Below are 144,179 nucleotides of genomic sequence, written 5' to 3' on the forward strand. Positions count from 1 at the left end.
AGATTTATTGAGATATAATTCGCACATACAATTCACCCTTTTAAAGTATACAATTCATCACTTTTTAGTAATTCATAGAGTCATACAACCATCATCACAATCAATTTTAGAATATTTACACCAAACATAATCCCTTCCTTAGCCATCACCCCTTCCCCAGCCCTAAGCAACCACTAATCCACTTTATGTCTCTGTTGATTTGCCTGTTCTGGACATTTCACATAAATAGAATCATACAACATATGGTGTTTTGTGACTAGCTTCTTTCAATGAGAAGAATATTTTCAAGGTTCATCCATCCTACATCAATTTTTATTTGTTCATTATTACCTATTTGTTTCTTGGATACAAATACAAATCAGTTGTTTAAGCCACCTCCCCTGCTATATATACACAATGACAAACATATACCTACTTATAATTTCAAGCAGTTGATAGTCTCACAAGAGCAACATTAGCTTCATTTTAATGTGTGTGTAGACTTACTAGTATGTGTTATTCCCAAAAAGAAATCTTCTCATCAGTTTCCTGATTTCTGTCTTTAATGTCATCAAAGACCTTTGTGATGGCTACCACATTTTTAAAGTTAACATACAGCCTCTGCGCTATTGAACTCTTCCTGGAACCCATCCTACCTGTCTGAATTGTTTTCTTAGCATCCAGCCATCCAATATCAGAAATGATTGTCTTCCTAGTCTTCCGAGAATCTGAATGCTAGTTTCATAGTATCACTACCCTCCCCGTCATTCAGTACTGATATTTCAGAATCTACTGTGATCTCAAACAATGGGCTTAGAATGTAGTCAAGGCAACTGACAAGTTCACATCTAACTGCAAAAGAATGTTACAGAAACATATAGAAGGAAGAGAATAGGGAAGGTTTCATGGAAAAGCTGGACCTTTAAGTATAACTTATATGCAGTATAAGATCTCAAAAGGTGGACATTAGAGGAAAGGGCATTTGAGGGAGGAGGAACACCATTTTAATGATGACAGAGAGAGGGAGGGAGAGTGAGAGAGAGAGAGAGAAAGAGAGAGAGAGAGAGAATATGAATATGAATTTGACAAACCACAATTATTTTGGTTATTCAGTAGTAGATTGTATTTCATTTTCTAAATTCTTCCTCTCTGTTACTTCTACAATGCCAAACTAGCTTAATTTGAACAATGAACTACACTTTGGAAAGATGTTTCAAGAGCTATAGAACATAAATCCTACAAGTTGATTCTGAGCTCTTACCTCTAGACAACACATTGAATTTCTTCCTTCAGGGTAACCCAAAATCATTGGGTCTAATTTAAAGACTTGCCTCTGGCCTTACCCAAGGGTTCACCACGCCCAGCCACAGAAGTCACGATTCTTAGCCACACCTGATAGCTTTGCACATCAAGGCAATTTACAAGAAGGGCCTAGAGGACAACACAGAGAGATAGACGGGTGGTCAATAGGAAGTATTGAGCTGGGACAGTAGTTCTCACAGTATAGCCCCCACACCAACAGCATCCCCTGGAAACTTGTTCAAAACTAAAAATTTTCCACCCCCAACCCAGGTCTACTGGATCAGAAATTCTGGTGCGATCTAGCAATCTGTGTTTTAACAAGCCCTCCACGTGATGGCTGATGCATGCTAACGTTTGAGAACCACTGAAGAAGAAGTAAACAAGTCACGAGCAGGAGGTGACAGGACAAAGGAAAGAGAAACAAGGTACCAGCAAGGGAGACGGAGTTGAATAAAGGAAGGGAATACTGAAGGAGTAGTACACGGAATTGTATCACTCCAACTGCTGTCCCAAGAGCAACTCTTCCACTCAGATGTTTTAAAAGTGCTAAACTGCATATTTAAAATGCAGCAATAAAATGGAGTGCAATGGGAGATCAAATGCTGAATGAAAGGCCAGAACAGAGTCAGGGGTAAGTGGTATAAGAGCTGGATCAAATCGAAACCAGCAGGAGCTGTCAAGAGCAGAGCAAAGCACAGAGGTAGATGAGAAAAGAGGTGAATTGTTGCTTCTGATGGTTTTAGGGAAACTCTGATGTCTCTGACACTCAATTCTATACTACCAGAGAGAAGAACAAGCAGCCCCAAGGGTGGGAATGGGGTTAAGGGGAGAGGATATGTTTGTTTCAAAGTTATCTGAGTGGCTGCTTGAAAGAAACAAGACATTTCATGTAACCCAGGCCCTTGATATTTCAGCAGGGAGTATGGCTTATGAAACTGCCTTATTCCACATTCAGAGCCCTCAACTGTGCATGGAATTTGTAATACCAACATAAATCAGTGGACTTAATAAGAAAAAAGATACATTTAAATCTAGATAAGATGGTTTGTGAACTAGCCTTTGTCATAATTTGAATATACACGTAGTCTCTTAGGATACTTTGTGGTCATCAGTAGCGCAAAGTCTGTAAGGAGAGGAAACTAACTAGAGCCGATAGAGGCCCAAGTATTTAAGGTCAAGGACCTGGAACAACCAGCTCATCTGTACAGCGTAGCTTGGGGTGGTGGGGAAGGACGAGGAGGTGGTCAATTAGACGGGCCGGCTTAGCAGGCCCCACAGCAATGCAAGCTGTGGTTGGTGTCTGAGTACCTAGCCAGGCGGGAGGGCCAACGCAGTGAGGGATCCACACAGCAAATGTCTGTGATCGGCATCAAGCAAATCAGCTCCATGTGCATGCACCAGGGGCCCAACTTCTACACGGAGAAGCAGTTCTCAACCTGTTTTCCACTGAAACTCACCTGATGGGTGAAGATCTTTGATTCAAATCTTTGTTCCTCCTCAAATCTTTACTAGTTATATAATTTGGGGGCACGTTGCCCAATTGTTCTGTGCCTCTTTCCTCATCTATAAAATAGTCCCCACTTCATAGTGCTGATGAGCATTAAATGAGATAGTGTATGTCAGATGATGAACTCAGGGTCTGCCTCAGAGAATGCTGAACACATTTCGGCTATTCTTGTGAGAGGAAGCACACGTCATGGTGTACTACACTTTTCAGGAAACTTTGTCACCTTGGCCAAGTAACTTTACTATGCCTTAGTTTCCTCATAAGTAAAATGGGGTTAAAAATAATACCTCCATCGTAGGTTGCTTTGAGCATGAGATTAATTAATGCATATAAAATGCTTAGTACAGTGCCTGGCACATAGGAAATGCTCAGTAAATGTTAAATACAATTATTATTCCTCAAGGTATGCGTAATTCCCTGAACTCTTTATTGCAGTATACTTAACATACAATAAACTGCACATATTTAAGTGTACAATGTGATCAAATTTATATCCAAAATAGTCAAATTCAGAGAAGCACGGAAGACAATGGTGGTTGCCAGGGGATGGGGGAGGGGGAAACGGGGAGTTGCTATTCAATAGGGATAAAATTTTAGTTATGCAAGATGAATAGGTTCTAGAGATCTGTACAACACCATGCCTATAGATAAGAATGTATTGTACACTTAAAACTCTGTTAAGAGGGTACTAGATTGTGTTAAGTGTTCTTACCACAATAAAATGATACTTTAAAAGGACATGTATATAACCTTGTGCAACTATCACCTCAATGAAGAAAATGAACAGACCCATCAGCCCAAAAGAGTTTCAGCTTTGCCCCCAAGCAAACACTGATCCACTGTAGATTAGTTTCCGTTTTATACAGTTTTATGTAAATGGAGTCATATGGCATGTACTCTTTTTTTCCTCTGGCTTATTTTACTCAGCATATTTTGAGATTAATCTCTGCTGTTGCCTTTTGATGTCTCTAGTATTCCATTCTATGGATACACCAGTTTGTACACTTAAGTATGAGTCTTTGTGTATACATGGGCTTTTGTTTCTTTTGAGAGAATACCTAGGAGTGGAATTGGCTGGGCCATATGGTAGCTGTATATTTAACTTAAGAAACTGCCCAAATTATGGAGCATCCATACGATAGAACCACTCAGCAATAAGAGGTTGAACAACTGATATGCAGAAAAACGTAGATAAATCTCCAAATAATTACACTGACTGAAAAGGCCTGACAGAAAGTAGTACATACTATATAATTCATTTTCACAATATTCTTGAAAATACGAAATAACCTGCAGTGACAGAAAGGAATTAATGATTGCCTGGGCATCAGGGGAGGGAGAAGTTAAGGGCAAGAGGGGGGGATGAGAAAGGGATTGAGGCACCTCAGAGGCTGAGATATACGTTAATTATCTTGACTGTGGTGATGATTTCACAAGTATATGAATATGTCATAGGTATCAAATTGTACTTTTAGATATATACAATTTCTTTTATGTCAGTGGTGCCTCCATAGAGCTATTAAAAATGTGTCATGAATAAAAATGTTTTGTAGCTATCAAGAAAAAGAAAAGAAACTGCCAAACTGTTTTCCAAAGAAGTATCATATTCCATTCCCAGCAGCAACGTATAAGAGTTCCAGGTGTTCTACATCCTTGGCAATACTTGCTAAGGAAATTCTTTTTTAATTTTAGCCATTCTGATAGATGTGTGTTGGTATCTCAGGGTTTTAATTTGTATTTCTCTAATGACTAAGGTTTTGAACATTTTTTTCACTTGTTTATTTCCTATCTAAATATCTCTTGTGAAGTGTCTGCTCATATATTTATTTTTAATTGGGTTGATTGTTTTCTCATTATTGAGTTTTGAGATTCTTCTCATATTCTAAATGCAAGGCCTTTATCAGACATTTGCTTTGCAAATATCTTCTTCCAATCTGTGACTTGTTTTCTTATTTTCTTAACAGTGCCTTTTAGAAAGCAGAGGTTTTTAATTTTGATGAAGTCCAATTTACTAATTTTTATTTTACGGGCTGTACACTGGGTATGCTATCTAAGAAACCTTTGCCTAACTCGAGTTCGTAAAATTTTTCACCTATGTTTTCTTCTAGAAGTTTTATAGTTTTAGGTGTTACGTTTAGGTCTATGATCTCCTTTGAGTTAAATTTCATAACAGTGTAGGTATGGATTGAAATTCTGTTTTTGTTTTTATATATGGACATCCAGTTTTTCCACTACCATTTGTTGAAACATTTATCCTCTATCCACCTTGCACTTTTTTCCATTTCACACCTTTGTAAAAGATAATTTGCCCATATATTTTAGGGGTTATTTCTGGACTGTTTATGTTCTATTCCATTGATCTATTTCTCTATCTTAGTTCATCGATATAACACTGTTTTGATTGCTATGGCTTTATAATAAGTTTTGAAATTAGTGTTAGCCCTCTCACTTTGCTCTTCTCGTTCAAAGTTGTTTGCATTTTTGTATGAATTTTAGAATCAACTTATACATTAAAAAAAAGAAAGAAAGAAAAAGGCCTGCTGGGGCTTTGTAGGAATGCATTGATTCTACAGATCAATTTGGGAAGAATTGGCATGCTTACAAAATTTAGTTCTTCCATCCATGAAAAAGGCATATCTCTTCATTTATTTATGTGTTTTCTAACTTCTTCTAGTAACGTTTTCTCTTTTCAGTTTAAAGGTTTCACTTCTTTTGTTAGGTGAATTCCTAAATATGTCATAGTTTTTGATAATATCATAAATGGTATTTTTAAAAAATTTGTTTCCTGTAGTTCATTGCCAGTATATAGAAATACAATTGATTTTATATATTGGTCTTATATCTTGCAACTTTGCTAAACTCACTTGTGAGCTCTGGTAGCTTTTTTGTAGATTCTATTGGTTTTTTGACACCGACAATCAATCATGTCTTCTGCAAATAAAGAAAGTTTTGTTTTGTTTTTTATAAAGATTTTATTGGGGAAGGGGAACAGGACTTTATTGGGGAACAGTGTGTACTTCCAGGCTTTTTTCCAAATCAAGTTGTTGTCCTTTCAATCATAATTGTGGAGGGCGCAGTTCAGCTCCAGGTCCAGTTGCAGGGGGAGCAGCCCACCGTCCCTTGCGGGAGTCCAACAGGCAACCTTGTGGTTGGAGAGCCGTGCTCCAACCAACCGAGTCATTTGGGAGCTCAGTGGCAGCTCAGCTCAAGGTGCTGTGTTCAATCTTAGTTGCAGGGAGCGGAGCCTACCATCCGTTGTGGGAGTCGAGGAGTCAAACAGGCAACCTTGTGGTTGAGAGCCCACTGGAGGGAATCGAACTGGCAGCCTTCGGCGTTAAGAGCATGGAGCTCCAACTGCCTGAGCCACTGGGTTAGCCCAATAAAGACAGTTTTAACTAATCCTTTGCTATCTGGATTATTTCACTTCTCTTCATGCTGGATAGCCCAAGATACAACCACTAGTAATAGTGTTGAATAAAAGTGACTAAAGAATATTGGATTTTGTCATCTTCCTGATTTTACAATTTAGTAGAAAGCTACAGTAATCAAGACTGTGTGGTACTCTCAGGAAAATAAGCCAGAAATAAACCAATCACTCATGGTAAGTTCATTTTGGACAAGGGAAATATTCAATGGGAAATAGTAGTATTTTCAACAAGTGGTGCTCAGTCAACTGGGTAGAAACATAACAAAGAATGAAGTTGGATTCCTACCTCACATCATATATAAAAACTAACTTAAAAAGGATCAAACACCTAAATGGAAAAAACTAAATCTATACAACTCTTACAAGAAAACGTAGCTGTAATTATTTCTGTCTTTGGTGTCTTATGTATAACACCAAAAGGACAAACAACTGAAAAAAAGATAAATTGAACTTCATTAAAATTAAATACTTGTGCTTCAGAGGACACCATCAAAAAAGTAAAAAGATAACTCACAGAAAATATTTGCAAATCATTTCTTTGATAAGGGTCTACTATCTAGAATATATAAAGAACTCTTATGACTCAACAATAAGAAGACAAACAATCCAATTTTAAAAAGGGCAAAGGGTTTGAATAAACATTTCTCAAAAGAAGATATGAAAATGGCCAATAAGTACACAGAAAAGATGCTCAGTATCATTTGCCATTAGGGAAATTCAGATCAAAACCACAATGAGATATCACTTCACACTCATTCTGATGGCTGTACAATTGAGAAGATGGGAAATAACAATGTTGGCAAGGATGTAGAGAAATTGGAACTCTCATACAGAGCTGATGGGAATGTAAAATGGTGCAGCTGCTTTCAAAAACAGTTTGGCAGTTTTTCAAAAAGTTAAACATAGCCTTGCCATATGACTCAGCAATTTTACTCTTAGTTATATACCCAAGAGAATAGAAAATACATGTCCTCACAAAAACTTGTACATGAATATTCATGCCACCATTATTCATAATAGTCAGATTAAAACAACCCAAATGTCCATCAACTTATGAATAAACAAAATGTGTTATACCCGTACAATGGATATTACTCAGCCATAAAAAATTAAGAACCCATGCATGTTACAACATGGATGAACCTCGAAAACATTATGCTAAGTGAATGAAGCCTGTCACAAGAAGGACACATATTATATGATTCCATTTACATGAAATGTCCAAACTAGACAAATCCATAGAGAAAAAAGTAGATTAGTGCTGCCCAGGGATTTGTGGAGAGGAAGAAGGGGGAGTGACTGCTGATGGTGTGAGGCTTATTTTTCAGATGATGGAAAATGTTCTGGAATTATAGAGTGGTGATGGTTGCACAACTTTATGAATATATTCATAACCACTGGATTGTATACTTTAAAAGGGTTATGATATGTGAATTATATCTCAATTTTTAAAAAGACTTTGTATAATGAAGAGTCATGGAAAACAGAAACAGGGTTTCCCTCGAGATTATTGCCCATTGTAAATGATAAATTCGAGATTCCTCTCTTATAATGTACCCTACTGTATGGGCAGGTATCTTCTAGCCCTCTTTGCATCACCCTATGGGAACGGGGGCACGGAACTGATACAAATGCTGATACTCTAGCAACTGCTATTGCTGGTATTAATAAACTGTCCTTTGTCTCTGACCATGGAGTCTTGTGTCTTCTGCCAGCATCTGTGAAACTGGCTGACTAACTTGTCAATTTGTACATAAAGTAAAATCTCAGACTCTTCATTGACAAGGACCATAAAATTAATTTAGTTCAACGTTCTCATTTTATATATTTCAAATCTAAATCACATAGCTATGTATTTTATTTCAAGGAAGCTGAAGAAGAAAAATCAATACGAAGGAAAAATTGTGTTTTTTTTATGGAATGGGTTCATCAACGCTTGACAACTTTGTCGTTAAGTTGTTAGCATTTGTCATGCCATATTTCTTTTTATTTGTTAGACTTATGTTAGAGTACCGTTTTGAATACACAACTCCAGAGACAATTCTCTGACTTTTTCTTGGTGGCATTTACCAACCTAAAACCTTCTTTTTTCACTCCGAATAGCATCTTTGAAGGACTAAAGAGAAAAGAGCTCTATAGTGAAGATTCACTGGTGTATGTACAGATTTGTGATCAATTTATCTTTGGTTTCCAGAAAAATGGTGGGATCATGGAAAATAATTTAGAATGTGTTGAATGCTCCTTGAAGTGTGTCATAACTTCAGGATAACATTTATAAGGTAGATATCTGCTAAGTGAGACAGTACTTGATAATGAGCTGGGTTATGCACTACTTTGATACTCTGTTTCTTATATATCATTAGGGATTGTTCTAGTTCTTGGCAAACAGTGTATGTATAGTTTGATTATTTTAACTGCCCTTGGATTTCAGAGTTCTTACATATAGCCTTGTGTTCAGTGATGGCTTATCTTACAGTATCCTATCAAGACTGACTTTCAGTTTGTATAATACATTCTGAAAAGTCATGACCATCATATTATGACAAAAAATTAACATATTTCTGCTGAATTTTTTTTTGTAAGGAGAACGCAGCTTACAGTGGCCCATATGGGACCGAACCGGCAACCTTGGTGTTATTAGCAGCACGCTCTAACCAACTCAGCCAACCGGCCACCCCCTGAAATTTTTTCTACAAATATAAGCAGCTGTTTTTATAACGCTGTTTTTTGTCTATATGAAATGGGTTTTAAGATGTTAGGCAAAAAACTAAGTAGATGAATAAATTAAGTCTTAAAAATAACAAGCTCTAATACTTTATTCAGAATTATTAATTAGGCAATATTCTAGGGCTTTAATACATTGCTTTATCTTGGTTGGGTCACCATGAGTCTAGCTGAATTTGCTCCTTCAACATTTCATTTCCTCTGTAATAATGTTTAGCACATTTTATTATACTTGCTTGTTTATATTGTTTCCCCTACTCCAGACTGCAAACTCCTCAAGGATAAGAAATGTGTTTCCTTTGTCTTTCCAGCCCTAGCACCTATACCAGTGCCTGGAACAGACTAGGTATGCAGAAATGGATGTTGATTCCCCAGACAGATCAGACCTTCAGAAAGGTAACTCACAGTCAACTAGATATTGTCAAAATACTGATTTTTACATTTATATTAGATGATACATATTTACAGGATCTTTGTATTAATGTATGTGGAAATCTGAAATAATAACTGTTATGTGCTGAATTGTATCCCTGCAAAATGTACATGTTGAAGTCTTAACCCCCAGTATCTCAGAATATGACTGTATTTGAAGATAGGGTCATTAAAGAGGTAATTAAGTTAAAATGAGGTCATTAGGTTAGGCCCTAAACCAATGAGCACTGCTCTTATAAAAAGAAATTAGGACAGAAACACACAGAGAGAAGACTGCCATCTGCAAGCCGAGAAGAGAAGCCTGAGAAGAAACCAACCCTACTAATTCTTTGATCTCAGACTTCTACCCTCCAGAACTGTGAGACAACAAATTTCTGTTTGAGCCACCCACTCAGTGGTACTTTGCTATGGCAGCCTTAGCAACTAATAAAATACCGTGTTTCCCCGAAAATAAGACCTAGGTAGACAATCAGCTCTAATGCATCTTTTGGACAAAAATTAATATAAGACCCAGTATTATATTATATTACGTTACATTACGTTACGTTACGTTACGTTACATTACATTACATTACACTACACTACACTACATAATATTATATTATATTATATTATATTATATTATATTATATTATATTATATTAAAGACTGGGTCTTATATTATAGTAAAATTAGACCGGGTCTTATATTAATTTTTGCTCCAAAAGACGCATTAGAGCTGATTGTCCTGGTAGGTCTTATTTTCAGGGAAACACGGTAGCTAGCAAACTAATACGATAACTAAAAAATTGTTTTGTAAGTATGGAATTAAAAAAAAAGAAATATCATGGTCCTGTGGGAATATTTATATACACTCCATTAGAGCCTCTCTTCCTCTACAGAAAATACAATTTTATAGTGACCCAGTTTATATTTCTTTTGTCTAGTATTTTTTTACACAAATTTGCACACACACTGACAATTTCTTATACTCTGGCCCTCTTTAAGTTTTATAGTTCTTTTTTATACAACATAATCCCTCAGCTCCTGGGTGGAATCAGTTTCTTTCCCTATCATACCTCTTATGCTTTCTAAAGCACTTCTGTGTAACCAGGGAATGTCATCTGCTTCTCAGTCGTTACTAACTTACTAGCACAATATGTGGGCCAGGAAATGTATCTTAGGAAACTATGAATGATACATGGAATTAGTGAATACACAAAGAGTTAGTTCTCTTAGGAAATCTTACCATTCTTTGTATTTAATTTTGGGGTCAGAATTGACTTACTTTTATCACAGGAAAGGGCCCGGTATCGTAGTCTTGTCAAAGGAAGCGATTGTTTTTATAATACAGTGTTTTATAGAAAAATTACAAGGAATGAATAGATATAATCACAGCTATTCTCAAAACAAAGTAATACATTACAATCTTTTGAAGTTAGAGAGCATATTTCTAACAAGATATACCCAACTCCAGAGAGCTGCTTTGACAGAATAAAACATGTTAGCTGATTTCTCAGAAGAATATTTGTAGCCATAGCAGAATATTCATAGGCCATCAAATTTAGTTTGAGAGTACATCTCTGTGATTCCGTAAGGACACACATGAATTAATTCTCAAGAGAAATCTATTTCACGACGAACTTCAACTAATGTATCTCTAAACATACAGTTATCATTTTTATGATGACATAGAAGGAAACATTTTCTGACTGAATAATAGACAATGACTTGACTTGAGGTTTTTCTCTTTTCAGGATAAAAATTAGGGGAAACATGGAAATTTGTATCCTTGGAATTATTAATCAAATGAAAGACTAAACATTTAGTGACTTCAGGTAAGATGCATTCACTAGGAAATGCTGATTATAAAGTGCCAGATAACCAGCTGAAAAGTGAAAATAAAATCAGGGGAATTCATAGGTGTGTTGTTGTTGTTTTAACAACCACATTCAATCAACCAAATCAATTTCTTTTTCATCAAAGTGCCTGTATGTGCTTTCTGGTTGACTTAGGACCAGTTCAGAGGAAAACTGCTCTGCAATTAGTCTTATCTGGTTCATTTTTTCCTTGCAAATGATGGAAAACAGATGGAGTTGATTGTACTCTTGCAAAACCTCCCTATTTGCTGTTTTCCCACTAGGACTTCTGCTAAAACTGACAAGAAGAGAATAGCAACTTGAAGATCACAATTCTTTGACTTCATCAACCCCAAAGCCTTTTATCTCCATTCCACTTTAGGTGAACATTCCCATGATCACACCTTAGTTTGTACAAAACTTAGCTCACAAACCAACTGCTTCAGAATCACTTAGAAAACTTGTTCAAAATGAGGATGGCTCAGCAACTCCCCACCAGTGATTCTGATTCAGCAGGTCTAAGGTGGAACCCAATAATATTTATTTTGATAAAGCCCCTGTGTGAATCTCATGTGAAGGGATTTGCCACTGTTGGTCCTAAGACTACTGTTTCTTTTTGTCCGTAGGTGTCAATAGGCTAATATGGCACAGGGACCCTCGCGGAAAACGCTTGTCGCGTACATTGTGAGGCGAGACCCTGTAGGGGTGGAGTGTGGGGACAGAGCCCCAGAGAGCAGTTTCCAAGCTCTCGGCCTCACATGAAAAGGTGCTGGCTCGGGTAGTAGATGGCCGTCATCTGTGGCTAGTTGGCCATCAGCTGTAACCCTTGAGCCATTGGCCACTAATATAACTGCCGCAGCTGCACCGGGGAGTGGAGTGGAGTGGAGTCGGTCGCTTGGCAGAAAAGCAGACAGCAGGTCTCACGTCATGTGAATCCAGCCTCCAGTGAGACTATAGTGGTATGGCTCCCTTACCTATCGCTCTGTGGGTGTTCCTTTTTGACCTCACCATGTCCTGCGTTCTTATGTGGGGAGCGGGAGCTGAGACCCCACAGGCCGCCCTGCATGACACTATCCTTCTAAATGGTACCACCATGTACTCAGTTGTTGAAACCAGAAACTTAGCAGTCATTCGGTATTCCTTCTTTCCTCCTTCCCTCATTCAATACTGTCAGATCTTCTTCTGAAATATTTCTCAAATCTCTATTTTCCACTCTCCTACTGTTACTGTATTGGAGAAAGTCTAGTTTATTATAGTATATGGTAGTTTATGGTAGAGCCAAGTCTAAATAAAGTCATTACATGGTAAAAATCAAATAATCACACATCTGATTTTTCAAAAATCTTCCATGTTTATTCCATGCCTAAAGATATTGAAGGGATAATTAAAGAGGGACGTAAAGAATAGTATGTTAGCCCAATCCTCATCTTTCACAGCACAGAGAAAATATATAATGTCCAAGATCAATAAATCATGAAATGACACAGGAACCTCTTAAAAATACCACAAGGATACAATCAGCCGTATCCAGAATGTGGGATATTCTTTGGCACAAGTGACCTGGATTATTAAAAAAAAAAAAAATGGCATTGGAAAATGTGTTAAGAGAAATATTATAGATTACTAGAGATTTAAGAAACAATTTAAACATAATGCAATATGCTGATTTTGTTTAGGTCCTAATTCAAATAGACAAAAAGATATTTTGAGGAAATACAAACACAGATTGGGTACTAGATGCTATTAAGTAATTATGATAAAGGTATTGTGATTATGTTTTTAAAATTCTCATATTCTGGAGGTACATACCTAAGTATTGATAGGTGAAAAGCTCTAATGTCAAAGATTTGGTTTAAAATACAGGTCAAACCAGATACAAAAATTAACTCAAAACGGATCATAAACCTAAATGTAAAAACCTAAAAGTATAAAAATGCTACAAGAAAAACATAGTAAAATTATTTAAAATCTTAGGTTTGGCAAAGATTTCTTAGATATGACACCCAAAACACATAAAATAACAAACTGATAAACTGAACTTCATCGACATTAAAAATTTCTGCTATCGAAAAGATACTGTTAGGAGAATAAAACAATAAACCAAGGACTGGGAGAAAAATCTTTGTGAAGCATATATTTGATAAAGAATTGTATACAGAATATATAAAGAATTCCTAAAATTCAATCATAAGTAAACAATTTGATAATCAAATGAGTGTGAGAAAAGAGTCAACACGGCAGGCCTTACTGTTGACTCTTCACACATCTCCAAGAGACCTCGGAGCCATTACTGGTCATTGGACAACCTCTGAAAATGTGGCACTTGGATGGTTCTTTCCGTTAACAACTGACAATTTTATTGTGTACACCCGAAACAATGAACCGTGTTGCACTATCTTGCCACAATTACTTTGTGCAAACATCAGGACTGGTCACGTGCACCTGATTTCATTGTCGGGGTCCTGAGTTTTGGTTGCCTGGCACAATATGCCTAGGTGCCCAGCCCGCCATAAAATCCTTGGACTCTGAGACTCTGTACAGACAGTCTCACATTTGTCCCTGCAGTTCACAACTACAGAAAAAGCATATCCTATGTGACTCCAGATGGGAAAGGACACAGAAGCCTGTACCTAACCATTCTAGAGTCCACCCAATGGATATCTTACTCCTGCTGCTCTTGCTCTACGTACGTTTTCTGTAACAAATGTTAGCCGTGAGTAAAACCCATTTGGATTCTTGTAACTCCTTCTAGTAAATTAGCAAATTTGAGGGTGGTCTTGAGATCCCTGACACAATAGGCCCCTAACAAAATAATTTGACCAGAAACGTCACCAAAGAAGATATAAGCGTGACTAATAAGTACATAAAAAGCTGCTTCATAACATCAGTCATATGGGAAATGCAAAATAAACCACATTGAGATACTATTTGTTTCCTATTAGAATGACTAAAATTAAAATATGGATCATACCCAGCGCAAGGATGTAGAGAAGTTGAAACTCGCATACACTACATGTATAAATATAAAATAGCACAATCACTTTGGAAAAGCAGTTTCTTAAAAAGTTACACAGACACCTATCACACAATTCAGCCATTCCACTCCTATGTATTTATACAAGGCAAAAAAAAAAAACCCCACATGTTCATACAAAGACTTATACATAAATGTTCATAGCACCTTTATTTGTGATAGCTACAAACCAGAAACAATCCAAATGTCTGTCAAGCGGTGAATGGATACACTGATTGTGGTATATCCATTCCATGGACAACTACTCAGCAACCAAAATGAAAGAACTATGGATCCATACAATATGAATAAATCTCAAAATAATTATACTGAGTGAAGGAAGCCAGACCAAAAGAGTACATATTGTATGATTCCATTTATTTAGAATGCTAGAGAATATCAACTAATCTGTAGTGTCAAAAGCAGTGGTTTCTGGATTGGGGAATGTGTGTGGGGAGAGGCAGGAGGACATGAAAAAACATATTGGGGTAAGGGATGTAATCATTACTTTGTGGTGATGGTTTCACAAGTAAATGCGTATTTCGAAACGTCAAATTATACACTTTAAATATGTGCAATTCATTGTATATAAATAATACAAAAATTATAAAACTAATAAATGCCATTTATGAAAAAAAAAAAAAGTGGCCCAGCATTACAGATTCCACTTTATCTCCTGTGTTCCCAGCAACCTAAATTGTTTGCTTTCAAAACAACAGAGCAAAGATGGAGAGTTTCCAGGCATTGAGCAAGGGGTTGGAGCTGGACATTGGAGCTAAAAGTTACAGTTGACCCCTGCTCCACCGACTAATCAGCTAAGGAGATAAAAGCTGAAACAAAAAGAAGCTCTAGGAAAAAAGTAGAAAGGTTGTGGATGAAGCAATGTTGGCAAAATCAATGTTCATAACTTGTGTAGCTGAATGCTGAGTATATGAGATTTATTACAGAAAATATGTTATTAGTTTAGCATATAAGTTAACAGAAGAACTAAACCCCCAAATATTAAAAAATGATTGCCTAGTAGGAATGGAAATAGAACTGTGGGAAAAAAGGGGGCAGCCATTAAGTTTGTACCCAATTTATGCATTACTTTGTTAAAAATAAAAACAATTTTGCGAAGTGTCAACATCAGAGGTATGTAAAAAAGTATTCTTCCATTATGTGAAGTTACTAAGTTGTATAAATCAGTTAATGATTCATGCAGTAAATGGATCCATTTTGATAGTCACTTGATTTTTCTAGAAGCTGAAGTTTTTTAAAAATTCTGAATTATTCTTATTTGTAAAATTTGGGTAGAAGAAAAGGATTCTATATTTGGACATCATAACTACTCAGATATTTGAAAGCTGTTAGACTTTTATTTAAGGATATATAATTGTGGTAGGGCTTTATGAGATGAAAAGAATTGTTGACAAGTTCCTTATACATATGGATTTCATCTTGTACTTCCAGTTGATATATATATATATATATATATATATACATATATATATATATATGTATATATATATATATATGTATATATATTCGATATCACTATTGTTTTTCCTTGCATAATGAGGAGAAAATGGGGAACAGTGTAGAATTCAAAATAAGAAAAGAATATCTTCATGTTTTCTCTCCTCATTACTCTACTTTGGGGAAAACTTTGACCACCATAAAGAGGGAAATATATATATATATATACATATATATATACATACATATATATATGTATATATATATGTATATATATATCTTAAAGTCTGTAAATTTGGGAAATTTGAGGTTCTGGGGATTCAGAAAAGGGTTCTAAATTCACAGTGAATTTGAAAGAATTGCTCCAAATGCTACTCTAGCTGACCAAAGGAATTAGTTGCTGATAAACCTAAGAAGGTTAGAACACAAGAATTGCCATGTTGGGTTAAATGAGTAACCCTCTCCAAGATACCAAGGAATATTTTGGTGGAAGAACCCTGTGCTTTCCCTCCAGAGTAATAACCTTCAAAATATGTTTCAAAACACCCTGAATACCATAAAAAATCTTTTCATGTGTCATTAGAGATCTGCAATCGGTGAATTTTTCTGAATCTTTCTTTGACCTTTTTGTAGTGGAGGCTGGGCAGCAGAGTGTTAAGGGCACAAGTTGCAGTCAGACAAACCTGGGTTGGAATCTTAGATCTTGGACAAGTAATTTTTCTGAGCCTCATTCTCATCATCTGTAAAATGCAGATAACTAAAGTAGCTATTCACAAGTTAATTGTGAGTATCCGATTAGAGGATTCATGTAAATCAGTTGGCATAGGGCCTGACACTGTAAGTCATTGTTCTTTTGAATCTTCAGCCTGTACATGTTCTTGGTGTTTCCTATTATTAGTATCGGGGCCATTCCATTAGTTAAAAGAAAAAATCTTTTCTTATAATAAGGGCTGAGCTTTAAAAAGGTGAAAGAGTCAATCACCTACATGGTATGATTTTAAGAGTATCAGAAAGATTCCAACCCCCTCACATAAATACAGCGTGGTCTTCTACTCACTTGCATTCCACCAATAAAGCTCCATTTCTTTATTGACTTTGGTCAAAATTCAGGAGTCACCAGGATGGGCCCTTTGCCTGGGATTTGGTAGGAGTGAAGGGTGGAGTTAAGGAATCTTAAGGGTTAATCAGCACCCAGGGGATTCTTAAGACCTGACAAGTTTGAAAGAAGCTGGAGAGCTTAGCATCTCAGGCTCTGGAAGCAGACAACACCTGGGTTCAAATCTTGACTCCTCTCCTTAAGGATGACTGATTATGAAGTTAATTAACCACTCTCGACCTCAGTTTCCATGTCCATAAAATGTTTGGGGATTAAATGAGTTAAAGTGTACGAGATATTTGTCTCACGGTAGACACTGAAAAGATAGCTGGCATTGTCATTATTTAGACCTTTAGTTTCAATTCTATGTTTATACTTATATATGAATCCTTAGAGTCTCCTGGGCCAGGTGCCAAAGTAGTCAGTGATTTCCTAGAACTTTTCATCTGCTTTCTAAGCTGTATCTTTGAAGTCAGAGTTAGACATACTAGCTTTCTCATTGTGATTAGTTGTTGTGGGTCACCTTTTATATCTTTAAGCCTTATCATGTGAATTAAGCATTTGGAGAATCTAAGGATTTGCTATTCAAACCCTTTACTATAGTCACCTGTCCCTGGAAAGTTGATTTCCTTCAGAGTTACAGGTTTTCAGGCTTTAGTCTTCTCTCTGAGTTCCAACTTGAAAAGGTCCAATAACACTCTATTTTGAATTACAGTTGAAGCGAGGCTTTGAAAGAGCTTCAGAGATTGATTTACAGGTAGGAAGGGGGCAGCATGTCAGAGAAACAGAAATGGACAGACAGGAAGACAAGGAATGCAGGGCAAACATCAAAGACATACTGACAGAAGAACGAAAAGATCATGAAAAAAGAGAAAGGTCACCAGTGCCAGATATAGGAAGTGTGGGGAAACACAGAGAGGGACGAAGAGAGAAAGTAACAGAGACAGAGAGCGCTAGACATTGGGATAGAGACAGACAAGCACAGAGAGAAAGAGAAAGAGACCAAGGCATGTGCTGGGATAAAATCTTCTCTTTTATTAGTAAAAGTTGGTTTAACTTAGGGAATTTCCCTAGAAGTTGAGGAAGTAGAAATTCATTCATTCAACACAATTAGCTTTTATTAAATTTATTGGGGTGACAATTGTTAGTGAAATTACATAGATTTCAGGTGTACAATTCTGTATTACATCATCTATAAATCCCATTGTGTGTTCACCACCCAGAGTCAGTTCTCCTTCCATCACCATATATTTGATCCCCCTTACCCTCGTCTCCCTCCCCCACCCCCTTTACCCTCTGGTAACCACTAAACTATTGTCTGTGTCTATGAGTTTTTGTTTCTCGTTTGTCTTGTTCTTTTGTTGTTTTTGGTTTATATACCACATATCAGTGAAATCATAGGGTTCTCTGCTTTTTCTGTCTGACTTATTTCGCTTAGCATCATACTCTCAAGATCCATCCATGTTGTCACAAATGTTCCTATATCATCTTTCCTTAATGCCGAATAGTATTCCATTGTGTATATATACCACAACTTCTTTATCCATTCAGCTATCGAAGGACGCTTTGGTTGTTTCCATGTCTTGGCCACCGTAAACAAAGCTGCAATGAACATAGAGGTACATACTGGTATAGCTTTAAGGATAAGTGTTTTCAGATTTTTTTGGGTAGTTACCCAGAAAAGAAATTGCTGGATCATATGGTAATTCTATTCTTAATTTTTTTAGGAATCCCATACTGTTTTCCACAGTGGCTGCACCAATTTACATTCCCACCAGCAGTGTATGAGGGTTCCTTTTTCTCAACAAACTTTCCAACACTTGTTATTATTTGTCCTGTTGATGATAGCCATTCTGACAGTGAATGGGACGATGTCAAACTAAAAAGCTTCTGCACAACAAAACAACAAACAAAAAACAACCCATCAATAAAACAAAGAGGCAACCAACCAAATGGGAGTATATATTTGCAAACAACACTTCTGATAAGGGGCTAATACCCCAAATATATAAAGAGCTCATACAACTCAACAACAAAATACCCCCAAACAATCAAATTTAAAAAATGGGCAGAGGACCTGAACCGACACTTCTCCTAAGAAGACACACAGAGGGCCAACAGATATATGAAAAAGTCCTTTAGGGACCTGGCCCACAAGCAGATAAGCCAGCAGAAAGTCAAGGTCTCCCGACTTCATGGGAATGCTGCTTATCAGACAGCCAGTTCTGTACACTGGCCGGCAGTCAAGGTCTCCAGGCTTCTTGGGACACTGTGTGCATGAGAGCAGGCCTACAGGGAAGGATGCCAGATGATTTCTCCCAGGAATGCTCTTTGTTTTGCTGTACCTATATAACCCGGCTTCTTCTCCACCTGTGTGGGGATCACTACCCTTCCGGCCAGGCGCCCTCTTCACCCCCACTCCTCCCCGCACTCTCCCCAATATGTCTCAATAACCCATGTCCCACACTCAGTCACCTCACCTGGCGTGTTCTTTGGGCTTGAGGCTGCTCAGGCACAAATCCAATGCTGAACTTCACTAGCTGTTAGGGAAATGCAAATCAAAACCACAATGAGGTACCGCCTCACACCTGGCAGAATGGCTATTCTCATCAACACAATTTTTAGTGCAATTATTGTGGCAGAGGTACTTCTAGGCATTATGTGGAATTCCAAGCCTTCCATCCTTTAGGTGGGGGCAGAGTGTGACAAGGCAGGATCTGATAAGGGACAGAGTGCTTCTTAGTACAGAGAAGGAAAGAATGCAATCAGCTGGAGGCTGAGGGAGATAGCTTTGGAGCTGGATCCTGAAGGGTGAATAAGGATTTAACAGGAAGGGGGGAGGATTTTCAAACAATGGGAAGGGCATCTGTCACGCAGGGGACCCTGCTCACTGCGCCATTTGTCGTGCAGGGTCTCAGCTTCCACTCCCCGCCCAAGAACGCAGGACACGGTAAGGCCAAAAAGGAACACCCACGGAGCCATAGGTAGGGGAGTCAAACCAATATATTCTCGCTGGCGGCTGGGCTGGAGACACAGGAAGCAGGATCTACATAATCTGCCTAACAGCAGTCCGCGCTTGCCAGCCACCATCTTCTTGCTAGCCCCCATTCCATTCTGCTAGCGTAGCCACAGCCATTATATTAGTGGCCAATGGCCTACGGGTTATAGCTGACGGCCAACTAGCCACAGCTGCTGGCCATCTGATCACAGTTAATGGCCATTTACTACCCGAGCCAGCACCTTTCTATGTGAGGCCGAGAGCCTGGAAACTGTTTTTTGGGGGCTTTGTCCCCACAGCATCAGTAAAAACTTTGAGTAAGGGGAGCAAGGGAAACAAGGGTGCATTTTCAGGAAAGAAGAATTTGGCTAAAGGTTAGGTTATAAGTAGGGGAATAGTGGGAGAAAACTAAAACAACTATTTTTGTGTGCAGGAGGAGTGGTGGAAGGTAAACCAGAGGGGCAAAGTGAGGGTTTTTGGACGAGGAGTTACAAGTCCGTGGGTGGGAAGAATTAGGAGGAGGTAGATGGAAGCCTGGAAGTCAAGAGGTGAAGGAGACTGTTCCAGGAGGTGAGTCCTATCGACTATCTCCCGAACATGACTTCCTGTATGTTCCCCAGTATCCTACTCGTTACTGCTTGGATCAGTAATAGTCTAAAGTCTAGATTGAAGGTAGGTGATAAAGTCAAGGGAGAAATTGAAGACAACCTGTAAGTTTCTAATTGGGAGGATGATAATGTCATTAACAGAAATTGGATTAGAGCAGATAGGTTTGGTTTTTGATATGTAGTGTTAGAAATACTAGTGCAACATTAGATGATGTCCAGGAGGTGACTACATTTGGAGAGAGTTTGGTGCTGTGGAGCCTGGAGGTGAATTATGATGTGTTCCAGGAGATTGACTGAAATAGGCTCTGTGGGAAGAGTTCTTATATAGTTCCTTTTTAGTTGCACTCTGGAACCATGTGTCAATATATAGTGACTCTCAGTAGTAGATTTAAATTAGTTCCACCCTCCTACTTGATTGTCACTTCCACCCCTAAGACACCCTTCCAGACTCAGAGGGAAAATAGAGAAGGAATCGACAGTCATAAGATAGAGGCAGTGGCATGGGATGAAGTGTTCTCTTGTTCCAGAGGAGTATGTCACCTGCCTGCCTGGATGGGTTACTCCAAACGATGAACATGGAGCAATTAGCAGATGGCACGAGAATATGTGCGGTAGTGTGAGATAGCTCTGTGTCTGTAATGTGTCCTCCTTTGCTCTTGGAGCGAGAGAGAGGGAATTCTGCTGATTTTACAGAACTGGTAGTTAAAATGACCGAGGACAAAACCCTACTGTCTCCACGTAAGTACTTGCTTCTTCCTTAGCCCTCAGCCCTTTATCATGTGGGGAGGGTGGCTGATTTGCTGTGATTATAGAGGGCATGAGGCCAGAGGCAGAAACACTTGCCTGTCTCAGGATCTGTTGTCACCTACCTCTCAGCATGGTATCTTTTCATTCCCTCCTCCTTTCTTCCATAATATTGCAAATGTTTGCTTCCCTCCATCCCCAAGGCCTGCAGCGTGTTTACGCCAACCACATTCAGTGTAAAGTACCCCTTATTACATTTTGTAATCCACTTACATAATGTGTGTAGCTTTGTCCTTTAAAACCTGTACACTGCAATGATGGGTAACAAGTGCCTGGATCTCCTGCGAGCAACCTCTCTGACTCTGCCAGCTGCTGGATACCTCGGAGCAGTTGAACTAATGCAGATCATCTCAACTGTTACAATACATCAACATGACCTAGGGAAGCCTTTTAAATGCACAGATGTCCAGGCCCACTTTATAATTCCTTTGGTTTTGGGGGTAGCACCAAAGGTGGAACCCTTATATGTTTAACAAGCTTCTTGAGAGATTCTTATTCGCATTGAATGTGTAACCAGCAGATGGAATTATTACCATCTTGGCCTTTGACTACACTATTTGTATCCCACGGGCCTTGGGTCTTATTCCCTAATTGTATTAGCATCATCAAGCAAATTATGGAGCATGAGAGTCACATAGAAGAACATGTTAAACTGCATGTTCTCAAGCCCCATCCCATAGCTACTCTATCAGAATCTCTGAGAACAAGGTCCGGGATTCTGCAATTTTACAAACACCACAGTGAAGTTGCAATGCACTAGTCCAGAAACCACTCTTGGAGAAACACTGATCTAAGCCTGGGAAGTTAAAGTCGGCCTCTGTTGGGAGGCGTGATGTGGTTTGGGGCACAGGGGAAAGAGGAGGTAGATCTGATCAGCTGTTGAGTCACTGCAGCTCAGTGGACCAAGAAGGTCATGGTTGGAGTCTCAGCTTCAGTAATGTGCTCCGCCTAGGCAAATGAGGACAGATGACAGCTGGAGAAGACTGCCAATTAATTAAACTTGGTCTAAGGTCAGGCTACCAACTGGCAGACACAAGTTCTTTTTCCAGTTGGAGAATATGGACGGAAGGAATATGAAAGATCTGAAATATAAGTATTTTTCCTTTGACTTCTCAAACCTCTCTTCTTGTTTATTTCTCCAAGGGCTTAAGTAGTTTCCTCTGTAACAGTATCGGAATTGACTCCTGAATTATTATTCATTCTTAAATTATGTTAAGAATGCATTTGAAATCAAGAACAAGGTGTACAATGTAAACACTATTTGAAAAGGCACTTAGACGTTTTTTAGGTTAGGGAGGGATATTTTCCAGTGATAGTTGAAAAATGAAGGAAATGTTTATACTTGCCATACTGTGTATTTTGTGAACCATCTGATTATTTTATGTGAAGTGTTCTTCAACTGTGAAAAGCCCTGCAAGGTAGGACTGGTTGCTTGTCTATTAATAGGGGAGCCAGAGGGCATAGCTCCTACTGGCAGTTAAACTGAGTTTGAGATTTCCCATTTACTGTGGTTTTCTATTGTTATTTAAGCCTTTAACTGTTGATTATTACTGAGAGGACTGTCTCCTCTGCCAGTCAACTAGATGGTAATCTTTCTGCAGGCAGACGCCTTATCTCAGACTTCTTATAGTCCTCTATCTAGCATAGGACCGTGCACATAGCAGCATCTCAATTAACATTTAACTGACATGAGAGTAACCAGACAGGAATGACAGGATTGCCCGTGTCCACTCCATCTATGCTTAGTTGGATTCTAAGACACAGAGCAACATGGGATATGGAATGGTATGATCTGGGCGAATCTACCCCAGCACGTACTATTTCTATTATGCACCCTTAAACTATAATATTTAGAGTCGATTATAGCTCAATCATGATTAGCAAAATGAGTGGAAGACTAAGAAAATTAGCAGGTCTCATTCACAAGAGTTGAGGACAAGGAATCATCCTTATGCTTTGTACTAGTAAAACTAGTGTCTATAGGCCCCAATGTATGAGGTCTGACAATTAAATTCGTGAACTCATCCTAGAAAAAGTACTACATACCTCATTGCTGAATATCACTACAGTCACCTTTGAAGTGCTCCCCTTGGGAAACTATGCACAGACACCAGAGCCTAGTCCACCCTTCAAAGCTAGTTTGGAACTCTTTTTGGAACGGCCATCAGAGCTGTCATCGTATTACCCTGGATGTTCTGAATGTCATCAAAATGTCTTCCTTTCAATATTTCCTTTATCTTTAGGGAAAGAAAGGAGTCATTGGGGGCCAGATCAGGTGAGTTGGGAGGGTGTTCCAATACAGTTATTTGTTTACTGGCTAAAAACTCCCTCACAGACAGTGCCGTGTGAGCTGGTGCGTTGTCGTGATGCAAGAGCCATGAATTGTTGGCGAAAAGTTCAGGTCGTCTCACTTTTTCACGCAGCCTTTTCAGCACTTCTAACTAGTAAACTTGGTTAACTATTTGTCCAGTTGGTACAAATTCATAATGAATAATCCCTCTGATATCAAAAATTAGCTACATCATTGCAACAAGTTCATGTACTTAATTATCAGACCTCGTATGAGGCATAGAAGCTTGAATGAATCTGCCCACTTCCACAATGTTTGTTAGATATGAATTATCTACTACCTACCCCTATACGGATTATTTCAGGTGAGTCTGTGTATAAGCATACTAGGAGTAAGGAGGAATTGTGCCCTATGTAGACAACTGGACATAGGGGTATAGCCATCCGTGTGTGAAGAGAATTTGACTTTACATATAGTGATATTTCATAAAAAGCATAATGTTAGATTTTTTTTTCTTACTGATCCCTCCACTTTAGTAGTAAATGCCACTAGAGAAAACAAGGTAACTCTGTTCTGAAAAACACTACACTTACACTTTCCTGTGGCTATTATCATAAATCTGAAATAGAAAGGTTAACGGTAGCCACCACTTATACGAAAAAGAAAAATGCAGCTGTTGGTTTCCTAAGACTTTTAAGAAACAGAAAGCATTATGCAAGTTAGTTGACAATTTTGTATTTAATAAAGAGTTCGGTTTTGTTGAACTCTCTGAATATTTCTCAGATTTCTTATGAGACATCTGCTTCCCTCTTTGATTCCAGTTTTTCTCTGACAAAGTACTCCTTAGGTGAACGCAGCCACACTCACAAATGGCAGAACCAGGCTTTGGTCACATTGACAGAAGGGGCCAGAGAGGGAGAGAATGGGCCTGAGGACCTAGACAGACTTATAGGCGTCACGTAGGCAGGGAGGCAGGCAATCGGGAAAGTTCACAACAGGAGACATTAGGAAGGGGCCCAGACAGTTAAACAGAGCCCAGATAATATGTTGAGGTCTACCAAGGCCAATAATTGGTATAAAGGGGTCTTGCCAAAGAACAAGTCATAAAGATAAGGTTCAAAACAGGCAGAACCTAATCACAAAGAAAGACAAACTCTAGACATGGATTCCAGGTTAGGTATGAAGCTAAGACTGGTTATAATACGGCAGGAGGTCAGGATGTGATCAAAATATAGATGACAGAAATAAGCCTTAAGATTCTGGTTCCAGAGCTGGGGATGAAGTTGAACCCATGGGCAGAAATACAGTGGCTTCAGCTATTGGAATTAGTTAGCTGATGGAGTTCTAGGATTAGTGTACTGCTTTGCTAACTTTATTTAGATAAATGCCTACTGCCATTCCCCAACAGAGAGGAAAATTGAATCCTAATGCCCTTCTGACCACTGCAAGTTGCTTATACAATCTCATCTTAAAATGTGTTCTGTTACATGTTCATCCAATAAGCATTTATTAAATGGTCACTACATTTCAGATACTGTGAAATACAAAGATGAATAAAACACAGCCATTGGTCTTAGAAAACAGTTTCGTGAAGGAGCAAACACCTAAACTGATGGTTACAATATAGTGTGCTAAAGGCACGAGGAATAGAGGTAACTTTCATTCATTCAGTCAGTCAGTCATTCAATCAACCAAACGTATCGAGTGCCTTCTATTTTCCAGGCACTAGTCTGGGAACACAGAGGAGGACCCTGAGCCTAGACCTGTGGTGTCAGGAAAAGCTTCCAAGAGAAGCTGAAGCTTGATCTGAATCTTGTAAGAAGTAACCAGGGAAAAGCATGTGGCACACAGTGTTCATTCTTCCCTTCCTACTCAAAAACAGAACCCTGTATTTTTTGAGGAAGCATTGTGTCTAGTTAAAAACTACTTACCCCTTCATACACCATTCTAGGTATGAGTGACCGTGTAAATAAAAGTCTATTGGATGGGGCTTTGTTGAAAATAATTTTTTCCTGATGAAAACAAACTTAACACACAGGTTCTTCACTTTTCCCTTTCTTCATGCTTGGAATGCAGGTATAAAATCTAGAGATGGAATCATCATCTTGCAGCCACGAATACAAAAGCCTCATTATAATAATGGTAAAATATTTAAAAAATAGGAGTGTCGGTCCTTGATGATATCATTCAACTTCTATTTCCTTTTGACTTTCATTTAAGCCATTGTAGTCACTTTTCTATTATGTGCCATTAAACACAATTCTAAATAACAAAAAAGAGTGCTGAGGTTTGGTAATAAAGAGTATGAGAGAAACTTATGGGAAACAATGGCTTGTACAAAACCATGGAGTGAGAAGCCTTCGAGAGGAACAAACTGTAAGGAGACCAAACTGGTTGGAGTTACGAAGTGGCCAGAGATGAAATTAGAGAGGTAAAGTAAAGAACAGTTCCTTGTAACTCATATTAAGGAGTGTGGGCTTTGTTTTAAAGGCACCAGAGAGTCTCTCACAGATTTTCAAATAACTTAATATTTGCATTTTGGAGAAAATATTTTGTTAGACAATTTAGGAGTGTTTGGGAGAGGAGAAACTAATGGCAGGCAGACTAGATAGGAGATTCATAATCACCCAGGTAATTAGAAAACAAAACTAAGGTAGTAGAAATGGGAATTGGTAGGCATGATTGGAGTTACTAATTATAGGTCTCTAGAAGAGATTCAAAATATATCAAGGAGATAGAATCAACATAGATAGGATGTGTGAATTTAAAGAAAAGAACATCTCAAGGATGATTCTTAGGTTTCTTTCTGTCTTGGGTGTCTAGGTGGTTCACCATGATAGGCTCTACAGGAGGAGATGACAGTTAAGTAGCTTTCCAAACTCTGATACCTCTGATAACCAAAGCAAATTTAAGTATGTTTTGCCAATTGTAAAGGTATCTCTCAGAAGTAGTGATAATACTGCCTCAACTCTTTTTTTTTTTTAAGATTTTAAAAAATATATCTTTAGATGCAATATTATGAGTATATTAGTTTCAGGCATACAAAATAGATATTAAACATTTATATACCTAAAGAAGTGATCACCATGTAAATCCAGCCAACCATCTGACACTGTACCACGCTATCACAATATTATGGACTATATTCCCCATGCTGTACATTATATCCCCATGGCTTTCTTGTTTTATACCTGGAAATTTGGACTACTTACTGCCCTTCGTCTCACCTCACCCCCTTTTCAATTTTTCAGTTACAGTTGACATTCAGTATTATTTTATATTAATTTCAGGTGTATAGCATATGGTTACACATTTATATAATTTGAGAAGTGACCCCCTTGACTGGTTTAGTACCCACCTGGCACTATACATAGTTATTACCATATTACTGAATATATTCCCTATGCTTTACTTTACATCCTTATGATTATTTTGTAACTACCAATTTGTACTTCTTAATCCCTTCACCTTTTTTACCCTGCCCCCAACCTCCTCCCATCTATCAACCCGATAAATCTAGTACCCATCTGATACCACCATACGTAGTTATTACAATATTGAATGACTATAATCCTTATACTATACCCTATATCCCCATGACTACTGTGTAACAACCAATTCATAGTTCTTAATCCCTTCCCACTTTTCACGCACCCACAACTCCCCTTCCATCTGGCAACCATCAAAATGTCCTCTGTATCTATGAATATGCTGCATAGGTGAGACAGAGTCTCAGTGAGTCAGTAAGGCGGAGCAGCAGAGCTCACCAGGCCAAGCAGATTCATATTTGGCCTATGGGGGAGGGCTCAACACAGGAAAGATGGTGCCAGCCTGCTGGCTGCACAGCAAGAGGGCCCCACATAGGGAAAATGGGGACCGTCCCTCCAGTCATTGCCCTGAAGTTTTACAACTCAGACTCTCCCCATAGGTCTCCGATGCCCCCAGAGTCACTGTCCTTCTGCCAGAGCCCAGGGTGAGTGCCTGCACGGGCGCTTTAAGCAGATGTCTGGGTTTCCCGCCACCTTCTGTCCCGTCCTGACAGTTGGAATCCCCACTATTTTTCATAGAAGTTGTGGGCGCTCCTTTTCCCAGCACTAGTACTCTGGGCCTGGTGTGGGGAGCTCCTTAGTGGGGAAACTCTGTGGCCAAGATCTCCTGATTTTCAACAGCCACAGGTGGGTATGGGACCAGCCTGTTTCGCGTCTCCGTCCCTCCTACCAATCTCAATGTGGCTTCTTTATATCCTTAGTTATAAAGCTTCTGTTCAGCTAGACTTCAAATGGCTTTCCAGGTTGATTGTTCTATAATTTCATTATAATTTTGATGTGTTCACGGGATGAGGAAAGCACAGCGTTTATCTACTCCTCCATCTTGGAATCACTGCCTCACCTCTTAAGACGACATTTTTATAAACTTATTATTTGCAGAAAGTTCCTAAGTCGACAGAGATAATAGTATTTTATCTTTGCACAATACTGTATTTATGCTGTCCTTGAATATTTCTGAGGCCTCTGCTAGGAAAAAAACAAAATATAAAAACAAATAACACCAAAACAACTACACTACAGAAACCATAGTAACATTTTTTGTTTTTTTTTTTTTTGTTTCCTATTTCAGCCCAGTAAGGAGAAAATAATGAATGGAAAGGAATAAGAAGGAAAGAAATGTGCTATCAGAGACATTTAACAGATGTTATTTTAATGTGTCTGACATAGCTCCGAATGTGTTACACCTTTATGAGTGTATTGTGATAATGGTGGCAGAAAGATGCAGGCTCCAGGCACTGCTAAGTAATGATACAATTTTGAGTTTTACTTGACACTTCCCTTAAAATATTTTCACAAAGTCTGTGCTCTTTCATTCCAGCCTAAAGAGTACTCACATAAAAAGCACTAGCAGTGGCATAGGGAATCAAAATTACCCCTCCCCCCCCATTCTTTTCCATCTAGATGTCCTCTCTTTTGTTTGGCCAAGACTGGATAAAAGGCAGAGTAAGCTGGCATTCGTTATCAATCCGTGTAGTCTTCCAACAGTAATGACAGTGATGGCCAAAGTCAAGGAGCAATGACTGGAAAGGGTTGGTGGCGCTTGAACTTCTGTATTTGATTGTATAAGCCAGGAGCCCATATTGGGGCAACATAGCTAGAGAAGAGTAATCATTCATTCTATCTTGGTAGGATTTGGCTTATTGCTACTCTTCTGAATTAAATGGACCTAAAGGGGGCACTTCAAAAACTTAGAAAAGCTGCTGTTATAGATGTCTTGAAGACTGCTTCTAATATATGAGAGGCTGTTGGTGTGATTGGAGAAAAAGAGATTTGTGGAAGAAACGAGGTTCTTATAAACTAAAAAAATACAGATTAGGAAATCATTGACTGGTGGCTTGAGCTTTATCGGCATTTCAAAGGTAAAACTGAAAAATAAAGGATTACTTTACAAAATTTATTTTTTTGGAGGCCATGCTCGTAAGTTTGTGAAACACTCTTTGAAGTAAAGTCAGACACTAGGATAGTCGCTAAATTATCATTTCAAGGCCTAGAGACCTAGGCAGCAAATGCATTTTTAGTTATCTGTTTAATTCACATCTTTCCGACATGCTCAGCAGTGTGTGTTGGGGGTGGGTGGGTGAACATAAATCCCACACGCTGGGATTGGATAATAAAACACTCTAAGGGGATTTGTTTCCTGATTCCACATTACATTCACCTTATACCCAGAAGGATGAGGACTCATTCACTTTTAACTTTTCTCTTTCCCTACCACAACCTCATCACAGATGGTTTTCATACAAATGTGTGATCTTTATTTGATTTACCTCAATTATTGTTTCTACCTGTCATTTCCTAGTGTACTTTGCAGAATCTCCAACTATCTTAATGCCATAGCAGTTAGTTGTATATCCGTACAGAATCAAAGCCTCACCAATCAGAAAGCTGGGAATGAAGTGGGTGTATGTCTATGAAGTCATTACAGTGATTTGGGGCCAGACCAGGTGGTAAGGTAGTGGCCATAATGACAGAAGATCCACACTATTGACACTTTGCATGGAAGCAGGAAGTTATGGCGAGAAGCAATAATGCCTTAGGAAGCGTATAACAAAAAGGAAAAGAACAAGAAATAAAGCTGAACTCATAGAAATAGCCTCTAATTTGCTTTTTGTTATATTGAAAGGCTTTTGTGTGCCATCAGACATTTCTACTAGGAGAAATGATAAATAAAAGGTATGAATAATTTTCATTTATATGTATACTTTCTACCCCCAAATATGGAAATCAGCCCATTTGAGAATAAGCATGCCTAACTGCCACATCAGTGAATTCAGAACCAATTGGACTGTCAACCTACTTTGAAAGAGTCTATTTGTTTCAAAGTCATGTTATTTGCCCTTGTAATAAGAAAAATAAGCAAAGTAGTTTAGCAGAAATTTGTGAGATATGCAGGCTTTAAGAATTTGATAAGCTCAAGAGATAAAAAAAGTACTCAACTTTTTGTTTTTACATGGCAGGAGGGTATATCCTTTTTTTAAAAAAACAACAACATCAGAATCAATAACTAATTTATTTGACAAACAATGATTGAACACCTTGTATGTGTTATACGGCGATGGGCTAGATTTGTTAAAAATGAGATGCAAGCAGGATATATTTTAATCTAGGAGAAAAAGGAGACACCATGACGGAGTAGTAGGTGAGATTTTAGGGCAAGTGTAGCCTTTAAGCATCTCTCATATCCTACTATGTAGGCGATTACCTACAGAAAGACGACCGCTACCCCACAAGGTAGAAAACAGAGGCCTAGAAATGTATTTCCAGTTTTCCTCCTTCATTTTTGAATAATAAAGACAATAAAAACATAATTTCAATTGAGAAGTTGATAGGTCTGAATAAAAGCTTTTGCATGCTTTTAACAATTCCTGCAGTGCCTGGCCTTTCAGTATTCTTAAGATAAAGCCCATTAATGGCTATGTCCTTAGTATACCCGCCCAGGAAGCATTAGCTTTTGCTTCGCTTTTTTTTTTAAAGATACTTTATTTTTTAGAGCAGTGTTAGGGTTCATGGAAAAATTGAGTGGAAAGTACAGAGAGTTCCCATCTACCCCTGCCCCCACCCATGCACAGCGTCCCCTACTATGGACATCCTATATCAGAGTAGTACATTTGTTACAATTGATGAACTTACATTGACACACCACTATCACCCAAAGTCAGTAGTTTACATTAGAGTTCATTCTTGGTGTTGTACATTCTATTGGTTTAGACAAGTGTGTAATGACATGTATTCACCATTGTAGTTTCATACAGAATAGTTTCACTGCCCTAAAAATCCTCCATGCTCCTACTCAAACCTCCCTCCCCTTAACCCCAAGCAACCACTGATCTTTTTACTTTCTCCATAGTTTTGCATTTTTCAGAATGTCATACAGTTGGAATCATACAGTATATAGCTTTTTCAGATTAACTTTTCACTTAGTCATATGCATTTAGGTTCCTCCAGTCTCTTCATAGATTGGTAGCCGATTTCTTCTTTGCACTAAAGAATGTTCCATTCTCTGGATATATTACAGTTTATTTATCCATTCACCCGAAGGACATCCTGGTTGCTTCCAAATTTTGTCAGTTACGTATAAAGCTTCTATAAACATCCTTATGCAGGTTTTTGTGTGCACATATTTCAACTAATTTGGGTAAATAGCAAGGAGCATGATGGCTATACTACATGGTAAGAATGTTTAACTTTGTAAAGAACTATCAAACTGTCGTCCAAAGTACTGTACCATATTGCATTTCCATCTGCAAGAGTTCCTGTTGCTCTACTTCCTCACCAGCATTTGGTGCTGTCAGTGTTCTGGATTTTGGTCCTTCTAACTACTACAGATGTGTAGTAGTAGTCCATCCATCGTTGTTTTAATTCACAGTTCCCTAATTCCATGTGATGTAGAATATATTTTCATATGCTTATTTGCCATTTCTATATCTTCTTTGGTGAGGTGTCTGTTCAGATTTTTCGCCCATTTTATTAATTGAGTTGTTTGTTTTCTTACTGTTGAGTTTTAAAGAGTTCTTTGTATATTCTGAGTGACAGTCCTTTATCAGATATGTGTTTTGCAAATACTTTCTCCCAGTCTCTGGCTTGTCTTCTTAATCTCTTGGCAGTGTTTTTTTTTTTTCTCATTAAACAATGATTTTATTGAGTACATAGACAAATTTATGCAACCAAGGCAGAGGCCGTGGATGACTCGTATTTCCAATTGGGGGGGAGGACTCCTTTGGTCTTGTAATATCGAGCCAACCGGTGAATACGACTCTCGATCAGAATCAGACGGAATTTAGCATCCTTAGTCTTTCTGTTCCTCTCAAGATGCTTTCGAACGGCAACAGCTTTCTTAATTAAATGGTAGAGATCCTCAGGAAGGTCAGGAACAAGTCCTTTGGATTTAAGAATTCTCAGGATTTTATTGCCTGTCACAAAACGTACTTGTGTAACACCCTGCGAGTCTCTCAGGATCACACCGATTGGTGAGGGAGTCAGTCCCTTCTTAGCCAGTTTGTAGATCTGCTCCTTCACATCGTCAGATGTCAACTTCAGCCAGGTGGGGACACTGCGGCGGTAGGGCAGAGCCGACTGGGACAGGCCCTTCCCGGGAGCATGCATGCGACCCATGATGGCGGTGGCCAAGCAGCAAAAAACACAGCAGGCAGTGTTATTTTTTTGTTTTGTATTTTTGTTTTTCGGTGTTTTATTTTTGCAGATCAGAAGTTGTTAATTTTAGTATCAATCATTTCTTTTTACGGATCATGTCTTTGCTGTGAGTAAAATGTCATTGCCAAAACCAAAGGTCACCTAGATTTTCTCCTAAGTTATTTTGTAGAAGTTTTATAGTTTTTCATTTTACACTTATGTCTATGATCCATTTTGAGGTAATTTTTGTGAATGGTGTAAGGACTATCTAGATACATTTTTTCCCCCTGTGGATGTCCAGTTGTTTCAGCGCCATTTGTTGAAAAGACTGTATTTTCTCCATCATTTACCTTTATTCCTTTGTCAAAGATCAGTTGACTAAATTTGTGTGGGTCTAATTCTGGGCTCTCTGTTCTGTTCCACTAATCTATTTGTCTATTCTTTCAACAATACCACACTGTCTTGGTTAATGTGGCTTTATAGTAAATCTTGAAGTCAGGTAGTGTCAGTCCTCTTTGTTCTCTCAATGAATATCGTGTTGGCTATTCTGGGGCTTATGCCTCTACATATAAATGTTAGAATCAGTTTGTCGATATCCACAAAATAACTTGCTGGGGTTTGCTTTACTTTTGAAACATTCAATTATGAAACTTGAGCCTGAGAAATGGAATGGGCAGTAGAGTTAGAGCCAAGTAATTCTACTCAGCATACCTAATTGTACTTACTCTGAATAGGCAGACTCCCACCATTCTTTTTCCTGTATAAAACAAGAAACATGCTTTACTAGCAAATGATGATACCCACCAGAATTACTAAAATTAAAAAAAAAACACAAAAAACAAAGAAACAATTTTCAAAATTGAGTGTTGGCTAGGATGTGGAACAACTGGAATTCTCATGCACTGCTGGTGGGAGTGCACACTGGTATAACCAATTTGGAAAATTGCTTCCGTCTTAAATAAAGCTGAATATATGCTGAACTGGTGACCCAGAAATTTCACACCCAATAGATGCATGCATATATTCACCAGAAGCATGTACAAGAAATTTCACATCAGTATTATATCAGCGCCAGAAAATAAATGTTTATTAACAGGAGATTGGATACATAAACTAAGGTATATTCAGACAATTCAATGCTTCACAGCTATGAGAATGAGCAAACAGCTACCACAGGCAGCAGCATGGATGAATCTTACAAACATAATGTTGAGTTAAAGCTGTCAGACACAAAAGACCACATACTCTTTGATCACAGTTATATAAAGTTCAAAAATGCAAACCTAACCTATGATAATAAACAGTGCCTAGGTTTGGAGGGAAGGGGGATAATGAGTGGGAAGAAGAATGAGGGAGACTTCCTGAGTTTGAATGATGTTCTATTTCTTGGGTTGGGTGATGGTTACACGGGTCTTTTCATTCTGTGAAAATTCATTGAGCTGTATGCCTGTGATTTGTGTACTTTTAAAGAAAAGCATGTTTTCGTATTGCAGTACAAACATTTATTAAAGAAACATAAGCAATTCAGTCAGACCTACTGAGATCTATAAAAGCTATCAGAGTATCTGTGACAGCAAGTCTACATTTTTTCAAACTCTCACTTATTGGGAATCATAAACCACACAATGGGTTAATCTCATGAGCTATGTTATAGATGAGGTGGGATTGGAACTTTGGTGTGTCTGACTTCAGAGCCCATGCTCATAATCACTATCTGGTACTACCTTCTGCTATGATTAGATATTCTCTTCCTTACCTACATGGCCTAAACATCTTGGGTTCTGTATGTATATTTTCTATTCTAGTTTACTTAATGACACTAACGGACAGTGAAATACTAAGTATATCCTTAATTGTGTTTCATGATACCAAAATAAAAGTTGAAAAACATTTGTTTGCGCTAAGCAAGGCCAAGTAACTATTGTATGTATTATTATTTCTGTATGTTGTAGTGACAAAGCTTAGGTATATACATCTACAGAGGGTACAAAAAAAAAAAAAACCCGTATACACATTTTAAGAAAGGATAAAACTGTATTAATTGTAATACGCAATATGTATATCAATAACAAAAGATGAGTACAAGACACATTTGACTTCTGCAATTATAAGAGATGCTCAAAGCATCCAGACACTTCTGATTATGGCGAACGACTGCTTGAGCAATGTTGACCAAAGTGTCCACTTGTATACATTTTTCTGGCACTCCCAGTATACGAATATATTGTGTATCATTATATCTTTGGAGTAATTGTTCACTTGTTTCAAAACACTTACTATTTTGCTCAGCATTTGACCACAGCTTAACACTTTGCAGATCATCTCACTGAACTGTCTGTCTTGGACATTTCAGAGGGTTTTTTTTTTTTCTCCCTCAAAATGTATTAATTCAGAATCTTTCAGGGTATGCAAACAGTTTAATGTTTTCCAATGTGCATTGACTTGTATGCAGAGATATTAAATTGTCTCTTTCAATCACGTTATAAAAATGGCGGCTTGAGGTGAGCCTCTTGAAATCTCCCCTGGAATTTACAATATATTGAATAACTATAACTCCACAAAGAACTCCCTGTGCAGCAGACAGGCAATACTAAGAGATGTGCTAATGAAATCATCTAAAGGTGGACAAATTGGGCGAGAAGGGGAGGAGGGAAGCGGGAGATGCCAAGACGTGGGCAGTGTGGGCGCAGGACACAGACAGGAGCTCTGAGCCCCTGTATTCTGGAGATACCGCAGTCATGGGAGAGGGAAGACCTCTGACTGCTAGGGCTAAGCTTATGTCCCACAGTCCTGCCTGAGAAATCAGCATATAGCCTGGCTGAATCCAACGCTTACGGCAGAGACCTTGGAGCAAAGACTGAGGGAATAAGGGTGAAAACGGTGTGGTAAGCCCTCACTGCCAAGCAGAGGACAGAAGTCATAGGCTCGGAGCCTAGCCGACCCCTCCCACCTTACCAGAGTTCACCCCACCCCCACCTGCCTAGTGCTAGAAGCAGAACAGATCAGAACTAGTAGCAGTGTCAGATCAAAGGACAGAATATTGGCAGTTCTGAGAACTGCAGGGCATAGCCACGAACTCAGAGCCCGACTAGTTCTGGCGAAGGGGAGGGAGCCCTGGGTGCTGGATGGGCAGTGCTGGTGGTCGACGCCATTGCTCACAGCCACCTCTCACAACCCACCCCAACCCTGCCCCCACCTATGTGGTTCGGATCCTTGCGGCGTAAAAAGCTGCTGAAACACAGGGGATGGAATCTGGTGCAGGAAGAGCTTTGGGACATCAGAAGCTTTCCATACCCACCAACGGAGGCAGTGCCCTGTGACCCAGGCAACTTGCTCACAGAGGAGAAGCCCACCTACCAGGGAATCCCCCCATTGTGTGAGAAGCTGGAATCATGCAGAGAAAATATAACACTACAGCATGAGAGAGAATTAAAGGCTGCAGTTGGAAATAAAACAAAGCATTCTACCAACATCTAATGGAAAGCAAGGGTAAGACCTCTTCCTATCAACCTGTTGCAGAACCCACTCCTGTAGACGCCTAGGAAGAGAAATAATAATTCAATAATTGCCATGAATAACCAAGGTAACAAGAAGGCTCAGAAAGAAAATGAAAAGTTACCACAAAATGAACTTAAAGACATGAAAATATGTGACTTAAATGACAGAGAATTCAAGATTGCAATTCTTAAAAAAAACTCAGCAAGATGCAAGAAAACAGAGACAGGCAGTTTAATGAACTCAGAAACACAATCAAAGAACAAAATGAACAGCTTACCAAAGAGATTGAAATTTTAAAAAAGAACTAAATAGAATTTCTGGAGATTAAGAACTCAGTAAAAGAAGTGAAGACTGAAATAGTCAGCTTAAGTAGTAGAGTTGACCAGATGGAGGAAAGAATCAGTGACATTGAAGATAGAAATCTGGAAATGACATGGATGGAAGAAGAGAAAGACTTGAGACTTAAAAGAAATGAAAGAACTCTACAAGAACTTTCTGACTCCATCAGAAAGAGCAACTTAAGAATAATGGGCATGCCTGCAGGAGATGAATGGGAGAAGGGAACAGAGAGTATATTCAAACAAATATTTGATGAGAGCTTCCCAAACTTGGGGAAAGAACTGAATCCTCGGATACAGGAAGCAAATAGAACACCGAATTACCTCAACCCCAACAGACCTTCTCCAAGGCACATTGTATTGAAGCTGTCAAAAATTAGCGACAAAGAAAGAATCCTCAAGGCAGCCAACGAAAAGAGGACGGTAACCTACAAAGGAAAGCCTATTAGATTATCATCAGATTTTTCAGCAGAAACTCTGCAAGGCAGGAAGGAGTGGAATCAAATACTCCACTATTGAAAGAGAGAAATTATGAGTCAAGAATAATATATCCAGCAAAGGTATCCTTTAGATACGGAGGAAGACTAAAGACCTTTCCAGACATACCAAAGCTGAGTGAATTTTCTAACACATGACCTGTATTACAAGAAATACTGAAGGAGTCTACTTGACCAGCATAAATAGGGATAATTTGTGACAACAAAAACATAAAAGGGTGGAGAGTAAAGGCCTGAACCAAAATATGGGAATGGAGAAAGTAAGCATGCTGAAGAAAAGGGAATATTCTAAAATGAAACTTTCTTTTACATAAACTTAATAGTAACCACTCAATAAACAAAAAAAGAAAACAAACAAACAAAAAAACCCAGAGCTAAAATATATAATGTAATAAAAGAAGAAACAGAGGGAAAAATTATAGAATATCACCACACAGAAATAATAGACAACAACAAAAAGGCAAAGAAACAATGCAGGCACAGTCTTACCAAAAAAACCAAAGATAGAATGATAGGAAATTCACACATATCGATAATCACACTAAATGTCAATGTACTGAACTCACCAAAAACAATGCACAGAGTAGCAGATTGGATCACAAAACTAAACCCAACAATATGTTGCCTCCAGGAGACACATCTCAGCTATAAGGCAAACATAGACTCAAACTGAAAGGGTGGAAATTGACACTCCAAGCAAATGGTATCCAGAGAAAATCAGGTGTATCCATTCTGATATCAGATGAAACAGACTTCAGGATAACAAAGAAAACAAGAGACAAAGATGAACATTTCATAATGATAAAGGGCACTATACATCAAAAAGACATAACAGTCATCAGTATTTATGACCCCAATCAGCGAGCACTGAAATAAGCCAAGGAAGTACTAAGAGAACTAAAGGGAGAAATTGACCAAACACAATTATAGTTGGGGACCTAAATACATTGTTGACAGCTATGGATCGATCATCGAAACAGAAAATAAATAACGAAATAGCAGCCCTAAATGACACATTAGATGAAATGGACATAAGTGACATTTATAGAGTACTTCATCCTAAAACATCAGACTATACATTCTTTTCTAGTGTACGTGGAACATTATCAAGGATAGACCATATATTGTGACATAAAACTAGCCTCAGCAAATATAAGAAAATTGAAAGCATACCAAGCATATTCTCTGATCACAAGGCTTTGAAATTAGATATCAATTGCAAAAAGAAAGCACAAAAAACCACAAATATGTAGAGATTAAACAACATACTTTTAAAGCATGACCGGGTCAAAGAAGAAATAAGAGGAGAGTTCAAAAGATACATAGAAATAAATGACAATGAAAATACATTCTACCAAAATTTTTGCGATGAAGCGAATGCAGTGTTAAGAGGGAAATATATATCATTACAGGCCTATCTGAAAAAACAAGAAATAACCCAGATAAATAACCTCATGTTACACCTTAAGGAACTAGAAAAAGAAGAACAAATGAAACTCAAGGTCAGCAGAAGAAAGGAAATAATGAAAATCAGAGCAGAACTAAATGAAATAGAGAACAAAAAGACAATGGAAAAATTAATATGACAAAGAGCTGGATCTTTGAAAAGATTAATGAAATTGACAAACCCTTGGCTAGACTCACTAAGATGAAAAGAGAGAAGACATTAATAAACAAAATCAGAAGTGAAAGAGGGGGAAGTTGCTACGGATGCCACGAAATACGAAGGATCATCCAAGAATACTAGGAAGGACTATATGCCACCAAATTCAATAACCTAGAAGAAACGGACAAGTTCTTAGAAACATATAGCCTTCCTTGGCTGAACCATGAAGAATTGGAAAATCTGAATAGACGGATCACCAGTAAGGAAATTGAATCAGTCATCAGAAATCTTCCCAAAAGCAAAAGTCTGGGACCAGATGGCTTTGCTAGTGAATTCTACCAAACCTTCGAAGAGGATCTAATACCTGTCCTACTCAAACTTCCAAAAAATTGCAGAAGAGACAATATATTCTAACTCATTTTATGAGGCCAACATTACCCTGATACCAAAACCTGGTAAGGACAACACAAAAAAAGAAAACTAAAGACCCAGAAATAAAACCACATAAATATGGACAGATAATTTTTGACAAAGAAGCAAAAAACATACAATGGAGAAAAGACAGCCTTTTCAATAAATGGTGCTGGCAGAATTGTAAAGCCACGTTCAAAAGAATGGAACTGGACTGCTATCTGTCACCGTGTACCAAAATTAATTCAAAATGGATCAAAGACTTAAGCAAAAGACCTGACACAATAAACTGCATAGAGGAAAACATAGGTACTAAACTTATGCACCTTGGGTTCAAAGAGCATTTTATGCATTTGACTCCAAAGGCAAGGCACGTAAAAGCTAAAATAAATTAATGGGACTATGTCAAACTTAAAAGCTTCTGCACAGCAAAAGAAACCATCGACAAAGTGAAGAGGCAATCAACTGAATGGGAGAAGATTTTTGTAAACAGTGACTCCAATAAGGGGCTGATATCCAAAGTATACAAGAAACTCTTGCAACTCAACAACAAAAAACAAACAACCCAATTCAAAAATGGGCAGAGGACCTGAAGAGACATTTCCCCAAAGAGGACACATAAATGGCTAATAGACATATGAAAAAATGCTCAACATCACTAATCATCAGAGAAATGCAAATAAAAACCACAATGAGATATCACCTCACCCCAGTCAGAATGGCTATCATCAACAAGACAAATAGTAACAAGTGTTGGAGAGGCTGTGGAGAAAAAGGAACCCTCATCCACTGTTGGTGGGAATGCAGATTGGTGCAGCTGCTATGGAATGCAGTGTGAAGGTTCCTCAAAAAATTAAGAACAGAATTATCGTATGACCCAGAAGTCCCTCTCCTGGGTATCTACTCAAAAAACCTGAAAACATTTATCCATAAAGACATATGTGCTCCAATATTCGTTGGAGCTTTATTTACAGTGGCCAAGACATGGAAACAACCAAAGTGTCCTTCGATAGATGATTGGATAAAGAAGTTGTGGTACATATACAAAATGGAATACAATTCGGCGGTAAGAAAAGACGAAATAGTACCATTTGTGACAACATGGATGGATCTTGAAATTGTAATGGTAAGTGAAATAAGTCAGACTGAAAAAGTAGAGAACCATATGATTTCACTAATATGTGGTATATAAAATTGAAAACAACAAAAGAACAAGACAAACAAATAAAGGAACAAAAACTCATAGACACAGACAATAGTTTAGGGGTTACCAGAGGGTAAGGGGAGAGGGAGTCTCTAGAAGAGGGTAAACGGGGTCTAATATATAGTGACGGAAAGAGAACTGACTCCGGGTGGTGAACACACAATGTGAGATATAGATAATGTATTACAGAACTGTACACCTGAAATCTATGTAACTTTACTAACAATTGTCACCCCAATAAACTTGAATTAAAAAAAAGAAAATTGTATCTGTCACTGTTAATCTGTTGCCCAATGATAGCATTTGCTTAGATCCCCAGGAGTCTTTTATAATTCCCCCCTCATCTTGACTAGCTCTAATATCCATCCTTCTTCTGGTTCTTAATAAATTGATAAAACTGGAATCCCACTGGCCATATGTAGGACTGTAGCACTCCCCTATTAACCTTTATACACACAAAAATTTGGACATTCATTCTTACCACTAGTCTTCTACCTCTTAAATACTTCATAATCCATAGTTAAAGTAGTACACGTTCACCCTTTAGTTACTGAATTTAATATGTAAGCACCAAAGGACGTGAGAATAGTATTGTTTTCATAGATGCAAACACTTTTTTTTCTAGAGGTTAGCCATTTAGTTTATCTATTGAATATCATAGATGATAATTCTCTAACTTTTCCCCATTAAATATAGTTCATCCAGTATTCCAGCTATGCTCAGGTATTTGTTATTGTTGCTTTAACTGACTAAATGTATCTGACATATTCATCATGGAAGACATGCATTCATAAAACTCTTTACAATATAAATGTTCAATTCATTTTTTCATGTAGCAATAGTTTAAAAAACTGCACCAGAATTTAAGGTATACACCTTTGTTTGTGATATAACATACCAATGTTCTTCACTTAATTTTTCAGAAACTATGCTACAGAGTTCCTAAACGTACAAGAACAAATAAAGCATTATTTCCTAAAGAAATGTTTATAGAAAATTAATCAATTAATATGACACGGGCGTTAAATTTTTGGTGTCCTTATCATTGTAATAGAGCTAGCCCAGAAGACCATTTAGTGAGTATTACCGACCTTATGGAGAACAGTGGAGCCTCATTCCATTCAGGTAGATGCAGCAAACTAGCAAATCTTTCTTTATTATAGTGTCTAGGTACTAATTACAGAGGAGCTACCAAAGTTTAAACTTGTTCAAAGTTAGAAACTGATACACCCACCTGTTCTTTCAGCCACCTTTCAGTGCCTATTTCAAACCTTGGTAGCTTCAGCTCATATTCTAGCTTTTACTTTTTTTCATTTGTAAGACACTTGGGAAAGGTGTAATAGGATAGAAAATCATTAGAATTCAATGGTATTTCTGCACTGCCTGTAGGTTTAAGATTTTGACTTGTTTCTCTCATAGGCACTTGGTTTTAAATCCAAGTGAATATTTTTAATCAGTTTTGGAAAATAAATATCTCATCACAACCTGTTAAGCTTTATTTGCAAAAATGTAATGACAAGTTTAAGGTTGGAGGAAGAGACTTACAATACCCAGATTTTCATGAAAATTAATCTGACCTATTGCTAAACCGAAATTCCAAGTCTGAGATTTGAAACAAACTTTCTATGGCATTATAGCTAATCTTCAATGAATATTACCTAAATAGCTTCTTTTTTCACTATACCGGATACAAAATACTCGCATTTCCAAATCCCTGAAAAACTATTTGTGCTAACATTGAATAAACAAAAATCCTTTTAAAAGAATAGGTCATTGCTATAATCAAGTCAATTGCAGTATTCCTTTCCCAAAGCTATTTTGCATATTGGGTCATACAACACTTTTAGTCCTAGCAACTGTCTATTTTGGGAGCTCACCTACAATCTGGTGACATTATGGAAAAAGTATGAAATTAGAACTGTGATATGAATAAAAAAAAGGCAAACATCTAGAGTTTAAAAGATTATGTTAGTACTTAGCTACTTTTCACGTATAAAGGTGCTATTCAACCACTAATTAATCCGCTTAAAACCCCTGTGAGTATGGCTGGACTAGGAGAAAATCAGAGTTTCGAGGAGAGGAAAGTGAAAAGCTTTTGGCGGAGTTATGTTCCTCCATAGATCTTGCCTAGCAGGATCTCCTAAATAGACGTCAATTAAATTCCTCTTATCTGAACAGTAAGGCTGTTCAATAGGTTAAGAAATTCAGTGTTGTCTGAAACCCTTAGGGATGACCCAAACATTGTTCCACAGTAAGCCAGAATCTTAGAACATAGAAATCAAGGAAGCCCAGAACTATCCTGGATCTTTGTACATCTTCAGGATCAGTGATGGACTGATGTAAGCCCATTGGTTCTGACTAAAACTGGACATATTGCTAAGAAAATAACCAGTTGACTCACCATGTCGAATTCCTTGCAGGTCAATAATTCATTTCTGACTATGGCAGTTTTAATCAAACTTTTGGGGTTAAGGAATGCATGTGGATGTACCTGGCTGCCACTGGCAGGGGCTGAGGCATAAACAAGAGAGAAGGCCAAATAGAAGAGAAGAGTGGTTGTATAGAATATTACCAACAAATTCTTAAAATGTCAGCCATAATTTCTACCAATTGTCCAGAGGGCAGGAAGATAAATGCGTTAGCTGTTGAAGCAATGGAATGAGTAAGGGTAAATTCAAGGAACAGGTTATGCTGGAAAGTGCAGGAAGATTACCACATGTGACACCCAATTTGTTGGGAAACCATTTAAGAAACCAGGATATTGATGTAAATAGAATCTACGACCTATATAAAATACAACCCAAGAAATATGTCACATCCAAGTAGGGCATTGTGGCAGGGAACATCAGTACAACTGCACACACACACAGCAATTACACATACATGCATACATACACTCCTAACCCCACATTCCTGTTCTATATTTTTCTATTACATTATCACTTTCTAACATACGTCACAATTGACTTATTATGTACTTTCTCTTCCCCTATAGAATGGAAACTACTAAGGTAGAAAGTTTTGTCTGTTTTGTTTATTGATGTGTGCCTAGTTATACCACAGGGTCTGGAACATAACAGGCTCTCAATAAATATTTGCTGACTGAATGAATGAGGTGAGTGGAGTTTAAGAAACGAGCATGGGGTATTCTACAGTGGATGAGTAAAGGGTACAAAGCACACTGAGCTCATTGCAGTGGATTGACTACTGCTTCTATAGCCATGTACAAAGTATCTTAAAATACCAGTTCTCTATGGTTGCTGCTTATTAGACAAATGGAACAGAGACCAATATAGTTGAAGTGAGAAAGGGGGAGAGCAATAGGAGAGGGGTTCAAAGAGAATGCTGAAGGGTGAGGAGGTGATATATTCTGTAAGGTCCTGTGTATTGTAAGGATTTTGGTTTTGACTGAAAGTGAGGTGGGATGTCCTTGGAAAGCTTTGAGGAGAGCAGTGGCTTGATCTGACATATTTTAACAGAATCTCTTGGGATGTTATATGAAGAATAAACCTAGGAGTAAAAAGGCCAAGGGAGGAAGATCAGTTAAGAGACGACTACAATAATTTAAAACATAGATGATGGTCACCTGGGTGGTAGTGGTGGAGGTTTTGAGAACTGGTCAGGTTGAGGATATATTTTTATGGTATAGCCAATGGGATTTCTTAATGGATTGGATATGGCATGTGAGAGAAGAAGAACCAGTCAAGGATGACTCCAGTGTGTTTGAGCAAATGGAAGGATGGGCCTATCATTTACTGAGATGGAAAGGACTTGGTAGGTTGGAAGATTGGGGATGTTAAAAAATACATTGGCGATTTCAATATAATATGTTTCCTTCATGGGGCTAGGTGATGGGGAGGTGGTGACTAGTCATTGCACTGTTGATTGTTTAGCTAAGTAAACAAAGCTGTAGGTAGGGATTTTGGTGTTTTGTTTTGTTTGTTACTTCTGAAATTGAATATGATGCAGTATAAAGAATCTTCAGAATATCTATCAAGGAAGGAACAGATTTTATTACAGTAGATTAATGAACACATTAAAATAAGTTCATTTCGTGTTTTATATGATAATTCACCAAGAGAAAGTACACATGTTGGCTGTTTATCTGTCCTCTTAAATTGATACCAGTAAACTACAAAGATATACAGAGGGTGCCAAAAAAATGTATACACATTTTAAGAAAGGATAAAACTGTATTAAAATTGTAATACTCAATATATACCAATAAGAAAAGATGAATACAAGTCACGTTTGACTTCTGAAATTATAAGAGTTGCTCAAAGTGGTGACCATCAGTGTCATTTTAATGCAGTTTTTTTCCTTTCTTAAAATGTGTATACATTTTTTTGGCACCCTCTTTCTGTATATATATGCACAAGGTGCAAACCACTAGCAAAAACAAGATTAGGGTGCCAATCAGCTACATCATAAAAAAAGGTTACACACACACACACACACACACACACACACACACACCCCTAAGAAGTTACACTGCTTCCTGAATGCTAAATCCTAAGGAGTATATTACTGGCTTCACTCCTGTGAAATATCTGTATAACCTCAGTATGGCTAATATTAGGACTTTTGTTAGGCAAAGAACATTTGGAGATACACCCATATCTTTTGATCCAGAATTCCAATTCTGCTAATTCCTCTTGCATACTACTAAGAATGTACACAAGGATTTACATCCCAGAGTGTTTCTTATGGTTTTGTTATAACATCAAAAATTGAGGACCATTTAAATATCCAAATGTAGAGTATTTAAATAAACTATGTACATTCATATAATGGAATGCTATGCAGTCAGTTCAAAGAATGTTGTTGAAGTGTATTTATTAGTGCAGAAAAAGCTGCCTGACATATTGAGTCAAAAAAGCAAGTTAACAAACAATATTACATATGATCCCACTTGAAGGGTAATGGGTTAATCTAGTTATGAATGGAAAACTTCTGGGTATACCACAAAATTTTAACTGGTTGCCACTGATGGGATTGTGGGCAATTTTATGGTTATTTCTGTTTTCTGTAATAAACCTGTAATACTTGTATAATAAAAACGTTCAAATGCATGGAACAACAAAGATCACAATAAAGTATTTCATGATTTAGAAAGATATATAAGTCTTGTTTTTTCTAGAGACACACCCTTGTTCATGCATCATAGGATAAACTTTTAACAGCATGTTATTACCGGCACTCCCTGGCTTACAATATTTCTAATTGAGAGTAGTATAAGTAACGATTTGCCAAATTAAGTATTTAAAACACTCACAAAGAACCCTTCAAATGTGAGAAATATGGCTAAATACCCACATGTCCATAAGATAATTTTCAGGGTTTTATCAATTCAGCAATAATTTAAACAGATAATTAGTATGGATTCTCATAAAACCTTGTGTGCTTTTTAGTTAGCTATACAACAGAGGGACTAGGGAGAAAATTCTCAATAGAAACAGGAAAACAGAGAGCCAGTATCTTTGATTTTCGCATTAAAGATCCACGTTTTTCTCCATATGGCAAGGCAAATAATGTATATAGGGCCAATTCTAGATTGTGCAGGGTCATGAGGGACAGAAACAACGTGGATAATTAAAATCCACTCATAATCCAGAAATCTAATTTCACCTAATAGTTACAACCACCTCCTGGACAGAACCATTCAGTAGGGCTGCTAATGAGAAGCATAATTGAGTAGTTTGAGTTCATCTGCTCTCAGTTATCCTTTGCAGGTGCTAATGAACAGTGAAATGGTCAAAAGGCTGTCAGCCAGAGGAAGCGGGAAGAGAAAAAGCATGACATGCACAACCCAGAAACTGGATAATCAGCCTCAAAATGGTTGAGTTGACTGTAGTGAGGATCAGCTATTAAATATCTGCTTAACTAAATTCCATGAGGATATATGTCATAAAACCAGACCTTCATGTGAAAGGTTTTCATGTATGCGTAGTCTATCTTGGTTTCCATGAATTATGGTATAGTCTTAGAAATTCTCTATACTGAGGTGATTTTCATTGGTGGCAGTGATAGGATCTTTTTTGTCAGAGCACAGCTAATCAACTGCAGGCTCCTTTGCTAAATATGGCCAACAGGCTGCTTATGAGTCAGGACTCTGGCAGACAGCCGTGCTTTTAGACCAATGGGAATGTTATTGACTCACTCCCACGCCTTTCTGGGAGAGAATATAAACATTGCCAGTATCCAAATCATTTTTTTTATTATTGCTTCAAATTCATGTTTTAGTAAACAACATTTTGAAAGTATTGTTATGGTGAACATTTTCTGGTTTATGTTAAGCATTTGGTTTTGAAGAATTGTTGAAAATAAATGTTTTTAGAGTGCAATTATTTTCAAGTATTACGCAATAAACTCTAATATTTGTAACTAAAACTGTATCTACATTTGATGAATAATTAAGCTCTTGAATGGCTATGAAAGTAATTTTTCTTTATAACACAGTACTTTAGGACAAATTACTTGATACACTCACTAATATTTAGAGCTTCAACTATATCTACATGTGATTATTAATGTAGCCCTCTATGGTGGTAGTGAAAGTGATTTCCATTTGTGGCAGTAGTTTAAAACAAAGTACACAGTCAACTATCTGATATCTATAAATAAAACTATCTGTACATGGATATTATGTTTTCTATAGCAATTTTGAGAGTAATCTCCATTTATAGCAGTTGTTTTGAGTAAATGAGATTTTTAATCAGTTTAATATCAACTGTTATTTCTTTATCTTGTCCCATGATAGTGTGTCCTTTTGCCCATATTCTGAGCATAGGGGTACATGAACGACTTTTACATAACATAAGTCGTTTAAGTTACTTGAATATCCCGGACTACTTCCTAACTTTTGCTTAAAACTAAAGAAATACTTTTCAATTTAATTACAGGTAACATTCACCAAATTCTACCTAACTGAAAAATACAAGTCTCTAAATTTCTGTTTTAGTGACAATTTGGGTAATCTCTAGCCCAATTTACCTTCATGAAATACAATAGCATGAGTAGATGAATTGTAAAATTTATTTATATTGGTCACTTGCTATGTGCCTGATGTGATAGCAAGTGCTTTATATGTATTGTCTCATGAAATACTTGCAAAAACCCCTGGGGGAGATGGTGCTATTCTATCGTGTTTCCACAAAAATAAGACCTAGCCAGACCATCAGCTCTAATGTGTGTTTTGGAGCAAAAATTAATATAAGACTGGGTATTATATTACATTGCATTATATAAGACCTGATCTTATATTATAGTAAAATAAGACCAGGTATTATATTATATTATATTATATTATATTATATTATATTATATTATATTATACCCAGTCTTATAGTAAAATAAGACCGGGTCTTATATTAATTTTTGCTCCAAAAGATGCATTAGAGCTGATTGTCCTCCTGGGTCTTATTTTCAGGGAAACACGGTAACTCTAATTTATTACAGATTAAAAGCTAAGATTAAGTAATTTGTCAAAATTTACCTAGAGTTCGTAAGCGGTAGGGCTCAGATTTAAACCCAAGTAATTGATCTCTGGAGTCCAGCTTTGTAATTCCTCATACTATATAGCTTCACTTAGGTTTCTGTTACCAAAAGTAGATAGGCTGAGTATGACTACATTTTAGGTACTCCAGGATCATCTTCCAATTTTTATCTCTGTTCATTTGGCAAGTATCTATTGCATTCAACTAGGCCCACGGATATACTATTTAGTACTTAAATTTTGAATTACTATCTATGTGTTCATCAACTTAATTGCTCCCTCAATTAATCATTCCTGTCTGTTATTTTTTTCACCTTCCCTATTTGATGCCTTCAGTTCCCCCATGGACATAGATTTCTATTACACAAAGAAACAATAAGGAACTAATTATAATACGTTGCATTTGCAAAGCACTTTCACATGCCCGCTCTCATTTTGTTGTCACAAGTTTATTTGTTATTTTTTAATTATAAAAGCTGCTCAAGTGTAGCAGGAGTCCTAGAGTGAGAGGCTAAGTTGTGAAAGTACCCACTGTGGATTCAAACATGTCCAGGCATATTAGTTGCCAAGAAGGGCAGACCCATCATGGGTTTATTTATGTGAAGGCTTAAGGACTCTGATATGAGTTATAAAAACTGGATAACTTGAAATTGATATCGATCCCAAGCACTAAGACCCCTCCATGAGTTTTGAGAGAATAAGAGCCCTCCTTTGAACAAGAATTCAGTTTAATAGATGGGAAAGAACCAAATTTGAGGGTAGTTATTGTTGATGTAATCTGGTTTGATCGGAAAAAAGAAATGGTGTGCGTTAGAGGGGAAGGGGTAGTTGAGTAGAACACAAGTGGATCTGTGCTGTGATGTAGGCTCAGGGTTGAGGGGTGGTGCTGGCTCTGATAACTGGTCAAATAAAAGAGCTCTAGTGGGGCGGCTGGTTAGCTCAGTTGGCTGGAGCGCGGTGCTCTTAACAACAAGGTTGCTGGCTCGATCCCCACATGGGCCACCGTGAGCTGCGCCCTCCACAACTAGATTGAAACAAATACTTGACTTGGAGCTGATGGGTCCTGGAAAAACACACTTGAAATAAATAAAGGTTAAAAAAAAAGAGCTCTAGCATTAGAGTCATCATAAGAATTTGAAAGCACAAGGCAGTGCTATTTGTGGCTTAGTAATACACTAATGTACAAGTAAGGTCAGAAATGACTGTTAGAATGGAATGGAAAAGCAACTAAGGCTACAGCATCGTGGCTGACATCCAGAAAAATGACAGAAGCAGTAGTTTCCACCAGGGCAGTGGCCTGGAGCAGCAGAGGCAGAAATAACAAATGCCATAAGGAGAAGTAAAAACATCACTAGCCATTCATAAACTATGTGAGTCACTCCTCGATTCTGCTCCACCCCCTTGAATTGGAAGGGAGAATGGATTACAGAGACACAACTCTTAGAGGCTGAGAGATTGATATTGGATTTTACTATTGGACCCTCTTCATTACAGAGTCTAAAGAAGCTAAGGTTACATACACATTATAGATATTTACAATTATTTTTCTATCATTACGAAAACCAACAATCTAGACAAATTCTCATTCAATTGATTACATCCCAATTTTATGTAATCTCTTAAATCATCACCTTTTCCCTCATTATTGATTTTCTTCTCTTTTTTCTCATAGTTTTATTACTTCCTTCTTTATTTTACACAATTATTGAGTGCCTATACATGTCAAGTACTCTAGTAGGCCAGGTGGGGAATACAAAGATAGGTAAGACACAGGCACTTTCTGCCTAGTGAAGGAGCCAGACATACCTACAATATATAAAATAGCATCCAAAAGATGGAGAAGTTCTGGAATAGTACTGAGGAATGGCTGAACCTGAAATCTCGCGTGTTCTCAGTCCCAAGTTGGTGGAGGGGCCAGTTTTGTATTCCAGTCTAGTGGTATAATCAGTAGTAGTACTGCCTGGACTGGAGAGCAGGAGAGACATGATTACTTCAGTTTTCAAATCTCTTCCATACTTATAAACTTTAGAATTTTTGCTGTCTCAGATAATCTTTATGCTGAAGATCATAGATCCAAGGAGACTCTTTTAAGCTTTGACTGGGTATGGCAGAAGTATAGATCTAGGCTATGGCCTGCAAAGCATGAAGCTGTGGGAGCAAAGCTGGTATGGAGAATAAGATAATTCATATAGAGACCTTAGTAAAAGGAGCAGGGAACAGAAGTTTTAAAAAAAAGCCAGAATTAAGCAATGTGACTGCAATTAGAAGGCTGTCAAAATGGAGGAAGCATGCTGAGATTCAGGATAAGAAAAGAGTTCCAGGAAATATTACCTTTATGTGCTAGAATATAGACACCAACCTTTTGTGAGGCTGTAGGAAAGGAATTACTAAAGCACCGAGCCTGATCAAATTTAATCTATGTTGCTATTATTTCCTTCAATTTGGCCAACTGATTTTAAGTCTTTTATTTTGGCTCATTTAAATAACAAGAAGTGGCATGTCTACTTCTTACAGACTTCTTTTAGAATGGGGTTGTTTTACTGACCTGATCCTCCCAACTTCAGGGAGACAAGATCAGGGAAGATGAAAATTCTGATATTGAATACTAGAGGGAATGGTCCACCCAACCACATGCTGTTTGTCAGAGATACTCCTAAAACTCAGCCACCTAGAAATACCAAAAATAAACAGACGAGTGAATATATGTATGACAATCACATCCAAAAGGAAAATTGCTCTCAATATTGGTGTCAGATAAAATGCAATTAAAGAAAATCTTTAGTTGGACAAAATAAATTTATGTTCATTAAAAAAACTCAAAATGAAGGTGTTTTAGTCATGAATTTCACACACTAAGAAATTGATATCAAAATTAATTAAGCATATGATGATGATGTTAAAAATAAAAAGAGAAATGGACAGAAACAGAATCACAAAAGCTTAACACACCATCATTAGCTTCTAACAATTAGATTAAAAATATGGAAATATGCATACAAGAATTTCATTGTATTATAATATGTAATATCAAAAAATTGGAAACCTAAATGTCCATCAAGGGACTATTGGCTGAGTATATTATGCTAATCCATACAATGGACCATCATAAAGTCCTTTAAAAATATGGTATTATTCTATGTAATGGTATAGAAGGATGATCTCGTTATGTTATTAAGTGAAAAGAAATCGGAGTAATATGTTTAGGATAGTGCTATTTTTGAAAAAAGACAAAACTTCATTTTATACACACACACACACACACACACTATATATATATATATATATATATATATATATATATATATATCTCCAAAAATGTATACATATTTTAAGAAAGGAAAACTGTATTAAAACTGTAATACTCAATATATACCTATAACAAAAGAAGAATACAAGTCACGTTTGACTTCTGCAATTACAAGGATGCTCAAAGTGGTGACCATCAGCGCTCAGACATTTCTGATTACGGTGAGCTACTGCCTGAACAATGCTGACCAAAGTGTCCACTTGTATACATTTTTTTGGCACCCCTGGTATATATTCTCTGTAAACGCATAGAGAAATGACTGTCAAAAAAGACATAACCCCAGAAAGAGGAAAGAAGAACCTGTTACTTTGTTACTCTCTAAATATTTAAATAGTTTGCATTTTACATGCGTGTGCTTGTGATTTATTTTTGTATACTAAGAAAATAATTTTAAAAAATTATAGAGAACTTGAGAAGAGCAGTAATCACAGACAAAACACAAACAACTATCCAAGAATTTCTCCCAGGACATTTTCTGGGCCTTGGCAGGTTTAAAAGCCAATTCCTGTACAGTGTAGTCTATTCAAGATCATCAAAAATGATTAAAATCGTCTGGATTGGACTTCAGTTTGTGTTTTGCTTTTTTTTTGCATATGTGTTGTGGCTATCCAACATCTGAACCTCCATTTTATGTTTGAGGAATTCCCCAGAGTAGTGGGAAAAGGCAGGACTGACTTGCTTTGTACTACAGAAACTGAAAAGGTCAGATACTCACTAATCTCTACCTCCAAACCCTAAGTTTTACCGTGTTTCCCCCCAAATAAGGCCTAACTGGAAAATAAGCCCTAGCATGATTTTTCAGTATGACATCCTCTGAACATAAGCCCTAAGTGTCTTTTGGAGCAAAAATCAATATAAGACTTGGTCTTATTTTCGGGGAAACACGGTAAACACACAACTTAAGCTAAACCTATCCGAGGCTCTTACCAGTGACTAGGAATCTAAACCAAAGAAGCAGGAACAGGAAAGACTTCTGACAGTGGCTTGTGGCTGCAATCTCCTCTATCCCAGAAGTGTGTTCACCAAACTGTTGGCAATGGCATGATGTCAACTGAAGAGCTGACCCCTTCCTGCGGTTCCTGTCCTCATACTGATCCTAGGCCCTCAACCTTCCTGGGAATTCTGTGAAATAGCCAGCATTCTTCCAATAAGCTCCATGCTTGTTTATATTTACCAGTGTCAATTTCTGCCGTTTTAAATTGAAACCCCTAACTGTACATCTACTCAATATGTTTTATAGTCAGCATAATTCTGGTCCCAAAATGTGAGCATGATATTTCAAATTCAAAATGTAGATGAACAATAACTACAAAATGTTAGTAGATCAGATTTGGCATTACATGGAAATAACAATCTATCATAACCGTACAGAGCTTATTTCAATACTACAGAAGTAGGTTTTATTTTAAAGACAAGGTATTTATACGTAACATCAATAGATTAAAACAAATTAGTATCTCCATATGTGCCTTAGGTAAAATTTAATATCCACTCCTTTAATTCAAGGATAACTAATAATTAAGTACCTACTATGTACTAGATAGATACTAACCCAGGTACTGTTACATAGAAAAACAAGATATAATCACCTACTTCATGGCCTATTGGTCTAATCAAAAGAAAGGTGAATGAACATAATTAAAATATAATGTTAAATGCTTTGGTAGTGGTTTGCACATATTCGTGACTCTTAGCATAGTCAAAAATTTCAAGAAATACTTTTTTGTTTTTTGCCAGATCCGGCCTCCGCTTTGTTTGTCCAAATACTAGCACAGGAGGACATCAGCCCCATGCAGACAGCAACCCAGGGGTCACACCAGTCCCTCCGTCCCACATCAGAGGACAGAAACCTCTACTCTGGAGCCTTCGTAGCGGCCTGGGAACCTCTGGGAGGCAGAGCCTGAGCTGGTGGAGGAGCTGCAGTTGCAGGTGCGGCTGGGACCTTGGTTTGAGCCTTGACTTTGGACTTTGGCTGGCAGAGCCTGAGACCCTTGACGATGTGGGCTCGAGCACGTTTCCCAAACTTGGGGTGACAAGTTGACTGAGCTTGCGGCTGCCGCCCTTTGGGATCTTGGGCTTGACCTCCTTGGGTGTTAAGAGGGCCTTGATGGCCTCAGCCCCTGCACTCATGGCCTTGGTGTTGTTGACCTGTATCTTCTTCAGGCCCTTCTTGTGCTTCTTTGCAAAGCGCATGTTCCCCAGGAACATGGGGTCCACCCCCTTAAGAGATCTGTATCTTTGTGATCGGGGTTTCTTGATGCCGTTTCTGTGCCATTTTCGTGACTGGTTATGCTTGGTGTGAGTTTTGGACTTGGCCATGTCTACACTTAATCTCACAGCTCCCAAACCCCTGGGACCGGAAGAGAAAGAAGAAGAAAGTCTTCTTGAATAAGTGTTTTTTTGCTGTGTCTTGAGAGGTTGGTCTTAAAAAAGAGATGGAGCACTTTATTCCTTGACACTAGAAAGGATGAGAGAATAATAGATGAAGATGATGATATGTTATATTGGGGGGAGAGGGGATAGAAGAGCAAATTGGATTGCCTAAATTTGCCATTCTCACTTTATTTCCTGTCCATGGCCACCACCATAATCTAAGCCACTATAATCTCTGGTCTAGACTGGTACAAGAGTTGCCTTCTTTTTGTTTGTATTTTTTCTCCTTTTCAATTTATTCTCAGCATAGCGAAAACAAATGAGATTTAAGAACATTGCTCAAATCATGCCACTGCATACCTAAAACTCTTCAGTGGCCATCTGCTGCTCTTGGAATAAAATAAGATCTTGTCTCATCTGGCCCCTCTACTCCTCTACAAGCCCATTCATATCATTTTCCTTGTCCCTCATTAGGCTAAGTGATCATGCTGCTCTTTTGGTCCTTGAACACCATAAACCTTTCCTGCCTTTGGTCCTTTGGATTGCTGTTCCTCCCCAACACCAACTTTCCCCTGACCCCAAAGCCCTCCTCCACGTCCCATATGCTTTACTTGCCCATCTCATTTTCATCTTTTAGGTCTTTCTTCAAATGTTATCTCAGAAAGACCTTAACTGACCATTCTCCCCCATTTACTCTGTCACCCTGTCTATTTTCATTACTGTACAATTGTGCATCTCTTGTTTACTGATTTTCCTGCTTCTCCATTAGAATGTAAGTGCCCTGAGTACAGGGACCTTGTCTGTCTTGATCACCACTATGTCCCTATAATTCAGACTAATGGTTGGCACATAGTAGGGTCTCAATAAATATTTGTTGAATGGATTAATCTCTGCATAGCCAAACAAAACCTTTGTAAATTATGCTAAAGTGCAAATGTCAAACTAGAAAAAATGTGCAATATATAGGCTATGTATAACATCTAAAGAGTTAATAACTACAATACATATGTAGAGCTGCTACAGATCAGTAAGTAAAATAAAAACAAAATCAAGTCTGCACAAAGGATATAAACAGACAATTCATGGAAGAAGTACAAAGAACTCCTATACATATGAAAATACCTTCAACCTGTTAATAACAAAAACAACATTTAAAAAAATTAGATGTTTTAATCTAATTTAGACCTATTACATTGGCAAATATTGATATGATTGTTAATATCTAGTGTTGACAATCTCATATACTTTTACAAAAGTATAGATTAGTATCATATTTCTGGAAGGCGATTTGATATTTTAAATTTAAATAGTACATACCCTTTGATCCAGCCGTTCTACTTTCAGGAATTTTCCCTATGGAAATAAGTGCTATTTAAAGCTTAAGCAGATACAAGGCGTTTTCTTCCATTTGTGTACATCACTAAGAGGCTGGTTCACTATATCATAGTAATTTACACAGCATAATAATATATTAATGTTATGAAGTATTTCCATATGTAGTGGCATGTAAGGCTGTAGAACATGACCTTGGACTTTATCCTTGTGCTTTTTCTTTCCTTTACTTCCTGAACTTCCTGATCCTTGCCCTGGTCAGTCACAGTCACCTGCATGGCTTGGAGGTAAATAAGCATAGTTATGGTGAGAATTAAAAGGGAGAGAGTTAATATGCATGCACTCTTTGTTGTTTTATTTCACTTTGTCTTTACTTCCTAACAAGTCTGTGGAAAAACAAGAGGGAAGGCCCTCTGGAAAAGAGAACACAGAATTGGCGAAGTACAAAACTTACAAAAAGAATAGAAGAAGAAAGGGCCTTATCCACCCATGGCACCCCAGTCCTGGAAAGAGATTAGATTAGAGTCTAGGAGTGACTGTGTTTGCAGGGGGTAAAGGAAAAGTCCTTAAAGGTGGTTATAAGCTAGAGACAAAAGGAATGGATCTAGGGGAGTGTGGTGGGTAGCAGGGGATCAACATTGAGGGGCACCGAGTACTCTATTGGTAGCCACTGTCAGAGAGTCAAATGGAAGCGGAATTGATACCACCAAACATTCCTCATCAGGCAAGAGAGTATATCACCATGTCAAGGAGTCATGTCACCTCTAGGCTGCAAGACAAAACTTTCCTTTAAGATCTGCCTGTGTTCTTCACTGCTGCCCACCCAGCAGAAGCAGGCCCTCAGCTCTTCCGGCTCCCGTCCAAACTGTGCCTTGTAAAGACTTCTGCTTGGCAACAGCCCAAGACTTTGGTAAGTCCCCCAAAACAGACGGGTCATGGGAGTATAGTAAGGAAAGCCCTGTCACCGGTTCTTCAGTGGGACTGGACAGTGGTAGAGAAATCCACTTTTGTGATATGGAGACATAGATATAGATATAGATATAGATATAGATATAGATATAGATATAGATATAGATATAGATATAGATATAGATACAGAGGATATACATATAGATATATACACCAAACTGTTAGCAGTCAATAAGATTTTATTTGTACTCTTTTTTATATGTTTATTAATTGTTTGAATTTTTGTAATTAGTATATCTTATTCATATAATAAAAAGGCCACTCGCAAAAGGAACAGAAAAATCTACTAGATAATGCAAATGCTGCATTTTGTTTGACTTGATAAAGAGAATAAATTAGGCATTCCTTCAGAAGCACTTACTGTCTACAGCAATTATTTATTAATGTCAGTGAATATGGAATGCCCAGTCACTTGGGGTTAGGACACATTTAAAACTAACCAGGGTTCAGAGGGAAACTATCTACTCCAAAGATGTTTATCAAAGATACTGCAGTACAACTCTCGCAACGCCCCGTCCTTAAGATCCTTTTGTCTGTGGCTATATTTTTCTTGCATGTTTTTATAGTAGGCATTTTGGGGACTTCTGCTTCCACTCATGAAGGCTATCTCCTGTGGGATTTGCCTTCCTGCCATAAACAACTGGAAAGATGCACAAAATATATGAAACAACTGTTTTCAGACATTGGGCCATAGGCTGTGTAGTATTTTGATCCCGGAGAAGAGGGAAATAAATGAGGTGAGCCCCACCAACACCTTGACTTTCTGGTGAAAGTCACACTTTCTAGATAGTAACACAAGGAAATGGAATCTCACTGAGCTAAGGAGACCAGAACTCAGGGAGGCCAATGCAACTAGAATTTGTGAGGCATAGTACTAGAGAGGGAGCTACACAGAGAAATGGCTCCAGAAATCTTCATAGGAATCTCCTTAAATCTTTGGCTAAAAACAGTCTGTGCATATGTAGGGTGAAACTCCATCAGGCTGGGCAAAGAAAAACTTGGGGAAAGAATAATTCCCAGGAAGCTGTAAGCCAAACAGTTTCAAGAGTTCACCACACGGGGCTGGGAATCATTTTGGTTCCAACTGGCCAGAATAGAGAGACGTTGTCCCTGGCGTTTAGTAGTGATCCCAGAAGATCAGATCTTAGCAGTGGAGCTACAAGAAGCTTAAAAAACAAGTTTCAAAAGCATTAAAATGATCTCCATGTTACTTAACTGCCTGCCAGAATAAAGTCCTAAACTCTTTAAGGGAATAGTATAAAATCTATTATTCAAAAACATAAAATTCAAAACGTCCAGTATTCAATAAAATAATTACTAGATGTATGAAGAAGCAGGAAAATATGACCCATAAGCAAAAGGAAAATTGACACTGAAATGAGGATGAGGGGATTTGCAAACAAGGGTATTAAAACATCTGTAATATTTGTTTCATACACTTACTCCTTTTGCCACAATGATTGGATAGATCTGAATGAATATATCTGAAATTTTTATGCATAAAAATAATGTAATTTATATACAAAGCAACTCAAATTGTTATCATTAAATGCATAAAATAGTCAAAATATCAACTTTTTGTTTTTTATGGATTTCTGGCACAGTTTGAAAAAAACCTTGACATCAATTAATGCAGCGAAAGAGTTAAGGAAGTAAAAGGAAAAATTAACATGATGAGAAGAGAAATGGAAGATATAAAAAAAGACCAAATGGAACTTCAAGAGATGAAAAATCCAGTATCTGAAATGGAATTTCCATTGGGTGGAATTAACAGCATCAGACATTTCAGAAGAAAAGATGAGTGAACTTAAAGACATAGTAATAGAAGTAATGCAAGCTGAAGCAGAGAGAGAGAAAAAAAAAGATTAAAAGAAGTGAAAGGGGTTTCAATGACCGCATCAAGCAGTGACTATATCAAACAGTGTAACATACCTGTAATTGGAGTCCAAAGAGAGTGAAGGGGGAGGAAACATTTTTAAAAGAAATAATGGCCAACCTTGTCTTGTGCACCTGAAACTAATAAAAAAATAAAATTAAATTAAAAAAAAAGAAATAATGGCCAAACATTTTCTGAAATTGATGAAAACTATAAATTTACATATCCATTAAGCGTAACAATCTCCAAGCAGGATAAATAAAGCGGTCATTTATGTTTGTTTCATTGCTCCCTGAATCCTGACTTATGAACTTGCATTCCAATTCTTTAGCTCTATTTTTTCCTGTTTCTGGCTTCCTAATCTAGCATCTTCTGATTTCTCAAAATTGATTACCATTTGGACCAAGAGAATGATAATGTCCATGTTGACAAAAGGAAAGAGATGTATATTACTACAATCCTCCTTTGTATACCTTGGAATTTTCCATTCACGTAAAAGGTCTCTGCAATCTCTACCTGTTACTGTGACTCCTTTGGGCCCTATCAAGGACTTTGTGTTGTTAAGGTTTCCTTTCTTTCTTTCTTTCTTCCTTTCTTTCTTTCTTTCTTTCTTTCTTTCTTTCTTTCTTTCTTTCTTTCTTTCTTTCTTTCTTTCTTTCTTTCTTTCTTTCTTTCTTTCTCTCTCTCTCTCTCTCTCTCTCTCTCTCTCTCTCTCTCTCTCTCTCTCTCTCTCTCTTCCTTCCTTCCTGTCTTCCTTTCTTTCTTTCTTAATAGTGTGCCTATTAAGATGACTATTCTAATTCTATTGGAATGTTTTAAACAAGAACTATATTTTATAATTATTTCTATTCCCCAAGTGCCTATTTAGCACCTTGTACATAGGTCGATCAATAAATATAGGCTTATTGATTGATTAGTCCAGTGGTCTTCAAACTCTAGAATGCATCAGAATCATGGGGAGGGTTGATAAATCACAGATTGCTTGGCCTTGTCCCTAGAGCTTATAATTCATTAAGTCTGGGGTGGGGCTTGATAACTTGCATTTCTACAAATTCCCAGGAGGTGCTGATTGCTGGTCCTCAAACCACATATTATTAATTACTAGATTAGACTGAGGAGAGATTACATATATTTCAAATCTCTCCTTACGTGCTACCCTTTCCATATAGCACTTCCTTCTCCCTCAGAATAACAGCTCCTCTTTCTAACATGTATTTAATACCCTCTGTACATCTCTGACAACATTTATCATAGTCTTTCTTACTTACGCTTTTTATGTAATGAGTTTATCTTGAATACTAGATTAGCTGCAGAACTAGTTCTTTAAAAGCGGATCAGACCAATTAATAAAGTGATTTTTCCCAAATATATATCATAATGTATATATTTCTATATCAAAAATAAGTTGATAATTTTTATAGAAACAACTAAGTGATGGAAATGCAGATGGAATGAAAACATTTCAGTTCCTACTACTTTATATGCACCAGGACAAGGAAATATTAGGTAGGATTTGTATTCCTGAATTAACAAGAGTAACTCCAATAAGACATGTCTAATTATTCTTTACTTTTTGTCTTAATTATTGTTAGTGGTACATTATAACTGCTGGGGTAGGTCAAAAACTCCTGCCAACAGCTCCATCTTCTAGAAAGCACAACTCTAACAAGGGTGAAGAACACATAATTTGAGTTTCTGGTATGAGAAACAAAGAAGTAAAAATTCAAGCTTCAAGTGTGCTTGCATGTGAAAGGTGTGGTAAGACAAGCCTTCTCTATGTTGGGACCCTCCTCTTATTCTTTTTTATGTAAAGCCAAGTGAGCATAAGGTTAGTGTCTGGGCACAAGAAGCAGTTTAAGCAAGTTCTATTCCAGGTTTTCCTGGGAAGATTTTCTCTTTGTCCTCTCATTATCAGAGTGGAAGACCTGAAAGTGAGGGAAGGGAGGGGTCAAGACCAGGGCGTGGTTCCTGGAAATAGGGCTAAGGGGTCACTCTTCTTCCAGTTTAGGCGTAGGTTAGGATGGGGGCCAGGTAAAGAACCACCTTCATTCACTTATGGTCCAGGCCAGTTTAACCTGAGACCATAAAAAGATGTAAGGCCACACACAGCTCTAGCTACAATTAAGTGTGTATTTGTCCAGTGTCTCCTATGTGCTACATATACTCGTATTCCTCAGGAGCCTCATATAGGAGGAGGCAGCATGATGGGATTTAAAGCTTTGATGATTTGGGACGATAGTCATCTCTCTTCCCATCAGTGTTATAACTAAATATGTGACATACATTCAATTATGTAGGGATGAAACCTGTTTCATGCAAAGTTTCAGATTATAACAGCTCAATAGATAAATTCTTTGTGAAAATGAAATAATACCATTATTTTAATTGAACAGCTAAGTTGCTTCTAAGATTCATTTTATCTTTTAAAACAAATTTTGACCGCCATGCTATTTCTGTTACAAAACCTGAGTTTTGCAATAGGTATAAATATCATCATAAAAAGCTGAATTGTTTTTACTAGTACAGATCCCTTATTATTTTATTCTCCTGGAGGTCATAGCTCTTTTTTAAAATCTCCTCCTCGTTTCTGTAAGTTCTCTACCAGTCAACATGTTGGTATTACGAAGAGTTAATTTATCATTAGCGCCAGTCTATCAATAAAACCATTTTTATGGGCAAGTCTAAATGATTCTATATTATTGTAAAAGAGCACAGTTGGAATAAATTATAATGACATTTCTTTTATACTGAAATGAAAGGTCATTTCCTCAGATCTTTACTCACATTGAACTATTAAACATGTATTCTAATACGCTGCATTCAACTTTTTTAATACACCATCTTTATTGGTTTCTCTGTATCCTCCATTTCATTTACTGATCTGCATTTCTGTTTATGCCAGCATCCTCTAATAATGCCATGACTTGCACAGCAAAATCCCACCACTTCTGGCGACTGACCAAGCTTATACAATGTGCTTTCACATAAAAGCTTCCTCATTGCAGACTGCTATGTGAACTATTTTGGTCGGGATTTTATAATGCTGCTTTGTAATTAAATGAATGAAAATTAAGGATCCAATTTCAAATTAGCTTGTACAAAGTCATTATCTATCAGTCTGACCAGAAAAGCAATAGGCCCTATATCATTTGAATAATATGCTAGTGGGAAAGGCATATCACTTATCCTGAGTCTTAATATCATATTCATATTTGAACACAGTCTAATTACATTTAATAAAATGTAGGGATATATAAAAAGCACAAGTCACTTATCAAGATTCATTTCTTAAACTATGATAGCATCACAAGCTGCCGTGTAATTTACTAAGTATAAATACTACTGTAATTTAATCTAAAGCATTTAGGATTAGCTCATCATCATGTATTTTGAGGGAAAATATTTCTGAGGGTTTAAAAATGTTTAGTGATGAATTTGGAGTCTCAAGTTTTGAAAATTCAAGTGTGCTATGGCCTATCATTCTTTTAAATAAAAATACAGAGAAAGCAATTACTCTCTCATGGATCTAAATATAAAAGGGAATCATTTTCCTGAAACAGACAACTATTGTGAAGTGAGCAGAGATCCATAATACATGTTCCCTGATAACGTCCATGATATAACATAGTACCTTCTTTTGTATAGTGTTTGCTAAGCATAAATTAAAAGTAGCTGAGTGACAATCACAGTGTTAGGCAATTTTCCGAAATGCCGATTTTTAAAACTCGTGAATATATATAATAAATATTATATAGTGTTTATTTTCCCTGCCCAAAAAGCGGGACCTAGTTTAGCACTGGGTCATAAATCCAAAAATACATCTTTTTGCAATCGGTGTACGGGCGCGCGTGCCCACTCACACAAAGGAGTGAGAATTTCTTAACAACTGAAAAGAATTTACCAGTGATCAGTCACTGGTGTCGGAAGTAAGAGGTAGTTAATGGTGTGCTGGTAAATCCCACCTCCCACGCACACTCTTCTGACAACTGGAATGTGACCTCAGTCGAATGAAAAAAAAAAAAGGAAGCAAATGTGTCAACTATAATGATAGTAAAATTAATGCTTGAAGGAGTAGCTCAGCCTTTCTGTTATCTGGGCCTGCAGATCATGTTGCTCCATCTCTATGGACAAGTAGTACAGCTATATGCATTTTATATCTCAGAAGTCCATTAAGATTTCAAAAGTGGAGCAATTCTGCATGATGATCAGCTCCAAGTTGTTACCATGGGAGTGAGTGACTTAAAGGTCAACATTAAAGTATCCTTAACTTCCTATGTGTTAAGCTGTTTTTATAATAAATATTATTGAGTACATGGTAGGCAGAATTCTACAATGACCCCCAGTGATTCCTTTACCATCTCTTCCCCCTAAGTCTGGGTGGAACCTGTGAATGTGTGACATCACTCCTGTGATTACGTCACATTTTATAGCAAAAGAGATTTTGCAGATGTAATTGACGAATCACAGGAACCCTTAAAAGGAACTGGACCCTTCCTAGAGGAAGGAATTTGAAGCATGTCGGGGGATTTGATGCAAGAGAGATCCATCAATTGCTAGATTTAAAGAAGGAGGAACCCATGCAGCAAGCTACATGAGCTCTAGAGTAGATCATCCCTAGGTTTACAGCAGGCAAAGAAACTGGGACTTCAGTCAGTCATGCAGTCACAAGGAAACGAATTAAGCTCCAACCATGTGAATTTGGAAGAGGATCCTGAGATCCAGATGAGAACATAACCTAGCTGACACCTTGATTGTAAACTGAGGAGACCCTGTGCACAGAACTCAGCCATGTGGTACCCAGATTTATGACCTACAGAACTGTGAGCTAATAAATGAGTGTTGTTTGGTGTCATATGGGTACTAGAGTTATCTGCCTGATATGTGGGAGGGCGGTTGGGGAGAGGGTGCAAAAGGTGAAGGGATTGAGAAGTACAAATTGGTAGTTACAAAATAATCATGGGGATGTAAAGTAAAGCATAGGGAATATAGTCAATAATATGGTAATAACAATGTGTAGTGCCAGGTGGGTACTAGACTAGTCAGGGGGATCACTTCTTAAATTATACCAATATCTAACCACTGTGCTCTACACCTGAAATTAATACAAAATAACATTGAAAACATAAATAAATAAATGAGTGCGTTTTTCGTTTTCTGGGTTTTTTTTTTTTTAAAGATTTTATTGGGAAAGGGGAACAGGACTTTATTGGGGAACAGTGTTTTTCCCAGGACCCATCAGCTCCAAGTCAAGTTGTTGTCCTTTCAATCTTGGTGGTGGAGGGCACAGCTCAACTCCAGGGGGCACAGCCCACCATCCCTTGTGGGAATCGAATCGTCAACCTTGTAGTTGAGAGCCCGCACTCCAACCAACTGAGCCATCTGGCCACCCAGGGGGAGCTCAGTGGCAGCTCATTGTCTTCATTCTAGTTGCGGAGGCGCAGCTCGCTAGCCCATATGGGAATCGAACCAGCAACCCTCTTGTCCAGAGCTCACACACTAACCAACTGAGCCTCCCATCCGCCCCTAAATGAGTGTTATTTTAAGCCACTAGATTTTGGGGGTAATTTTTTATCAACATTAGAAGACTAATATAAGATATATTTTACATACAATAAAATGCACCCACTTTATGTTTACAGTTTGATGAGTTGTGTCAAATGCTTAGAACACCACAGTTAAGATATAGAACATTAATATCATGCCCCCAATTCCCTCATGCTCTTTTATCATCAATCTGAACCCCAGCAGGCAACCACTTACCTGATTTCTGTCATTTTGTCTTATTTCTGTCAGTCTTTGTGTGAAATCTTGATTCTCTCCTCTCTCTCTTTCTCTCTCTCTCCCTTTCTCCCTCCCTCCCTATCTCTCTCGTCATTTGAGGGCAATTATCATTTTTATATTTTTCTATACCTCTACATTTTGTGATAATCATCATCTGAGTACATAGAATAGTCTTCCTAAATACTTGTAAGTTTATTAATTCAAAAAATATTTGCTGCGGACTGGCTGTGTGTCAGGGTCTGTTCTAGGCATTGTGGATATAGTAATAAATGAAATTGTTCAAACTTATCCCTGTGTGACACATTGTCGTGCAGGGCGGCCTGTGGGGTCCCAACTCTTGCTCCCCACATAAGAACGCAGGACAAGGTGAGGCCAAACAGGAACACCCACGGAGCCATAGGTAGGGGAGTCAAACCAATATATTCTCGCTGGCAGCTGGGCTGGAGACACAGGAAGCAGGATCTACATAATCTGCAACCCGCCGTCCTAACAGCAGTTTGCGCTTGCCAGCCACCATCTTCTTGCTAGCCCCCATTTCTTCTGCTAGCGTAGCCACGGCAGTTATATTAGTGGCCAATGGCTCACTGGTTACAGCTGACGGCCAACTAGCCACAGCTGCTGGCCATCTGATCACAGTTGATGGCCATTTATTACCCGAGCCAGCACCTTTCTATGTGAGGCTAAGAGCCTGGAAACTGCTCTCTGGGGCTCTGTCCCCACACACAAACTCCAAAGATTCTAAGAGCTTGATGTGTGTGTGTGTGTGTGTGTCTGTGTATGTGTGTGTGTGAGTGTGTGTGTGTGGTGTGATTGGCTCCCTGGCCTCTAAACGTCACTGTTGGGACCATCTAACTCCTACTTATATTAGCCTCACCTCAGACATTCGGATAAAACTGTGTAAATAGACCAAGGCTCAAGTTCTCAGAATTAAATGTTACGTTTGTTTTGCTTCATGGTTCCATGAATCGGTATATGAGATCAATGAACTAAGTCTCTATCTTCCATCTTTGTCCAGCATTCAGTTCTTCTGGATTTGAGGTCCAACTGTGTCCTTCTAGGAACATGGTTCTCAAATCAAGATGAACACGAGAATCATCTGGGAAAACATTACAGAGTACTGATGCCTATTCCCACTCCATTTGGCTTGGGCCTGGGCATTGATACATGTTCAAAGCTGCAATGTGTCTGTTAATTCTAATTTGCTGCCAAGATATGAAGGCACTCCCCTAGTCCTTTCATGGAGTAGTGTCCTGTTCTTTGAACCTGTATCTGTGGTGGGGTTCCTACTTTCTGTTACCCAGCAGATATGTCTTCTTTACTCTGTCTTCTCCCTCCTGTGGTGACCACTGAAGCCATGTGTTAGAAATAGCTTGCAAGAAGGAAGAAGCCTGGGTCCCTGAATCACTGAATAAAAGGTCTCCCACCAAATATTGCATTAGACTGTTGTAGAGACTGCTAGCTGCCTACTCAGTATCTATTCTCTCCTTCATCTGAACAAACAGAATGTCTATACAGTTGAGGATATCAATGTGTGAAGATACAAAATCTTTGTCCTTTTCTGGTCTCCATTATAGGTAGGATTGCTATAAGCAGACACGTAAGCAGAAGTAGTCAGAACTTTTTGAAAGTCTCTTTTGAAGAGTTTGCTGTGTCCTTCCTCACTTTCTTTTCTTCCTATACAAAGGCAGATGTAAGGGCTGGCGTTTCAGCAACCGTTCTGAAACCATAAGGATGATGGTCACACATCCTTGGGATGACAAATGTAGACAATAAAGGAGACTGGTTCTCTGATGACATTGAAAGCTGCCATACAAGCTCTGGTGTAAAAATCTCCAGATTTTTAATTAAACAAAGGAAAAAAAACCCTCTAGTAAGCCAATATTTTTGTGCCTCTAGCACTAATAACAGAATATAATTCTTAATTCATATATTCCTAATATCATACTTCCCATGCTTTCAAGGATCTTATCTATTATCACCCGCTGGCTCTTCCTGACACTACCTGTCTATGTATCTGCATTACTTTCTGTGACTTGCTTTTTGGATCTCTGTTATTTCCTCATGAATCAGTCTTGTCTCCTGATCCTTGGTCAACTCCAATTTGGTCTGCCTTGCTTTCAACAGAAACCTGTCACATTTGATCAAGGTTAGAGTGAGTATATGACGATCACTTCAAGGCAAACTCTGAAATGCTTCCCAGCTAATGTGAATGCAGCTACTTGATTCTCTCAGCATGTTTTCGACATCCACTTTTCCCAATACCAAATTTAGGTGGTGTTGCCACCTCCATTTTCAAGTGAAAGTGAAAGAAATGGCAGTATATAGATTATATGATGGACAACACCCTGTGAAATCCATCAGTCAAGGAATAGAGGAGATTGGATAGTGTGACCTATGATTTATAGGTGGGGCAACACCACTTATCATCTCTAGAAAGATCTGTTATACCTATGGGCTTTGCTCAAGTTGTGTAGTATATTTTCCAGGTCAGGTAAATCTCACAGTCCTATTAAAGTTGTTTATTTCCTTTGTATATCCATGAAAGTAGGAAAATAATAAAAGACGCTCACAAGATAAATCGTGGGCCAGTAGCTTTTGTTCTCAGTCTGGGAGGTTGAAAGTGAAAATGTGAGCTTGTGGTGTACAGCATTGTGTGGTTGTTTGAAGAACACCTAATGAAAGCAGTGATGAAGAGAAAAGATACACAAACAGGTAGGAACACCACATGTGTGGGTGTCTCTGTAGCTTCCAATTTGCCCTTTATCACCTTGAGGAAAAACAATTGTGTATTCTTTAATTCAAACGAGAAAAAGGAAATAGTAGCATCACCTACAGAAAAGTCAGGTCAAGAAAAGTGAATAGATTTTTCTAAAGTAGACATATTTCCTCCAAGTTACTCAAGTTCTTGTGTCTGGATGATCTTGCAGTTTTGGTGTGACTTCATAAGCTCAAGTTCTTTTTTTTTTAAAATTAAAGTTTATTGGGGTGACAATTGTTAGGAAAGTTACATAGATGTCAGGTGTACAATTCTGTATTACATCATCTGTAAATCACATTGTGTGTTCACCACCCAGAGTCAGTTCTCTTTCCATCACCATATATTTGAAGCTCTACTTCTTAAAGTTGAGTTGATCAAAATGAACCAGTCTATGCCATGGGATCCATATGTTTAAAATCCAATTAATAACTATTTCCACTTCATTAATCTCTTTATTTCCTTGTCAGTAGTCTTTTATGCTAACGTGACTGGTAGTTCCCCAAAAGTCTAAGTTAGATTTACTCACACTGCTAGAAAAATAGAATAGTTTAGTTAGAAACAATTTTTAATCATTTAATCATTATAAGAGAAAGTGAAGTCATGGACAAATGAAAAAACTCTGCCCTCAAAGCACTTTATTCATTAGCTTGACTTTAATCAAGTTGTTCTTTAAAAAAAACTGATGATAGCATAGGGAATAGAGTCAGTGGAACTGTAACATGATGTCAAAGGGGTAGTAGAGTGGGGAGGGGGTTATCACTTTGTGAGGGGTGTAAATGTCTAATTATTACATTGTTTTGTACACCTGAAACTAATAATAAAAACAAAACAAAACAAAATAAAAACTGCTGTGGGGCGGCAGGATGGCTCAGTTGATTAGAGTGGGAGCTCTGAACAACAGGGTTGCCAGTTCGATTCCCACATAGGCCAGTGAGCTGCGCCCTCCACAAGTAGATTGAAGACAACAAGCTGTCGCTGAGCCACTGGAGGGGTGGCCGGACGGCTCAGTTGGTTAGAGCCCGAGCTCTCAACAACAAGGTTGCCGGTTCAATTCCTCATGGGATGGTGGGCTGCGCCCCCTGCAACTAAAAATTGCAAACGGCGACTGGACTTGCAGCTGAGCTGCGCCCTCCACGACTAGATTGAAGGAGAATGACTTGGAGGTGATGGGCCCTGGAGAAACACACTGTTCCCCCATATTCCCCAATAAAATCTTGAAAACAAAAACGTGCTGATATTTAAACTGGCTGATTGTTACATTTTTTAATCTGCACACCAATTTCCAGCCATTTCTTTGAGCTTTGGAGGCAAATACACATTTAGTGTGTTGAGATTTTCTGAATCCCCTCTGGCTCTTCAGCACAACTGTGACCAATAAGGAGAAGGTGGTAGTGAGTAAAGAGAAAAAGGGGAATGATATGTTATCTTATTCTAGGTTCCAATACCAAGGCCAGGCCCGTATTCATCACTACTGGGTCAGTACCTAGATTATTCCCTTCTTAATGATAGACGAAAATGAAAGCATGGTCAAGGTATAGCTTTGAGACCAGAGCTAGGATGTCAACCAGGAGACTAGAGTTGGGGACGTTGAGGTCTAGTAGAAATAAGGTTACAGGGATGTCACACATTCTGGGAGGTGAAGGTCAAGAAACAGGTTCAAAATCGCGATTTCCTCTTCATGGAGCTAAAGATGGAACTGAAGGAAAGCTAGAGACTTTTACAGTCAGCTTTAAGGTTGACATTATCCATACCTGCAACAGAAATTTTAGGATTTAAAACACCAGTATCTTTAGATTTAGACAAAAGATCATTCAGTTCTGGGGAATTGCATCTGGTAGTACTATCATAATCTTCATGGCTTCCACCACTAAGTTTATTGATCCTTTTTTATGGGTCATTGGGAAAAGAAAAAGAAAGGTGAAGGGGTGGTTCAGGATCAGGGAGAATAACCAAGCTCTGACACTGACTCCTACAGCAAGTGGCTCTGAATGCCAATACTAGTGTCCAAAGGACTCGAGATGACTCTGACTTGCTCAGCATGACAGCAGCTGAGTAACAACGTTTTTATTTCTGGGAACTAATCAAGAATGTGCCCCAAGGGATAACTTTAAAAATGGATTTCTTAATATTATTTACTATAGAGGAAAAAAGCTAAATGCCCAACAAGAAGGAAATAGTTATATTGGTATGGTGCATACACCCATATAGGGGAATGTGTATGCAAACATAAAAAGAATGCTTTAGAAGAAAATTTATTGACAAAGATAAAGATAACGTTAGAAAGACGATGCAGAAAAGCATAATACATAAAAAAGTAGCAATTTCCCCACACTCTTTATCCCCATTATCCTGCATTACTCTCTAATAGTACTTATTACTATGGCTTACTTTAGATTTCCTTGTTTATGTTATTGTCTGTATTCTTCCCCCTCATTATAATGTTAAGCTCCTCATGGTCAGGGACTTGGTTTTGTGTCCCCCACTTCTAATACAATGCCTGGTGTACAGTGGGTACTTAATAAATATCTATTGGATGAATGGCTGAATAATTGCGGTATGTGTTGTAGATTGGCGCAAAGTATAGGAGCACAGAAGAACGGCTCAGACACGGTCTGGATGATGAGGGAAGACTTCCTGGAGGAGATGATCCCTGAATCTATATTAAAGCATGTGCAAGAGAAAGACTTTTGGAGGTGTCCTATTATCTAGTTTATTCTGCACTGGCTCTTGATCCTGAAGACCTGGCTTGATTCTCTACGCCTGTCCACATTACAACTTTCCCTCTTTAATTTATTTTATGCTCCAAAAATCTTTTCACTAATAAAATGTTATATAGGAAGTTCAGAATCGTTAGATATTAGTATATGTTGAAATATTCTGCTATGACACATGGATAAAACTAGATAAATTACTTCCCGGTGAAGTTACTTTCCTTTCACATATCAAACATCTTAATAACTGAATAATAATAACAACAGTAATGATAACAACATCAACCCATATATTTTCATAGTATTCTAACATATATAGTCAAGATCCTTGTGTATATTATACATTTGAGCCTCATGAAAACTCTATGAAGTAGGCAAGACAAGGGTAATTATCACCATTTTATTGAAGAGAAAAACAAGAATATGGATTGTGACTTTTTCAGTTTCACAAGGCATCTTAAACCTTGGTTTTATGACTTAAAGTCCCGAGACATGGTAAAGATTAGGGGAAAAAAGAAAAAAAAAAGATTCTCCAATGACAACTTGTTTTAAAGTAAAAAAATAAAACTACACACATTGTAGTTGTATTGCTCTATAAAGGGGGAAGGGTGGGCAACACAAAAAAACTTTTGCCAAAATATAAAAGTGGTATTTTTTTTGGTGATTATTGTACATGATGATGAAGAAAGTTGCATAGATTTCACTTACGTAGTTTAAAATTATGTAAATGAAAATGAATTGAGTTCCTGTAGTTTCAAGTATATTTGAATTAGAGAAAATGTTGTAATAAATTAAATCTATCTAATTAAAAGATTATTTTTAAATATGACAAAATATTTGAGTGCCACTAAAACAAACAAGGAATATAACAAAAGCACATTAAGAAATGAAAATCAAATTCCATTTCAAAGAGGTTGTTGGCTATCGTATTAGGCAACAAAGAAAATAATATGAAAGTATTTAATTTTGGTTATCAGATTCAGATACACTAAGATTTATAGTAATAGAATAGATTTCTTTATGAATTAAATTGTAAAAATTTAATTTTCAGTTTTAAAGATTGTATCTCAAAAATTAGACTCTGCTCATAAACTAATCAATACATGGCCCCATCTTTATTAAAAAGTTAGATTTATAAATGTATTATATTGAACACTTTATTATTCAATATAAGTGCCACAAATGAAACACTTGAAATGTGGACTAAATACATTTACATTCCAGGTATTGCCTTGCCAATATTAAAATTGCAGTATCAAGTTAAAATTTTGTTATCAGTATTGAAATTAGTCATAGCCCATTTAATTATTTAAAAGACTTATAATATCATCAAGGGTAATTAGATAGGTGGGAAAATCAATTATATAGGACGTGTGTAAAGTTTTAAAATAAAAGGAGCAGTTGGTATGTATATCCAGTACAAATGTACCTGGTTCTTAGCCAAGACAAAAGCACCAAGGTAATTTCTGCCAATATTTATGTAAAATAGAATTACGTGGCATCTAGTTGTATTGCAGTAATGTTGACACAACAAAGAGAGTTTAATCGTTTGGAGTTAAAGACAAAAATATTCAAAAGTGTGTAGCATTTTATATGGGTATGCCTTATGAAGTACGATATGAAAATAATTAGACTGAAAAGCTGATGGAAGAGGTTCCCAAATGAAATAGCCTCTGTTCCCATACCCTGCACCCAGCAAAGCAAAAAGCCCTCTTTTACGCTGGTATCTTTGGCACACTTTCACCCTACTATGTGCATTTAAAGGTTATCTGAGAATAGTCAAACATCCGAAACTGTAATCCAGTAAATGTCAAGTGTTTTTCTCTATATGCAGTAAGAAGAAAGTAGTCCTTGGGTAGGCTACGCCCAGAATCCTTGAAGATAATCACTTAGAAGTTTCTGTTATGGGTTGAATTATGTCCTTCAATAATTCATGTGTTGAAGTCTTAACACCTAGTATCTCAGAACATGACTTTATTTGGAAATAGGGTCTTTGCAGTTGTAATTAGTTAAGATGAGGTGATCAGGGTGGTCCCTAATCCAATATGACCGGTGTCCTTATATTATAAAAAAGGGGAAATTTGGACACAGAGACAGACATGCACAGAGGGAAGACAATATAAAGACACACAGGGAGAAGACAGTCAGCTATGAGCCAGGAGACAGGCCTGGAACCAATCCTTCACTCACAGCACTCAGAAGGAACCAACCCTGCTCACACCTTGATCTTGAATTTCTAGCCTCCAGAACTGTGACATAATCAATTACTCTTGTTCAAGCCACTCAGTCAGTGGTACTTTGTTATAGCAGCCCTACCAAATTAATAAAGTTGCCTATCTGAAGTTTCATACAAAAACAAATACTGTAAAAAGTCACTTAAATAGACTTTGCATTGATTAATCAATGATCATAAAATAGTTTGTAGAAGTGATACGTGATAAGTACTTTAGTGTACATGGTAGATTTGTTGAGTTTAACTAAGAGAGATACTTAAATTGACTGGAAAATTCAGTTAAACAAAACCTCAATTTCTTAACCAATCTTGTTTTATAATTCAATACAGATTTGAGGAGCCCCTAAAAAAACCATAAGGTAGAGATAGAGTGGTAAACAAAAATCAGCTGTGATCTCTGCTCTCATGAAGCCTATAGACATGTGGAATGTAAGTGTGTGTGTGTGTGTGTGTGTGTGTGTGTGTGTGTGTGTGTATTTAAATTGGCCAGGGCATGGAAAGGAACAGGAATGGAATCAAAATTTAAGTATTTGTAGACATATTATTTCATTTTGAGATAGAAAAACCATAGGCAGTCAGGGACATGGCGGAGTTGGAGGAGATTAAGGCCGAGATCATAACAAAAGCCAAAGGAAATGACTTTAAAATAGCTAACAATTTCAAACTGCTGGGCCCTCCAGAATAATCAGCCCAGGTGCAGGGGGGCCAATCAGTTTGTAGTTAACAATTTCAAATTGCAGAGCCCGCTCAAGTAAACTGCCCAAGTACAAGAGACCAATCAGCTCTGACTCAGAGACATTATAGTTCTTAACATAGCCCTGTTCGGGGGGGCATTCCATTTTTGAATGCCCCTCCCCCTCTCCGGAGAGCTTTTCTCTTGGGCTTTACAATAAAACTGTACTGCTTAGATCTTGCCTCTCTGGTGCTCGCTTCTGCAGCACATATACTAAATCTTGCCACTCCGGTCCGAGTTCTCATTCTTCGAGGACGTGAGACAACGATCTCCGCGAACACACCAGGATCCTGTATCAATTTCATTTCCGCAACAATTTTATGAGATACTTATTATTATTCTTACTATTATCTGCATTTTAGAGATGAAGGAGCTGAGGCACAGAGAAAATAAGAAACTGAGGAATAGTGGAACGGAGATTCAAACTCAAATCTGTCTACCTTCAAAATTCTCTTTGTTCCACTCGTCTACTTTTCAGAAAGGAAGGGAGGAGAAAAGGAGGATGTGTGCACCTATATAATCCATACAGTGCTACGTATGTATACTTAGGATTGCACGGGCAGCACATGTATATCTGAGGTGGATATGAGGTAAAGTACTTCATCTGGGAATTGGATTCAGCCCAAAGATACAATTATATCTGAACACTGATTTTTCTAATTTGCCATCTAAAAACCATTCCGGCTTCTTAGCATCACATTTCTGTCAATGGCACACATAGCTTCTCCTATTTACTCAGATTTTTTGAGTAGACCATAGAACAATTACTAATGTATTGATTATGTACATCTCTTCCCCTTCAAGTGTGAATAAAAGGCACTTCCCAAGGTTGATGTTGGTGAACTTAACAGGGCAGCCTCAGAAACCTGATTTGTCTGCACCTGGAGATTAGCTCTGTGGTCCAAAGATGAACTCATATTGACTAAATTCACAAGCAACATTTCAGAATGGCAAAAATATTGATTGACAGCACAAAATACAACTCTCAAAGTGTTCTCTCCCCAGAGGAAGCCCTACCAAGCAGGAGGATAGTATTAGTGGGATGAAATTTTTGTGTAATGACAACTAGCTCTGCAGGACTGATGTGTTTATTTTGGAAACAGGCAGATACTTCTTAAAGGGCCTGAAGTGCCCCATGGAGCTCATACTCTCTCCCCAGGGCGATGCTAGGAGGAGTATTGCCAAGGCCTTTATCATTTTCTTCCTAAATTCCTGTGTCTGCCGGCATGTTTTTGCATGGATTTATTCTTTCTTTAGATATGTTAATACATTTTGTTTGTCTTGACATAGCCTGGGGGCCATTCTCTTTCTTTAGCTTGTTCGCCTATAGGATGGTCCCTTAGACCTTGATTTTATATTTTAACCTCTTAGAGGGTGAAGGGAACCAAAATTTTGCCACCCTGAAGCTGCTTTGGGGGATATTGATTTTAAGCTGTTTATTAAGAAACAAGACTCAGAAAGAACATTTCACGCCCCCTTCCTTTCCTGCCCAGGAGATTCAGAAGGAAAAACCTGCTTCAGGAAGGAAATCTCAGGATGTTTGCCGGCTTAATTTGAATTAAGTTTGGTAAATGGGAAGGCCTCAGGCAGGGGCCTGTTAGCTGCAAACCCCCTGTGTCCCATTGTTTCTGGGTTGCCAAGCAAGAATTTGCTTGCCTTGTGTGTTCCACTCTTCCTCAAGTAACTGTAAATCGCCCATTCTCACTTCTGAAATCTAACACCCCATCCTTTGTCAAAAAATGTCTTTTATACCCATTGTTGCTCACTGACTTTGGAATTTTCATGCTTATGGAATTTTCATGCTTATGTGAATTCCTTATGTGCATATATTAAAACTTTGATTTTCTCCTATTAATCTCTCTGTTAATTTGATTATTAGCCCAGATGGAAGAACTTAGAAGGTGGGAGGAAAAGTAGTAATTGTTATTTTTTTAGCCCCCACAAGGCTAAAAAAATTTTCAAGTTTTTAGAAGTTATCTTACTATTGCCTATACACACTTACTTCCCCCTTTCTTCCATGTACTTTGTACAGTATGCAAGAACCTTACCTCCTTATTTTTCAGACACAAGTTCTCTCTTTTGTAGTTTTGGCCTTCTGTGTTTTTGTGAAATTTCCCTGGCTATTTTTAGAGTAATACTGTGTATGGCAGTAGCTTCACCATGTTTTTCTAATAAGCATTGTTATTTATGTGAGAGAGGAAGAGAAAAAGACTTTTGTGTGGGAACAGAGTTCAAATGCAGTTAAAAATGGTTAGTAAAAAATGAAAATAAATATCAGTTATGAGATGTTTAAATTTTTCCACCTTTTGCTCATATGTATATAAATCACAAATTTTTATAACTATACATGTATATTCAAATTGAATATTGCAAGTATTCTTTGCTTTGCGAAATAGATGCATTTCTGGAAAGTTCAGCATAAAATGTAGTGCAAGGAGCCCTAGACATGACGTAAGCAGTCCTGAGGTCTTCCCTTTCTTCCTGAGCTGGCTTACTGTGTGGTTACTGGCAAACACTTGAACACTTACTGTCCTGATCCTTCCATAAAATGAGTGTCATGCTAGGGCATGGGTGACAGCAGGACAAAGGCCTTTAGGTTTGGCTGGGATCAGGAATATGCTTAGGAGAAGGGACACAGGTGCTGGGATTACCAGGAAGTTCTCACAGAGAACTTGACCTAGCTAACTGAAAGAGCACTGGTGAAGAGGGTCACGGGACACTGGGTAAGAGGAAGTACCTTGAAAAGAATTCGTTGAAACTTTTTAGAAAGGAAGAGGTAAGATAATGACTTTCATTCTGACGCTGTACGTGCTGTATATCAACAATACAAAACCTACTGGAAACTCTAGCCTTATCTAGAATTTCATTTTTCATTTGAAAACCTGTCCAGATTTTCATTATGTACACATTCCTATAAGCTATCACTTCTATGCAGACAACCCTCAAATTGATCCCAATCAGAACTTTTATCTTGAGCTGCCGAATGGCATTCTCTCCTGCCTGTGGGTTATCTCCACTCGGGTGCTTGTATACCCCACACACTTGGCATCATTAAAAATGTTGTCGTCTCCTGCATCAAACTTTCAACTACAAACAATTACTTCTCTTAATACCTCAAATATGTAACTACAGGGTTAGTTTAGATTTTTAAAAAATCCTGTGCCCAATAATTTGTCAATTTCTGTATGATCAAATGCTACATCTCTTCCTCTTACTTCCATCCACTCCTTTCCATTTCTCTTGCATCCATCTTATTTAGGTCCCTCATTATATATTATCTGGATTATAGTAAGTCTCCTTTCTGTTCACCCTCTTTCACCTGCCTCTAATCCATCTTCCACAGCCCTGGAGAGTAATCTGAAACACACATCTGATCATAGCACTCCTGGTTAATCTCCTTCAGTGAGTACCTATTGCCTACCAGTTAGAATATAGTACAACAAAGCTTTTAATGATCTGGTTCCAATCAGCCTCGTATTTCAATAATTTCTCGCAAATATGTTTCAGCCATACTAATCTAATGTACTTGTAGTTCTTCTAATCTGCCATGCTGTCTCTTGCTTACAAATGTTGTTCCTTCCTCTTCTTGCCTTCTTCTTGCCTTCTTACTTATTCATTTTCTCTGTGTTATGAACTCCTCTCTGGCCTTCAAGACCCAGCTTAAGTATCACCGCCTCCAGGAAGCCTTCCTAAATATCCATCTTTGTGTTTGCATGGCTCCCTTGATGTAATACTTTTGTAACACGTTCTATTATAGTTGTTGATTAACTTCTCTGCATCCTTCACTACACTGTAAGCTCCTTGAGACCAAGGGTTTTGTCTTATTCATCTCTGTATCACCAAAACTAAGAGAGTGCTTTGTCCAGGTAAATACATGTTCGTTCAATAAGCGAATCGACATAAACGTCATCATTAAGATTCTGACCAGTATACCACCAGGCAGAAATTGGAACATATGTCACCCAAAGACTGAGGTTTAGGTTAGGAAAGTAAAGTAATTTATTAGAATCAAAGTATCAGGCAAGACAAGGTAGTAAAAAGTACAATGTGATCATGGTTAAGGGCCAGGAGATGGGATTATTGTGCTAGGGACATAAAACAAAAGCCAATATCATAAACCAGTGTAAAAATTTATTCTGCGCGAGATTAAAAAACTGTAAGTACCAAAACAGAGACACAATGCAAGGAGGCCGTTATTGGTGAATCAGTCAAGGCCCTCAGGTTTGGTGAGAAGCTTTAAGTAATAGACACGCTCTTGAGTGAGAATGTGCAAAAGATTATGAGGCCTGGTTTTTGGGTCTCACATATGACAAGCATTGGGTCAGATAGAAAAGCAGAGAACCCTATGATTTCACTGATATGTGGTATATAAACCAAAAACAACAAAAGAACAAGACAAACAAATGAGAAACAAAAACTCATAGACACAGACAATAGTTTAGTGGTTACCAGAGGGTAAGGGGGTGGGGGGAGGGAGATGAGGGTAAGGGGGATCAAATATATGGTGATGGAAGGAGAACTGCCTCTGGGTGGTGAACACACAATGGGATTTATAGGTATGTAATACAGAATTGTACACCTGAAATCTATGTAATTTTACTAACAATTGTCACCCAAATAAATTTAATTTAAAAAAAAGAAAAAAGAAAGAAAAAAGAAAATCTTAGTGACTTTGAGTTAGCTCTAGAGAGCTGGCAGATGCAAATAGGTGCTACACCGGGTTAACCACATTTGCATTCAGCATTGCTATGTAAAGATCAGAACAAAGTGTTTCTATTTGTGAAAGCGAAGCATAATGCAACATGTGGTTTTTTAAAAAAAATTAAAATTATCATATTAAATTGGTCTTTAAAAGGTTCTTTTTAATGGTGATTTTCATGGTTAATAAAGACATTAAGTACCCCAAAGAAGTGACAGTATCATATACTTTACATTTTAGCTTTAATGTATAAATCAATATGCAATTGATTTAATTAAGGAGGCTGCAGATAGTTCTTTCACAACATGACTCACTTTACTTTTGTAAATATTTCAACTGCCAAGAATTTTTCTCAGTATGTGACTTGAATGAATCTTAAACAATTTTTTAAATAACTGTAGACTGATTTCATATTGAGTATAGCTCAAAAGACATTGGAATAAGTTTCTTAGGCCTGAAACTTTTTCATTATGCTCTCTATTACATTTCATCCACTAGACTTGCTTTTTAGGCAATCACATTAGCCTAATTAACTTTCTGTTGCTCCAAAAACACTGTTTTTCCTTTTGCAAACAATAGCTCTTCTACTCTGGGGAGATACAGTAACAATAAAATGTGCAAATAAAGTTATTTGAGTAATTTTTGAGGGACATATTTGACAGCTTTTGGAAAAATACCAACAGTCTGTTAAATTGCAGTAAAATTTGGCTCATCTGTCGTACTATTTTATTCATGTTTTACGCTCTACCTAGATAGAGTATATGCTCCTTGAAGGTACAGTTATGTTTGATTCGTCCCGTGCATCACAATTCTTGGCACAGTTGGTATTCAATATCTGTCTCTCTCTCTCTCTCTCTCCTGACTAAATGAATATGGCTTTACATGATAAGTTTGGTGCTGTAATGAGGAATGACAATTCACTTATTTAACATTCATCATATTCCACCTCTGCAATATTTATAACCTATTCTGCTTCCTCTAACTCTAAGTATTAATGCCCAAATGGAAATTTATATGACCTAAGGCTAATGCCATCAAATTTGGATTAAGTCTTAGCCATCCATTACAGTGGATAATTTTCTTAAAATCTTTGTTTTAGACAACATGTTTTTACTGAACAGAAATATATAATTATTTCATGTCATATAGTTGGAAGTATCAATTACTTTTAAACAAAATGTTATGCTTTTTGTGAACTTTTTATTATGCCTTTTAGAACTTCTTTATTAGACGCACGGAATTTATATGGGGGGGGGAAATGGGTCATCTGCTGAATTCATATGCTTGAAAATGAAAGCAATCTTGAGGAATTACCCAGGATTTTTTGGGCACCCACCATAATATCTTCAAACAGTTCAAACGAATTTGTATTATTTTGACAGATTCTCCTGCTGAGCAAGTTCTTTGGTAACCCTACCTAAAGTTTACCAGAAGTTCTTTATATGTCATGTAAAAACCTTTTTGAGAAAATGCCAACTTGTTGCCTCTTTTCTGTCTAGAAAGGAAATGGCCAGGAACCTTTTTAAAGCCCGTTATATCATTGATAGAAGCACTAAAATTATCCTCAGTCTTCTTGACCTTAGTTGATTTACCATCTCACTTGTATTCCTAACTCTAGGCCTTTGTTTTTTCTTTCCCTATTACCTAGAATACTCTCTTCCACCCTTCCACTTCATTATTCACCATATTTTCATTTATTTCAAACTGGTTACTGGCATTTGTAGTTACTGCTTGAAATTTTTAAAAGAATGATAAAAAAGAGATAAGCCCTAAGTCTGTTCTTGATAAAGATTTTGTAATCTAATATGACAACTTTAAAATGATAACATAAAGCAAGGCGAACATTGGCAAACGACAGTCCATGGAAAAAATCCGTCCTGACTCCATTACAATACAGTTTTATTGGAACACTGTCAAGCTCATTTATTTGCAAATTGTCTATGGCTACTCTTGGTCTACAACAGCAGAGTAGAGGAGTTGTGACTGAAACTGTATGGCCTGCAAAGCCTAAAATATTTGGTATCTGACCCTTTATGGAAAAAGTTTGCTGACAGTTGATTTAAGGTACTAAATGTTTAAGGGTCAACTGAATGGTTAAGATTTAGTAGGTAGAAGCAGGAAGTGGTAGAGGCATATACTAGAATAGTACTTCTCAATCTGTGTAAGGAAGAACCAGTTGTTTTCCCCAAATCCATCATGGACCAATACCTTTTACAAATACAATAAAAATAAATCACTAGAAAAAGGAAACAAAGACATACAAAACACAAGCCCAATGTTTTTAGTATTAGATTCAACCAATATACGAGGTCTGACAATTAAGTTTGTGAACTTGTTGCACCGATGTTGCTAAACCTTTTTAAAAAAATTATTTATTTTTATTAGTTTCAGGTGTACAGAGCAACTTAATTGTTAGACATTTACACCCCTTATAAAGTGATAACCCATCCCCCAAGCTATTATCCCTCTGACGTCTTATATAGCTGTTACAATTCCATAGACTATCTTCGCTATGTTGTACTCCGCATCCCGTGACTGTATATACCTATATATTAAGTTACAGTTGACATGCAATATTATTCTACTTCAGCTCTTCAGGTGTATGGCTCATCTACACAGTCTATGATGTGATCCCCCTGATGAGTCCAGTGCCCACCTGGTACACTACATAGTCTTTACAACATTATTGATAATATTCCCCATTCTGTATTAACTACCACTTTGTATTTCTTAATGCCTTCACCTTTTTCACCCTACCCCAACCCTGTTCCCATCTATCACCCTGATAGATTCAATATCTATCTGGCACCATACCTAGTCATTACAGTATTATTGACTATATTCCTTATGCTATACCCTACATCCCCATGACTACTGTATAACAACCATTTTGTACTTCTTAATCCCTTCCCCTTTCACCCATCCTTAACTACCCACCCATCTTAAAGAAGTCCCTCTAAGATTCCTTGTAATACTGCTTTGGTGGTGATGAACTCCTTCAGCTTTTTCTTATCTGGGAAGCTCCTTATCAGTCCTTCAATTCTAAATGACAGCCTCACTGGGTAGAACAATCTTGGCTGTATGTCGTTGCTTTTCATCACTTGGAATATTTCCCGTGACTCCCTTCTTGCCTGCAAAGTTTCTGTTGAGAAATCAGCTGATAGTCTCATGGGGACTCCCTTATAGGTAACTAACTGTTTTCCTCTTGCTGCTTTTAAGATTCTCTCTTTGTATTTAACCTTTGGCATTTGTGGGGACAAAGCCCCAAAAAGCAGTTTCCAGGCTCTCGGCCTCACATAGAAAGGTGCTGGCTCGGGTAGTAAATGGCCATCAACTGTGATCAGATGGCCATCAGCTGTGCCTAGTTGGCCGTCAGCTGTAACCCGTAAGCCATTGGCCACTAATATAACTGCTGTGGCTACGCTAGCAGAAAAAGAAATGGGGGCTAGCAAGAAGATGGTGGCTGGCAAGCGCGGACTGCTGTTAGGACGGCGGGTTGCAGATTATGTAGATCCTGCTTCCTGTGTCTCCAGGCCAGCTGCCAGCGAGAATATATTGGTTTGACTCCCCTGTCTATGGCTCCGTGGATGTTCCTTTTTGGCCTCACCATGTCCTGCATTCTTATGTGGGGAGCGGGACCAGAGACCCCGCAGGCCACCCCGCGTGACAGCATTTTAATTATGATGTGTCTTGGTGTGGGCCTCTTTCGATTATTTATCTTGTTTGGGACTCTCTGTGCTTCCTGGGCTTGTATGTCTACTTCCTTCACCAGTTTTCTGTCAATATTTCTTCAAATAGGTTTTCAATTCCTTACTCTCTCTCTTCTCCTTCTGATATCCCTATAATGCGAATGTTGGTACGCCTGATGTTGTCCCGGAAGTCCCTTAAACTCTCCTCAATTTTTTGGATTCTTTTTTCTTTTTACTGTTCTGGTTGGGTGTTTTCTGCTACCTTATCTTCTACATCGCTGGTGGGATCCTCTGCTTCATCTAATCTAGTGTTGACTCCCTATAATATAGTCTTCATTTCTGTTATTGTATTCTTTGCTTCTAACTGGTTCTTTTTTATGGTTTTTATCTCTCTGTTGAAATTCTCCCTGAGATCACTGAGCATTCTAATAACCAGTGTTTGGAAGTCTACGTCTGATAGATTGCTTATCTCTGTTTTGCTTAGTTCTTTTTCTGGAGTTGTGTTCTATTCTTTTATTTGGGACATATCTCTTTGTCTCCCCATTTTGGCTGCCTCCCTGTGTTTGTTTCTATGTTGGGCTGCTATGTCTTCTGGTCTTAGTAGAGCGGCCTTACATATTAGGTGTGCTGTGGGATTCAGTGTTGCAGTGTTTTTGGTCACCTGAGTAACACACTCCAGGTATGTCCCTTGTGCGGGGTGTGTGTGCCCTCCTCTTGTAGTTGAGCCTTAGTTGATAATTGCACATTAATGTGAAGGACTGACCCTTGGGCTCACTGGTTGTGAGGATTGGCCTTGACTACATTGGAAGACTTGTGCAGGGGCTGACCCTGCGGAGCACGATCTCCCTCAGCAGGACTCTGGTGCCTGCCCAATCCACCCCTTGGGTGTGTCATAGTTGGAGGCAGCTGGGTGATGCTCCAGCTCGTTTTGAAGCTGGCTACTGGCGGCACCAGCCCCAGGAACACTTTCGAGGGGATCCGCTGTATGTCTACTTCAGCCACAGCCCATGCCTTACCTAGGGACACCTAGTGGGAGCCAGAAAGAAATCTGTAGATGGCTGCTGCCGTCACTGTGCTTGGAAGTGCCTTGAGAAGCCAAGCTACGAAACAAGGCTGGCTACCGCTAGTGCCGGCTTAGGGCTGTCAGCCAGAAATACTGGACATACTCAAGCCAGATGATGCTTGTCTGGGTTCCATGAACCTTTGAGAGATTTTAGGAACGTCTGCAGTTTGAGTCAAGGTAGGTGGTCTGCATGAAAAAAACCACTGAAACAGACTGGGTATGCCAGAAAGTTGGTCGGGGCCACGTCTCAAATCGCCAGGGCATGGTGAACAAATGGCAGACACTCAGATATGGTGCCATCTGTATTTGCACGCTGGGAAGGGGGAGCACTCAGCAAAGAAACAATGACCTCTACCAGCTCCCCCATCCAGGGGAAAGCCGCCTCTCCAGGCCCCATCCCAAGCCAGACAACTCAGTTCCATACAATATGTCCCCACTGCCTCTCCAGCTGCTGTCCAGTGCTGGAGCTCAGAGTGAGTGATTCCATTGGTGAGTAAGTCCTTGTGTGGTCCCTTTAAGAGGAGCAAGTGGGAATTCAGCTGCACTCAGTCTCAGTCACAATCTCCGCTGGTTTTCACAACCAGAAATTGTGGGGACTTCTCTCCCTTGCACTGGAACACTGGGCTGGGTTGGGACTGGGATCTCTTGCTCCTCTAGGGGTGGGGGTGGGACCCCCACAGCTGAAATAGGCCTTTCAATCTTATGTACACATGCGGTTGTGGGACCAGCCCATTCCACATCTCTGACATTTCTACTGGCCTGGAGGTGGTTTCTTCTGCACGCCCTTAGTGGAAAGGCTTCAGTTCAGCTTGATTTTAGGTGATTCTCAATAACGGTTGTTTTGCAGATTAGTTGTAATTTTGATGTGGTTCTGAGAGAAGGTAATCACAGCATTTACCTACTGTGCCATCTTAGCTGTCCCTCATTGCTAACCTTTCTTGATGTCAATGGAATTATTCATGTTGAATTTGTACCAACTGGACAAACCATTAGCCCAGTTTACTATTTGGAAGTGCTGAAAAGGCTGTGTGAAAATGTTAGACGACTTGAACTTTTCACCAACAATTCATGGCTCTTGCAACACGACAATGTACCAGCTCACTCGGCACTGTCTGTGAGGGAGTTTTCAGCCAGTAAATAAATAACTGTATGGAACACCCTCCCTACTCCACTGATCTGGCCCCCAATGAATTCTTTCTTTACCCGAAGATAAAGGAAATACTGAAAGGCAGATATTTTGATGACATTTAGGACATCAAGGTAATATGATGACAGCTCTGATGGCCATTCCAGAAAGAGTTCCCAAATTGCTTTGAAGGGTGGACTAGGTGCTGGCATTGGTGCATAGCTTCCAAAGGGGAGTACCTTGAAGGTGACTATAGTGATATTCAGCAAAGACGTATGGTGCAGGTTTTCTAGGATGAGTTTGGGAACTTAATTGTCTGATCTTGTAAAATTACTTTGTCAAATTGCAATAAAAGATTCTAATTGCTTGCTCTTAGTTCTGGTACTTACCTTACCTTATCATGGACCCATAGTGAATAGTTCATATAGGGCACCAGTTCACAGATCATTGAGTACTACTTGTCTGGAAAATGTCTCACCAAACCAAACTCTTTTGCTTGACACACTGGATTAATAAAAAATTTGTACTCAGCTTATGGTCAAGACTTACAGACCTTTGAAATATTCTAAGGTAACTTTTTGTTTAATTCTGATCTGACACGTTGTGTTGATATAGTTCAGGTCTGAAAACAACAACTTACTTTCTCTTATTTTCAAAAGTTTGTCAATACATTAAGAATGAACTCGGACATCATAGAAACGGCGGCATGAGGTGAGCCTCTTGAAATCTTCCCTGGAATTTACAACAAAATTGAATAACTATAACTCCACAAAGAATTCCCTGTGCAGCAGACAGGCAACACTAAGAGACACGCAGATGAAATCATCTAAAGGTGGACAAATTGGGCAAACAGGGAGGAGAGAAGCGGGAACTGCTGAGACATGGGCCACATGGGCGCAGGCCACAAACCTAGCTCCGATCTCCAAGCTCCCTGCATTCCAGGCAGCCATGGCAAATTGAAGAATGCGCACTGCTAGTGCTCTGCTTATGGCCCACAGTCCCGTCTGTGGAATCAGCATATAACACGGCTGAACCCAACGCTCACGGCAGAAACCTCGGAGCAAAGACAGAGGGAAGAATGGTGAAAACGGCGGTGTAAGTACTCACTGCCAAAAAGAGGGAGGAAGCCTTCGGCAGTGAGACTAGCCGACCCTCTCACCTTCCCAGAGCTCACCCCACCCCCACCTGCCCAGTGCTAGAAGCAGGACAATAGTAGTGTCAGATCAAAGAACAGAATATTGGCAGTTCTGAGAACTGCGGGGCATAGCCACGAACTCAGAGCCTTACTAGTTCTGGCGAAGGGGAGGAAGCCCTGGGTGCTGGATGGGCAGTGCTTGTGGTCGCTGCCATTGCTCACAGCCACCTCTCACAACCTACCCCGCCCCATCCCCACCTATCTAAGCGGATCCCTGCAGGGGTAAACAGAGCCCCTGAAACACGCAAGCCCCGAATATGGTGCAGGAAGAGCTTTGGAACCAGAAGTATTCCACAACCCCTAACGGAAGTGGTGCCCTCAGACCCACGCAGCATACTTACGGAGAAGATGCCCGCTGACAAGGGAATCCCCCCATTGTGTGAGAAGCTGCAACAGTGCAGATAAAATATAACACTAAGCGTGAGAGAGAATTAAAGGCTGCAGTTGGAAATAAAAAAAAGCATTCTACTAACAGCTACTGGAAAGCTAAGGAAAGACTTTTTCCTATCAACCTGTTGCAGGACCCACCCCTGTAGATGCCTAGGAAGAGAAATAATAATTCACTAATTGCCATGAATAACCAAGGTAACAAGGCAGCTCAGAAAGAAAATGAAAAGTCTCCAGAAAATGAACTTAAAGACATGGAAATATGTGACTTAAATGACAGAGAATTTAAGATTGAAGTTCTTAAAAAACTCAACAAGATGCAAGAAAACACAGACAGGCAGTTTAATGAACTCAGAAACACAATCAAAGAACAAAATGAACATTTTACCAAAGAGATTGAAATTTCAAAAAGAACCAAATAGAATTTCTGGAGATTAAGAACTCAATAATAGAAACGAAGGATGAAGTAGCCAGCTTAGGTAATAGAGCTGACCAGGTGGAAGAAAGAATCAGTGACATGGAAGATAGAAATCTGGAAATGACACAGATGGAAGAAGAGAGAGACTTGAGGGACAAAAGAAATGAAAGAACTCTACAAGAACTTTCTGACTCCATCAGAAAGGACAACATAAGTATAATGGGCATACCAGAAGAAGAAAGGGAGAAGGGAACAGAGAGTATATTTAAATAAATAGTTGTCAAGAACTTCCCAAACTTGGGGAAAGAACTGGATCCTCTAATTCAAGAAGCAAATAGAACACCTAATTATCTCAACCCCAACAGGCCTTCTCTAAGGTACATTGAATTGAAAGGGTCAAAAATTAACGACAAGGAAAAAATCCTCAAGGCAGCCAGGGAAAAGAAGACGGTAACCTACAAAAGAAAGCCCATTAGGTTATCATCAGATTTTTCAGCAGAAACTCTACAAGCCAGGAGGGAGTGGACTCAAATATCCAAACTCTTGAAAGAGAGAAATTATGAGCCAAGAATAATATGACCAGCAAAGATATCCTTTAGATATGAAGGAGAAATAAAGATCTTTCCAGATATACCGAAGCTGAGGGAATTTTCTAACACACGACCTGAACTACAAGAAACACTGAAGAAGGCTATTTGACTTGAAGCAAAAAAGCAAAGAATGAAAAACCATGAGTAAGATTATGAACAGACAGACAGAAGCAGGAAATGGGAGACCCTATACCAAATAAGACACTATACATGTAAACATAACATACAGAGTAAAGAAGAAAAAAAAAACACTTAAAGAAAAAGAGGAAAAAGAAATGTTCCTACTGCAGCACAGGAATCAACTCACAGCATAAATAGGAATAATTTTTGACAACAAAAATATAAAAGTGGGGAGTAAAGGTCTGAATTAGCTTAAGGGAATGGTGAAAGTAAGCATTCTGAAGAAAATGAAATACTCTAAATATGAAACTTTCTATTACATAAACTTAATGTTAACCACTTAAAAAAAATCCAGAACTGAAATATATAACATAATAAAGGAAGATGCAGAGTGTAAACTCATAGAATACCACCACACATAGACAGCAACAGGAAGTCAAAGAAGCAATGGAGACCCAGTCCTACCAGAAAACCAACGATAGAATGATAGAAAATCCACATATATCAATAATCATCCTAAATGTAAATGGACTGAACTCACCAATAAAAAGGCACAGAGTAGCAGATTGGATCAAAAAACTAAACCCAACCCTCTGCTGCCTCCAAGAGACACATCTCAGCTACAAGGACAAGCATAGCCTCAAAGTGAAAGGGTGGAAATTGACACTCCAAGCAAATGTTATCCACAGAAAATCAGGTGTAAGCCATACTGATATCAGATGAAACACAGTTCAGGATAAAAAAGGTAACAAGAGAAAAGATAGACATTTCATAATGGTAAAGGGGACTATACAACAAGAAGACATAACAGTCATCAATATTTATGCCTCCAATCAGGGAGCATTGAAATATACCAAGCAACTACTAACAGAACTAAAGGGAGAAACTGACCAAAACACAATTATACTAGGGGACCTAAATACATCATTGACAGCTATGAATAGATCATCCAAACAGAAAATAAAGAAAGAAATAGCAGCCCTAAATGACACATTTAATGAAATGGACATAATTATCATTTATAGAGCACTTTATCCTAGAACATCAGTCTATACATTCTTTTCTAGTGTACATGGAACAGTCTCAATGATAGACCATATACTGGGACATAAAATTAGCCTCAGCAAATTTAAGAAGATTGAAATCATAACAAGTATATTCTCTGATCAAAAGGCTTTGAAATTGGATATCAGCTGCAAAAAGAAAGCAGGAAAAAACCCACAAATATGTAAAGATTAAACAACATATTTTTTAAGAACAACTGGGTAAAAGAAGATAGAAGAGGAGAGATCAAAAGACACATACCGTGTTTCCCCGAAAATAATTCCTACTCCGAAAATAAGCTCCAGTTAAGATCATCAGTGAGACTAACTCATTTAATACGTTATGACGATGTTCCAGAAGAAGATGACATGACTATATTTGAATAACTGTAGATTTATACAAAATAAATAAATAAGGCAACCCTTGAATAGACGCCCTAATGCATCTTTTCGAGCAAAAAGTAATGTAAAACCAGGTCTTATTTTCAATGAAATATGGTACAAGATCCGGTCTTATTTTCGGGGAAACAAGGTAGAAACAAATGAGAATGAAAATGCATCCTGCCAAAATTTTTGGGATGCAGTGAAAGCAGGTTTAAGAGGGAAATTTATATCATTACAGGCCTATCTCAAAAAACAAGAAAAATCCCAGATAAAGGGACCTCACGTTACATTTTAAAGAATTAGAAAAAGAAAAACAAATGAAACCCAAAGTCTGCAGAAGGAAGGAAATAATAAAAATTAGAACAGAACTAAGTGAAATAGAGAACAAAAAAACATTAGTAAAATTTAACGTGACACAGAGCTGGTTCTTTGAAAAGATTAATAAAATTGACAAAGCCTTGGCTAGACTCACTAAGATAAAAGGAGAAAAGATACAAATATACAAAATCAGAAATGAAAGAGGGGAAGTTATCACAGATGCCACAGAAATACAAAGGATCATACAAGAATACTATGAAGGACTATATGCCACCGAAGTCAATAACGTAGAAGAAATGGACAAGTTCTTGGAAACATATAGCCTTCCAAGGCTGAACCATGAAGAACTGGAAAATCTAAATAGAACAATAACTATTAAGGAAATTGAATCAGTCATCAGAAACCTTCCCAAAAGCAAAAGTCAGGGACCAGATGGCTTCACTAGTGAATTCTACCAAACCTTCAAAGAGGATCTAATACCAATCCTGCTCAAACTCTTCCAAAAAATTGAAGGAGAGACAATATGCCCTAACTCATTTTATGAGGCCAACATCACCCTGATACCAAAACCTGGTAAGGATAACACTAATAAAGAAAACTACAGACCAATATTTCTGATGAATACAGATGCAAAAATTCTAAACAAAATTCTAGCAAATCAAATGCAACAATGCATTAAAAAGATTATACATCACGACAAAGTGTGGTAAATCCCAGTGGCACAAGGATGGTTCAATATACACAAATTGATCAATGTGATACATCACATAAACAAAATAAAAGACAAAAGTCACATAATTATATCAGTAGACAAAGAAATAACATTTGACAAGATACAATATCTATTTATGATTAAAACACTTAATAAAATAGGTATAGAAGAACAATACCTTAACGTAATAAAGGCCAAATATGACAAACCCTCAGCTAATCTCATAATTAAGGGTGAAAAACTGAAGCCCTTTGCTCTACGTTCAGGAACAAACACAACAGGGCTGTCCCCTATCACCTGTGCTTTTCAACATAATATTGGAAGTCCTCGCCAGAGGAATCAGGCAAGAGAAAGAAATAAAAGGCATCCAAATAGGTAATGAAGAAGTTAAATTGTCACTTTTTGCAGATGACATGATGCTATGCATAGAAAACCCTAAAGACTCCACCAAAAACCTTTTAGAAACAATACATCAATACAGTAAAGCTGCTGGCTACAAAATCAATGTACAAAAGTCCATTGCATTCCTATATACTAACAGTGAAATCTCAGAAAAAGTAATAAAAAAAAATCCTTTTGCAATTGCAACAAAAAAACCAAAATACCTAGGAATAAACTTAAGCAAGGATGTGAAAGACCTATATGCTGAAAACTATAAGACATTTTTAAAAGATATTGAAAAAGACACACAGAAATGGAAAGACATTCCACGTTCATGCATTGGAAGAATCAACATAGCTAAAATGGCCATGTTACCCAAAACAGTATACAGATTTAATGCAATCCCCATCAAAATCCCAATGGCTTGTTCAAAGAAATAGAACAAAAAAATCATCAGATTTTTATGGAACCACAAAAGACCCCGAATATCCAAAGCAATACTAAGAAAAAAGAACAATGCTGGAGGTATCACACTCCCTGACTTCAGCTTGTACTGCAGGGCAACAATAATCAAAACAGTATAGTTCTGGCAGAAAAACAGACGCACAGTCCAATGAAATAGAATTGAGAACAGAGAAATAAACCCACATAAATATGGACAGATAATTTTCGACAAAGAAGACAAAAACATAGAATGGAGAAAAGACAACTTCTTCAATGAATGGTGCTGGGAGAATTGGAAAACCATGTGCAAAAGCATGAAACTAGACTGCTATCTGTTACCATGTACCAAAATTAATTCAAAATCGATTAAAGACCTAAACATAAGACCTGAAACAGTAAAGTTCATAGAAGTAAACATAGGCACTTATGGACCTTGGGTTCAAAGAGCATTTCGTGAATTTTAGCTCAAAGGCAAGGGAAGTAAAAGCTAAAATAAATGATTGGGACTATATCAAACTTAAAAGCTTCTGCACAGCAAAAGAAACCTTCGACAAAATAAAGAGGCAACCAATCGAATGGGAGAAGAGTTTTGCAAACAGCACCTCCGATAAGGGGCTAATATCCAAAATATACAAGGAAGTCATACAACTCAACAACAAAAAACCAAACAATCCAATTAAAAAATGGAAAGAGGATCTGAAGAGACATTTCTCCAAAGAGGACATACAAATGGAAAATAGACATATGAAAAAATCGTTAACATCAGTAATCATCAGAGAAATGCAAATAAAAATCACAATGAGATATTACTTCACCCCAGTTAGAATGGCTATCATCAGCAAGACAAATAGTAACAAGTGTTGGAGAGGCTGTGGAGAAAAAGGAATCCTCATACACTGTTGGTGGGAATGCAGACTGGTGCAGCCGTTATGGAAGGCAGTGTGGAGGTTCCTCAAAAAATTACGAATAGAATTGCCATATGACCCAGCGATCCCTCTCCTGGGTATCTACCCCAAAAATCTGAAAACATTTATCCATAAAGACACGTGTGCTCCAATGTTCATTGTAGCTTTGTTTACAGTGGCCAAGACACGGAAACAACCAACATGTCCTTCGATAGATGAATGGATAAAGAATGGATAAAGAAGTTGTATATATATATATATATATATATATATATATATATATATATGTATATATCATGGAATACTATTCTGTCATAAGAAAAGATGAAAGTACCATTTGCGACAACTTGTCTGGATCTTGGGATTACAATGCTAAGCAAAATAAGTCAGATAGAAAAAGTGGTGAACCATATGATTTCACTGATATGTGGTATATAAAACTGAAAACAACAAAAGCAGGAGACAAATAAATGAAGAAACAAAAACTCGTAGACCAGACAATTGTTTAGTGGTTACCAGAGGGTATGGGGGGAAGGGAGTGGTAAATGCGGGTAAAGGGGATCTAATACATGGTGATGGAAAGAGAACTGACTGTGGATGGTGAACACACAAGGTGATCCATAGATGATATATTACTAAATTGTACACCTGAAATTTATGTAACTTTACTAACAATTGTCACTTCAATAAACTTTAAGAGTAGAAAAAGAAAAAAGAAAATAAAAAAAGAATGAACTCATTGTAGTTCAGGTAAAAGCATAGTATCATTTTTTTTAATGAAAAATAATTGTTACAGGCATGTCTGTATGAAACGTGCATTTTTGTCCTTGTTGACAAATTTACATAAATTAATCCATATATTTTATATTTTGATTGTGATGGTGGTTATACAACCATATACATTGTCAAAACTCATTGAACTATACCCCTAAAAGCAAGGATTTTTACAGTGTATATTTATCACAGAATAAAGCTGATTTTAAACAATGCAGATTTATAGGGCTCCTTCCACTCAGTGGGAAATGCTGTCACCAGTGGGGTTAGAAATACATGAAGTCTGTTGTCTAGAAGCACCTTTACTGTCTCTGCACGAAAAATGCCTTGCCTTACGGGAGAGAAATATTCCATTCCATAGCTCAAGCCTCCCTCTCCCCACGAAGGCACTATTTGGACAAAGCTACCTCTAGCTTTTGAGATTTGTTAGCCCTTTTTTGCTCAATCCTTGCTTTCCTTAGACACATAAACTAATTCAGTTAGGCATCAGTCAAGTGTTGGTAGACTGTGAGTCATTCTGACCACATAAGATGATTTTGCATGTTTCTGTTCTGAGCTGTTTGTAAATTTTCCTCATTCATGACCAAGTTCTTGTGGGAGAGGTAGAGGTTGCCTAGAGATGTCAGACTGTAGAATGCAGATAAGTGGAGGAAGAAGGCATAGAGTGCTATAACTGGGAAGGTTTCCTGGAAGAGGTGGGATTAATATAACTGCCTATGGTTAGCGTTTGTACAGAAAGTATTTCAGATAGGAAACTTGAGGCATGATCTTAAGCCATTCTAGCTGGACCATAGGATTACCAATGGGATACAGTGTGTGGGTTAAGGTGAGGAGAACAAATTTATCCTGTCAGCAATGAGAAGCCATTACAAGTTTTTCATAAGGGATATGGGATCCTTTTTCAAAATCTAGCTAAAAATCCCACTTGCTCAAAGCTGTACTTCAAGTTACAGTGTACAAGACTTGATAGCATTCTATTTTCTGTATGCGCTCTTTGTTTTGCTGACTAGACTGTGAGCTCATATGGGCAGGAAATTTCTTGCTTGTCCTGCAGTGGGCAGTTCTTACTGAATTAGTTGAAAAGCATTCCTTATTCCTTTGACTCATTACAGTCTTATAGGTTGATCTCTTAATCAGTCTCAGATTCTGTCTCTCTCTCTCTCTCTCTCTCTCTCTCTCTCTCTCTCTCTCTCTCTCTCATTCAGTTTGAGCCTTGTAAGATTGTGAATTATGGTTAAAAAGTTACTTAATAGTTCCTAGATAATATGCTCCAGTTCATACAAGCCACTGTCAATCTTTTTTTTTTTTTAATAGAGATGCAGTGCTGACTCATATTTATCTTGAGTTTATACAATCTCGAATCCTTGGCGGGGGTTTAGATATTTGTTATGAAACACAGTCTTTGGAAACGTACCATAAAATGCTCTCTAAATGTGGAAACTACGTTATGAAAGGCTGGCACTCTGTGGAATAAAGTAGATTCCTTGTGAGGTTTACAACACAATTTGTATTTGTTTCCCAACTTGTCCTACGGAATGGCCCTGTCATATCTCAGTGGTTACTCTTGGTTGTTCAGCTCGAGCTGTTGTCAGAATATCTCTTGGTAGCACAATTTTTCGTGGGTCACTCTTAAGGTTGGAGAGATATAAATAATCTGGCAAGGACTTTCTCTCTTTTAATGAAGAAAGGGAATGGAGAGAAAGTTCTTATCATGGTTTTCCATGTGAAAAGTGCCCAACGTTTCCACTTTTTCCTCCCCAGTCTTGTGTTGAGCCTACTGAGTGAGCGTTCTCAGTATGCTCACAGCACCCTGGGATTATCTTTTCAAAGTGCTGACCTCATGGTATTGACATTGTGGGCGTATTTGTCTATTTGTTCTACATTCTGTAAGTTTTTTTTCCATGGCAGGGACTGATTCTCAGTCATCTCTGTATCACCAATGGCTAGTGGAGCATCTGACACATGGTGTTTAGCTAATGAATATTTGTTGATTTGATCTAAGACAAATAATATCCATAACAATAATAGCTAACATTGAGTGCAATTACTTTGTACCAAGCACACTGTTTTAAGGACTTTATAAGTATTAACTCGTTTAACCCTCCCTACAATCCTATTCAAATTATACAAATCAGAAAAATAACAATGAAGTTAAGTATCAGGTATGCTGAAGATTACGAAGCTAGCCATGTAGGAACCCATAACTCCAGAGCCTTAACCACTATGCTATAGATACGTGTGTGTGTGTGTGTGTGTGTGTGTGTATGTGTTTGTTGAAAGAAAAATTTTGTCTTCTAATAAAATTGCTTGTATAAAAAAGCTAATTACCTAAAGACAGATTCTGATTGGCCAAGAGAAGGAGTTCCTTCCTTTCCTTTGGAGTTTAGCAATTATTTTCCATTTCAACATCTTGCTTTTTAATATGGTTGTTTCATCTTTGTATATGTATTTTGTACCAACAAAATGTACACACATTTTAAGAAAGGAAAAAACTATATTAAAATTGTAATGCAATGAATGACACTTTCATTTCATTAATGCCATCTTTTGAGCCAACGTCATACTACATATTGCTACCATAATTCAATTCAACTTTGAAAAGTATAATAATACATAGATAATATCTCTTAAAATGTGTACTGTTTTTGCACCACCGGTATTTGTGAGGTTGCCTTCTTTTAGATTGAATCTGAATAGTGGATAAATTGAATTAAGATATGTGAGAACAGGTGGAATCTTGAAATTCCATTTTGTGTGGTCTAATAAAAAATAATATTTTAAAATCATTTGAGCTTTTATTTTTTATTCTATTTTTTCAGTAGGTAAAGAACTTTATTAACCTTTATTTCAAAGTTTATTCCCAGGCTTCTTCAGCTTAATTAGCTACAAAGAATGATTTGTGTATAAGCAAAATCTGAAAAGAGCTGCAGTGTCCAAGCGGCTTAGGCTTAAAATTATTAGAGATCAAGATTTTATCAGATCCATGAACAAAATTTTAAAAAGCAGTCATACTATAAAATAACAGCTCCCAATAGCTTCTTCAAGTTTCATTTTCTTCAGAAGTTGACTCAGTTTAGCTTGTTTCATTCTTGGAAGCCTCATCAAAATTCTCTACAAGATCTGTAACTTCACCATCATCATCCTCTCCAGTAGCAAGTGGTGCTTTTCCATCCCCAGATGGTTTGGGCAGAGCTTCAGCCAGTCTCGTTGAACTAGTCAGACTGTCTGCACCGAGCTGGTTTAAGATGCCGGGTAGCATTTCTGTCAGCTGCTTTGTCTCAGCATGGCCTGTGATGGTGAAAGTGTTCACCGTCACAGAGGTCACAGGGGCCTGAACATTAGGGGTTTTTTAAGTGGGTCAGTAGTCCTTGGTTTGTGAACATATTCGCCTCTTCAATACCAGCGATATTGTTTACCCCCAACTTCTTTAAGAACTGAAGTTTCTTTTTTTTAAAAAGAATACTGAGTTTCTGAAAGCCCTCACATTCTTTTTTTTTCTTTCTTTTTTTTTTTAATTGGGGAATATTAGGGAACAGTTTGTTTCTCCAGGGTCCATTGATTCCAAGTAGTTGTCCTTCAAGCTAGCTTCAGTCTAGTTGTGGAGGCTGCAGCTCATCTCCAAGTCCAGTCGCTATTTTCAATCTTTAGTTGCAGGGGGCGCAGCCCACCACTCCATTTCCTATGCGGGGAATTGAACCGGCAACCTTCTTGTTGAGAGCTCGCGCTCTAGTCAACTGAGTTATCCAGCCGCCCCTCCGTCAGCTCAGCTGCAGCTCGTTGTCTTCGATCTAGTTGTGGAGGGCTTACCTCACTGGCCCATGTGGGAATCGAACCAGCAGCCCTGTTGTTCAGAGCTCGTGCTCCAACTGAGCCATCTGGTTGCCCTGAAGAACTGAAGATTTTTATCATCGGCTGTAACTGTTCTGTGAACCACCTTTTTCTTTCTGTGAGCAGTTCCTTTCCTACCATTGGGCACTTGTGCATGCAATTTGGCGAGTTTCTCCTGTTTTATATAGTTTGTTTCATCTTTTTAGAGAAGAAACAGGGCTGGGTGTAGGACTAGGGTTGGCTCTCACGGGGTCTTGGGCAGACCAGATGAGAATGAGCACCTCAAATCACTTGAGCTTTTAAAATTTTGTTTCTAAATTGTACTTCATTCTTTCTTTTTCTTTATTCTATTTTGTTATTAGTTTCAGGCGTATAAAACAACATACTGTAGACGTTTACACCCCTCACAAAGTGATAACCCCAACAAGTCTACTACCCTTCTGACACCATACATAGCTATTACAAGACCATTGACTATATTCCCTATGCTGAGCTCCACATCCCATGACCATATATATATATTTAATTATAGTTGATATTCAATATTATTTTATATTAGTTTCAGCTATACAGCACAGTGGTTAGGCATTTATATAACCTATCAAGTGATCCCCCATAAGTCCAGTGCCCATCAGACACCCTACATAATCTTTACAACATTATTGATTATATTTCCCATGTTGTATTTCACATCCCCATGACTGTTTTGTGAGTATCAATTTGTATTTTCCAGTCCTTTCACCTTCTTCTCCATCCCCCTAAATTGTACTTATTTTTATTTATTAATTTTTAATTTTTTTAAATTACAGTTGACATTGTGTGGGGACGAAGCCCCAAAAAGCAGTTTCCAGGCTCTCGGCCTCACATAGAAAGGTGCTGGCTTGGGTAGTAAATGGCCATCAACTGTGATCAGATGGCCAGCAGCTGTGGCTAGTTGGCCCTCAGCTATAACCCGTAAGCCATTGGCCACTAATATAACGGCTGTGGCTACGCTAGCAGAAAAGAATGGGGGCTAGCAAGAGCGGATTGCAGAGAGGCCGATGCCTCCAGCGATAATATAGTAGTATGACTCCCCTACCTATGGCTCCGTGGGTGTTCCTTTTTGGCCTCACCATGTCCTGTGTTCTTATGTGGGGAGCGGGACCAGAGACCCCGCCGGACGCCCTGCACGACAAATGGCGCAGCAAGCAGGGTCCCCCGCACGACACATTGAATATTATTTTATATTAGTTTCAGGTGTACAACATAGTGGTTAGACATTTATATGATTTATGAAGTGTTTCCCCACAGTTAGTTAAATATGCACCTGACACTATATATAATTACAATATTATTGATTATATTTCCTATGCTGTACATCTCTGTGACTATTTTTGCAACTACAAATTTATACTTCTTAATCCCTTCACCTTTTCACCTAGTTCCCCAATGCCCATCTGTGGGGACAGAGCCCCAAAGAGCAGTTTCCAGGCTCTCGGCCTCACATAGAAAGGTGCTGGCTCAGGTAGTAAATGGCCGTCAACTGTGATTGGATGGCCATCAGCTGTGGCTAGTTGGCCGTCAGCTGTAACCAGTGAGCCATTGGCCACTAATATAACTGCCGTAGCTACGCCAGCAGGAAAATGGGGGCTAGCAAGAAGATGGTGGCTGAGCCTGCAAGCGGTGCAGTGAGGGTTGCGAACAGTGTGGCTCCTGCTTCCTGTGTCTCCAACCCAGCCGCCAACGAGATTATAGTGGTATGACTCCCCTACCTATGGCTCCCTGGGTGTTCCTTTCTGGCCTCACCATATCCTGTGTTCTTATGTGGGGAGCGGGAGCTGAGACCCCGCAGGCTGCCGCGCACGATAAATGGCGCAGCGAGCAGGGTCTCCCGCCGGACTCCATCCCATCTGGCAACCATCACTTTGTTCTCTGTATCTGATTCTGTTTCTATTTTGTTTGTTCATTTGTTTTGTTCTTTAGATTCCACATATAAGTGAGATCATATGGCATTTATCTTTCTCTAACTTATTTCACTTAGCATAAAACCTTCTAGGTCCACCCATGTTGTTGCAAATGGTAAGATTTCATTCTTCTTTATGGCAGAATAATATTACATTGTACATATGTATCAGTTTTTCTTTCTTCAGTCGTCTATTCATGGGCAGTTGGGTTGCTTTCATATCTTGGCTATTGTAAATAATGCTACAATGAATATATGGGTGCATATATCTTTTCAAATTACTGTTTTGGATTTCTTCAGATAAATACCCAGAAGTGGAAATGCTGGGTCATAAGGTAGTTCTATTTTTTAATTTTGGGGAACTTCCAAACTGTTTTCCATAGTGGCTGCACCAAATTGCAATTCCACCAACAATACACAAATATTCCCTTTTCTCAACATCCTCACCAACACTTGTTGTTTTTTGATTTATTGATGTTAGTCACTCTGGCAGGTGTGAGAGTATATCTTGTGGTGTTAATTTGCATTTCCCTGATGATTAGTTACATTGAGCATCTTTTCATATGTCTATTGGCTGTCTGTATATCCTCTTTGGAGAAATGTCTATTCAGGTCCTTCGCCTATTTTTCAATTGGATTGTTTGGGTTTTTTTTGTATGAGTTTTTTATAAAATTTAGATATTAACCCCTTATCAGATGTATCATTGGAGAATATCTTCTCACATTCAGTAGGCACTTTTCGTTTTGTTGATGGTTCCTTTTGCTGTGCAAAATGTTTTAGTTTGATGTAGTCCCATTTGTTTATTTTTTCTTTTGTTTCCCTTGCCTGATGAGATGGATCAGAAAAAAATATCACTAAGAGCAATGTCAGATAGTTTACTGCCTATATTTTCTCCTAGGAGTTTTATGGTTTTGGGTCTTATGTTTAAGATTTTGATCTATTTTGAGTTTATTTTTGTATATGGTGTAAGAAGGTGGTCCAATTTCATTTTTTTCCATGTATCTTTATGGGGCCCAGTGGCACAGCCTCCCTGGTCACCTGAGCCAGGTGCTCTAGGAGTGTCCCTTGTGTGTATTGTGTGTGCCCTCCTTTTGTAGTTGAGACTTGATTGCTGTTGGCCTGTCTGTGGGTGGTATTGACCGTCAGGCTGAGTGTTAGGTTTGGCCACATCTATAGCTTCTGGGCTGCTGTGCGGGGGGGGGGGTAGGGGGGCTTACCCCACACACCAGAATTTGCCCCATCAGGCTCTGGTTCCTGTTGAGACCACCCTTTGTGTGTGCCACTTGTGGGACTAATTGGGCAGTGCTCTTCTCTGGTCTGAAGCCAACCTCCAAGTATGTTGGTTCTGGGGCCTCCTGGGAGGGGCTCCGGTGCAGGCCCAGGTCATCCACTGCCTGTGACTGGCCGAGGACTATCTGGTAGGAGCTACAATGTGATCCGTGGTTTGTCACTGCCTGTGGTGGAACTGGAGGCACGTAGGAGAGGCCCTGCTGCAAACTGAGGACAGCTGCCAACAGTACTGGGTCTGGGCAAAAAGGCAAAAAGGCTAAAAGGCAGTATATTCCAAGGCCTGCTGCCACCTGTTGGCTTTGATAAGGTTCAGCAGCTGATAAAGCCTCCTCCTGTAGGCATGTTAGGTGAGGCAGAGTCTGGGTGAGTCAGTAAGGCGGAGCAGCAGAGCTCACCAGGCCAGTCAGAGTCAGATTTGGCCTGTGGGGGGTGGGCTCAACACAGGAAAGATGGCGCCCACTTGCAGGCTGCACAGGAAGCCAGCTCCACGTAGGGAGAATGGGGACTGTCCCTCCAGTCCTCGCCCCGAAGTTACACAACTCAGACTCTCCCCATATGTCTCCAATGCGCCAGAGTCACTGTCCCTCCACTGGAACCCAGGGTGAGTGTCTGAACAGGCCCTTTAAGAGGTCATCTGGGTTTCCTGCTGCCTTCTGTCCCACCCAAATTGTTGGAATCCCCAGTTTTTTACAGCCAGAAGTTGTGGGGGCTCCTCTTCCCGTCACCAGTACGCCCGGCGGGGAGACTGGTATGGGTGTCTGGGGTCCCTCGCTCCTTTGTGGGGAACCTCTGTGGTTGAGATATCTCTCTTGATTCTCAACCACCACACGTGGGTGAGGAACCAGCCCATTTCGTGTCTCCGCCCCTCCTACCAGTCGCGTTGTGGTTTCTTTGTTATATCCTTAGTTATAAAACTTCTGTTCAGCTAGACTTCAAATGGTTCTACAGGTTGATTGTGCTATAATTTAGTTGTAATCTTGATGTGTTCACAGGATAAGAAAAGCACAGTGTTTATCTACTCTAGGATTGTTCCTTCTTAATTTTTTTTTTAATTCCACATGTAAGTGATAGCAACAGTATATGTCTTTTTTTGTCTGACTTATTTCACTTAGCATAATACCTTCTAGGTCCCTCCATGTTGTTGCAAATGGCAAGATTTCATTATTTTCTGTGGCTAAGTAATATTCCATTTTGTATATATATATATATATATATATATATATATATATATATATGTATATATATATATGTTATATATATATTTGGTTGTTGCAAAAGTAATTGCGGTTTTTGCAATTATTTTAAACCTTTTAAACCACAATTACTTTTGCACTAACCTAATATATATATCACATCTTCTTTATTTCCTCATCTATCGATGAACATGTAGGTCGCTTCCGTGTCTTGGGTATTGTAAATAATGCTGCAATGAACATGATATAAAGATATTTTTTTGAGTTAGTATTTTTGTTTTCTTCAGATAAAAACCCATAAGTGGAATTCCTGGGTTGTATAATAGTTCTATTCTTAATTTTTTGAGGATCTTCCATACTGTTTTCCATAGTGGCTGTACCAATTTACATTCCCACCAACAGTATATGAGAGTTCCCTTTTCTTCATATCTTCTCCAATACTTGTTATTTGTTGACTTGTTGATAATAGCTATTCTGATAGGTGCGATGCGTTATCTCATTGTGGTTTTGCTTTGCATTTCCTTTATAATTAGTGATGTTGAGCATCTTTTCATATGTCTGTTGGCCATCTGGAGATGTTATCTTTGGAGAAATTTCTGTTGAGTTCCTCTGCCCAATTTTTAATCAGATTGGTTTTGTGTGCGTGTGTGTGTTGAGTTGCATGATTTCTTTACATATATTGGGTATTAACCCCTTGCTGAATATTTACTTTGCAAATATCTTCTCCCATTCAGTAGGTTGTCAGCAATATGCTTTTTACTCATTTCCCTATTGATGAACATTTAGGTTATTTTATATATATATAGTTACTATTACAAATACTGTAGGACATGGTACAATGGTTTAAATATGGATATTTCTCCAGAGTTGATAAGAAGGAATTGCTGGGCCATAGGATGTGTGCATTTTTACTGTAATAAACTTGGCCAAATTGTCTTCCCAAATGTCTGTGACAGTGACACTAGTAGTTTCTCCACACAAAAGGCAGCTTGAATGAATAGAGAGATATGTTGTATTCCCAGACGGAAAAACTCAATTTTCTAAAGGTGGCAGTTCTCATCAAATTAATCTGTAAGTCTTACGCAGTTCCAACTAAAACCTAACAGAAATTTGTTAATGGAGTTTGACAGGCTGATTCCAGTTTTTTAAGAAGTAGAGAAAATACGGAGAAGTGTTGAGAAATTTTGAAACAAGCAAGCAAACAAACAAACAACAGAAGAAGTGGTAATGTTACCATGAATAGGTGAGGGAGGTATTGGGAAAGAGAAGAGAGGGGAAGATAAGAAACAAAAAAAAGGCTACCAAATAGAACAATTCCCATGATATATTATAAAGCAAGCCTGTAGAATATAATTTCTACCTTTAATACTGTTGCAAATATGTAAATTTTGAATATACATATAAGCAAGGACTAGAATGAAACATGACTAAGTGAAAATAGTAACTTGGTTAGGTGATGGGATTGTGGACAATTTTTTGTTATGGACTTGATCCATTTTAATGTCTTTCCCCCATAATATACACAAATATAAGGATGATCAGGAACTTTCAAGAAAATCTTATTTTCTTATTTTTAATATTGTCTTATGTTCTTTCTTCACAATATTACCTGTGACAATTGAGATTTCATTGATTCAGTTGTCACTGATGTCATTGATTCAGATGTCATTGATTCTTGCTCCTTTAGGGCAATGTTTTACTCTCTGGAAGCTGTTAAAAGGTTTTTTTTTTTTTTTGTTGTTGTTGTTGTTGTTGTTGTTATTTTACCTGAAATTCTGCCACAGTATGTCTTGATATGGGTGTTTCTTCATACATCATGCTTGACACCTGATGGGCCTTTAAATCTCATGTCTTTCTTTAGTCCTGGGAAATTTTCTTCTATTATTGCTCTGTCCATTCCTTCCTACCCATCCTTTTTATCTTTTCTTTTTCATTTGTTGTTGAGAGTAGATGAATGCTGGAACCTCTGAATACATATACTTTGTGTCTCCTATCTTTTCTTCCTTGGTGTTCTCCGATATTGCATTCTGAGAGACACATTAGTTTAACTGAGGGAGAACTTGTAACTAAAAGTGGGCAGTCTAAGGAAGAAGGCTTCTGGGATATTGTTAAAGTTCTGTTTTTTTTATTTTGGGCTGGTTACATGTATTTGTTCAATTTGTGAAAATTCTCGAAGCATTAGACTTCCAATGTATACATTTATTTCAATAAAGAATTAAAAAAGCAATAACTTCAAGGTGTTTGGCCTGAAAAGGATGAAATTGCCATCAGCTGAGATGAATCAGGCTGCAGGTAAAGTAGGTTTGGGGAGACCGATCAGTACATATTTGAGTATGTTGAATTTGAACTGTCTCTGAGGTATGTAAGAAGAGATGTCAGTTTTTGTGTTCAATCCTTCTAATAGGTTGTGTACTATAACAAAATACCACAGACTGGGTGGCTTAAAAACAACAGAAATTTATTTCTCACAATTCTGGAGACTGGGAGTTCGAGACCAGAGGGCCAGCATGGTTGGTGAGAGCTGTTAACCTAAAAATAAAAGGCCAGAGTGTGAGCGAGAGGCAACAAGCATTCATATGAAGGAAAAAAAAAAAAAGAATAGCTATTCTGGAAGCACTGATTCAGGCAGAAACCCAAATGATGTTCTTACTTGGAGACAAAGGGAAGGGGGAACAATTATACCAATATAAGGAAGGCATTTCTGTTGGTACAGATAAGCTAACAATGATTTTAATTCTAAACAATGTTTTTAATTTTCAGTCTGGAAGTCATCTATCCAGTATTCATAATATCTACTTTCTTGTTATCCTTGCAAACAGTTCTTTGGGACACAATGTTGCTTTAGGCCCAGTCCAAAGGTTATTTTGCCCTGTTTTAACATTCCAAAACTTTGAGAAGTACAAGGTTCCTCTGGAATAGAAGCTCTGGCTCCATTTTAATAAAATGGCTCTGCTTATATTATTTTTTATAGAGCCCTCTTGCAGATCACAACTGCCAACTTCTTGCTGTGTCCTCACAGAGTGGAAATTCTAGGGAGCTCGGTGGAGCCTAGTTTATAAGAGAACTAATCCCATTCGTGAGGTCTCCACTCTCATGACCTAAGCACCTTCCAAAGGCCCCACTTCCTAATACAATCTTTTCAGGCATTAGGATTTCAACATATGAATTGGGGGGAGGGGGAGACTCAAACATTTAGACCATAGCTTAGGTCAAGTAAGAGGAGGACTGAGAATTAACCCTTGGATTTAGCAATTTGGAATTCATTAGTCATTTTGATGGGAGCAATGTTGGTAGAGTTGATGGGAAGACTAGAAGCTGATTAGAGCAGTCCCAAGAGCATGTAGGAGAGAAAATGGAGACGGGAAGTATAGGCAACTTTGTCTGGCCCAAGATCACTGTAGAGGTAATGCCATGGGGTCAAACATCCTGGCTGCTTCTTCTGTAGGGGGCAAACCTATTGTCATTTGGTTACCCATGTTCTCTGTAATCATTGTTCTAGAAGCACTCCTGAAGCTCTACTCACTTATGAGGAGCCCCACCTGTGCACCTTTGGGCTGTGGCTTGCTTCTTTCCTCTCCCTCTCCCCTCTCCCCTTTTCCCTCACCCCTCCCCTCTCCCCTCCTCTCCCTCACCCCTCTCCGCTCTCCCTCTCCCTGTCCCTCCCATGTCCTCTTCCAGTTCCTTTCTTTAATTTGATCCTATCTGATTTCTATCTTTTGGCCATTTCCTTTTCTTTTTCTGATCTTTGAGAGCACCAGTTGTTTTTTGCCCCGGTGTGTCATATTGAGTCAATCGCCTCACTCATTTTTTAAAACCTGTTTCCTTACCTATAAAATGTGCCAAAGAATGGCTGTTTAACTCATGGATTTATGAGAGTCAAATGAGATTGTATAAAGTAAGGTCCTTTGTGAACTGTATACTCTATAAAAATATTAATTTTATGTTAGCTCTTACTTTCAGTTTTTTAAAGAGTGATTGAGTTTATTATTTGGATGTATGAACTCTGTTCTGTTTTCCAAACTGTGATTGTTTTCAGTGAGTTTAGATGGCCAGCATTTTAGTGAGGACCTACTTGATATCAACAATTGTGGTTAGCAGGACCATGAGAAGTGGGACCAAGGATATTTAGTCCCATTTCTGATCTCATGTTTTTTTCTGCTAAATGACACGTTGAGTTTAACACAGTGGACCTACTCATTACCCTTTTATGAATGTTTATAAGAGTCTTCTCCCACCGAACAATTAGCTGCTTAAGGATAAGGCTTAAACCTTACTCATTGTGGTATCTTCAGTATCTTGCAAAGCATTTGGCACATACTAGGCACTCATTTCATGTTTAGTTTTTGAACGATTGACTGCACATTAGCAACAATTTTTATTTGTACCGACTTTAGGGATATTATTCGTGTGCTAAAAGTTTTGCTTAAAATGGTTCTAACAAGGTTTTACTGGTATATTCCTAGTGCCTATGGTGTGGGTATTTGTTTCAGGCAGGAAAATTGCCTGATCAGGACTAACGACAGCACACTTGTCTGTAATCTAAATCCTAATTGTAACTGAAGAAGCTGAAGAGGTTATACTTGCTGAGTACAGTTATTTACTGATATTGTCTCCAATGTCTCAGTAACCCTGAAAGTCTCGCATCTGTTACGGTACAGAACTGGAGTACACATCCTGGTCTATCTGACTCCAACTCAGCATTCTTAAGTCAACTCCTTTGCCTCTAATTTGTTTCAAGCCAAGGATGTAAGGGATATCAGCTGGCAGCCACCTCATACAATTTCAGTTTTCCGTTGTTGGGGAACAGTATTTACCTTTTGTTGCTCTGTTTATTCACTTTTTCCTGGGGGTTAGTAATAAAAATGGTTCTTTTTTTTAAATTAAATTTATTGGGGTGACAATTGTTAGTAAAGTTACATAGATTTCAGGTGTACAATTCTGTATTACATCGTCTATAAATCCCATTGTGTGTTCACCACCCAGAGTCAGTTCTCCTTCCATCACCATATATTTGATCCCCTTTACCCTCATCACCCACCCCCCACCCCCTTACCCTCTGGTAACCACTAAATTATTGTGTGTCTATGAGTTTTTGTTTCTCATTTGTTTGTCTTGTTCTTTTTGGTTAAAAATGGTTCTTGATCCTCTTATTCTGTTTCATGCTGACTTGCGCGCGTTCTCTCTCTCTCTCTCTCTCTCTCTCTCTCTCTCTCTCTCTCTCTCTCTCTCTCTCTCTCTTTGTTACTCTCATCCACACTGAGGCACTGAAAGATCTTGCCAGTTTTAATTCCTATTTTTTCCACAGGAAGAAGAGAAATGGCTTTTTTCCCACAGGATTGTATCTAATTTTAGCATTGTTTATGCAATGACTTCGAAAGTATGTCTTCAAATTGCTGTTAGTCTCTTTGTATAGTCCTTGTGGCCTAAGCAACAATCAAGATTAAATGTTAATACAGTTAGAGAAAAAAGCCTGATATAGAAAAATTAAACTAATATTTATGGAGTGCCTACTATGTGCCAGCATATTTATGGCCCTAGGGGAACACAGCAGTGAACAAAACATATAGGAAAAGTAAAAACCGGAAAAGGTATATTTATACTAAAAAACAATTCAATGGCAATGAAAAATGTATTTCAAAATTCTTCAAAACTGATGTAATTTTTCCTTGAAGCAGGTTATATACGTTTGTGGGTTTAATATCTGCAGTGTAACAATCTTATATTACATGAGTAAAACCAAACAGTAATACTACTTGCCTACTTTTTCTTTTTCTCTTTTGATTGCCTCAAATCATTTGCTAAGTATACATTTTTGTCTTTGCCTTTTTGTAGTAACTACTAATTTAAAGCAATTTAGGGCACTGAATGCTTCTACCTCAATGAGGTCTTCTGTTCAAACTTTATGTTTTTCTGGCGCTATGTGTTGTTTGCCACAAAAAGGAGACTCTAATCTATAGCATATGTTAGTGAGATCTAAAATTTTAAAGTTGAAGAAACTACTTTTTAATACTTTGGCAGGAATTTTAATAATTTCACAATAAGAGTGAACACAGCTTATTTGGGGGTGGGGGGGCAAGAACTTAAAATTCCTTTGCAAACTTTAATTCTCATCAGGTTTTCCATATGTACCTTGTGAGACAAGTGAATATAGAGTGTCTTCTTGTTCCTGGTATATTGGTGATGACACATGGCCTTGTCAAAAAATGGCTCTGCAGAGATGTGTCTAGTTGCTTTGGAGCCATAATAGTAGATGCTTCCCTACTCCTGCTCTACGAGGTCAGACAATTAAGTTAGTGAATTGATCCTAGAAAAAGTGCTCCATACCTCATTGCTGAATATCACTATGGTCACCTTCGAAGTACTCCCTTTGGGAAGCTGTGCCTGACGCTAGTGCCTAGTCCACCCTTCAGAGCAATTTTGGAACTCTTTCTGGAATGACAATCAGAGCTGTCATTGTATTACCCTTGATGTCCTGAATATCATGAAAATATCTTTCTTTCAATATTTCATTTATCTTTGGATAAAGAAAGAAGTCACTGGGGGCCAGATACGGTGAGTAGGAGGATGTTCCAATACAGTTATTTGTTTACTGGCTAGAAACTCCCTCACAAACAGCGCTGTGTGAGCTGGTGCATTGTCGTGATACAAGAGCCATGAATTCTCGAAGAAAGTTCAGGTTGTCTAACTTTTTCATGCAGCCTTTTCAGCACTTCCAAATAGTAAACTTGGTTAACTGTTTTTCCAGTTGGTACAAATTCATAATGAATAATCCTTCTGATGTCAAAAAAAGTTAGCAACATCGGTGCAACAAGTTCTTGAACTTAATTGTCACACTTTCGTATCTAATTTTTACCCCTTTCTCTTCCTTAGTCAACACCCTGCTGCCATCAAACAGTTGATTATACATTAGTTCTGATACTGCTTGTTAACTTCTCCTTCTATGCTAACTTCACATAAATTTTAAAGCTCCTCGCAACAGGGTCGATGTCTAAAACTTTTTAAAACTTTAGTTTCCCCTATAACTCATGTCACATTGGTAAGTACATAGTAGGAACTCAATAATTAATTTGGATTCATTCACTTAGTCAAGGTATGGGGATTACAAGCAGTGTGGTGCAGTGGAATGAGTACTGAACTTGAAGTTAGGAGATTTTGATTCAAAACTGAACTCTACCATTTACTCAGTATGTGATCTTAAGCTTTTCACAATCTTTCTAAGTTATGGTTACTTCTTTAAAACAAAGGTGCCAAAATCAATGTGTTTTTTTCCCCCAAATTCCTTTTAACTTATGATCTGGTGATCTACAGGAGTGAATAGGAGTCTTCTGTATTTCTAATTTCCCACCCATGCCTTATAGTTACTGAATGTTTGGCCATCCTCTGGAACTTACACTTATGGCTACGCTTGATGACATATACAAAAATGATTTTATTTTAAAAGAACTCAAACAGTGTGGTATGTTCAGTAGAAAATTAGTATATAAAGAATAAAAAGGCTGATTTTTTTTTTTAATTTATTTATTGGGGTGACAATTGTTAATGAAATTAAATAATTTCAGGTGTACAATTCTCTATTACATCATCTGTAAATCCCATTGTGTGTTCGCCACCCAGAGTCAGTTCTCCTTCCATCACCATATATTTGATCCCCCTTACCCTCATCTCCCTCTCCCCACCCCCCTTACCTTCTGGTAACCACTAAACTATTGTCTGTGTCTATGAGTTTTTGTTTCTCATTTGTTTGTCTTGTTTTTGGTTTATATACCACATATCAGTGAAATCATAGGGTTCTCTGCTTTTTCTGTCTGACTTATTTCGCTTAGCATTATACTCTCAAGATCCATCCATGTTGTCACAAATGTTCCTATATCATCTTTCCTTAATGCCGAATAGTATTCCATTGTGTACATATACCACAACTTCTTTATCCATTCATCTATCGAAGGACATTTTGGTTGTTTCCATGTCTTGGCCACCGTAAACAAAGCTGCAATGAACATTGGAGCACACGTGTCTTTATGTATAAATGATTTCAAATTCTTTGGGTAGATACCCAGGAGAGGGATTGCTGGGTCATATGGTAATTCTATTTGTAATTTCTTGAGGAACCTCCACACTGCCTTTCATAATGGCCATATTACCCAAAGCAATGTACAGATTTAATACAATCCCCATCAAAATCCCAATGGCATTTTTTAAAGAAATAGAACAAAAAATCATCAGATTTGTTTGGAACCACAAAAGACCCCGAATAGCCAAAGCAATCTTAAGAAAAAAGAACAGTGCTGGAGGTATCACACTGCCTGACTTTAGCTTGTACTACAGGGCTACAATAATCAAAACAGCATGGTATTGGCGGAAAAACAGACACATAGACCAATGGAATAGAATTGAGAACCCAGAAATAAAACCACATAAATATGGACAGATAATTTTTGACAAAGAAGCTAAAAACATACAATGGAGAAAAGACAGCCTCTTCAATAAATGGTGCTGGGAGAATTGGATAGCCACGCGCAAAAGAATGAAACTGGACTGCTATCTGTCACCATGTACCAGAAATAAAACCACATAAATATGGACAGATAATTTTTGACAAAGAAGCTAAAAACATACAATGGAGAAAAGACAGCCTCTTCAATAAATGGTGCTGGGAGAATTGGATAGCCACGCGCAAAAGAATGAAACTGGACTGCTATCTGTCACCATGTACCAAAATTAATTCAAAATGGATCAAAGACTTACGCATAAGACCTGACACAATAAACTGCATAGAAGAAAACATAGGTTCTAAACTTATGGACCTTGGGTTCAAAGAGCATTTTATGAATTTGACTCCAAAGGCAATGGAAGTAAAAGCTAAAATAAACAAATGGGACTATATGAAACTTAAACGTTTCTGCACAGCAAAAGAAACCATCGACAAAATAAAGAGGCAACCGACTGAATGGGAGAAGATTTTTGCAAACAGCACCTCCGATAAGGGTCTAATATCCAAAATATACAAGGAATTAATGAAACTCAACAGCAAAAAAACAAACAGCCCAATTGAAAAATGGGCAGAGGACCTGAAGAGACATTTCTCCAAAGAGGACTTACAAATGGCAAATAGACATATGAAAAAATGCTCAACATCACTAATCATCAGAGAAATGCAAGTAAAAACCACAATGAGATATCACCTCACCCCAGTCAGAATGGCTATCATCAACAAGACAAATAGCAACAAGTGTTGGAGAGGCTGTGGAGAAAAAGGAACCCTCATACACTGTTGGTGGAAAAGGCTGATTTTTTTCAGTCTATTATTTTTCCAGGCATAGTTACCAATGGTTTCAAACCACATCCCTCAAAGAATAACAAGCTGTTTTCTCCTTAGTGTTTTTCCTTACATATTTGCTTTATTTTTAACTGAATAGAGGATCTGTGTCTTATAGACCAACTTTCCTCAAGCTTCTTTTAACATATGCAGTTTTTCTAATCACAGTTATTTGTGTGAGCAAGACTGTGCATGCTGATAAGAAAGACAGAAGAATCAGCTAATTTTAGGAATAATTAGACCAGCCAAGAAAATAAGGATTGATCTATGTGCATAGCGCTTGAGAAGAAGTCAGTCTGGGATAAGTATATAGAGAGATCTTAAAGTGAATCAAATAAAAAAATCTTAATGAGAAATTATATATAATCTGCCTCACCTTTCTAATTTACAGAGTTGTTGCAAGGATTTATGAGATAAGACTTAACACATTGATATTAGTTGACCTTGAGTGATACCTTAGATCTCTCTCCTCACCACTGATGCCCATTCTGGAGTAAGGAGAAGCGAGTACTCCTTAGTGCCTCTGGGAGACCTTAAATTACCATTGGTGGACTCCCAAATCTGCATTTCAAACTTAAATTGTAATTTGATATTTCCAGCTGTCTATCAGGAATCATGCATATGAACATGAATTCCACTGTCATTACAAAATCAATAGAATCACAGTCAAATCGATCATCTTCCCTCTACCCCAATTGTTTTTCTTCCAAAACCTCCTAATTTTTCTCCAAGCCAGTTTTTCCCAGCGCAAACCAGAAAAGGAAAGATGACTTAGGCTTTGCCTAATGTGATCTAAATGTCTGAGAGGAAGCAACATCTAGAAAGAAACTAGCTGAAGTCTGGGAAGTTGGAGACGTGAGGCATGAAAGGAAGTGGAGACAGAAAAGTTTGGAAACTGAAAGATTCAAAGGCAAAAAAAGGACAATGGAATTGAAGATCAATTCAGGAACTAATTACACAAATTTGGTTCGTCTGTTTCACCAACCTTCTTATGTGGCTCAAGCACGTGTTGGGGGCTGGAGTCTTATTTTTAAAGGGACCAGAGTGTAAAATAAAATTTCTCTTAATATAAACACTTCTCTTTTTTTGAAATCTCAAAGCCTTGAAGCCATCTTAGAATCTTCACCCCTCATAATATTCTACCAGCTGAATGGTACTCAACAAATGCTTGCTAAAACTAATGGATAAAAGCTATATTGATGCTTTCCTCTTCTAGGCTTGGTTTTTAAAAAATATATATTTTAATTTTTCAATTGCTGTTAACATATAATATTATATTAGTTTTGGGTGTACAAAATAGTGATTAGACATTTATATAACTCATGAGATGGTCACCATGATAAATCTAATGCCCATCTGACACCGTAGATAGTTACTGCAATATTATTGACTATAATCCCTATTTTGTACTTTACATCCCCATGAGTACTGTGTAACTTCCAATTTGTACTTCTTAATTCCTTTCCCTTTGTCACCCATCCCCCAACTCCCCTCCCATCTGACAAACATCAAAATGTTCTCTGTATCTAAGAGTCTGTTTCTGTTTGTTCATTTATTTTGTTCTTTAGAGTCCACATAAAAGTGAAATCATATGGCATTTGTCTTTCTCTGTCATACTTACTCCACTCAGCAAAATAACCCCTGTATCCATCCATGTTATTCCAGATGGTAAGATTCCATTCTTTTTTATGGCTGAGTAATATTCCATTTTATATATGTACCACTTCTTTATTTATCTATTGATGGACACTTAGGTTGCTTCCATATCTTGGCTATTGTAAATAAGTGCTGCAATGAACATATGGGTATACATGTCCCTTCAAAGTAATGTTTTGGGTTTCTTTGTATAATTACCCAGAAGTGGGATCATTGTTACTTGTTTTAAAGTCTATTTTGTCTGGTATAAGCATTGCTATCCCAGCTTCCCCCCCCCCTCATTTTCATGAAATATCTTTTTCCATCCCTTTACTTTCAGTCTGTGTGTGTCTTTCAGTCTGAAGCAAGTCTCTTGTCGGCAGCATGCGAGTATGTGAGAGTCTTGTTTTCTTATTCATTCAGCCACCTTATGTCTTTTGATTGGAGTATTTAATTCATTTACAATAAAGTTAATTTTGGGTAGATATGTAGTTATTGCCACTTTATTATTTATATTTTTTGTTTTTTTTCCTTCTTCTTAAAGAAGTCCCTTTAACTTTTCTTGTAATACTGCTTTGATGGTGATGAATTCCTTTAGCGTTTCCTTTTCTGGGCTGCTTTTCATCTGTCCTTCAATTCTAAATGATAGCTGTGCTGGGTAGAGTAATCTTGGTTGTGGGTCCTTGCTTTTCATCACTTGGAATATTTCCTGCCAATCCCCTCTGTCCTACAAAGCTTCTCTTGGGAAATTAGCTGATCGTCTCATGGGAGCTCCCTTGTAGGTAAAACTAACTGCTTTTCTCTTGTTGCTTTTAAGATTCTTTGTATATCTTTAAAACTTTGGCATTCTTATTATGATGTGTCCTAGTGTGGGCCTCTTTAGATTTATCTAATTGCGGCTCTCTGCACTTCCTGGGCTTGTATGTCTATTTTCTTCACCAGGTTAGGGAAGTTTTCCATTATTCTTTGTTTTTCTTTCTTTCTTTCTCTCTTTCTCTCTTTCGCTCTTTCGCTCTTTCGCTCTTTCGCTCTTTCGCTCTTTCGCTCTTTCTCTCTTTCTCTCTTTCTCTCTTTCTCTCTTTCTCTCTTTCTCTCTTTCTCTCTTTCTCTCTTTCTCTCTTTCTCTCTTTCTTTTTTAATTGGGGAAGGGGAACAGGACTTCATTGGGGAAGAGTGTGTTTTTCCAGGATTTTTTCCAAGTCAAGTTGTTGTCCTTTCAATCTTAGTTGTGGAGGGCGCAGCTCAGCTCCAGGTCCAGTTGCCGTTGTTAGTTGCAGGTGGTGTAGCCCACGATCCCTTGTGGGAGTTGAGGAGTCAAACCAGCAATCTTGTGTTTGAGAGGACACGGTCCAACCAACTGAGCCATCCGGGAGCTCAGCAGCAGCTCAGCTCAAGGTGCCGTGTTCAATCTTAGTTGCAGGGGGTGGAGCCCACCATCCCTTGTGGGAGTTGAGGAATTGAACCGGCAACTTTGTGGTTGAGAGCCCACTGGCCCATATGGGAATCGAACTGGCAGCCTTCGGAGTTAGGAACATGGAGCTCTAACCGCCTGAGCCACCGGGCTGGCCCTTCTGTTATTATTTCTTCAAATGGGTTTCCAATTCCTTTCCCCTCTCTCTCTCTCTCTCTCTCTGTCTCTCTCTCTCTCTCTCTCTGTCTCTCTCTCTCTCTCAGTCTCTGTTTCTCTCTCTCTGTCTCTCTCTGTCTCTCTCTGTCTCTCTCTGTCTCTCTCTGTCTCTCTCTCTTTTCCTTCTGGTATCCCTATGATGTCAATGTTGGTATACTTGATGTTATACCAGAGGCCCCTTAAACTGTCCTCACGGTTTTTTTAATCTTTTTTCTTTTTGCTGTTCTGATTAAGTATTTTGTGCTACCTTATCTTCCAAATTGCTGATTCGAACCTCTGCTTCATCTAATCTACTTTTGATTCCCTCCAATATATTCTTATTCTGATTACTGTATTCGTCATTTCTGACTAGTTCTTTTTATGTTTTCTACCTCCATTTTTATGTTTCCTATCTCTTTGTTGAAGTTCTCACTGAGATCACTGAGCATCCTTATAACCAGTGTTTTCCACTCTGCATCTGGTAGATTGCTTGTCTTCATTTTGTTTAGTTCTTTTTTTGGAGCTTTGTTCTGCTCTTTCTTTTGGGACATGCTTCTTTGTCTCCCCATTTTGGCTGCCTCCCTCTGTTTGTTTCTATATATTAGGTACACCTAGTATGTCTCCCAGTCTTAGTAGAGTAGCCTTATGTAGTATGTTTCCTCTTGGGCCCAGTTGCACAGTCTCCCTGGGTCACCTGAGCTGGGTCACCTAGGTGTGTCCCTTGTGTGGGTTGTTGTGCCTTCCTGTTGTAGTTGAGGCTTGGTTGCTGTTTGCAGGTCAGTATGAGGGATTGAGCCTCAGGCTGATTGGTTGTGAGGACTGGCTGTGACTATAGTAGAGGAGCTGAAGTGCAGGGGCTGACCCTACAGTGTAGGATTCTCTTCAGCAGGGCTCCGGTGCCTGCCTAGTCTGCCCTTTGTGTGTTTCCTCTGTGGAAGTGGCTAAGTGGTTCTTTGCTGCAATCTATATCTGGACACTGGTCTTGTAGGCCCTGAGGTTTCCTGGAAGGGGCCATGCTACACACCAAGTACAGCTGCCACCTGTGCTCTGCCTGAGGCCACCTGGCATGAGCCACAAAGTGATTAGTAGATTTCTTCCACCTGCACTGGGCTTCGAGGTGCCTGGGATAGGCTCAGCTGCAAACTGAGGCCGGCTGCCAGTAGTGCCGGGCTTGGGGCTGCTTAGCAAGAGGAATGGGGCAGGGCGAAGCCAGATGCTGTTTGGCTGAGGTTTGTGAAACTTTGAGAGATTTCAGCAAAGTCCACAGCATGAGTCATGAATTTGTATGGAAAATCCAGTGGAAGTGGCTTGGGTGGGCCTATAAATTGGGTGGTTTGGGGTCTCAGGGAATCACCAGGGTGGGGAGAATGGTGTTAGCCAGTTTGATGGCAACTCAGATACAGTGGCTGCCTCCTTCTGCATGCTGAGTAGGAGGAGGGCTCCACAAAGTAACAATGGCACCTGTCAGCATCTGTGTCCAGGAGAAAGCTGCTCCTCCAGCCATTGTCTGGAAGCCAGACCAATCAGTTCCTCCCCTGGCACCTTTTGAGCTGCTGCCCCAGTGCTGGCGCTCATAGTGAGTGAGTCTGTCAGCGAGGAAGTCCATGTGTGGTCCTTTTAGGAGGAACACCTGTGTCTCCAGCAGCCCTCTGTCTCACTCAGCTACATTCCCCTCTGGTTTTCACAGCCAAAACTTACGGGGACTTCTAGGCACTGTAACCCTTGGCTGGGAAGTCTGGTGCAGGTTGGGACCCCACACTCCTCAAGGGGTATCTCCAAATCAGAGATATCCTTCCTGATTTTTAACTGCTACATGTGCGTGTGGGACAAGCCTGTTCAGCATTTCCACCCCTCCTACCAGTCTCAATGTGGCTTCTGTGTATCCTTAGTTACAGGACTTCTGTTCAGCTAGACTTCAGGCAGGTCTCAATGATGGTTGTAATTATGATATGTAGTTAAGTTTTGTTTTGATAACCAGTTTGATAGTCTTAGTCTTTTAATTTTATTCTTCAACTTTGCCCCCAGATCTTCTGATTCAGAGTTATACATGATGCTCAGGAATCTGCATTTTAAGGAGCACCTGAGATGATTCTGGTATATGTGAATAGTGAGGAATAGCTGAGACTCCCACAGCCTTCTGTTTCACTCAGCCACAATCTCTATTGGTTTTCACAGACAGAAGTTGTGAGGACTTCTCTTCCTGGCACTGGAACTCTGGGCTGATGAGCCTGGTGTGGAGCTGGGAACCCTCACTCCTCAAAAGGGACCTCTGCAGCCAAGATATCCCTCCCGATTTTTAACCACCATATGTGGGTATGGGGAGCAGCTCATTCTATCTCTCTGTCCCTCCTACCAGTCTTGTCATGGCTTCTGTATGTCCATAGCTATAGAACTAATGGACTTCAGATAATTTTCAATGAAGATTGTTTTGTAGTGTGTAATTTTGATGTGGTCACGACAGGATGCAATATATTTGTAAGAAAAAAGTTTTTTATGTTGAATTAGTTTCAACATAAAAAATCCTTATCTTAGAAAATTCTCTCCTCTGTCTTTATATATAATTATATATTGTAAAAATGATGTATGAGGTTATCTTTGCATACATCTTTGCATGTATCATCTTTCTGTACATTTTATTATTATTATTATTATAAACTTGGGACATTAAGTATATTTTCAGTCTGTAAGGCATTTTCTTTTTTCTTTTATTTTTTTAAAGATTTTATTGGGGAAGGGGAACAGGACTTTTTATTGGGGAACAGTGTGTACTTCCAGGACTTTTTTCCAAGTTGAGTTGTTGTCCTTTCAGTCTTAGTTGTGGAGGGCGCAGCTCAGCTCCAGGTCCAGTTTCCGTTGCTAGTTGCAGGGGGCGCTGCCCACCATCCCTTGCGGGAGTTGAACCAGCAACCTTGTGGTTGAGAGGACGCTCTCCAACAGAGCCATCCTGGAGCTCAGCGGCAGCTCAGCTCAAGGTGCCGTGTTCAATCTTAGTTGCAGGGGGCGCTGCCCACCATCCCTTGCGGGACTCGAGGAGTTGAACTGGCAACCTTGTGGTTGAGAGCCCACTGGCCCATGTGGGAATCGAACTGGCAGCCTTTGGAGTTAAGGAGCATGGAGCTCTAACCACCTGAGCCACCGGGCTGGCCTTGGAAGGCATTTTCTTGATCTCTTGAATAATAAAGTGAAACTGAGGTTTATATATTTTTCATCATCACGTCCTTTTTTTCTATTTCTGTGCTCAACGTGAGTCATTTATCCAATAACCCTTTTTGCTAAACATTGTGGGTAACACAAAAGAAACATAATGTATATTCTTTGCCTTCAAAGACACACTCTCTCTGGAAAGTCAAGACACATATTCCATTGAGGAGAAAAAACGATTAAGTACCAAAGTGCATAATACAGCAGGAGTTACAATAGAATATTTTCTTTTTAAAAATGAGATTCACTTTCACTGAAATGTATGCAGAAGATTTCACAGAGGTGATAGGACTTATACTGGTTCTTAAGGGATATTGGATGAAGTTGGAATAAGGGGAGAGCATTTGCCCAAATTAGAGTAAAGAAACAAAAGAATAAACAGGACAAAGAGAGTGAATGGAGACTGGTTTACATAACTTGTTTCCCTGAAAATAAGACGTAACCAGAAATTAAACCCTAACATGATTTTTCAGGATGACATCACCTGAACATAAGCCCTAATGTTGTTTTGGATCAAAAATTAATGTAAGACCCAGTCTCATTTTCGGGAAAAAACTGTATGTGGAAAGACCTTGATGGGCAGTAGGAAAAGATAAAGTTGACAATAAACTGGAGTCCAATTACAGAGGAACTCAAGTACTAAAGGGGAGAGTTTGGACTTGATATTATTTGGCTTGGGCTAGACTAACAGTGGAAATGTGGGGTCGGGGGCGTGGTGGAGGATGAATATAAGAAGCCTGGGGAGTAGTTCTGGTCTAGATAGTAAAGTAGGTGAATGTACAGAAAGATGATACATGCAAAGATACATGCAAAGATAACCTCGTACATCATTTTTACAATATATAATTGTATATAAAGACAGAGGAGAGAATTTTCTAAGTCAAGGATTTTTATGTTGAAACTAATTCAAAATAAAAAACCTTTTTCTTACAAATATATTGGAGAATTTGGAAGGGTATAGATGTATGCTTTTTGGATTTTAGATTGAATCTATCAGGCTTCTAATAAAAAAAATAAAATAACCTTGAAACAATTTTTTGATAAAGTCATATCCAATGAACTTCTAATAAGATAACTGCTGTTTTACTTCTTTTAAAACTTGAAATAAAATCACTGCAATTGAATGCAGATTTTTATGGCAGTAATAATTTTATCCCCACATATCCCAGGAAGCAGTTTAAAACTGTGATAACTCAAGTCCTGGAAGAAACAATCAAGCCATTAAAGGCAAGAAATCTTTGGAGGCTATTACATTAAGTGAGGTAAAAATAGATGAAACTTATAATTGTTACAAGTATTATTGTACAGATAGATAAACGTTAAGCAGAGAGAAACCTTATATTAGAAAATGTTATCTGAACATAACTGAAGTGGAGACTGGTCTATTGGTCTGAGGATTATAAAATAATAATAAAATTAGCTCATTCTGAATAAAATGCTAATCTTGAATCACTTCATGAAATTGACATGCGTGCCTCTAATAGCTCATTTTCCATTTTTCTTTCTCATTTTTTCCCCCTTAACATTTCATAAATGTCATAATACACGTTAAAAATCATGATGCCTCCCCTGTATTTCTGAAGTCGTTATCTAGGATATTATTGCACAATTTCAAACATTTGAAATGCTGACATTGATTGATAAAGTTATTCATAATACATGCCTATTGCTGATTTAATTACTTTGGGGTTAAATGAAGAAGCATTTTAAATGGTGTGCTCTAATGTAGTTCAATTATTGAAAACAAATCAAACAAGAAATATGCTTCAAAAAAGAAATATGATAAAGGGACATAATTTCTCTGAAAAACTTTATTTTTAAATGCAGGATATTTATAAATTAATGGCACTCAGAAGAGATGTATTCTTTGTCCTTTCTCTTTAAATATCAGCACATCAAATATTAAGTGCCTGTAAATATCTACTCTAATTGATCTCATGCTTTTCCTTGACCTTGATACATTGCACTATGTTTCCCTAAAGAGCTGAATACCTGTTCAGTCCTGCTGCTTTGCTGGCTAACTGATTTCTTCCTGTCATTAAACCATTTGTTCCGAAAACTCTGTTCCCTGTAAGAATTAACCTCTCTTCTCAAAAGTTTCTGTATGTGACACAGCCAATCATAGTAATGCTGTCTGCAAGACCTGTCAGTAAAATAAGCCTGCAGTAATGGTAGCGCTGCTGCTTCCATTGCTGCTCCGAGCATAAGACAGTCAGCTCGTGTCTGGAGATGATGTAAGATGAAGTTTCAGGGCTGTGATGAAGAGGTCTTCAAATCTAAATAGCTTCTGCGAGGCAAATGGTTCTGTGTTTCTCAGGTAATTGTAATCCCTGAAATCAAACCACCTCTCAAGGTGTGCAATGACATGGTTATCAAATGTTTTAAATGATTTCTTGAGCATCAGAGCTGAAAAGAATGGCACGTTTAGATTTGTTTGAAATTCATCATATTTGTCATTCAGCCTCCGAACCAGCTTGCTCCTATCATTTGGGATGGAGCGGTACAGATGGCAACCACTTGAATGCCATTTTTTTTTTCCCAGAGAGAGACTGCTGTCCTAGAATTATAGCAGCATATTAAAGAAAAAAGTTATACCCTGTAAAAATAAATTTCCCAGCTCCCATGGGATGTTATCTTGGGGAAACTTAATACTTTATTAAAAAAAGGAGCTCATGTATAACAATATCTCGTGTCAGTTAAAGTGCTTAGAGTAGAAGTTTCCTTGGTGAATCTTATGTTTCTCGTTGCAATTTTAAATTTATTTTGCTTTAAATATTTGAAGTAAGACTAAATTATGTAATTAATAAGAGTAGTTCTACTCTAAGATGTTTCTCCAATAACCAGAATTTTTTATTTTGCTCTTGAGGACTGCAACGCAAAAACACGTGGATCTGACCTAAATAGCGCTTGTTGTAGCCATAAGTGAGAGAGAAATTTTACTTAGGTTTAATGTCTTTTTAAAAACGTGTCTTGGATGGCTATCTGTTTCACTCTTTTTTTTTTAAAGTGTGTTTTTCTAGGACCCATCAGCTCCAAGTCAAGTAGTTGTTTCAATGTAGTTGTGGAGGGCGCAGCTCACAGTGGCCCATGTGGGGATCGAACCGGCAACGTTATTGTTAAGAGCACTGGGCTCTAGCCACCTGAGCTAACCGGCTGCCCCTGCACTTTATTTACTTTTTAATGTCAGTGTTTAACCTATTTTAATAAAGGTTTCTGTTTTTTGAATTATAAAATGGATAGTTGAGTATAAAGTATGCTGATTTCTTTCTCAGTTAACCACACATATGGGGAACACGACTGTTCAAGTGAAAGAGCATATCCAAGTCAGTCCCAACATTAGGTGCCGAAATGGGTCTGCCGATTGACTTAACACCCTGTGTTGTAGAACCATGAGAACATGTAGAACCATGAGACTGTTTAATGTATTTGTATGTCTTGAGCACCTCGTTTACTTCCTGGCTAAACGAAAGTAGAATAGATGAAAAAAACAGCTTTATATTTGGTGAATACATACCTCATCTCGTTTCAGCCTTTCATAAGCTTCCTGGCCTGGACTAGTAGATAAGGTAGTTTATTATTATCCCCATTTTATAAAAGAGAAGACAAAGATCTAGAGCGATGAATTAACTTACTAAAATAAACTTAACTTACTAAGACGGTTTAGTGACCGACTGGGCAAGGTGTCTCATCTATGAGTCAATAGTGTCCTTAAGTATAGGTCTTGAGAAGGTCTGCTCCCACTCCTAAACAGAAAAGAAAGTTGATATGATTATATCTGGGTACTGGCAAGTAACTTTTCCTCAGAGATATTTGAGTGTATGTGTGCATGTGTGTTTGGTGACATTCTTTTAGCTCCTTCAGAGATATGAGGACTGATTGTTTAAACGAGGTCTGACAATTACTTTCGTGAACTCATCCTAGACAAAGTGCTACACACCTCATTGCTGAATATCACTACTGTCACCTTAGAAGTACTCCCCTTGGGAAGCTATGCACCGATGCCAGTGCCTAGTTCACCCTTCAAAGCAATTTTGGAACTCTTTCTGGAATGGACGTCAGAGCTATCATCACATTATGCTTGATGTCCTGAATGTCATCAAAATGTCTTCCTTTCCATACTTCCTTTATTTTGGGGTAAAGAAAGAGGTCATTGGGGGCCAGATCAGGTGAGTATAGGGACGGTGTTCCAACACAGTTATTTGTCTACTGGCTAAAAACTCCCTCACAGACAGTGCCGTAGGACCTGGTGCATTGTTGTGACGCAAGAGCCATGAATTGTGGGTGAGAAGCTCAGGTCATTTTTGTCTAACTTTTCCACGCAGCCTTTTCAGCACTTCCATATGGTAAACTTGGTTAACTGTTTGTACAGTTGGTACAAATTCATAATGAGTAATCCCTCTGATATCAAAAAAGGTTAGCAACATCGTTGCAACAAAGTTTATGAACTTAATTGTCCGACCTCATACATCATCTAATGTTTAATAATTTATTTTCCACAATCTTTGTGATGCACCAACTCATCTAAATAAGGCATTTGAATCATTTCCCTGAAACCAGGCTTTTTCTCCTTTAAGGTGGCAGAGAACTTTCCACACCTTTTCCAATCATAACTTTTGGTGCAATGGATCCACACTCAACAGTATTAACGGCAGTGGGATCACAGAACTAATACTCTGAGGTTGAAAAACTGTGCCAATAAGTTTGATGCAAAATTAGTGTCAGAACATTCTTGGAAAAATATTTTAGTTCATGTTAAAGTTGACTGGAATGCTGAGTATTTTCAGAAAAGCAAAGCCTTGTGAAGCTATCATAAAATAACATTTCTACTTATTGCTAAACAATTTTAAAGTGTACTCTTCCTAAAGTAGTCCATGCTTTATTTCTTCCTCACTTGTGATGGTTTTCCAATAATACAGTAGCTTGATATTGTCATTTTCAGTGAAAATCCACTCTGATCAAATCGTAAGTTCTGCTCCAGTGTTTGATAAACTCTAGACATTTGTGCCTGCTGCTTTTTTTCACGGATTGCAAAATCTCCTGGCAGGTCACATGATCTTATCCTTTTCAGCAATCAAAAAGCATTTGGATCATTGCCAACGGGAAATGAGAAGAGATTGTGATGCCCTGTCAAAATTATTGTGATGAACAATCAGTGAGCTTTTTATCTGGAGTATCTGGTGGGCAGATGGAAATATGTTGCTACCTTGTGAGCTCTTTCCTTTGAATAGATTTTACATATGTTACATGAAAATATTTTGGTGAATTTTACTATATTGTACTTTTAAAAAATTTTTATTTTTCAACTACAGTTGACATACAACATTATATTAGTTTGAGGTGTACAGCATAGTGATCAGAGATTTATATACCTTACGAAGTGATCATCCTGGTAAGTCTAGTACCTGTCTGACACCATATGTAGTTATTACAATGTTATTGACTATATTCCCTTTGTTGTACTTTTCACCTCTGTGACTAGTTTGTAACTGCCAGTCTGTACTTTTTAATCCCTTTCTCCTTTTTCACCCACCCCTCCCAATTTGGTGACCACAAATTTGTTCTCCGTATCTATGAGCTTGTTTCTGTTTTGTTTGTTTGTTTATTTTGTTTCTTAGATTCCATATATAAGTGAAATCACGTGGTATTTGTCTTTCTCTGTCTGACTTATTTCACTTATCATAATACCCTCTTGGTCCATAAATGTTGCCACAAATGGCAAGATTTCATTCTTTTTTATGGCTGAGTAATATTCCATTGTGTATATGTACCACCTCTTCTTTATCCATTCATCTGTTGATGAAAACTTAGGTTGCTTCCATATCTTGGCTATTATAAATAATGCTGCAATGAAATAGGGTGCATAGATCTTTCCAAATTAGTGTTTTTGATTTCTTCAGATAAATACCCAGAAGTGGAATTGCTGGGTCATATGGTGGTTCTATTTTTAAATTTTTGGAAAACCTCCATACTGTTTTCCATTGTGGCTGTACCAATTTACAATCCCACTAACAGTGTATGAGTGTTCCCTTTTCTCCACATCCTCACCAATACTTCTTTGTCGATTTATTAATGAGTAAGACTCCTGGAGTCCTACGTGTAAATCTATCTTGCTTGGCCCGAAGCCAACTCATTTTCTAGGAATGAATCTCATTCTTGATGGCAGGTAGAAGGTTAAATAAAGTGAAAGTTCTTTCTTCCTTTTCTTCATGCTTCCTTTTTTCCTCCCTTCCTTCCTTTCTTCCTTCCTTCCTTCTTCCCTCTCTCCCTCCCCCTCCCTTCATTCTCTCTTTCTTTCTTCCTCCTTTTCTTTCAGTAATAGGAGCCAACCCTAGAGCAAAACCACATAAACCAAAAACAAATAAACAATCACACCTGTCCTGGTCTTTGTTTGTAAAGTCTGGAGTTGCCCTGAAGGAGTGGATAGAAGTTTATACTCATTGTCAAATTGGTGAGTGATTATTGCTGGAGAGGAAGAGTTACATTGAGACTGTAGTCAGGCAGGTGGCAGTACTACTGTTGGGGGGATGTGTATGCCAGGGACTGATGAAAAGGATCCATGGTCTTGCCTTGCAAGGACCAGTGAGGATCCCCTGGGATAAATTTCAGAGTCATTGGAGGTACAGAAAAAATGTCCCTGAAAGGCAGATCTGTTGTTCTGCTTCCTGCTATATATGCTACAAGGCACTGGCGCCTGGCAGATGGCAGAACACCAGAATTCAGCAGCATCATTGGGCAGTAGAATCATCAAGTAATTATGGTAACCACCACCTCTGAAGAATGAGCCTCTTCTCTCTGTTTCCTGTGACTTAGTGAGCTCTGCGATTCATATGGGATCTGACAGAGGGGGAAGGTCTAATGATGACTGATAGTGAATTCTCTATCAGCTAGGAATGTGAAGGCTCATAATCAAGTTGAATTTTATTTAAAAATCAAAACAAAACCAATGTGGTATTTCTTGTACCCAAACAACCTGGAACAAATTTATGCCTATCCCAAATACATGTAAAAACTGGAAGGATACATCAAGCCTCTGGGAAGTAGGATGGGGGCCAGAGGAGCCTTCACTTTTTACTTAAAATGTATGTGTGCATGTGTGTTTATCTGGGGGAAAGGGAGAACAGTCCTTCTTTTTTTTTTTTTTTTTTATCCAAACAAAACCAAAAGTCAATTTGTGTTGAGAAGAGGATCTAGAGATGCATAGAGATCCCCATGATCATCTGGATGAACCCTAAACTTGATGCATGCTCCTAGGATGACTTTGAGAGCCTGGAAGCCTCAGAGTCAAACACAGCTTTAAAGTGGATAAACTAAAAGCCATGCAAAACTATATGATCTCTTCTTCTCACTATCCAGTTCCACAAAGGACGTCTACAATTATAAATATTTCAAACTATTTCATCAACTGCGATTATAGGATCAAGTCAATACCATTTATTTATTCATTGAATATTTAGTGAATATTTATTGGTAGCCTATCATGTGTCAGGCACTCTTCTAGGTACTTAGGATAGATAATAATAAAATAAGTTAATCGTGCCCCTTCTGCCCATTTCCACTGACCACCTTTTTTGTGCCTCCCCACTGTTGATACGGGACATGCTGTTGTACTATACTGTTGATCACATTGTATTAAAATAATCGGTTTATGCAATTTGGGTTGAAAATAGCTTATATAATATAAAGGGAGAAAACAGGAATAATAGATTTGACTGCATAAGAGTTAGAAACTTCACAGAAAGAAAAAGAAAACATCAAGGAAAAAGATAAAGTAGGGGAAACATTTGTAACATATATGACACACAGGTTTTCTGTCTACAATATATAAAGAGTTCTTCCAGAACACTAAGTAACACATCAATAACCAGCTGAAAAATCTCCAAAGGACACAAATAGAAACTATACTAAAGAAAAAATACAATAGCTAATACATATATTTAGATGTTTAACCTCAGTGGCAATCAAGGAAACATAAACATAAACTTAAGGAACAAGATATGATCTCTAGCTATCAAATTGGAAAAGACTACAAGTTAAAAATATCCAATTCTGAGTCTCTAATGAAGAGTTTCTTAACCTCAGCACTATTGATATTTGGGCAGGATAATTCCTTGATGTGGGGAGCTGTCCTGTACATTATAGGCTGTTTAACAGTAGTCCTGGCCTCTACCCACTAGACGCCAGGAGCATCCCTTTCCCGTTGTGATGACTAAACTGTCTCCAGGCATTGCCACATGTCCTCTGGGAGGCAAAATCTCCCTGAGTTGAGAACCATTGCTCTAAGAGTATAGAGGTACCCGGTATTTTCCCCACTCATCACGATCTCAGCTACTTTCATATTTGTGCATATTCTTGCTCCAGTGATTTACTTTCCTACTCTTATCATCCTTCATGTTTCTGTTAAGGCTTTTGAGAAACCCTACATGATCTCTCAAGATAAGTTCCCGTAACACCCTGCATTTACCCTGATGGCAGCACTTTTTACACTACTGTATTTTATCAAATTATTTGCCGGTCTTTTCTAATAGAATGTCAACTCCAAATAGGCCTGCGTTATGACTGTAATGAGCCCTAGCAACTTGTGCCTCTTCCCCCCCCAAAATATTAAAGTTATATTTTGACTGCATTGATATAAAAACTAATACAATCGAGCCAAGAGTATATTCATTTTTTTCCTTCTTATTTAAAAGGAAAAAAGAAAGAACATCAAGGAACAACAACGACAAAAAGAAATTAGAAAAGGGGGAAAAAGTGAAGGGGGATAAGAAGTTCACATTTTTAGGTATAAAACAAATAAGTCATGGGGATGTAATATACAGCATAGGCAATATAGTCTAATATTGTGATAGCGTTGTACAGTGTCAGATGGTTGCTGGAAATATCGTGATCACTTCCTTAGGTATATAAATATTGAATAACTATGGTGTATACCTGAAACTAATATAATACTGTAGGTTAGGTATATTTTAATAAAAAAGTCTTTTAAAAGCCATCAAGAAGAACTGGAAAATCTTAACAGGCCGATCACCAGTAACGAAATTGAATCAGTCATCAAAAACCTTCCCAAAATCAAAAGTCCTGGACCAGATGGCTTCACCAGTGAATTCTACCAAACCTTCAAAGAGGATCTAATACCAATCCTACTCAAACTCTTCCAAAAAATTGAAGAAGAGTCAGTACTCCCTAACTCATTTTATGAGGCCAACATTACCCTGATACCAAAACCTGGTAAGGACAACACAAAAAAAGAAAACTACAGACCTATATCTCTGATGAATACAGATGCTAAAATCCTAAACAAAATTCTAGCAAATCGAATACAACAATGCATTAAAAAGATTATTCATCACGACCAAGTGGGGTTCATCCCCGGAGCACAAGGATGGTTCAACATTCGCAAATCCATCAATGTGATACATCACATAAACAAAATAAAGGACAAAAATCATATGATTCTATCAATTGATGCAGAAAAAGCATTTGATAAGATACAACATCCATTTATGATTAAAACACTTACTAAAATTGGTATAGAAGGAAAATACCTCAACATAATAAAGGCCATATACGACAAGCCCTCAGCTAATCTCATAATTAATGGTGAAAAGTTGAAGCCCTTTGCTCTACGTTCAGGAACACGACAAGGTTGTCCCCTATCACCTCTGCTTTTCAACATAGTGTTGGAAGTCCTCGCCAGAGCTATCAGGCAAGAGAAAGAAATAAAAGGCATCCAAATTGGGAATGAAGAAGTTAAATTGTCACTGTTTGCAGATGACATGATGCTATATATAGAAAACCCTAAAGACTCCACCAAAAAGCTATTAGAAACAATCAATGAATACAGTAAAGTTGCTGGCTACAAAATCAACGTACAAAAGTCCATTGCTTTCCTATATACCAACAATGAAATCTCAGAAAAAGAGATAGAAAAAACAATTCCTTTTGCAATTGCAGCAAAAAGAATAAAATACCTAGGAATAAACTTAACCAAGGATGTGAATGATTTATATGCTGAAAACTATAAGACATTTTTGAAAGAAATTGAAGAAGACACAAAGAAATGGAAAGACATTCCGTGCTCATGGATTGGAAGAATCAACATAGTTAAAATGGCCATATTACCCAAAGTAATATACAGATTTAATGCAATCCCCATTAAAATCCCAATGGCATTTTTTAAAGAAATAGAACAAAAAATCATCAGATTTGTTTGGAACCACAAAAGACCCCAAATAGCCAAAGCAATATTAAAAAAAAAGAACAATACTGGAGGTATCACACTCCCTGATTTTTCCTTGTACTACAGGGCTACAATAATCAAAACAGCTTGGTATTGGCGGAAAAACAGACACATAGACCAATGGAATAGAATTGAGAACCCAGAAATAAAACCACATAAATATGGACAGATAATTTTTGACAAAGAAGCTAAAAACATACAATGGAGGAAAGACAGCCTCTTCAATAAATGGTGCTGGCAGAATTGGATAGCTACATGCAAAAGAATGAAACTGGACTGCTATCTGTCACCATGTACCAAAATTAATTCAAAATGGATCAAAGACTTAAGCATAAGACCTGACACAATAAACTGCATTGAAGAAAACATAGGTACTAAACTTATGGATTTGGGTTCAAAGAGCATTTTATGAATTTGACTCCAAAGGCAATGGAAGTAAAAACTAAAATAAACAAATGGGATTATATGAAACTGAAAAGCTTCTGCACAGCAAAAGAAACTATTGACAAAATAATGAGGCAACCAACTGAATGGGAGAAGATTTTCGCAAACAGTTCCTCTGATAAGGAGCTAATATCCAAAATATACAAGGAACTCATGAAACTCAACAACAAAAAAACAAACAACCCAATTGAAAAATGGACAGAGGACCTGAAGAGACACTTCTCCAAAGAGGATATACAAATGGCAAATAGACATATGAAAAAATGCTCAACATCGCTAATCATCAGAGAAATGCAAATGAAAATCACAATGAAATATCACCTCACCCCAGTCAGAATGGCTTTCATCAACAAAACAAATAGTAACAAGTGTTGGAGAGGCTGTGGAGAAAAAGGAACTCTCATACACTGTTGGTGGGAATGCAGACTGGTGCAGCCGCTATGGAAGGCAGTGTGGAGGTTCCTCAAGAAATTACGAATAGAATTACCATATGACCCAGCAATCGCTCTCCTGGGTATCTACCCCAAAAATATAAAAGCATTTCTCTATAGAGACACGTGTACTCCAATGTTCATTGCAGCTTTGTTTACGGTGGCCAAGACATGGAAACAACCAAAATGTCCTTCGATAGATGAATGGATAAAGAAGTTGTGGTACATATACACAATGGAATACTATTCGGCGTTAAGGAAAGATGATATAGGAGCATTTGTGACAACATGGATGGATCTCGAGAGAATAATGCTAAGTGAAATAAGTCAGACAGAAAAAGCAGAGAACCCTATGATTTCACTGATATGTGGTATATAAACCAAAAAGAACAAGACAAACAAATGAGAAACAAAAACTCATAGACACAGACAATAATTTAGTGGTTACCAGAGGGTAAGGGGGTGGGGGGGTGGGTGATGAGGGTAAGGGGGATCAAATATATGGTGATGGAAGGAGAACTGACTCTGGGTGGTGAACACACAATGGGATTTATAGACGATGTAATACAGAATTGTACACCTGAAATCTATGTAAATTTACTAACAATTGTCACCCCAATAAAATTAATTAAAAAAAAGCCATCAAGAAAGAAAAACACAGAAATTAAAACATTTTCATGAACCCCTGAAAACTATGTTGGGTCCTATGCACTGTGCTTCCCATGCCTAATGAATAAATTGGCCCTGGCTTCAAAAAGACGGGTACCATGCCTGTCTGGGTCATCACTGTCCATTCAGTGCCTACTATTCAGTAGACGTTTAATAAACAGTTCTCAAGTGAATAACTGGGTTACAATTTTGCTCAACAAGAAGTATTTCCAAATATTTGAACCACAAAAGACTTTAAAATAATTCTAACTCTCAAAATATAATCATTTCATTAGATTTTTCCCCCTAAGTTAATTGGTGCTCTAGTTTTGATATATTTGAAAACTATTCTACTTGCTCTTATCATATTTATTATTAAAATATTCCTTATAAGATTTCAGAATTAGCACACGTCCCTTAAAACATGTTGAATTTTATTTTGGAATATAGTCAAATTACTGACATACCAGTTTGAGTTTTACTAGGCTTATTTCACGCTCTTTTAAATTGTTCTGAATTGTAAAATTAAAATTGTCCTGGGGGGAAAATATTCCTGATAATGATTCAAAAAAAAAAATATTGAAATAGATCCTTGGCCATCTAGCTTTCTACTTCACTCTGATGTCAAATACTTGTGGCCATGGTATATATCAGATTATTTATATGGGTTCTTCCATAATTTTCTACTGGCTTTTATTTTGGAAAATAAAGATATAATAGGTAAATTTCAAAGTCTGGTAGGATGTGTAAGCATTAACTGACAATTAAGAGTCAATTTTACCTTTCTGGTACTTAGAATTGTAATTTTGACAATTCTGTGAGTTTACAATTTTGCCAGTTTCCCAGCTCATCAAGCACTGTCTTATTCATCTATGCTAACCAATAGATAGCCGCCAAGGAGTTCAAAAATTATCCTTAAAATAATTTCCTCCTGGCATTAGGGTGCATAATTACATTAGTAATCAAAAGGCTACCAGGTAATTACGGAAGAAGAGTAAAATAATTGGTAGTTTTGGGAGAAGAGTGTATCTCAGTCATGTTTGAACCAAGCAAACTACTTTGGTTCCACTCCATAGTTTATCTTTCTAGCAATAGAATATTTATTATAAATACAGAATTTTTTTACAATAGAATATTATTTTTTTTTAATTAATTAATTTATTTATTAGTTTCAGGTGTACAAAACAAGGTAATACTTAGACGTTCATCATTTATATCCCTCATACTGTGAACCCCCCTCCCCCCATCCACTATCCCTCCGACCTCACACTGAACCATCACATTATATATATAAAATTATAGTTGGCATACAATAGAATATTATAATATAAAGGTCCTCCTGCTCCTTTAAGCAGTGTTCAAATGTTATTTTTCAACAACTAAGAGTCATGACATCATTCATCTTGAATTAAATATTTTATGCTTTTGTAACATGTTGCAATTCCCGTGAGAACAATTCCCATCCTAATAACAATATTATTCACTAATAGCATTTTAGGTGGTATGATACATGATGACATGTGCTAAAAAAGGTCTTTTGTTTCATTAATAACATTTCTCCCTTTGTAGGATGCATAATCTCTGAGCAGATTTCCTATTGTATATTAAATCCAGCTAAAGAATGAGGATTCTTGTTCCATTCCAGGAAGGGTGTGGCTTAATTTGGTTTCTATGACGTCAATTCTCACCTCAGTTAAGCCTCTCCTAACCCCTGTTGGTCAGAATAAATCACTTCTTTCCCCGAGCTCTCCCAATAGGGTATTTGTACCTCGATTTAGTACTTACTCATTCTGCTTTAGTTATTTGCCTCATTGTCTTATCTCTGTCACAAGACAGGAGAGACTCTCTTAGTCAGCTTTGTGCTCCCCTAAGCACCTAGCATATGCCTTGCACATAGTAGGTTTCAAAACATTTTTGATGCGTTAAAAATAACTTCAAAGATGAAATAGAATTTATAATACCCATGATATCCTCAGACCTTACCACATGTTTTAAGAAGGTATACATTTTAGCAGTATGGGTGTGTGAGTATATTTGGTGGAACTCCTACGTGAAATCTGCCTAGATTTTTTTTTTTCCAAACAGGATTTTCAGCAGCCAGGAAGCTTTTAGTGTTTGCTACCTTATTACTACCAGCAGTAAATTTCCTTGAAAATGCCAAGTGAGGGTCATCAGGCTAATGGGTATATCCACTATGATATTCTAGCAAATTATAGCATCCAACTTGCCAGAAGTTGCTTCAAGGTCAAACACTGAAATATCTAAGTAGATTACAAGGATGCCTGGAAGATTCTTTTCTTTTTTGACAATCTTGCCTATTTCTGTGTCTGTATTCCCAACTCTCATTACATATTTCTACTTTCCAATGTTCAGATGTCCTTTCTTTACCATTTTTTTCTATTTACAGTCAGGACCCAGCAGTTATTTCAATTCTCAGCTAAATAGACATTTAAGAAGATTTTACTCTTTTAGCAAGCACTTCTTTGACTCTAAGGAACAAGGAATAAAATTGGGAAGATGAAATGGGAACACTACATTTGGTTCCTGTAGAGCCAGTGAACTCTGATCAGAAATTAAAATATGATCACACACATTGATGAGGCGGAACAACCTCTCACTGATTCATGTGTAATGACTGGCAGATACTGGACATCTTGCTAGACGTCCAGAACGTAAAATTCCCCCTCAGGCAGACCTTCTGAAAACATTATCCCTCCCTGGCCACATCCTGTCCAGTTATTCACTCAAGACAGGTTTTCAATCACCTGGCCAGTTATAAAACACATTTGCTACCGGGTTACTCTCTGGCTTCCTATTTACTTGGACAGATCTCTGCTCATTGGGTTTATTACAGGAAAAAACCACCATCCTAAAAAGACAAAGTATGTCACAAAGGTCCTAGCTTGAGCCAAAGCTGTGCTCAGCTATATTTCAAAATGCCCTGATAGACTCGAGCTATACCTTGAAGACCCCTCTCATATGTTTTCTGAGCTGCACCTCTGTCTTCATTGTCACTTTTAGGCTTCTGGTTTGACATTTCTCCTGTTTGATTTTTAAACTCCACATCGAGTTCTGGCTTGGTTTGATTCAACAAACCTTCCTTGAAATCCATACCGTGTCTGTTAGTGTCACTTTGGGGAATGAAGGTGGAAGAGGGCTATACAGGGGGTGGAGAGATAAGGGCTTACAATGTGGGGAGACAAGAAGTCAGCAGCTTTCGGACATAGGATGATAAGGGGATTGAGAAATCATGGGGAGTGTATTTTGGGGTGAGATTTCACTCTCCAGCCACCAACCTCCCCCTCAGGAATCCTTGGCTTTTAGGGAGGGTGCTGGACCTACTATATGAGCAATGGTGATTTAAGTCATTTTATAGTTGGATATTAAATGAAAGAGTGGTTTCAGAGGACTGGAGAATTTGGCAAAATTTGGGAATTCTAGCAAATTTTTTTTAATATACAGCTGTTTTTGTTTAAAATCCTGGGCTGGATTTTAACTTGGTTGAAGAGGAAAATCAAAGGGGGAGCAGAGAAACCTTTTTTGTACCTCTGTGCCAAGGGGGTGTATAAGAATTTGTCACCAAGGTGTACTCATAGCACTGGATTGGATTCAGGAAAATACCAGTGAAGACTGTAATTGAGTTCCTCTAAAGGAATAACTTCTTTAACTCAATGTCATCTTTTACTTCCCACAAAGAATATGCCATCGCAGTGTGCCAGTAAAGTAGAATTCCGTTATGCTTACCTTGAAGTGCCGTGTGTGATGAAGGCATTGGCAAGCTCTATTTTTTAAAGGCAAGCAAGAAAAAATAGCAAAACTCTAACCTCTATATTTCTATTGATCACAGGATGCAGATCTTATTTATTGTCTCTTTATCTGTCAAGAAATGGGAACATACAGCTTAAACACGTTAAAACTTTGATTTAGTCTTCTCTTCCTCTCCACTGAATTCTCTGAGTATTTTAAAAGGTGAAAAGACTAGAAAAAACTTTTCTTTTGATGTCTAGACACTATTTGGTTAGAATCATAGCAAACATGTTTTTTCTGGTTTTGAAGAAATAGTACAGATTATTTTGTCAATGCTATGATAAAGTATAAAATGTTAATTTGAAAATATTAGTCTTCAGACACTAATACTTTGAATTTGTATTAAGTGATAAATTATAATAACTAGGCTTGATTATGATCTGTCCCATGTTCGACCAAGGACTACATATGCTTGTAAAATTAAATTGTTTACTTCTGTGTAATTCTCAGTATGTTACAATTATGTGCATTTCTGTGCAGGAAGAAGTACTAGAGCAAAAGATAATCTGTTAGTAAACTAAATATGAGAAATCATAAAGTCTTCACATCAATATATTCTTTATTTTCAAAGTGAAAGGGATGTTGTTTCTCCTTCTTGGTAATGTTTGATCCTTGCTTCTTGTTTTGTATGTGGGGATTGGTTATCACAAAGGCTTGCTTTGGTGACTGGAGGAAACAGAGATGCCTGGGTTTGTATTATACTATTAAGCCATTATGTTTCACAGTGGCTTCAGGAAGGAAGTAATAATTACTGTGATGATGTGGTAGTTTCTTGTCTATGCAAGTCTAAGTAATTTGGAGGGGGTTACTGCATATCAGTCATTGTTTTGTGTTTAGAACATTCAGTGATTAGCAAGGGTCTATGTGTTCAGGGGAAAAGAGAGGAGAGGCATGAACTCAGACAATTATTTAAGCTCAATCCTCCACGTGCTGAAAATTAAGGGCCCACATAGAATTAGAGGTGTAATTTTTTTCCTCTTTTCATAGGAAAGGGAAATGTGACACAGTTTATTAAATAAAGTATAAAATGTTCTCAAGCAATTGAGAGTGATCGTTAGCTTTTTTTAATAGGAATTATTTTTCGGTGTTATGGTGTCAAGGTTATCTTTCATCTGGAGCATTTTGTAATTTTGCATTGATCAAGAGAATGTTACTTAATTTCAAAACTAGTGTATGCAAATAATGATTAAATTTCTGGGTATTTAATCTTTTGAATATCATTTTAAAAATAGGAATGATGGTTACACTGAGATGATAATTAATTCATTATGAATAATTTATTTTATAGCTTGAAACTCTGCACAAAGTGAAGTTAACCGTTGCCTAAATTTTCAAGCAGATTCTAGTTGAGATAGCAGTAAGTTCAAGTCCTATGTGTAGCGTTATACAGCAGTCCCTGCCCCGCCCACTCCCTCCAGCCCCCCCCCCCGCCCCCCCCCCCCGTGGTTTTGCTTCCTGTGGTTTCAGTTACTTGGTCAACCATGATCTAAAAATATTAAATGGAAAATTGCAGAAATAAACAATTCATAAGTTTTAAATTGTATGCTCACATTCTGAGCAGCATGATGAAATTTCTTGCTGTTCTGCTCTGTGCTGCCCAGGATGTGAATCTTCCCTTTGTCCATTGTCTCCATGCTGTTGACAGTCCCTGACTATTTGTCACTTAATAGCCATCTTGGTTATCAAATTGACTGTTGCTGTATCACAGTGCTTGTGATCAAGTGACACTTATTTTACTTAATAATGGCCCAAAGCACAAGAGTAGTGATACTGGCAATTTGAATATGCCAAAGAGAAGCTGTACAACTGTCTCTTTAAGTGAAAAGGTGAAAGTTCTCAACTATATAAGGAAAGAAAAAAATTGTATGCTGAGGTTGCTGAGATCTATGGTAAGAACAAGTCTTCTATCTGTGAAATTATGAAGAAGAAAAAAGAAATCTGTGCTAGTTTTGCTCTCACCTCAAACTGCAAGAGTTATGGCCACAGTGCATAATAAGTGCTTAGTTAAGATGGAAAAAGCATTAAATTGTAGATGGAAGACATGAACCAAAAACGTGTGCCGGTTGATGGCAATGTGTTGTGCCAGAAAGCACTGAGCCTATAGGAAGACTTCAGCGAGGAACCCTTAACATAAGTGACACCGAGCCATTTACTGTAAGTAAGGGATGGTTATATAGATTCAGGAATATAAAATATAAAATTTTGGACTGAAAAATATAAAAATTACTGTAGAGAGCGAGTGAGCACATATTCACATAACTTAGGTATGCTGTTATAATTATTCTATTTTATTATTAGTTGTTAATCTCTTACTGTGCCTAATTTATAAATTAAAATTTATCATAGGTATAGGAAAAACAGTATATGTAGGGTTCGATACTATTTGCAGATTCAGGCATCCATTGGGGGTCTTGGAATGTATCCCTCATGGATAAGGGGGGACTACTGTATATTAAGTGAGAAATCTCATTACAAAAGTCATTCATTTAATGTTTCTTAGTTTATAATATTCATGCTGAAAATTCTCAGCTTGGGACTGTAAAATAAATATGTCCAAATAATATTTTTACAATACACATATTTTAATATTTTTTAACCTTGGCAAAAATAGGGCAAATAAATCTACTTTGACTATAGGTAGCTTTTATATTTTAAAAGTTTACAGAAATTGTAATCTTTTTTTAAGCTGATAAGTGAATATAACTATCTTCGGCTTACAGATTTTAAATAATGGAGGCAATTCGGCATCATAAGATTTGCCAGGATCAAACAGCATGTCATTCATAGATTATATTAAATTCTCGTGTCAAGGAGGAACACCTCATCTACTCTTCGTCTATTTATTTATATTATTCTTTTGCACTTCATTTAACTATTTCATACTTAACTATGTGCCCAACAATATTCTAAGCATTTACAGTAATCCTGAGGCAAGCACTATTATAATCCCCATTCAATTGAGGAAGAGTGTGGTATAGTAAAATTAGTACTGGTTTTAGCATCAAGCAGATGGGTTAAATCCTTAATCCATCACTTGCTAACAATGTGGCCATGGACATTAAATGTATACTTATATCTCTGAACCTCAATTTCCTTTAAACAAAATGAGGGAAGATACTGTGTGCCTCACAGGGTTATTGTGAACGTTAAGAATATTGGAAAGCACCTCGCACAGTTTCTGGTATATCATAAGTTCTCAATACAGTTTCATTTCCTTCCCATTCCCTTTAGCCTTGTGTTAGTTAGGAGTCTTGGTTACAAGTGATGGAGACCTACATCAAACAGGGTTGTTTTGCTTTTTTTTGTTTGTTTAAAAAGAATGTGTTCAGGAAAACTCAAGGAGTTCCACCAATGCCCTTAGAATGCCTTTCTATCTCTTCGCACTGCTTTTCACTGTTTTCGCTTATTCTCAGGCAGACTATCAATCTATTCCTTTTAAAATCTTAATTGGCTTTTTGCCAATTTGTGTCTGGTCAGCTTCATGAGCTGGTAACCAAAGACACATATCTATTTGAGTCACAGTTCTTGAAACTGGGCCTCAAAGTTTCCACCTTTAAACAACAGACCAAACTGCTCTGCCCATTGATCCAGCCTAGATGTTAAATGACATCTCCATCTTGCTCTTTTTTGGGACAATACAAGTAATATAGCAGTCCCCCCTTACCCGCCATTTCACTTTCCACAGTTTCGGTTATGCACAGTCAACGATGGTCCAAAAATATTAAATGGAAAATTCCAGAAATAAACAATTCATGAGTTTTTAATTGCATGCTGCTCTGTGTAGTGTGATGAAATCTTGCACCATCCCGCTCTGTCCCATCAGGGATGTGAATCATCCCTTTGCCCAGTATATCCATGGTGTATACACTACCTGCCCATTAGTCACTTAGTAGCCGTCTGGGTTATTAGATCGACTGTCATGGTATCGCCGTGCTTATGTTCAGGTAACCCTTATTTTACTTCATAATGGCCCCAAAGCACAACAGTAGTGATGCTGGCAATTTGGATATGCCAAAGAGAAGCCATAGAGTGCTTCTTTTAAGTGAAAAGGTGAGTATAGTACAATGAGATATTTTGAGAGAGAGAGACCACATTCATATAACTTTTATCACAGTATGTTGTTATAATTGGTCTATTTTATTATTAATTATTGTTCTCAATCTCTTACTGTGCCTAATTTATAAATTGAACTTTAGCATAGGTATGTACATATAGGAAAAACATGGTATATATAGGATTTGGTAATACTCGCCATTCTAGGTATCCACTGGGATCATGGAACATATCTCCCGTGGTTTAGGGGGGACTACTGTACTAGGTTGGGGTATGGTGGAGATACAGTTAATCTGTCCCCGGCCCAAGGCAGAATTCTAATGGACTGTTCTTTAAAAAGCAGGTAATTGTGCCCTTTGTCATACAGGGAATGCACAGGATAAGACCCTTAGTAGGGAACTAGGGGGTTAGTACCAGTCTTATCTCCTGCTATATCTGCTGTTCCCTGAAGTTTGTTCACACTGTTTAGCTTGGAGCAGAGTATACAGTGCTTCCAACCTGGCAAGGTTCAAATGGCCTGTCAACCATTTTGTATTGCTGGCCATAAGCAGAGAGTATCTCTACTTTCTTCCCTGTCTGGTTTCAGACATGCCAGGTTGGACCACAGCTTTTATTCTCCTGATAGGCACTTATTCAAGGTCAAAAGCAGTAGTCAATGAAATCCAGTATCCTGAAGTATTTCTATCCAGTCCCGAAACTTTGGTCAGCCCAAGGCCTGAATCCTAAGACGCAGCAGGGGCAGTTTAACAAGCTACTGCAAAATAGAGCTTGCCAATTCCACAGCTGGAGGCAGGAGAATCTAGTGTCCCACATTCCAATTGCAATCAACCAGTTCTAATTTTGGGATCTGTTCTTTCCAATACCACTCTTCTAGATATCAATATCAAGTTCACGAGGAGCATTTGTGTTGCAAAGGACAGAAAACCTAATTCAAACTTGTTTACATTTATTGACTCACATAGCAAAGATGTTCTGGAAGGGTTGAATTTAAAAGTTCGAATAATCAGAATGCTGTCCCTCTCTAAACAAAAGAGCAATTCGAGTACAGAATGGTTGAGTTAAACACAGGGTGCTATGCTAGAGCCGAAGTGATAAGAACAAAAAGCAAAATAAAAAGTCCCTTTTCCTTAAAAAGTTTCTAGTATAGTGGGAGACACTGAGTGGAAGCAAAATATGCCACTTTGGCATATCGATTATTTTGAATTGAAGTTACTTAAGCAGCTAGTGCCCTGACCCTCCTTTGTCTCCCTGAAAACAGAAAATAAATCTCCCATGTGAAAGGTACGCTCCCTATACCGGAAGGTTACAAGGCATCCTTATCATCAGAGATAGGAAATTTAGGGCCAAGGAGATTGTGTAAACAAACCTTGTTACTTCTTTACTAATTCATTTTCCCAAATCCAAACCCCTTTGTTCTGTCAATTCTTCATAAATTCATTGTTTCTTTGTCTAAATGATATAAAAGTTGACTTCTTTGGTTACTTTTTTGAGTGTCAGATTTTTATGAGGTCTCCTACATACAAAATTAAATTCGTTTTTCTCCTGTTAATCTGTTGTATGTCAAGTTAATTATTTGGCCAGCCAAAGAGCCTACATGAAAGAATGGAAACGTTTTCCTCCCCTATCACACGTACATACAAAGAGATCAGACTATCTAACATTCAGACCCTTAAGGAAGAAGAGCATGAGAAATGGTTTTTGGAAAGGAAGATACAAGAAATGGAGTTTTCCTGGAAACACATGCAGTTGAAAAGACAATTATGTATGCTTCATATGTACTTCAGTTGCACAGACATGTCACCAATGCATATTAATTTGCAGATAGATACAAATTTATACTCATGTTTGAGGCAAAGCATTATTTAATGTATTTGTGAAACACTAAAATCTGGTGTCCTTAATTCTTTTACTCATCCAGTAAGGTGGATTGACTATGTTGTGCTGGGTACTATGTTCTTTGAGGCCTCACTGAATATTTGAAATAAACTCTATTATAGAAGTTGGTAGTTTTTATAATAGGCAGGACTTTAAAAATATTCTTTTTTTTCAGGATTCTCTAAAATTAATTATTTATGAATAATATTTGAACAATTCTCATGAATTTACATATCTAGTAAAATATAAATATTATAATTTCAAATTTGTACAAATAATTAATATATTGCATTCATGGATTCTAAGATGTACATTATAGTAGATTCCTATCCCCGCCATACAAATTGTACAAACTTAGTAGCTTGAACCAACACAAATGCATTATCTTTTTTTTTTAAATTAAAGTTTATTGGGGTGACAATTGTTAGTAAAGTTAATACATTTCAGGCGTACAATTCTGTATTACATCATCTATAAATCCCATTGTGTGTTCATCACCCAGAGTCAGTTCTCCTTCCATCACCATATATTTGATCCCCCTTTACCCTCATCTACCACCCCTCTCCCCCCTTACCCTCTGGTAACCACTAAACTATTATCTGTATCTATGAGTTTTTGGTTCTCATTTGTTTGTCTTGTTCTTTTGTTGTTTTTGGTTTATATACCACATATCAATGAAATCATATGAAATCTGCTTTTTCTGTCTGACTTATTTCGCTTAGCATTATAATCTCAAGATCCATCCATGTTGTCGCAAATGGTTCTATTTCATCTTTTCTTATGGCAGAATAGTATTGCACTGTGTGTATATACCACAACTTCTTTATCCATTCATCTATCGAAGGACATTTTGGTTGTTTCCATGTCTTGGCCACCATAAATAAAGCTGCGATGAACATTGGAGCACACATATCTTTATGTATAAATGTTTTCAGACTTTTTGGGTAGATACCCAGGAGAGGGATTGCTAGGTCATGTGGTATTCTGTTCTTGATTTTTTGAAGAACCTCCACACTGCCTTCCATAACGGCTGCACCAGTCTGCATTCCCACCATCAGTGTATGAGGGTTCCTTTTTCTCCACAGCCTCTCCAACACTTGTTACTATTTGTCTTGTTGATGATAGCCATTCTGACTAGGGTGAAGTGATATCACATGGTGGTTTTTATTGGGATTTCTCTGATGATTAGTGATGTAGAGCATTTTTTATATGTCTATTTTCCATTTGTATGTCCTCTTTGCAGAAATGTCTCTTCAGGTCCTCGGACTATTTTTCAATTGGGTTGTTTGTTTGTTTTTTTGTTGAGTTGTATGAGTACCTTGTATATTTTGAATGTTAGCCCCTTATCGGAGGCACTGTTTGCAAAAATCTTCTCCCATTCAGTTGGTTGCCTCTTTATTTGTCGATGGTTTCTTTTGCTGTGCAGAAACTTTTAAGTTTCACATAGTCCCATTCATTTGTTTTAGCTTTCACTTCCCTTGCCTTTGGAGTCAAATTCATAAAATGCTCTTTGAACCCAAGGTCCGTAAGGTTAGTACCTATGTTTTCTTCTATGCAGTTTATTGTGTCAGGTCTTATGCTTAAGTCTTTGATTCGTTTTGAATTAATTTTGGTACATGGTGACATATAAGAGTCCAGTTTCATTCTTTTGCACATGGTTTTCAATTCTCCCAGCACTATTTATTGAAGAGGATGTCTTTTTTCCATTGTATGTTTTTAGCTTCTTTGTCAAAAATTGTCTGTCCATATATATATGAGTTCATTTCTGGGTTCTCAGTTCTATTCTATTGGTCTGTGTGTCTTTTTTTCTATCAATATCATGCTGTTTTGATTATTGTTGCCCTGTATTACTAGCTAAAGTCAGGGAGTGTGACACCTCCAGCATTATTCTTTTTTCTTAAGATTGCTTTGGCTATTCGGGGTCTTTTGTGGTTCCAAACAAATCTGATGATTTTTTGTTCTATTTCTTTAAAAAATGCCATTGGGATTTTGATGGTAATTGCATCAAATCTGCATTTGCTTTGGGTAATATGGCCATTTAAGTATGTTGATTCTTCCAGTTCATGAACATGGAATGTCTTTCCATTTCTTTGTGTCTTCTTCAGTTTCTTTTAAAAATGTCTTACCGTTTTCAGCATATAGGTTTTTCACATCCTTAGTTAAGTTTATTCCTAGGTGTTTTATTCTTTTTGTTGCAATTGCAAAAGGAATTTTTTTTTAATTTCTTTTTCTGAGATTTTATTGTTAGTACATAGGAATGCAATGGATATTTGTACGTTGATTTTGTAGCCAGCCATTTTATTGTGTTCGTTTATTGTTTCTAATATCTTTTGGGTGGAGTCTTTAGGATTTTCTCTATATAGCATCATGTCATCTGCAAAAAGTGACAATTTAACTTCTTCATTCACAATTTGGATGCATTTTATTTCTTTGTCTTGCCTAATTGCTCTGGCCAGTACTTCCAACACTATGTTGAAAAGCAGAGGTGATACGGGACAGCCCTGTCAGGTTCCTGAATGTAGAGAAAAGGGCTTCAGTTTTTCACTGTTAATTATGATATTAGCTGAGTGTTTGTCATGTATGGCCCTTATTATGTTAGGGCATATTTCTTCCATACCTATTTTAGTAATTGTTTTAGTCATAAATGGATGTTGTATCTTGTCAAACACTTTTTCTGCATCAATTGATATAATCATATGATTTTTGTCCTTTATTTTGTTTATGTGATGTATCACATTGATGGATTTGCATATGTTGAACCATCCTTGAACCCCTGGGATGAACCCTACTTGGTCGTGATGAATAATCTTTTTAATGCATTGTTGCATTCTATTTGCTAGAATTTTGTTTAGGATTTTTGCATCTGTGTTCATCAGAGATATTGGTCTGTAGTTTTCTTTTTTTCTGTTATCTTTACCAGGTTTTGGTATCAGGGTAATGTTGGCCTCACAAAGTATGTTAGGGAGTATTGTCTCTTCTTTAATTTTTTGGAAGAGTTTGAGTAGGACAAGCATTAGATTCCCTTTGAAGGTTTGGTATAATTCATTAGTGAAGCCATAGGGTCCTGGACATTTCCTTACTGGTGATCGGTCTATTTAGATCTTCCAATTATTCATTATTCAGCCTAGGAAGGCTGTATGTTTCCAAGAAATTGTCCATATCTTCTAGGTTATTAAATTTGTTGGCATATAGTCCTTCATAGTATTCTTTCATGATCCTTTGTATTTCTGTGGCATTAGTGATATCTTTCCCTCTTTCATTTCTGATTTTGTGTACTTGTATCTTTTCTCCTTTTATTTTAGTGAGTCTAGCCAAGGATTTGTCAATTTTATTTATCTTTTCAAAGAAGCAGGTCTTTGTTACACTAATTTTTACTATTTCCTTTTTGTTCTCTGTTTCATTTAGTTGGGCACTGATATTTAATATTTCCTTTCTTTTGCACATCTCAGGTTTCATTGGTCTTCTTTTTGTAGTTCATAAGGTGTAACATGAAGTTATTTATTTGGGATTTTTCTTGTTTCTTGAGATACGCCTATAATAATATAAATTTCCCTCCTAAAACTGTTTTCGCTGCATCCCCAAAATTTTGGTAGGATGTATTTTCATTGTCATTTGTTTCTGTGTGTCTTTTGATCTCTCCTCTAATTTCTTCTTTGACCCAGTCGTTCTTTAAAAGTATGTTGTTTAATCTCCAAGTATTTGTGGTTTTTTCTGCTTTCTTTTTGCAGTTGATATCCAATTTCAAAGCCTTGTGATCAGAGAATATTCTTGATATGATTTCAATCTTTTTAAACTTGCTGAGGCTTGTTTTCTGTCCCAGTATATGATCTATCCTTGAGAATGTTCCATGTACACTAGAAAAAAATGTATAGTCTTATGTTTTAGGATGAAGTGCTCTATAAATGTCAATTATGTCCATTTCATCTAATGTGTCATTTAGGGCTGCTATTTCCTTATTTGTTTTCTGTTTGGATGATCTATCCATAGCTGACAATGATGTATTTAGGTCTCCTACTATAATTGTGTTTTGGTCAATTTCTCTCTTCAGTTCTGTTAGTAGTTGCTTGGTATATTTTGGTGCTCCCTGATTGGGGACATAATTATTGATGAGTGTAATGTGTTCTTGTTGTATCGTCCCCTTTATCATTATTAAATGTCCATCTTTGTCTCTTGTTACCTTTTTTATCCTGAAGTCTGTTTCATCTGAAATCAGTATGGATACACCTAATTTTCTCTGGATACCATTTGCTTAGAGTGTCAATTTCCACCCTTTCACTTTGAGTCTATGTTTGTCCTTGTAGCTGACATTTGTCTCTTGGAGGCAGCATATGGTTGGGTTTAGTTTTTTGATCCAATCTGTTACTCTGTGCCTTTTACTTGGTGAATTCAGTCCATTTACATTTAGGGTGATTATTGATGTGTGAGAATTTCCTATCATTCTGTCTTTGGTTTTCTGATAAGGTCGTGTATCCATTGTTTCTTTGCCATTTTGTTGTTGTCTATTATTATTGTGTGGTGGTATATTTATGATTTTTCTCTCTGTTTCTTCTTTTATTACATTATGTATTTCAGTTCTGACTTTTTTTTTTTTGAGTGTTTACCGTTAAGTTTATGTAAAAGAAAATTTCATATTATGAGTATTCCATTTTTTTCAGCATGCTTACTTTCTCCATTCCAATATTCTGGTTCAGGCCTTACTCTCCCCCTGTTTATGTTTTGGTTGTCATAAATTATTCCTATTTATGCTGGTCGAATAGCCTCCTCTAACACTTCAAGTTTATTTCTTGTAATGCAGGTTGTGTGTTAGAAAATTTCCTCAGCTTCTGTATGTCTGTAAAGGTCTTTATTCCTCCTTCATATCTAAAGGATGTCTTTGCTGGATGTATTATTCTTGGCTCATAATTTCTCTCTTTCAATAGTTTGAATATTTGTTTCTGCTCCCTCTTGGCTTGTACAGTTTCTGCTGAAAAATCTGATGATAATCTAATAGGCTTTCCTTTGCAGGTTACTGTCTTATTTTCCCAGTCTCCCTTGAGGATTCTTTCTTTGTCATTAATTTTTGACAGCTTCAATACAATGCGATTGGAGAAGGTCTGTTGAGGTTAAGGTAATTAGGTGTTGTATTTGCTTCTTGGATTCGAGGATGCAGTTCTTTCCACAAGTTTGGGAAGTTTTCTTCGACTATTTGTTTGAATATACTCTCTGTTCCCTTCTCTCTTTCTTCTCCTTCTGGTATGCCTATTATTATACTGCTCTTTCGATGGAGTCAGAAAATTCTTGTGTAGTTCTTTCATTTCTTTCTAAGTCTCTAGTCTCTTTCTTTTTCCATCCGTGTCATTTCCAGATTTCTATCTTCGATGTGACTGATTCTTTCCTTTATCTGGTTGCCTCTACTACCTAAGCTGGCTATTTCATTCTTCATTTCTTTTATTGAGTTCTTAATCTCCAGAAATTCTATTTGGTTCTTTTTAAAAATTTCGATCTCTTTGGTAAAATGTTCACTTTGTTCTTTGTTTGTGTTTCTAAGTTCATTAAACTGCCTGTCTGTGTTTTGTTGCATCTTGTTGACTTTTTTAAGAACTGCAATTTGAATTCTCTGTCATTTACGTCATATCATATTTCCTTGTCTTCACGTTCATTTTCTGGAGACTTTTCATTTTCTTTCTGAGCTGTCTTGTTTCCTTGGTTATTCATGGCAATTACTGATTTATTATTTCTCTTCCTAGACATCTACAGGAGTGGCTTCTGCAACAGGTTGATAGAAAGAGGTCTTTCCTTTGTTTTCCAGTAGGTGTTGATAGAATGTTTTATTTTCTCTCCAACTGCAGCCTTTTAGTCTCTCTTACACTGTAGTGTTATATTTTCTCTGCCGTATTTCACCTTCTCACACAATGGAGGGATTCCCTGGAAGGCAGTCTTCTCCTCTGTGAACAGTTCACCTGGATCATAGGGTTCCACCTCCGTGGGGGGATGTGAAGCGCTTCTGAAGTTCCAAAGCTCTTCCTGCACCTGATTTAGAGTCTCTGTGTTTCAGCAGCTCTGTTTACTCCTGCTAGGGATCAACCCAGATAGGTGGGGACAGGGGAAGGGTGGGTTGTGAGAGGTGGCCCAGAGCAATGGTAGCGACCACCACCACAGCCGGTCCTGCTTCCACACCTCCCTCCCCATTGCCAGAACTAGTTGGGCTGCGAGTCTGTGTCTGCAGACAACAGTTCTCAGAACTGCAAGTATTCTGTTCTTTTGATCTGACACTGCTATTGTTCTTCTTCTAGCACTGGGCAGGTGGGGGCAGGGCGAGCTCTGGTAGGGTAGGGAGAGGGCAGCTAGTCTCAGTGCCTAAGGCTTCCGTTCTGTGCTCATCAGTGAGGACTTAAACCACCATTTTCAGCCTTCTTCCCTTAGTCCATGCTCCAAGGTCTCTGCCTAGAGTGTTGGGTTCATCCGTATTATATGCTGTTCCCTCAGCCCTGTGGGCCATAAGAGGAGCTCTAGGAGTCTGAGTTCTTCTGTCTCCCACAGCTCCGGTAGTTTTGAAATGCAGTGAGCTCGGAGCACTGTACTATGTCTGTGTCCTGTGCCCACGCGGCCTGTGTCTCTGCATTTCTCCCTTCCCTTTTTGCCACCCCCCCACCCCCTGCTTGCCACTTTGCCCACCTTTAGATAATTTCAGTAGTGGGCCTCTTCGTCTTGCCTGTCTACTGCGCAGGGAGTCCTTTGTGGAATTATAGTTGTTCACTTTGTTGTAAATGTCACGGGAGATTTCAAGAGGCTCACCTCATGCCTCCATGTTTATGACATCATTCCCCCAACTTTCATTTAAACGTATTTCCTTTAATCATAAAAATGATGGCAAAATTCATTTGAAATGTCCTCAGAATTCTCATTAGCAACATGAGGAAGGTTTTGTTCACTTGATTGTAGGAAAGGATTAACATTTCCGCATATATTCTTGAAAGGGATAATCATAAAAATGATGGCAAAATTCGTTTGAAATGTCCTCAGAATTCTCATTAGCAACATGAGGAAGTTTTCGTTGACTTGATTATAGGAAAGGATTAACATTTCCGCATATATTCTTGAAAGGGAAAATGAAAGCCTGCTCTCCAATTGATGAAGGCAGACTATTGAGTTTCAATGATCTTTTTTTTCCTCTTCCCTAAAAGAGTTGCTTCACTTTTCCTGTGTTTGCTTCCCTCAACCATGTAGCAACAGTGGCTTATTCTGTGGTTGAAATCTAAATAGCCAGGCCCTGACCTGAGCATAATGGCAGGGGGCGCCTGCCGATTAATATGTAACTGTTAGTTACAGCTTGGCTTTTTGCTTACATTTCTTTGTGGCTGACAAATAAATGATACAGTCTTGAGAAAGCTTTCAAAATGTCCCAAAGGGCTGCCTTGGAAAATGCCAAATCTCCGTCAAATTAAAGAAAGAGAGCACTTCCTGTCCATGAGAAAGACAGAGAAGTAGAACGGTATGCTGACCACTGTGGAGATTTTAGGAGTATCTGGGGGGAAATCTGTTTCCCTGAGGTACAATCTAAGTTTTATTTCATGGATGACATCTATTGATGCAGTATTGTCTTTTGTAAAGAGGTAAACCAACTGACTATTGACTTATGCATCTGAAGGAAAAAGTCAGGGAAAATATAAAGCAGCAGTATGCTTTCCACTTGTCAAGTCTACATGGATTTGATGTCAAAATGAAGATAACATTTGTCTTGGGAATCACTTTGAATAATTTAGAAATAATATTGAATGATTAACACCTCATATATTCTGTCATTCCTCTTCCTACCTGTTCTCACATGATATAACATTATTATACGTTGTGCTTCGTCCCAAAGGATCCCAAAGTGGTTTACAATCACAGCACACTTTTAAATCAGTCCTGGTCTCCTGGTTGAACAATGTATTTAGAATGACAGAATTATAACTTCCTTGGCAGACCCATGCATAATTCACCAGGAGTATTTGCAGTACAGGAAAAATCAGTTTATATATAATTCTTAATAATGGAAAAATCACTCCCTTAAGTTGTATGCATGTCAAACACAGGCAGACGGTGAAACAGCAATGCTGAGTAAGAACAAAAATCCTTGTGTAAAACTAAAGGAGAAAGGTCACCATTCTGCTCCCATCAGGGATAGGTTTGTAAAAGATTGTAAAGGGGACTGATGCATATAATAAATGACATGGCTTATGTAACTGGATATGTCAGTGAGTTACAATGCCTTGTCATCTGTTCCAGAACTCTAGCTAGAGTGAAAGGGCTTGTTGAACATACATTAGTCACTCTTCTAAATGAGCCGTTCCAATCATATTTCCTATACTGTGTACCCTGCCTGCTCATTTGCTGCTATTCAAATTCAAACTTTCTCTATTAATTAAGGTGCTACCACTCATTTTCTTCCTGCTCATAGACTGACAGATACTAAGGAAAAAAGGAAAGCAGATAAACTTAACAAAATCAGTTTGTGTGTAAGAACTTTTAGAGTGTATCTGCTAATACAACATCACTTATAATGTAAACTTGATAATAATTTGAGCGCAGCATAATTTTTATTGAGGAGAAAGTCCAAAACTTCTCCCACTTGCAACTTTAAGGTCTAACTAAAGATTAACGGGAACCAGACTTCAGTTGTTTATCTAGACATGGTATCAAAATCTTAAGGGAGACGTCATCAAAATGGCAGCGTGAGGTGAGCCTCTGTAGCACTCCCCTGGAATTTACAACTAATCGGGCAACAATAACTCAACAAAGGACTCCCTGCACAGCAGACAGGCAAGACGAAGAGGCCCACTGCTAAATTGACCTCCAGGTGGGTGAATCGCGCGAACGGGGGAGGAGGGAAGGGAGAAGTACGGAGACGGAGCCGCGTGGGCACAGGACGCAGACCTAGCTCAGTGCTCCTAGCTTGCTGCATCCCGGAACTACTGCAGCTGCGGGAGAGGGAACTTGGACTGCTAGGGCTCTGCTTATGGCCCACAGGGCTGAGGGGGCAGCATATAACACCACTGAACCCAACGCTCACGGCAGAGACCTCGGAGCAAAGACTGAGGGAAGAAGGCTGAAAACGATGGTTTAAGCCCTCATTGCCAAGCGGAGAACGGAAGCCTTAGGCACTGAGACTAGCTGCCCCCTCCCTACCC

At 38.0% G+C, this 144,179-nt stretch overlaps 1 protein-coding gene and 2 pseudogenes across 3 annotated transcripts; all 3 read right to left on the reverse strand.

The window, feature by feature from the left end:
* Positions 1-31,680: 31,680 nt before the first annotated feature.
* LOC308494804 (small ribosomal subunit protein uS15-like) lies at positions 31,681-32,136 on the reverse strand (the record flags this gene model as incomplete). Its single annotated transcript, XM_081042735.1, has 1 exon — positions 31,681-32,136. The coding sequence occupies one exon, from the start codon at positions 32,134-32,136 to the stop codon at positions 31,681-31,683; it is 456 nt and encodes a 151-aa protein (XP_080898861.1).
* Positions 32,137-52,362: 20,226 nt separating this feature from the next.
* On the reverse strand, positions 52,363-52,829 carry LOC308494853 (large ribosomal subunit protein eL29-like; annotated as a pseudogene). The gene has a single exon. The product of its transcript is annotated as a large ribosomal subunit protein eL29-like (transcript).
* A 39,768-nt stretch (positions 52,830-92,597) lies between these two features.
* Positions 92,598-93,550, reverse strand: LOC308495026 (transcription factor BTF3-like; annotated as a pseudogene). Its single transcript has 2 exons — positions 93,417-93,550; positions 92,598-92,958 (listed from the first exon to the last, which is right to left on the reverse strand). The product of its transcript is annotated as a transcription factor BTF3-like (transcript).
* Positions 93,551-144,179: the final 50,629 nt, after the last annotated feature.

This window comes from Rhinolophus hipposideros (assembly GCF_964194185.1).
Source record: "Rhinolophus hipposideros genome assembly, chromosome: X".
Lineage (NCBI taxonomy): Eukaryota > Metazoa > Chordata > Mammalia > Chiroptera > Rhinolophidae > Rhinolophus > Rhinolophus hipposideros.